Here is a 144,179-nt window from a genome sequence, read left to right on the forward strand (position 1 = left end):
CGGGTAAATGGAGTACAACCATTGTACCGTAAGTAATCACTATTTGGATTGTCAATTTATTAGCCTAACTACATACTAAATTTGTTAACTAAAGGAATCAACACTAAAAAAGTGCAGAAAGTCTTCTCGATCCACATAAGCTAGAGTGACTGCCGAGCAGAAGAAAACTAAATGTAAGAATTGATTAAATGATGTCTAAAGTTTATTACTAACTAAAATATAATCTTTTAGCTTCTAGCTGCTATACTATAAACGCTGCTCTGAGGATTCGTTTTTTTTCATTAAATCTGAACAAAAATAGAGAAAAGGGATTGAAAAAAATCATAATTCATGCTTTAGGACCGAGGTCACCTCTGCATCCTAGCAAAACAATTGTCTGTGTCGATTGGGTAAAAAGGATATTATCAGGAAACAATTTTGACTAGTGTTATGTAATCTGGGTTAAAATCATATTCTTTTAAGCTTATGTGATTTCGAAATCAACTAGATCACCTTTTAAAGCAACAAACTCATTTGAATTTTTAATATTCCTGTTGATATTGAAAAAAAATATTTTTTACCAAGAAATGAGAGAAATAATCTTTCTAATAAGTAAAATGATGTAGAAAACTGTATTCAATCAAATGGTGTTATAATCCTGTTAATAATGCTTTGCAAAAATCTACTAGAAACCTTACTAAATTTCAGGAGATTGTGCTGATAACTGCATAACTTTTCTTTATGCAAAATATTGATTATTATGACATCGTTAAGCATGCACTTATTTTAAAAAAACTAAAACAACTTGATAAAGTAAAACTGATCAAAAAACATTTTATTTTTGCAAAAATACTTTGATGGAAATTCTATATCTAACACAATCGAAAAATAAAAGTGTACTCTCACATTTACACAAATAAAATTCTAGCACGGGTCGGTTTTAAAGTTTTCTTTTTAAAATAATTCCATTCCTGAATGATAGATTTAAATTCAATAACATTGGTTTTCCAGATAAAAAAGTTTTATCCAGCAAGCCGATTTTAGCATATCTTTATGGATCCTTAACCATACACATTTTTTAGATTGGTCCAAAAACTGACCTGTGCAAAATTTCATCTACCTAAATCAGACCTGATTTAAGGGTGCCCCAAGACGCTTGTAGTTTCTATTTTTTTTACCCTCAAAATCACCAAAGCAAATTGAAAAAAATCGAAATTTTGATTTTGATGCCAAATGACTTAGAAATGCATGAAACGTGTTTTCTAGAAAAAAAATTTTCGGTCGAAAATGGACTTTCTGTGACCTTCCGTTTTTTATAGAAAGTCGATTTTTTACAAAAAAATTTTTTTAGATGTTTAAGATTATCTGGATTTTCTATAATCTATCCTTGGTTGATTTGATCGAATATTTCGGCTTTTTGAAGCACCCTTGAATCATGTTTGATTAAGCTGAAAAATATATTATTCTAAACTTTATTATTTAAACAGCGAATATAACAATTTTTTTTAAATCCGTCTGATTTGAATTCTTATGGTTATCTTTTATCTAATGTCTATGCTTGGTTTAAATGTTTTCTAACCAATGTTTTCTCTATTTATTCCCCAGGTCATGTTTTCTACTGTAAACCATCATTAGTAGTTGAATTGGAGTCTAAATAATATTGAAGCTTAAGCAAACCAGTACGATAAACACTTTCTTCTGTGGATCGCCACAAAATATTAAACAAAAATGTCACTTAAAACAAATGTATTCGATAAATAAACGTCAAAGTTCATCAAACCGTAGATTGTCAAATTTTATCGTGAATCGAAAAAGCAAAAAAAAACATACTAACACACTTAAACTTAAATTATGATAACTGAATAAATCTCCGTCAAACGAACGTTGTTAGAGCAAATTTTAAACGAAAATAATTAAATCTCACCCTAGATGACCGTAAACTATTTCTTTTGCTAACTGTGTTTTCCAGAGGTTTCAAAGCAAATTAAAACAAAAATTAACAAAATCCCCCAATTGTAACGACCCGTGTGTACATCTTAAATCAAAGAAAAAGTTAACCCTTAAACACGAGAAATCACACCATAATTCAACACAACGATTTAAGAGTAAATATTTAAACATGCATATATACATATTTAAATAAAACACAATGCAAACAAATGAAATAAGAAAAATTAACAGATTCGCACACATTTGAAGAAGAATAATAATTATAGATCATTAACAACAAACACAACCACAACAACAAAACAAACCGAAAAAAACTACATGAGAGCAGAATAAACCAAAGCAAATATCACGAATGAATTCTTATAAGATATATTTAAAGTTGAACTAATGACATCTGAACAAAGGTCGGTTATTGAGAATGAATAAAGGAGAGTATAGAAGAGAATCAATCACTCACTTTAAAAGTTATATTGAAGGAGAGAGTTTAAATTTAAGTTTTCACTGTACTATAACCAATGATCGATTATTTTGTATTGAATTCTATTTGTTGAAAACGGGTAGTCCGATTGAATTGATGATATTTTGGAGCGAACAACTTACCTGCGTAGATTTTTGTAACAAACCAAAGTTGTATTCTGTGCCGTTTTTTATCATCTTTATATCGAATCGCTCAAATCGAGTGTGCTAGACATAACTCATCGAAACTGGAACATTGTAACGCATGATTGTTACGGTTGTTTGTTTATTTTCCTACCGATATTCACCAATGTTCATTATCGTTTTTTATATGAGCTGTTTTGAGATGCAACCAAAACGAAATATGAGAGGAAGAGATGAGACGGAGAAAAAAAACAAATCAAACAAACAAGCCTGCAGTTGGGCCAAAATAAATTAACACAACCAACCAATGGAATCTTAACAAACAAAAAACTCAATAAATGAATCGTTTTTATATAAGTAAAACTAAACTGGATGTAAACTAACCAAAGATGGTCGTCGAATGATGCAGATTAATAAAAGTCACCTTTCCAATTGAAGCGTGTTGTCGTGGATTTGATTCGAATTGAAAGAAAACCTGAAAACAGCAACCAATGAACATTTAATTCAAAAGAGCAGAATAATCTTCTCTTGAAATCTTGTTCTAGGATTGACCACAGTTGGAAAAAATTAACTGTTATTTTTGTGAATTACTAAACATTCTGCGTTTGGAGTTGAGAATGAGTATTGACGAGTGATTCGTTAACATACTACCACACGTGTCAATGACCAAAATAAATCATGAAATCAATTAACATACTTTTAATAAATCGTTAGTTCACAGTTTAATTTTAAACATTTATTTAAAAAAAACATTTTAATTGTTAATTCTAGGAATGCTCAAGAGCTCAAAAATTATTCAATACGAGAAGTCTCGAAACAGTGTTTTTTTTTTAAGATTAGATCATACCTTTTTTTTAAATTTTCTGTCACGCAGTACTTAAGAAATCCTATTTATTTTAAGTTCACGACTAAAATCGTTTCATCAGTGTGTAGATTTGCTTTTGACTCTGTCGCCGTATGGGAAACACACGCCCTTCCTCACTGAAGGTTGTTCGTTGACTGACTCGAAGCTTATTCTATTAGTGTGTGTGTAAATGAGGCGAGAGAGATGCTACCTTCAAAGCCAGCGTTGCCAGATGTATGGATTTCTCCGTAGATCTAACGGATTATATAAATTTCTACGGCACAACGGATCGATGTACGGAATCTATGGATTTTCAGCATTTCTCAAGGAGGATTTTCTACGGATAATCAAAAAAAAATATAGGGAATCAGTCCATTTTTCCGGTTGCAATCTGACAACGCTGTTCACAGCTAGGCCTTTCGATCGAGAGAGTCATTAATGATGCTGTCAACAGCCATATCAATCATCTGCGACACATCTCCCCCCTATACAAAAAGTTAAAAAAAAAAGAAGAGAAAAATTGAAATTAACATGTGATTGATTCCAACACTGGAGTATCAATTTAAATTTCACAAAAAAATCCAATAAATTTTCTGCTTTGTCTTTAAATAAGCAAGTTATTTGGGTAGACATTTTGTGTTCATTTTGTATTGAACACCTGAGCCTACCATACATTGTTTCTTTGATTTACTATTATTACTTTCTAAGCCTAAGTGATTAAAGATTAAATCTTGGTGTTCGTGTATTCTGAAGTTATTACAGGAGACATGCACCCTGACTCACTGTAGACCGCTTATCGACTGACCGGCCACACATCACATGTATGGAAAGTTCCATTGACTGCGAGAGTCAACAACATTGATTTTCAAGGTGAGGCCAATGGCAATAGTAGCTGCGTTCAATCGTAAGTAGCGATTGGTTTCGACTAGTTTCTGTCAAGTGGTCGTTGTTCAACGGGCTCATGTTTTGGTCGAAACAGGTCTGGTCGTTGTTCAACGGAGCAAGTTGAAATCGATCGAAACTAGTCGAAACCGATCCAGCTCGAAAGCAGGATTCATTTCTACCACACTAACACACATGCAGCGTGTGTGTCAGACAGAGAGCATGTTTTTGTTTCGCTTTCGCCATTTCATTCTCGTCAAGTGCTCTGGATGCTTGGATTCAGTCGGCAGTCGGTTCTGTGTGTTTCGAGTCGGTGGGATTGTTGCTGTGCTAACTCTTCCTGCAATTATTCCTGTGCTGTGCGGTAGAAGACGTTAGCACTTGCCCCGGGGGGAATGAATGAAATAAAAACTTGTCATAAAGTTATCTTATTTTAAGAAATTTAATGGTTTTACCTCTCGAATGCGTTTGAAACACGTCCACGCAATTTTTGTTATTCATTTTTTGTTTGCGGACGGCTAAGACCAAGATGGTCTACTAATGTGAACACGTCCACAAAAAGCAAACCGCCAAAATGTCGCGGAACTCTGCAGATGCATGGGAAAATAAATTCAGATTGTCCCATCATCGCTTTTTCAGTCTCATTGATTATTACGAAATTTTTTATTTCAATACATTTAAGGATTCCATGTATATAAGCTTGTTTTCTAGCCCGTTACGATACGCGTCTAAATTTTCACGTGATCTGTTTCGGTCTGTCTAGAAATTCGTGTGCAAAACGCACAAAACACGCATTAGTATTGGTGTAAGTATGTTCAACGGACGACCTGGTTGAAATCGGTCGAAGTCAATTGGAAAGAGACAGATTACCAACTGTCAAAATCCATTCCTACTTGTTTCGACCTATTTCAACCTGTTTCGACTAACTTCCATTGAACACACATAGTGATAATCGACTACACATCTCTCCCTCACACAAAAAGAGAAGTAAAATGAGAAAAAAAATTGTGAATCTACTTAACACGGAATATACAACCAATACCAGTTCAGACAATATTCTAGAAAACATGTCTGTTCGTGCAAACGTGCAATGGGGGAAAAAGAACACCCCCGGTAAAGAAATCATGTAAAGAATGGATCATTTTAAATCTGGACGCTCTGTTTACTATACCATAGCGCTCCTAGTTGTCGGATCTGGAATGTTTTGACAGCAAAGGGTGTCCACGATGAAATTACCACACTATGAAACTACTCTAACATTTTACCCGTTGGGTTGAATTCAATGAAAATTTGGGTAGATTTAGTTTATAATGCATTGTTTACATCCTGCAAGTTTGAAAGTCCTGTGATCAAAACTCGCGGGAATGTAGTCACTGAAGCTGCAACCTTTAAAATAAATCAACCTGTAACTAACAAAACCTGTAACTTTAAATTGTTTTCCTTGAAAGTTAATGAAGATTCATTTATTATTACAGCAAATGTCCTGTAAAAAAGTTGTTCACTGAAAATTAAATGTCACGTAATTTGTTTTTCGACCAGTAAAATTACGGTAAATGTCCTGCTCCTTTTTGTTACAGGACATTTGCGTAATTTTACAGGAAATAATTTTTGCTGTGTGTGTATGTGATAAAAACTTGCGCATTCATCACGAGAACAAGGATATCTCGCATCGTTCCATCGCCAAAGCTTTAGGAATCGAGAACTCCACGGTGTCGCGAGTGATTAAGCGGTTTGAGGAACGATTGGCCACCGATCGGAAGCCCAGAAGTGAAGGAAAAAATATTCCGTACAACACCAAAAATCACAACCACGTGGATGGAACCTTCAACCGAAACCCGAACGCCTCCATTTGGAATGTGGCTAAGAAGCTGCACCTAAGCGGAAATTTTGTCCAGAAGGCCTAAACTAAGGCTGGGCTTCGAACGTTCAAGGTACAAAAGGCCACTAATCACGACGAGAAGCAGAACAAGTCTGCCAAAACCTGTGCCAGGAAGTTGTACCTCAACATGTCCAAATTTCAAGATGTCCAAATTTGCGAATAAATTCCTGGTTTGGCAAGCCATCTGTTCGTGCGGGAAGCGGAGTGCACCTTTTGTGACCCAGGACACGATAAACGGACAGGTGTACATGAAAGTGTGCGGCTGCTTCCTCTCCTGAAGGCCCACAACGTCCCAATAATCATTTTACCGGATTTGGCCGCATACCACTACTCCAAGGACGTGCTGAAGTGGTATGCGGACAACAAGGTCAATTTCGTGCTGAAAATGTTCAACCCTGCCAACACTCCGAAGCTCCGCCCCATCGAAAAGTACTGGGCGATTGTGAAGCAGTACCTTCTCAAACGACCTAAGGTAGTGAACACAGTCGAAGAACTGAAGGGGGGGTTTATATGCACAAAAACGGTTGATTCACAGGTTGTTCAGAATCTTATGGCCGGGGTTAAGGCCAAGGTGTAAAATGATACAATGAAGTTTAATATTTATTAGTTATTTCTGAATCCCTGAAAACTGTATGGCAATCGGATGAAAACTCGAACTTTGCGAATCAATTTTGTGTGTGGAAATTTCATCGTGGGCACCCTTTACTTTGTTTTGTAATGTTTCTTTGATTTATGTATTATTATTTTTTCTTCAAAGTTCAATAAAAAACCTACATTTTGAGTACAAAACATTTTTATTTTGTTTACAAAGCTCCGAGATAAGCCCGCTTTAATGCGTCCTGATTTAAGATGATCCATGCTTTTGAAGCGAAGTTCTAGCAGTGGCTCGTACTCGGGATGCTGTCAGTTGCTCAGGAGCTAAGAAAAAACTACGAAAAAAGAGGAATTTCGGGCATCCCTAGTTAATAAAAGTAAAGTGTTTCTCAACGTTGAGCCAGCGAACGCACACTTGGACTTCTGTTTATAAAGTGAAAGTTGTTCTTGGTTGAATGTTTTCTAGAAAGTTAGGCTTAGATTATTATAAGGTGTAAATAAAGTAAAATTAAGTTAAGTGAATAAAAATATGTTTGAATGTGCACAAAATCCAAACGTGTACTTACCTGCAAACCGAAGAAACCTGAAAGAAATGTGCTACAAAGAAAATTAACCATCAACTAAAGAAGATTCTTACCTGCAACGTTGGAGGAATCCTACTTACCCGCAAGCTGCTAATCTATCCTGTCGATCCGTAACGTACTTCCACATGGTCCTTCGAACGGGTTGTTCGTCGAACTCCGAGCATCCAGAAACCCTACACGTTTGAAGGAAGACATCATCTACACCATTACGTTTCAGGAGTTGGATGAGTTTCTGTTGATATACATTTACAAGGCAATCTTATTGCCTCTAAAAGGTAATTAGAATTACATTAAATTTTCCCGAGTGTCGTTTGTGCTCCGCTGGTTTTTCGATTTCCTCATCAAGTTTTTCATCGACAACTACGACGAAGAGACACAATCGATTGAGGTACCCGTTCGCCAGGGGAATCTGGGAGTTCTCTGGACGGACTTCTTCAAGACCCAAGCCGAGCTCGAAGCTTCCGATGTCGACGACATGGATACCATCGAGCAGCAGTTCAAGCAGCGATCGCATTTCGAAACAGAATACTACAGAGTGAAAAGATTTTTACTGGTCGTTGATTTGACTGTTCAGTCAAATGCGCATTTCCCTGCTTCTCAGTTTAGACTGCCCGATGTGAAGCTTCAGGTGTTCAATGGGTCGTTAGATAAATAGCTGAACTTCCACGATCTGTTCGATTCTCTGGTACACTCTTCTAGTGATTTATCAAACTTCCAGAAATTCTATTATTTGAGATCGTAGTGTGTGCGTAGTGTAGTGATCGGAGATGTCTTAAGCTTATTCAAACCATTGTGATAAACGCCTATAACTATCCCGTTGCTTGGAACTTTCTTGTGGAGCATTTCCAAAACCCAGTTCGTTTGAAACAAACCTATGTTGAGTCGTTATTCGAGTTTTCACAACTCAAATGAGAATCTGCGGCTGATCTTCATTCGTTGGTTGAACGGTTTGAAGCGAATGTTCCAATACTTAAACCGCTTGGGAAAAGAACGGAATATTGAGATGTTTTACTAATACGAATGCTGAGTATCCGTCTTGATCCAACAACTGGTAGAGATTGGGAGGAGTTTTCGTCTTCGGAGAGGCATCAACGTTCCAGGATTTGGTAGGCTTCCTTCAACGACAAGTCACAGTTCTGTAGTGTGTGAGCAACGGTCAGCCAGAATGTTCAGCAACAATTCCAGCAAAAATAATCCACATCTCGTCCTCTACTTGTTAGCCATGAAGCTACCGAGTTCAAATGACTTCCGATGGCAGAGAGAAACTCGTGCGCCACCAAGAACTTTGCCGAAATTGTCTACGAAAGGGTCATGTGAGTCGAAACTGTTCGTCGAAAAACTGAAGTGCTGAGGTCGACACCATAGCCAGCTTTGCAATAAAGACCGGACAGGACAGAAGCGGTTAAAGCAGTGAGTGGAATCAACTTCATCAACGAATACCAGTGCTGCTAGCGAAGCCGCCTCACCACCAGTTCGAGCAGCGATTCATAACCCAAGGGCGATTCCAACAAGGTGATTCTCGCAACAGCTGTGATCACTTTAGTTGACGATCACGGCATTTCACGCGCAACAAAGGCACTCTTGGATTCAGAAAGCGAGTGCAGTTTTATTACCAAATCGTTTTCTCAACGGCGTCGTAGTCATCGTGAATAGGTTTATCTCTCGATTTCCGGAATTGGTCAATCATCTAAAGCTCCGCACCAGGGTACGCTCTCAAACTACCAGGTTTTCCACCATCGATCGTCTAGTTGCTTGTTCTTTCAAGGCTAATCCTAAACGTACCCTCGACAACTTTGGACATTTCGAGGTGGAGTCTTCCGGAGGGAGTTCTGCTAGCAGATCCACCGATCTACTAGACGAATCCCATAAACGTAGTTCTGGGCGCTAAAATATTCTTCGGCGTCTTCAAACTGTAAGGTAGAATATCGATTGGGGGCAGCGATGTTGGTGAATTCGGTCTTTGGCTGGGTAGTCTCTAGAAAGGTGATGCAGTCTAATCACATCAACCACGTTTCCTGCAATGTAGCTACTGGACATTGATTGCTTCATGCAACGTTTCTGGACCATTGAGGAAAAGAGTGCAGTTCCCAATCTCTCGGTTGGAGAAACAGCGTGCGAGGAGCATTTTTGTCGCACGGTTCAAGGCGCTCCAAATGGCCGGTGGCTTGTGTGATTACCTTTGAAGGAGGCTGCGGTTAACATAGGCGACAACCGCAAGATTGTGAGGCGTCGTATTGATATGATAGAATCTCGTCTTCAACGCAACAAGAAGCTACAGATTCAATATCGGGACCTCATGTCAGAATTATACATCTTAACCAGAAAACTAAATTCCCTCTATTTGTTTCGACATTTTCTCATCGTTCAATACATATCTTTAACAGCGTAGAAATAATTGGTTAATCTCACTTTTGAACATCGCAATTCGTTCTATACTTTATGCTTTTTTTTTGCGACATGACAATTCCACTAACATCCCTCTTAATTTTTGTGCAAAACGTTTGGAACTGGAATTGTCATTCATTCTCAGAGAACAACCGACCACGAAATCCTTCATCAAATACGTTTATTGTGATGTCTGTTGACGTTTCAAACAGAATGTACAGTTGTAGCAACGGTTCAAATAAACTTGTATACATACATCGGAATTTAGTCAAAACTTTCGATTGAATATCCTATCGCAATCAACCAGCAGATAGATATCCATTCGCAATTGGAAAACGAAATATTCCCAATCAATTATCTTGACCTCCAGTTTATTGAACTTTCGTCCCAATGCTTATGGAATCGATGATCTTCTGACTCAATTCTGTCCGTTGAACCTCCCGCTCCAACGTTTACTACGCTTCTTTTGGAACTGGACATCGACAGGATATCTAAACAGATCAAAACGTGAATCATCAGAAACTTTTCATCACAGACAAACAGACGGGACACTCTGTTTCCGGTTTTCGCAAACCGGTTCCGGTTTTTTCTCAAAGCTAGGCAATGTCGACACCAGAGTGCACTGGTGTTAATATCAAATTTTTTTCATCATAGTAGCTGTTTGTTTTATAAATATTCTTGGAGCTTATAGGAAAACAAATTTTCAATGTAAACAAAGTACGGTGAAAGATAAAAGTACATCAAATTTTTCGATTAAAATTACCGAAAACTCGGAACTACGGAAAAGAAATAAGACGTTAGTTACTTCCGGTGTCCGTGACCCAGTCGTACGCATCATTTTTACGAACCAGCTGGTACCGGATAGTTTTAAGTAGTTCTACTGCAGCAGTGTTCATCTTTGATTCCACAACTTGTGGACCACAAGAAATCATGTTGCATTCTGTTGCTTAATCAGGAGGAATCGTTAATAAATATAAAATGGATTCATCAGTTCCAAGAATTGCAAGAGTTCGAGAAGGATGTGGATAGCAGGAAAGCAGTACATTCCAACGCAGGCCAAAAATTATGCACGTAGCGGTTTGGCTGATATCATGATATTTTTTAATGAAAATAAGTATAAAATCAGTTTGTGAAAATAAACCAAAAATTACAGTATTGTAAGGCATTGATTTTGTGTTAAATTATTCTTGTTTTTTTTTTCTTGTTTTTTGTAGCGGCCCACCACACTCCCCCACACCAAAAGGCTCAATTGAGCCCCCTGGTAATGGACGCTACTGTTCTCAGCATGTCTGGCAGCAATGAATAATAAAAGTTAACGCGAGCAAATTTTAATCATGCTGAGAACACAAAATTGTTTAATGTCGTGCGAGGAAATGTATTATTTAACTAAATTGACAACAATATGAATCTCAATGGAAAATAATTTCCTTTGAAGAGATTCATTATACTATATTTACTATTACACTAATTATATTTACTAATTTTATCAAGTTATGTTCAATAATTTAATAAGATAAAAATACAAACTACAATTTTTTAAAGAATAATAATATTAGAAATTAACGCTACAAATATGCAAAAGGTAAGCAAAACAAAGACTGGTTGATGATCGACTGTTTTAATGGTTCAATTTTTCTTTCAAAAGCTGTATCACTTTGGTTTTGAACATGGAACGATTGGTTATGTTTTTAATATCAGTTGGTAAGGTGTTGTATTTAGTAGGTCCAATAAACGAAATTCTTTTTTGCCCTAATGATGTTGTGGATCGGCTTCGTTGCAAGAAATCTGACTGGCGAGTGTTATGAGTTCGCAACCCCGTAGTAAAATGGAGGTTTTGAATATTTTCAGTTGAGTGTAGATTATCATAGATATATATAACAGTTTGCAAATCACAGAGTTCAGATATTGGAAGAACGTTATGCGTTCTTAAAGAGTATAGCTGAAAGGTAGGGAATAACAAAGGGAGTTTTAAGATGTTTTTCAAGCATCTATTCTGGAGCGTTTGAAGTTTCTGTAAGTGAGACAAAGAAGCTCTTCCCCATATCATAACAAGGTAGTTCAAATGAGAGTGAATAAACGCAAAATAAAATTTAAAGAGAACATGTTGGGGAACAAAATTTCTCAGTTTCCAAAGAACACCGCAAAGAGGAGTAATTTTTTTTTCCAGGTGTTCAATTTGACGATTCCATGAAAGAGTTTCATCTAAGTAAATTCCTAAGTATTTGAAACAACTAACTCTCTCAATCGTATTACCATTCATAGCTGGGTCATTAGTACGAGGCAGTTTTTTATGTGAAGAACGAAACAACATGTATTTGGTTTTTGTATAATTAAGTGAAAGTAGGTTTGAATTGAAATATTTTGAAAGCAGTTTTAGGTCGTCTTCAATGTGCTGAATTATAATATCAGGTGAAGTTTCTGAATAAAAAATTGCTGTATCATCGGCAAATAAACGTGCTGTGCCTTTAAGTTGAAGGTTACATAAATCATTTACATATAAGAGGAAAAGTAATGGCCCGATATTACTCCCTTGTGGTACACCGATATCAATATTTCTTAATTCGCTTCTTGTATTTTCAATAGCCACAAACTGCTTGCGATCTTCTAGGTAGCTACGAAGGATATTATTTGCTGTTCCTCTTATCCCGTATTTATGCAATTTGGACAATAATATGTCATGATTTAGAGTGTCGAAAGCTTTTTTGAGATCCAAAAACAATGCCCCAACAACATTTTTTGACTCTATTTTACATATGATAGATTCCACTAATTCTGAGATGGCAATTTGAGTGCTCGAGCCTGATCTAAATCCATATTGCAGTTTATAGAGTATATTGTTCTGATTTAGAAAGTCTACAATCCTATTAACAAGAAGCTTCTCGAACACTTTACTAAAAACGCTTAAGGTCGAGATAGGACGATAGTTATTGACGTCAAGCGAATCGCCAGCCTTAAAAACAGGGATAACTTTCGCAATTTTTAGACAGTTCGGGAAAACTCCTGACTCTAATATTTGGTTAAAATATTGTGTGAGTATGTACGAGAATGTTTCATGGTTGTTTTTTAGGACATTAACAGGGAAGCCATCTGGTCCATGACCCTTTTTATTTTTAAGTGAAAAAATAACTAATCGAACCTCGTTTACATTAGCGGGTCGTAAGAAGATTGTATTTTCTACCTGTGCGATATGAGACAAATGATCATTTTCAGTGTCTATTGGAATCTCTTTAGCCAGGTTCTTTCCAATTGTGGAAAAATGTTTGTTAAATTTCTCACAAATCTGTGTACTATTGGTTATAACACCTCTTTCATCTGAAAGGTTGATTGAGGAAGTCGTTTTAGATTTACCTAAGAGCGTATTTATGTTTTTCCAGAGCTTAGAATGCGGAGAATTATTTAATAAGCGCTCGTAATAGAGCCTTTTACATTCTTGTTTTTTTGCACTCACTTTTTTATTTAAATGAATTAACATCTCTTTCAAATTGTTATCATTAGGATGCTTTTTTGATCGTTTTAAATAATTATCTTTTATTTTGATGAGTGTCCACAGGTCAAATGTCATCCACGGACAGCAATTACCTTTAAGTTTTACCCTTTTATTAAGTGTACGAGTAGAAACTTTCACAAAGCGATTGTAAGTTGATGTGATTTCTTGTAGGCCTTCATCAACACTTTCTGGTAGTTGAATACTGTTTAAATAATTCACAAATAAGCTGTTTAGTTTAGCGTAGTCAACTATCTCTTTTCTTAGAATTGTTACATTTTTATCACCTAATAAATTGAAGGACGTGAGTATTTGTAGATGGTCACTAACATCAGAAAAGATTGTATCATTTTTCAATCGATCTAAGTCAATTTGCTTCGATATTACGTGATCTAGAATATTCCGAGTTGTTGGCCTAGTAGGAAATGTGTTTGTACAAGCGTATCCAAAAGATTCTAAGATAGATCTATATTTTGCTACGGTATTCAAATTAACCAGATTCACAGGAACGTTTAAATCACCTACAATAAAGCAGGAGTGATTATCAGCAACAGACGTTAGAAGAGATTCAATTTGATCACAAAACTTGTTAAACGAAAATGCAGGGGGTCTATATACGCCATGAACACAAATTACTTGACCACTTGTGAATCAATCCGATTTTGACCTTCTGTTACTATTGATTATGTTTCTATCCGTGATGATTTGAATTTCAAAAGTATTGAAACGTTACAATTGCAAAAGTTAATTAAGAACTCTCACTAATTTGATCAAAATCGGGGGTTGTCCCGACAGTCCATTTTCTGAAAACCTGCAGAGATGAAAACAAATTTTTAGGTCTACATAATGATTTTTTTTACCGTTTGGCTGGCAAAGTCTGGTAACTGAAAAATCCTGAGTCAAACCAAATATAAAGGATCGAGTATGAAACGAATGTGCTACTGAATTGATACTGATTAATAGTTTCTAGCATTTATATACACCCAAAATTCAGCCTCTGTGCCAATGGCGTGTAGTCAATTTCATAGCATCATTGGTACAAGAAGATAACGCGACCGGCACTGATTCGATTTGCGCCCACCGGCATTAACTTCCCAGCGCAACCGAATTGCGTATGTCTGAATGAAACAAAATAAAAACGTTTTCGCGTCCCTCCCCATCGCATCACAAGCCGAAGAAGGATGGAAATAAATACCGGCCAACACCAGGCAGCCAGCGAACCGAGCACTGTGCGTGTGTATGTAGCAAAAGCAACAACAAAAACATTCCTTCAATTTACCGGCAAACAACACCGGCCAAGCTGCCCGGCTTTAGCAGCTGTGTATATGTAGCGTGTGTATGTAATAGCAGGCAGTAAGCAAAGCACAGTTCTCATTCAATGGGTTTCCCGTTCCTTCACTCCCGTTCCCTTTCCCGTTTCCATCTTAAGACAAAGGAATGCATTGAAAGGAGGCCAAACGCCGGGAAGCCGCCGTTGTACGTTTTTTGTGATTGATCGGTAACAGAAAGCCTATGACAAATATACCTCGTCCTGCATGAAGCTCGAATAGTACACTAGTTAGAATGTCGGACTGGCAAGACGATACAATTGGTGATGTGAGTTCGATTCTCACTACAGCGCTGTGGTTTTAATTTTTATTTTCTTGTTTCTGGGATGAATTATCCAATAGGAAGGAAATCCCATAAAATGTTTTTCTTGTTTCGCTTGAATGTAGTGGTCATCATTTTGGTTGGGAGCCGAGTCCTTATGCCAGTTACGGTTTTTCAAACATACCGTCTTCGGCACAGTGCACATTTCAGCGCATTATCGGCACAGAGATTTGCTAAATAGGCATTGGATTTTTGCAACCTCTTCTATGGGTGTAGCATGTTTTAGAGTGTTAAAAGATTACATGTCATTACTTTTTTTCTACCCAAACAAGTGCACCCTTTTATTCATCTTTCAAAACAAATTAATTCCCATCAGCAAAATTATATTCAGGATGTACAGAACCCAAACAATGGCATAAATTTAAACTAGGATAAATATGAGCGGTATGGAAACGGCCATCCTTAGCACAGAATCGACTGTGATCTGCCTCTGGGTGTGATACGGGTTCGCAAATTCTTCACCAATCCTGGCGGTGGTTGATCGGTGGATCCTACGGCAGCTATGATGTAGTTTTTACCCTGTATGATGGCCTATTCCTGGTATTGCTTTAGGTAAACCAGCATCTTGATGCTCTGCTTGAGAACCACTTCCGTTAGAACAAATCCGAAAGTATGGTCACAAAGTTCCGATTGAAATTACTGCACAGTTTGCTGACTTTCGACACCGTGCTGGAACTGTTGACCGATTGTAGCTTTCTGACGGTATCGATAGCTTCCGGCTTTGGGGTGGCAACCAGGGTACACTTTGGGCTAGTTTCCATCAACTTTGAACCTTCTCACACTGAATCAAATCCATCACCCGGCGAAACTGCGTCTTGCGTCTAGTGGTGACATCGCCTAGCTCCGAACAAATCTCGGATCCCACATCAGATCGGGTGTCGTTCAAGTCCAAATCCAGTTCCACTATTCCGGTCCTTCCCCCACCCCTACTGGTTCCTGGTGATGGTTCGCCTCCACCAGCACCGGAAATCCGGCGGACCGGTTTCATGTGGGTGGCAGTTGTCGGCAACTTCCGGCGGTTGAAAATTTCCTCAAACTCGGTCACGTTGGGCGTCACTCGGGTGGGTGGTAACGTTTTCTGTTCACTGCCACGATCCGGGGACACCTGTGGCCGCAAGTTGGAGAAGATCATCGTATTATTCGGGCACCGATCGTACACATCGTCTTTTGCGTGACACACACCAGATGTTTTTGTCTGAGTGATGATGTCATTACTTGTAAATGTTTATTTGTTTACAACAGGTTTAAAGATATCTGGTTTCATGTGTATCGTGATGATTTTTTATTTTCTGAACCGGTTGGTGGCTGCAGTTTCTCATAATAGGCAATGTCGCCACCAGATGGCAATACAAGCAGCTTTGCGAAAAATTTGAAGATTTTTCTTCAGAGTGTCATGTCTGTTTGTCTGTGTTTTCATGTTTGCCATCCCAAGCCAACGACAATTCAGAAAGTGGACTTTTAGAACACTCTTCATTTTGGTCCTCTCGATTCAACGAAAACTCATAAAGGGAACCTTAAAGACACGCTTCATGTTGGCCCTCCTGATTTAACGAAAATTCATAAAGTCCACGTTTGCAGAAAACTCTTCATGTTGGTCTGTCCGATCTAACAAAAAATCATAAAGTGAACCTCAAGAACACTCGTCATGTTAGTCCACCAGATTCAACAATAATCATAAAGTTAACCTTCACAACACTCTTCATGTTGATTCTTCTGATCCAATGAATACTCATAAAGTGAACCCGCAGAACACTCTTCATGTTTGTCCTCTCCACAACACAACCTTCACAACATTCTTCTTGTTGGTCCTCCCGATCCAATGAAAGTTCATAAAGTAAACCTTCAAAACGTCGTGCCGCAGTCCGTGACGTAGAGGATAGCTTTCAAGTCTTCTAAGCCAGCGGGCATGAGATCGAATCCCGGTCACGGCATACATAGTACACTTTCTGTGAGTTGATGGTTTTAGCATTTGTAAGATGCTAGCCATCATATCCTCGAAAGACGCTTAAAGTTAAGAAAGAGGAATCTCTTCAAGGAAACATCAAGTTTCAATGAGATCCTGTGTGTGTTTGTGTTCGTTTTTCAAGTTTTTTTTTTTCTAACACCTATCATGTTGTCCAACAAAAATACACAAGTCGAAAAATCCTGTTGATAATCAATGCTTATGTAGTTTAAAAATGTGAGTGAAAATATTCCATAGGCGTTTACTCTTGTAAGTATTTTTGATCAAATTGAAAGGTTTTAAGGTCATTCAAGGTCATTTAAGGTCATTCAAATTCGTAGGTTCAGGATATTTTTGAATACTTTCAATTTTCTTTATATAGGATTTAAATCTGTCTTCGTTTACTTTAGTTAAATCCTATGAATTCGAAATCTCGTTTAGTACATTAAGATTTGTCAGGCTGAACTGCTGAAGTGAATTTTATTCACTTAGTGTATGTATGTATCTTGGTTATCCACCGAGGGTGCACGGATTCACCGCGGTTTCTGCCTAAGTACGGACTCACATGCATTCTTAGATTATTAGATTCGACAAATCTCCAATGCAACGAGTACACCATACCCGGACCCCAAGGCTCCCAATACTTCTGGCATACCAAAACCAGACTCGGGCCAGCCTATCCGCTAGACTACATCGACGCTATCTGAAATTTTCTTCATTTAGTGTAACAAAAATTGTTCCCATGTTTTAGAAGTGCTCTTCAAGGGCATTTTCTTAATATTATTAAGTTATCAATACTTACGTGACAAATTTTTTCCAACATGTTCCCGTAAAACGTTGTCCATAACTCTTTGGAAAACGGCAGGAGTATTTTATAGACCGAACGGCATTCGAAGAAACTCGTTTTATCGCTATTGATGGAAAACGATTTTCTCAATATCTAACCGTAGGTATTTTTTGTTTCCATGATTTGCTATTGTATAAACTTCTGGTATGTGATATCTATCTATTATAGTTTTTGATAATTCGTGTAAGCTGTTCGATAATCAATAACCATTCCAAATTTCTCTTCACCTTAAGCGTCTAATTTCCTTGGAACTTTCCATACTAGATCTGGATTGTCTTATTATTCCATTTTTTGAATCAACTATTCGATCGATTTGTTTATCAATTTTTAAAATTGACTTAACTATTTTGCAATTCAGTGCTGCAATGTCACTTTTCAACACTCAAAACAGTATCTAAAAGTGCTACTATTTTGTTTGCAAATACACAATCATCGGCCTACTATATCTGAATTATTTAGTCATTTGCTTGGTCGCCTTTTTGGTTAAGATGTGCTTTTAATTTATAGATTTTCTAGGGAATTTTCAAAATTTACTTAAAATTGTGTGTTAGACTGAGTCGATTTGGGGTTATTTTTGAATTTCTCAAACCTTGGGGTCTCAAAAGCTTTGTTTTGGTTCAAAACTCTTCCATGATTTTTCGCAGAATTTTTAAGTAACGTTTACAAGAATAAATTTGAACTTTTAGGTTTGTATGGGAAAATTAAATATTTTGTACTGAAAAATCGCCATCATTTTTGTTTCTTCTGTGGAACTGAACTGGTAATAGTTTTTGTGCAAATTTATAAAATCTCCATAGGAAATTTCCGCTGGTATTGCATGACTTCTTTTCACGCAATACTTAGTGAGGCACAAGAAGTGGTGTCAATTGAATTTGTTGTTTTCAATGCCAAAAGACATACCCTTGTTAAACAGCTTATATTTTTTTGCCTTATAAGACACGAATTTACAGTTTTAGACAAAGTTGTTCAGCGGCAAAGTTCCTTTAAAGAATTTTGAATTGACACCAAAACCATAAGCAGGATCGGTTGCACAGAGAAACAAAATTTATGAAGATTTTTCGATGCAAAATATTCAATTTTCCCATACAAACCTAAAAGTTCAAATTTACTCATGTAAACGTTACTTAAATTCTACAAAAAGTCATGGATAAGTTTTGAATCAAAACGAAACTTTTAAGATCCCAGGGTTTGAGAAATTCAAAAATGACTGAACTTTTTTATTGATTTTTTTACCGTGTTTTGAAGAGTGGGTAATCTTTTAATAAATTAAACAACCTAGTTTTAATCCACCTTTTTTCCCGATGGTTCGAGATTTCAACTGCAAGATTTACATTTATGGGACGAACGATGCTTGGCCTACTAATTTGTTATGGGAGAGAAAACTCTATCTGTATCTACCACTTCATAGCTTCATACATAGATGGCCCATGCTTAACCAAAATTTGATATGTGATAAAAATGCTTTTAAATAAAGTTCTACTCACTCATTTTAAGCATCTTTCTTTTTCTTATACTCTATCCGTTTATAAGATTTCATAATCTTGAAATGTTTTAACTAAAAAGCACATCACTTACACTGTAAATTTTTGCCTCGGTTTCCAGCAAAAAAAAATGCTGGAATCGTTCAGCAATCCAAATTTTTGCTGGAAACCAGCAATCGATTTTCTTATTGCTGGATTTTTCAGCATTCGGTTGTGTTCTTGTCATTTTTGCTGGAAAATCAGCAATCGGTTTTCAAATTGCTGGACTTTCCAGCAATCGGTCTAGTTTGCCTGAAAATAAGCAATCGAGTTGTCAAATTGGAGTCTGTTTGTTTTCGTACGCTGAAGCAAGGTGAGACTCTTTTTCACGAATTTTGTTTATGTTAATACTATTTTTTTATTTTCCTCTATATTCTAGCAACCAGACATCAAGTCAAGGGTGAGTTTGTATTGGAAAATGGATTTATCAGATTCATGAAAGGTATTAATCGAATCTCTATTTCAGGTGGCGGATGATTATCACATTGGCACAAAGCTGCCACCCCGGAGGCGGTATTGGTATATTGACAAAACATATGTCTCTGCTAAATCATTTAATTCATAATAAAAAAAAATGGAAGAAAACATATGTTGTTTATTACTTATCATGTGCACAGCCAGTTTCAATATTTAAATTTGATTTGAAATATAAATTTGATACCAAATACAGCCGAATGCTTTGATTGGAATAGCTGGTTTCCAGCAATCTGGATTGCTGATTTCCAGCAATTTGAATTGCTGGAAACCAGCATTAATGTTTGCTGATTTTTCCAGCAATCGATATTGCTGGAAATTTTGCTGGAAAGTCAGCGGGACAAAAACCAGCAAAATTTTGCTGATTTCCAGCAAAAAAAAATTTGCTGTGTACACTTTAAAGCCCATATTCCTTTTAACAAAGATTCTTCATAAAAGTTATTTCAAAAATTCCGTTAAAAAGCGTTATATTTTTGATATCTTTGCATCTGTATTTTGATTATGTTTCAAATCAGTGGTTAGAAATAAGATAAAGTTTCAAGTAATTTCAGGCTGGAACTGTGTAAAATATGCTTCTCAAAATTAAATTAACTGTGTATATTTCTAAAAGGTATAGTGAAGAGCTTAAATTTTTAATTGAAATTTCAGAAACGCCAGGTTAATCTGTTAGTAGTTATCTAAATGAATCTGACAAATTTTCAAGTTTTTTTTTATATCAAGCTCTGAGAAAACTGAGATTTTTATTTCGTTTCGTTTTATTTCCACGAAAGCCTAAACAAATTTCTAAAACAAAGATATGAAAACATCCATCTTCAATCTCGTTCCCCACATGCAGCCAATAAAAAGGTGTTTATTGAAATCGCATAATACACCAAACCCGAAATGATTTCCGCATACCGATTCTACCCCTTCCAAAAGTGTAATGGTTTATTACCGATCGTAATAAGGGCTGTATGAGGGGCAGTAAAGAGAAGAAAAAATCCCCAAACACGACCACCTCCCCGGATTATTCCCGTGTGGTTCTGGCTCGGATTGCGATTTTTATTTCTTCAATAAAATCATCTTCCGGTTTAGTAGGCCATGAGCTGCAGCACCAAGTCGCAGCTGTAGGTATCAGGAAATCGCAATCGAGGTTCCTACAATCCACATATTTTTCTCCCCCGCTGTTTATTTTCCGTACTGTATTAGTTTCGAATCCAATAATCCTCGGATTCGCTTTAAAATAACTTGAAAAATCGCAGCAATCCGGCCGCGGCCGACCAGGGCGGGTGAGTACTGATTGTGTTTTGTTTATTTAATTTTTATTCAACGACGTAGCCTGCCTCGATTTGCTTGGGGAATGGAAGAAGAATATAATAAAAACATTCCGGAAACATCACCCTCACTGCATTTTTGTTTTTTTTTCCTTTTTTTGTATTTCCAATTTGCCATCATTACTCGTAACAGCCCAAAAATTGGCTATTGCCTTTGGACTGATTCTTTTATTGTTACGACATTTTCCTCTGTTTGCTAATCCTCTAACGATATAGTTTTTGTTTTTATTCTGTTCTGGAATTATGTTGGGGTGTTTTTTTCCGCAGTAACTCTCAACTGATTTTGCTTCTTTTTTCCTATCATCGGAACAATGGAGACTTTTGTATTGTTTCCCGACAATTCGAGCGTATTATTTCAAAATGAGTTAAATAATTTTTAAATGAAAAAAACGGTTGATTTATTCAATGTTGAAGTATCATTGATGCTTTTATAATTGTAAAACATTTAAACACAATTTACAGTCATAGCATGACAACAGCGCGAATGATTGAATTTACATCACAAAATTTGATTTTTTTTATATAAAATTTCATAAGGTAAATATGCTCTGAATATTGTTTTGAGCTTCCTGATGGTCGAATGTTAACAAATCGAACAAAACTTTTAATGTCTTTGTTATTTTCAAAAATTCACCTGTTACTTACTCCGTTTTCAAAAATTGCGCCAGTTACCCACGACAGTTCCGGACGTCGTTTCTGTTCGCGTTCTGCTGTTCCTTTATTTTTGTTTTTCTTTCTATTGCACCTCTTTTGTATCGACTGAAAAACTGCTTTTTACGAGCGTTTGATAAGTGGAAACAGTTGGAATTAATTTAGCATAACTTGCCTAAAGCGTGTTAGCCTTTTATCACTTCAGATGGCACTGTGTACTTTTGCAATTTATTTTGCATTGATTACAGTCCTCTGCTCAAGCCATACAAATTAAATATCGCATACAAATGATTTATGAAGAAATTTCTTTGAATATCTTACCAGAAAGCATCTTCTGTAAAATCATAACTTTGATCAGAGATCAGATTTAAATTTCTCTGACAAATTTCATCATAAATTTCAGATTTATCGACACCATCCCCGTTCAACGTGCATCAAATTATCTGTTGCAGGTAAAAATGTAAAATTCATATTCATGCCAATGGCCTTCGCAAGAGCTGGAAGTAATTATTATGCAAAAATGAGTATTTAATGTTGAAAGTAGTAATCCGAACGAGAGCAATATATGTTTGCATGAAAATGTGATTAAAACTGAAACGGTCAACAGAGGCGAGAGGAAGATGGAATCAGATTTTTCCCAATTAAAAATCATCGGAACGTGTGCGTACGGAACATGTGGACGTACAGAAATGCCAAAAATTAATGATCAGTTCGGTAGAAAACATATAAACCTGTTGAGTCGTTATGACATATTCAAATGCTATAAGGGACGTGCAAAAATAACTTTTAATGAAAAAAAAAAAAGTAATGACGTTGAACATAATATGTTATGCCTGTGAAAGTTTGGCATAACAAAAAAATCTAAAAACAGGAAAATAATGGAATCAAACAAATCACGATAAACATCCATAGACTGCACGCTTTTTCGAAACGAATGCCATAAGGATGGTAAAGTGACGTTAAAAAAAATCTATTGACTGCGAAAATGGTCAAAATTGTCAAGATTGTCAAAATTATGAAAATTATAAAAATTATAAAAATTATAAAAATTGTCAAAAATGTCATAATTGTCATAATTGTCAAAATTGTCAAAATTGTCAAAATTGTCAAAATTGTCAAAATTGTCAAAATTGTCAAAATTGTCAAAATTGTCAAAATTGTCAAAACTGTCAAAATTGTCAAAATTGTCAAAATTGTCAAAATTGTCAAAATTGTCAAAATTGTCAAAATTGTCAAAATTGTCAAAATTGTCAAAATTGTCAAAATTGTCAAAATTGTCAAAATTGTCAAAATTGTAAAAATTGTAAAAATTGTCAAAATTGTCAAAATTGTCAAAATTGTCAAAATTGTCAAAATTGTAAAAATTGTAAAAATTGTCAAAATTGTCAAAATTGTCAAAATTGTCAAAATTGTCAAAATTGTCAAAATTGTCAAAATTGTCAAAATTGTCAAAATTGTCAAAATTGTCAAAATTGTCAAAATTGTCAAAATTGTCAAAATTGTCAAAATTGTCAAAATTGTCAAAATTGCCAAAATGTTCCCAATTGTCAAATCTGTCAAAATTGTCAAAATTGTCAAAATTGTCAAAATTGTCAAAATTGTCAAAATTGTCAAAATTGTCAAAATTGTCAAAATTGTCAAAATTGTCAAAATTGTCAAAATTGTCAAAATTGTCAAAATTGTCAAAATTGTCAAAATTGTCAAAATTGTCAAAATTGTCAAAATTGTCAAAATTGTCAAAATTGTCAAAATTGTCAAAATTGTCAAAATTGTCAAAATTGTCAAAATTGTCAAAATTGTCAAAATTGTCAAAATTGTCAAAATTGTCAAAATTGTCAAAATTGTCAAGTTTGTCAAAATTGTCAAAATTGTCAAAATTGTCAAAATTGTCAAAATTGTCAAAATTGTCAAAATTGTCAAAATTGTCAAAATTGTCAAAATTGTCAAAATTGTCAAAATTGTCAAAATTGTCAAAATTGTCAAAATTGTCAAAATTGTCAAAATTGTCAAAATTGTCAAAATTGTCAAAATTGTCAAAATTGTCAAAATTGTCAAAATTGTCAAAATTGTCAAAATTGTCAAAATTGTCAAAATTGTCAAAATTGTCAAAATTGTCAAAATTGTCAAAATTGTCAAAATTGTCAAAATTGTCAAAATTGTCAAAATTGTCAAAATTGTCAAAATTGTCAAAATTGTCAAAATTGTCAAAATTGTCAAAATTGTCAAAATTGTCAAAATTGTCAAAATTGTCAAAATTGTCAAAATTGTCAAAATTGTCAAAATTGTCAAAATTGTCAAAATTGTCAAATTTGTCAAAATTGTCAAAATTGTCAAAATTGTCAAAATTGTCAAAATTGTCAAAATTGTCAAAATTGTCAAAATTGTCAAAATTGTCAAAATTGTCAAAATTGTCAAAATTGTCGAAATTGTCAAAATTGTCAAAATTGTCAAAATTGTCAAAATTGTCAAAATTGTCAAAATTGTCAAAATTGTCAAAATTGTCAAAATTGTCAAAATTGTCAAAATTGTCAAAATTGTCAAAATTGTCAAAATTGTCAAAATTGTCAAAATTGTCAAAATTGTCAAAATTGTCAAAATTGTCAAAATTGTCAAAATTGTCAAAATTGTCAAAATTGTCAAAATTGTCAAAATTGTCAAAATTGTCAAAATTGTCAAAATTGTCAAAATTGTCAAAATTGTCAAAATTGTCAAAATTGTCAAAATTGTCAAAATTGTCAAAATTGTCAAAATTGTCAAAATTGTCAAAATTGTCAAAATTGTCAAAATTGTCAAAATTGTCAAAATTGTCAAAATTGTCAAAATTGTCAAAGTTGTCAAAATTGTCAAAATTGTCAAAATTGTCAAAATTGTCAAAATTGTCAAAATTGTCAAAATTGTCAAAATTGTCAAAATTGTCAAAATTGTCAAAATTGTCAAAATTGTCAAAATTGTCAAAATTGTCAAAATTGTCAAAATTGTCAAAATTGTCAAAATTGTCAAAATTGTCAAAATTGTCAAAATTGTCAAAATTGTCAAAATTGTCAAAATTGTCAAAATTGTCAAAATTGTCAAAATTGTCAAAATTGTCAAAATTGTCAAAATTGTCAAAATTGTCAAAATTGTCAAAATTGTCAAAATTGTCAAAATTGTCAAAATTGTCAAAATTGTCAAAATTGTCAAAATTGTCAAAATTGTCAAAATTGTCAAAATTGTCAAAATTGTCAAAATTGTCAAAATTGTCAAAATTGTCAAAATTGTCCAAATTGTCAAAATTGTCAAAATTGTCAAAATTGTCAAAATTGTCAAAATTGTCTAAAATCTCAAGAATGTGATAAATTCAAAAATATTCTAAATTTCAAAAATGACAAAAAAGTTAAAAAATGTCCAAAAATGTCAAAAATGTCAAAAATGTCAAAATTGTCAAAAATGTCAAAAATGTCAAAAATGTCAAAAATGTCAAAAATGTCAAAAATGTCAAAAATGTCAAAAATGTCAAAAATGTCAAAAATGTCGAAAATGTCAAAAATGTCAAAATTTTCAAAAATATCAAAAATGTCAAAAAATGACAAAAATGTCAAAAATGTCAAAAATTGTCAAAATTGTCAAAAATGTCAAAAATGTCAAAAATGTCAAAAATGTCAAAAATGTCAAAAATGTCAAAAATGTCAAAAATGTCAAAAATGTCAAAAATGTCAAAAATGTCAAAAATGTCAAAAATGTCAAAAATGTCAAAAATGTCAAAAATGTCAAAAATGTCAAAAATGTCAAAAATGTCAAAAATGTCAAAAATGTCAAAAATGTCAAAAATGTCAAAAATGTCAAAAATGTCAAAAATGTCAAAAATGTCAAAAATGTCAAAATGTCAAAAATGTCAAAAATGTCAAAAATGTCAAAAATGTCAAAAATGTCAAAAATGTCAAAAATGTCAAAAATGTCAAAAATGTCAAAAATGTCAAAAATGTCAAAAATGTCAAAAATGTCAAAAATGTCAAAAATGTCAAAAATGTCAAAAATGTCAAAAATGTCAAAAATGTCAAAAATGTCAAAAATGTCAAAAATGTCAAAAATGTCAAAAATGTCAAAAATGTCAAAAATGTCAAAAATGTCAAAAATGTCAAAAATGTCAAAAATGTCAAAAATGTCAAAAATGTTAAAAATGTTAAAAATGTTAAAAATGTCAAAAATGTCAAATATGTCAAAAATGTCAAAAATGTCAAAAATTTCCAAAATGTCAAAAATGTCAAAAATGTCAAAATTGTCAAAAATGTCAAAAATGTCAAAAATGTCAAAAATGTCAAAAATGTCAAAAATGTCAAAAATGTCAAAAATGTCAAAAATGTCAAAAATGTCAAAAATGTCAAAAATGTCAAAAATGTCAAAAATGTCAAAAATGTCAAAAATGTCGAAAATGTCAAAAATGTCAAAAATGTCAAAAATATCAAAAATGTCAAAAAATGACAAAAATGTCAAAAATGTCAAAAATTGTCAAAATTGTCAATAATGTCAAAAATGTCAAAAATGTCAAAAATGTCAAAAATGTAAAAAATGTCAAAAATGTCAAAAATGTCAAAAATGTCAAAAATGTCAAAAATGTCAAAAATGTCAAAAATTTCCAAAATGTCAAAAATGTCAAAAATGTCAAAAATGTCAAAAATGTCAAAAATGTCAAAAATGTCAAAAATGTCAAAAATGTCAAAAATGTCAAAAATGTCAAAAATGTCAAAAATGTCAAAAATGTCAAAAATGTCAAAAATGTCAAAATGTCAAAAATGTCAAAAATGTCAAAAATGTTTAAAATGTCAAAAATGCCAAAAATGTCAAAAATGTCAAAAATGTCAAAAATGTCAAAAATATCAAAAATGTCAAAAATGTCAAAAATGTCAAAAATGTCAAAAATGTCAAAAATGTCAAAAATGTCAAAAATGTCAAAAATGTCAAAAATGTCAAAAATGTCAAAAATGTCAAAAATGTCAAAAATGTCAAAAATGTCAAAAATGTCAAAAATGTCAAAAATGTTAAAAATGTCAAAAATGTTAAAAATGTCAAAAATGTTAAAAATGTCAAAAATGTCAAATATGTCAAAAATGTCAAAAATGTCAAAAATTTCCAAAATGTCAAAAATGTCAAAAATGTCAAAATTGTCAAAAATGTCAAAAATGTCAAAAATGTCAAAAATGTCAAAAATGTCAAAAATGTCAAAAATGTCAAAAATGTCAAAAATGTCAAAAATGTCAAAAATGTCAAAAATGTCAAAAATGTCAAAAATGTCAAAAATGTCAAAAATGTCAAAAATGTCAAAAATGTCAAAAATGTTAAAAATGTCAAAAATGTTAAAAATGTCAAAAATGTTAGAAATGTCAAAAATGTCAAATATGTCAAAAATGTCAAAAATGTCAAAAATTTCCAAAATGTCAAAAATGTCAAAAATGTCAAAATTGTCAAAAATGTCAAAAATGTCAAAAATGTCAAAAATGTCAAAAATGTCAAAAATGTCAAAATTGTCAAAAATGTCAAAAATGTCAAAAATGTCAAAAATGTCAAAAATGTCAAAAATGTCAAAAATGTCAAAAATGTCAAAAATGTCAAAAATGTCAAAAATGTCAAAAATGTCAAAAATGTCAAAAATGTCAAAAATGTCTAAAATGTCAAAAATGTCAAAAATGTCAAAAATGTCAAAAATGTCAAAAATGTCAAAAATGTCAAAAATGTCAAAAATGTCAAAAATGTCAAAAATGTCAAAAATGTCAAAAATGTCAAAAATGTCAAAAATGTCAAAAATGTCAAAAATGTCAAAAATGTCAAAAATGTCAAAAATGTCAAAAATGTCAAAAATGTCAAAAATGTCAAAATGTCAAAAATGTCAAAAATGTCAAAAATGTCAAAAATGTCAAAAATGTCAAAAATGTCAAAAATGTCAAAAATGTCAAAAATGTCAAAAATGTCAAAAATGTCAAAAATGTCAAAAATGTCAAAAATGTCAAAAATGTCAAAAATGTCAAAAATGTCAAAAATGTCAAAAATGTCAAAAATGTCAAAAATGTCAAAAATGTCAAAAATGTCAAAAATGTCAAAAATGTCAAAAATGTCAAAAATGTCACAAATGTCAAAAATGTCAAAAATGTCAAAAATGTCAAAAATGTCAAAAATGTCAAAAATGTCAAAAATGTCAAAAATGTTAAAAATGTCAAAAATGTTAAAAATGTCAAAAATGTCAAAAATGTCAAATATGTCAAAAATGTCAAAAATGTCACAAATTTCCAAAATGTCAAAAATGTCAAAAATGTCAAAATTGTCAAAAATGTCAAAAATGTCAAAAATGTCAAAAATGTCAAAAATGTCAAAAATGTCAAAAATGTCAAAAATGTCAAAAATGTCAAAAATGTCAAAAATGTCAAAAATGTCAAAAATGTCAAAAATGTCAAAAATGTCAAAAATGTCAAAAATGTCAAAAATGTCAAAAATGTCAAAAATGTCAAAAATGTCAAAAATGTCAAAAATGTCAAAAATGTCAAAAATGTCAAAAATGTCAAAAATGTCGAAAATGTCAAAAATGACAAAAATGTCAAAAATATCAAAAATGTCAAAAAATGACAAAAATGTCAAAAATGTCAAAAATTGTCAAAATTGTCAAAAATGTCAAAAATGTCAAAAATGTCAAAAATGTCAAAAATGTCAAAAATGTCAAAAATATCAAAAATGTCAAAAATGTCAAAAATGTCAAAAATGTCAAAAATGTCAAAAATGTCAAAAATGTCAAAAATGTCAAAAATGTCAAAAATGTCAAAAATGTCAAAAATGTCAAAAATGTCAAAAATGTCAAAAATGTCAAAAATGTCAAAAATGTCAAAAATGTCAAAAATGTCAAAAATGTCAAAAATGTCAAAAATGTCAAAAATGTCAAAAATGTCAAAAATGTCAAAAATGTCAAAAATGTCAAAAATGTCAAAAATGTCAAAAATGTCAAAAATGTCAAAAATGTCAAAAATGTCAAAAATGTCAAAAATGTCAAAATGTCAAAAATGTCAAAAATGTCAAAAATGTCAAAAATGTCAAAAATGTCAAAAATGTCAAAAATGTCAAAAATGTCAAAAATGTCAAAAATGACAAAAATGACAAAAATGTCAAAAATGTCAAAAATGTCAAAAATGTCAAAAATGTCAAAAATGTCAAAAATGTCAAAAATGTCAAAAATGTCAAAAATGTCAAAAATGTCAAAAATGTCAAAAATGTCAAAAATGTCAAAAATGTCAAAAATGTTAAAAATGTCAAAAATGTTAAAAATGTCAAAAATGTCAAATATGTCAAAAATGTCAAAAATGTCAAAAATTTCCAAAATGTCAAAAATGTCAAAAATGTCAAAATTGTCAAAAATGTCAAAAATGTCAAAAATGTCAAAAATGTCAAAAATGTCAAAAATGTCAAAAATGTCAAAAATGTCAAAAATGTCAAAAATGTCAAAAATGTCAAAAATGTCAAAAATGTCAAAAATGTCAAAAATGTCAAAAATGTCAAAAATGTCAAAAATGTCAAAAATGTCAAAAATGTCAAAAATGTCAAAAATGTCAAAAATGTCAAAAATGTCAAAAATGTCAAAAATGTCAAAAATGTCAAAAATGTCAAAAATGTCAAAAATGTCAAAAATGTCAAAAATATCAAAAATGTCAAAAATGTCAAAAATTCAAAAATGTCAAAAATGTCAAAAATGTCAAAACTGTCAAAAATGTCAAAAATGTCAAAAATGTCAAAAATGTCAAAAATGTCAAAAATGTCAAAAATGTCAAAAATGTCAAAAATGTCAAAAATGTCAAAAATGTCAAAAATGTCAAAAATGTCAAAAATGTCAAAAATGTCAAAAATGTCAAAAATGTCAAAAATGTCAAAAATGTAAAAAATGCCAAAAATGTCAAAAATATCAAAAATGTCAGAAATGTCACAAATTTCAGAAAAGGTAAAAAAGTAAAAAATGGCAAAAATGTCAAAAATGTCAAAAATGTCAAAAATGTCAAAAATATCAAAAATGTCAAAAATGTCAAAAATGTCAAAAAAGTCAAAAATGTCAAAAATATCAAACATGTCAAAAATGTCAAAAATTTCAAAAATGTCAAAAATTTCAAAAATTTCTAAAATTTCAAAAATTTCAAAAATTTCAAAAATTTCAAAAATTTCAAAAATTTCAAAAATTTCAAAAATGTTAAAAATGTCAAAAATGTTAAATATGTCAAAAATATCAAAAATGTCAAAAATGTCAAAAATGTCAAAAATGTCAAAAATGTCAAAAATGTCAAAAATGTCAAAAATGTCAAAAATGTCAAAAATGTCAAAAATGTCAAAAATGTCAAAAATGTCAAAAATGTCAAAAATGTCAAAAATGTCAAAAATGTCAAAAATGTCAAAAATGTCAAAAATGTCAAAAATGTCAAAAATGTCAAAAATGTCAAAAATGTCAAAAATGTCAAAAATGTCAAAAATGACCAAAATGTCAAAAATGTCAAAAATGTCAAAAATGTTAAAAATGTAAAAAATGTCAAAAATGTCAAAAATGTCAAAAATGTCAAAAATGTCAAAAATGTCAAAAATGTCAAAAATGTCAATAATGTCAAAAATGTCAAAAATGTCAAAAATGTCAAAAATGTCAAAAATATCAAAAATGTAAGAAATGTCAAAAATGTCAAAAATGTCAAAATGTCAAAATGTCAAAATGTCAAAAATGTCAAAAATGTTAAAAAAGGTCAAAAATGTCAAAAATGTCAAAAATGTCGAAAATGTCAAAAATGTCAAAAATGTCAAAAATGTAAAAAATGTCAAAAATGTCAAAAATGTCAAAAATGTGAAAAATGTCAAGAATGTCAAAAATGTCAAAAATGTCAAAAATGTCAAAAATGTCAAAAATGTCAAAAATGTCAAAAATGTCAAAAATGTCAAAAATGTCAAAAATGTCAAAAATGTCAAAAATGTCAAAAATGTAAAAAATGTCAAAAATGTCAAAAATGTCAAAAATGTCAAAAATGTCAAAAATGTCAAAAATGTCAAAAATGTCAAAAATGTCAAAAATGTCAAAAATGTCAAAAATGTCAAAAATGTCAAAAAAGTCAAAAATGACAGAAATGTCAGAAATGTCAAAAATGTCAAAAATGGCAGAAATGTCAGACATGTCAGAAATGTCAGAAATGTCGGAAATGTCAGAAATGTCAGAAATGTCAAAAATGTCAAAAATGTCAAAAATGTCAAAAATATCAAAAATCTCTTAAATGTTAAAAATTTAAAAAATGTCAAAAGTTAAGAAAGTAGTAAATTTTTTTTTCGTTGTTAAGATTTTTATTTGGTCAATTTGGTGTTCATTTTCCTGAACAAATTTTTTCTTTTGCACCGGTTTTTTGACATCAAAAATGTTTTCCTGGAAAAGATTTTATGGAAATATTTTGAGGATGTTTCAAAAAGAAATACTAATCCAGCCGTAAACCATCCCACAGCAAAGACAATCCAAACCGGAGTTAACTCCTGCAGATTGATAACCTTTCGAACGTCCATCGTCGTTTGAGATTTTATTTGAGCTAATCTGCGATCATCTAGTCCAAGCAAAGCCATCTGGAACCAATAGCTCATGAGTCCTGCTTCGAAGAAACGGCGCTCCATCCGATGGAAGCGTTCCTGCAGCGGATGTTTCGGTCTGATATTTAACGCATTTATTTTCAAAGGCATATGGTAGCCGGAGAGTTGGGTAAAAATTGGTGCTCCAGACTGTGGATCGAGGTACTTTTTGGAGTGAAGAAGCGTTTGAAGCGTTTGAGATATGGCTACGTAAGCTCGGTCCAATCGATACTTTTTGATGGATGTGAAGTTACCCACTTCTTCCAGGAGGTCGAGCATTTCTTGATCGGTTACTCGGCTTTCCACTGGACCATGATTGTTGCGCCCGATGACTATTTTTATTCCCAATCGTTTGAGGTCCTGAAGCGTTTGAGGATCGTTCGTTTTGGGGAAGCTCGTCAAAAGAGCAATGAACTTGTTTCCGTAAGCATTTGTTAGGAAAAAAAACAGAATTATGAGAGATAGCTGGATTAGTTTCTCGTATGCCCGCGCCTTACTCAGCTTGATCCTCTCGAATCCACACACCGGTAAAAGGATAAGGTTATTTAGGAAAAGCCTTGGAAAAACGATCGTTACAATCAGACAAACGCTTAGAATGGCGATGATCACCATCCAAACTTCGTTTTCAAAAGGACGGGTGAAAAGTTCGTCAAGGCGCAATGATCTGCCTCTAGGCGCGACGATTATATTTTGGCTTGGCTCCGTACCGTACAAATTAAAATGGTAATTGATGATTGCGGAAAAATGATCCATTTGTAATTGAAATGGTGACCCATCGGAATGGTGGAATAATTTAGGCAGACATGATTTTTCAGCCGTTTGGCAATCAATCAACACCCCTATTGGCGTCCCATTCAAATGCCGAACAGTTTCCTGGATCCATTTTCCATAAGATCCGGATATTTCGTAATTTTCACCAAAATTTTCCATTGACGCAAAAGGCGTTGAGTGGCTCAACGAAAAGAGAAATTTGCTGCCCATCATATTTTTAGTGAAGTCTTCAAACATGAGTCCGGGTAAAACCAAATCCGAAACCAGGAAACGCGATCTATAGAGTTCCCGAATCAACATGCGGGGAGCGTTGGTTTGAATGTAAACAACATTCCAAAATATTTGATCGAATAGCCACCAGTAAAGTTCCTTGAATTCCAATCCATTATTGGCTCGGAACAAAACGAAAACTTTTACACTGGCATACAGAAGCGTGGAGTTAATGAAAGTATCCCGCATATCTTTTGGAATTGGATAAGTGACGTCGAAGTAGAAGATCAGAAGCGATGGCTTGCGGCCAATTTCTACGTCGTAGATTTTTCCATACATGATCGTACGAGGAAGGTGCGAAATCTGTTCTGAAGACAAAATATGCCCCAAAATGTCACTTTTCCCAGAAATATTCACATCAGCATTGATAAACCAACAACTGAAAGTTTCTTGTTTCGGGTGAGATTTGTAGGCATCCTCGATCAAATTGATCATGATATTCAGCAAGTTAGAAGACTCTTCCGGATTCCCAGCCGAGGATCCACTTGATAAAAGATGAAGTGCAAAAACCATCAGCAACATGACTGACTAAAACGAAAAAGTTCATCGGAATAATATTGGAAAAATCGTAATCTGTTTCCAAGAAGCAATAGATAGTCTTTTAAATAAATTAGCATTGCATCATATTTTATGTGAAACTATTTGTGTCACATTGTAAAGCCGAATGTTGCATCACGTTTTTAGCTGAACCCATCACATTAAGTTTTGACGATTGATAAAAAATTTAATTTAAAAAAAAATCATCCTTTAAAAGGTGTGATGATGTCAACAAAAAATTCTTCGAAATAAACGACTCAAACTCAAAAAGATGATAAAACCCAAATTATCCCAAATAGACTCATAAAGTTCCAACAGATTCAAGAGATTAAATCAACTAAAAAGATACAAAGAGACTTAAAAAAAATTCAAGAGTCAAGAACAATCAAAAGACAAAAAACAACTAAAAAAGACCAAGAACACTCAGAAAGCGCTAGAAAAATCAAATACTCTCAAAAAGTCACAATTAAATAGTCGAAAAAAAACGCAATAATGTTCAAAAATTCAAAACAGATTCGAAAGATTTTACACTCAAGAAACAATCTTTACACCGATGTATAAATAAGTTTTAGGTTAGGGTTGCCATGTCCCGCATTTTTTAAAATGTTAATTTCACGGATGAGCCTATTACTTTTTATTTTAAAAGGTATATTTTGTCGATTCACACCAAATGGTAAAATTCAAAGAAAAAACAAGAACAAGGGTCAAGCTTAGACAGCCTGTAAAGCCTAAATCGATTCAGACGGTGTATGTCTTATTTTTTTTTATTTCGAATAGTGTTCACATGATTTTATCTTGTATAAAAAATCTTTTCCAAGTCTTAGCAACGCAGTAGATAAATTAACATAATAAAATAGTGTTATTTTTTTTCCTCGCGTGATAAGTAATTTGATCATGTATAAATCTAGTATAAATCTAACCACATTACTATCAAAATAATGTAGCTACCTTCGAGACTGCATATAGAATCAATGCACTGAGATTCAATATTTAAAAGTAAAATGTTGATCATACTTTCACACCTTTCAGATGTTTATTGCCATTGAAATCGAAACAATGTGGATCACTTTATCGCCGGATCTAAATACAATAAACTTTTTCCTTTAACTTTTATCGCCCTTGTTCAAACTTTGACAGCAGCAGCTTGCACAACATGACATGACGTGATGCAACACCTGAATGCATTGCTTCCAAACAAAATTGGCTGACGACGACTGACGCGACGAGCATTCATTCATTCATTCATTGATCGTGTGGAGGGCGTGGGAAAATTTCACTCACCTACCCCGGTTGAAAACTCCCATAACAAGACCACTTCAGCGAGTGCGTCTCATTGACGATGTACATTTGTTTGTAGGTGCAAGTCGGCAGCATGGAAACTGTTCAATGAACGAAGTTTTTTGAGGAAGAAAATTTGCTTACGTGTTTAGATAGAAAACACAAAATATTATATGTATAAGCTGAAGTTGGAAAAAGTTAAATTAAAGACTTGAGAAGAAAAAAACAATTTAAGGAGCAAATTGAATGAAATCAAAAATGAAAAAAATTACAAAAATGACAAACATGACAAAAATGACAAAAATGACAAAAATGACAAAAATGACAAAAATGACAAAAATTACAAACATGACAAAAATGACAAAAATGACAAAAATGACAAAAATGACAAAAATGACAAAAATGACAAAAATGACAAAAATGACAAAAATGACAAAAATGACAAAAATGACAAAAATGACAAAAATGACAAAAATGACAAAAATGACAAAAATGACAAAAATGACAAAAATGACAAAAATGACAAAAATGACAAAAATGACAAAAATGACAAAAATGACAAAAATGACAAAAATGACAAAAATGACAAAAATGACAAAAATGACAAAAATGACAAAAATGACAAAAATGACAAAAATGACAAAAATGACAAAAATGACAAAAATGACAAAAATGACAAAAATGTCAAAAATGACAAAAATGACAAAAATGACAAAAATGACAAAAATGACAAAAATGACAAAAATGACAAAAATGACAAAAATGACAAAAATTACATAAATGACAAAAATGACAAAAATTAAAAAAATTACAAACATGACAAAAATGACAAAAATGACAAAAATGACAAAAATGACAAAAATGACAAAAATGACAAAAATGACAAAAATGACAAAAATGACAAAAATGACTAAAATGACAAAAATGACAAAAATGACAAAAATGACAAAAATGACAAAAATGACAAAAATGACAAAAATGACAAAAATGACAAAAATGACAAAAATGACAAAAATGACAAAAATGACAAAAATGACAAAAATGACAAAAATGACAAAAATGACAAAAATGACAAAAATGACAAAAATGACAAAAATGACAAAAATGACAAAAATGACAAAAATGACAAAAATGACAAAAATGACAAAAATGACAAAAATGACAAAAATGACAAAAATGACAAAAATGACAAAAATGACAAAAATGACAAAAATGACAAAAATGACAAAAATGACAAAAATGACAAAAATGACAAAAATGACAAAAATGACAAAAATGACAAAAATGACAAAAATGACAAAAATGACAAAAATGACAAAAATGACAAAAATGACAAAAATGACAAAAATGACAAAAATGACAAAAATGACAAAAATGACAAAAATGACAAAAATGACAAAAATGACAAAAATGACAAAAATGACAAAAATGACAAAAATGACAAAAATGACAAAAATGACAAAAATGACAAAAATGACAAAAATGACAAAAATGACAAAAATGACAAAAATGACAAAAATGACAAAAATGACAAAAATGACAAAAATGACAAAAATGACAAAAATGACAAAAATGACAAAAATGACAAAAATGACAAAAATGACAAAAATGACAAAAATGACAAAAATGACAAAAATGACAAAAATGACAAAAATGACAAAAATGACAAAAATGACAAAAATGACAAAAATGACAAAAATGACAAAAATGACAAAAATGACAAAAATGACAAAAATGACAAAAATGACAAAAATGACAAAAATGACAAAAATGACAAAAATGACAAAAATGACAAAAATGACAAAAATGACAAAAATGACAAAAATGACAAAAATGACAAAAATGACAAAAATGACAAAAATGACAAAAATGACAAAAATGACAAAAATGACAAAAATGACAAAAATGACAAAAATGACAAAAATGACAAAAATGACAAAAATGACAAAAATGACAAAAATGACAAAAATGACAAAAATGACAAAAATGACAAAAATGACAAAAATGACAAAAATGTCAAAAATGACAAAAATGACAAAAATGACAAAAATGACAGAAATGACAAAAATGACAAAAATGACAAAAATGACAAAAATGACAAAAATGACAAAAATGACAAAAATGACAAAAATGACAAAAATGACAAAAATGACAAAAATTACAAAAATTACAAAAATTACAAAAATTACAAAAATTACAAAAATTACAAAAATGACAAAAATGACAAAAATGACAAAAATGACAAAAATGACAAAAATGACAAAAATGAAAAAAATTACAAAAATTACATAAATGACAAAAATGACAAAAATTAAAAAAATTACAAACATGACAAAAATGACAAAAATGACAAAAATTACAAAAATGACAAAAATTACAAAAATGACAAAAATGACAAAAATGACAAAAATGACAAAAATGACAAAAATGACAAAAATGACAAAAATGACAAAAATGACAAAAATGACAAAAATGACAAAAATGACAAAAATGACAAAAATGACAAAAATGACAAAAATGACAAAAATGACAAAAATGACAAAAATGACAAAAATGACAAAAATGACAAAAATGACAAAAATGACAAAAATGACAAAAATGACAAAAATGACAAAAATGACAAAAATGACAAAAATGACAAAAACGACAAAAATGACAAAAATGACAAAAATGACAAAAATGACAAAAATGACAAAAATGACAAAAATGACAAAAATGACAAAAATGACAAAAATGACAAAAATGACAAAAATGACAAAAATGACAAAAATGACAAAAATGACAAAAATGACAAAAATGACAAAAATGACAAAAATGACAAAAATGACAAAAATGACAAAAATGACAAAAATGACAAAAATGACAAAAATGACAAAAATGACAAAAATGACAAAAATGACAAAAATGACAAAAATGACAAAAATGACAAAAATGACAAAAATGACAAAAATGACAAAAATGACAAAAATGACAAAAATGACAAAAATGACAAAAATGACAAAAATCTAAAAAAATCTGAAAAAAATCTTAAAAAAATCTTTTGAAAAGAAATTAAAAATAACATTTTTGACAAAATTGACGTATTGCTTCAAGAAATATCGGCTGAAAATGTGTGGAAGCTAAGTTGAAATCTTTTCATTTTCGCTGAATCGACCGAGATTTGATCTCTTTTCCTCCCAATTGCAAAGCAAGCGTTCAAATCATTTTAACTGGGAGGGGGAAGGCTCTTTCGCTTACACATTAGCCCCAAATTATAATCCGTTCCAACAGACCTTTAAAAAGCAATAAAGCTTTATTCAACAACCTGTACTTTAACATGAGAGGAACAAAAGATCAATAATTATAGTGTCTGCGATCACTTTTTTACATACAACTTTGAACGTGAAGAACACACGCTCCTAATTTTTTGTTTCCAATCTGAAGTGGTGAAATGATGTCAATTTTTTTCAACTGAATCGGTAGCGGAAGCTATAGTTTGTTCATATGCCCGGTGTGTTAGTAATTGTAATTGCACAACATTGTTCCCAACAAGGGGTGATTAAATTTCATCCCTTGGCCTGATTCGAATCGTTCGATATGGAAACCGATGCCGATAATTGTTCCGAACTGATCGATTGAAACTCGCTGCTAATCCATGAATCGGTATCCATAATTAGGCGTCGATAATTGAGTTTTGTAGTGGCGCGTGTGGTGTCATATTTGCGATGATTAGAGCCTAATCGTTAATGGAATAAACCGAACTAATTTTTGGTTCGATTTAGTCGATGGGAAGCTTCCATCTGAGTTTTTTGGAACTTTCCAACATCCGGCCTTTTATCCATCTGACCAGCAACAATTTAATTGTAGTTTTATTTTAAGCCGAACTAACGAACCGGAGAAATTTAATGACTTTTAAATTGTGTAATTTATTCATGGGAAGCTGATAATTGATTTCAGACAGGCAACATCTGAAAGTGTTTGAGCACATGAAATTGATCGGCGACTACGTAATCACTTTCGGTGCGTTTCAAATCATTGAGAGACTGACAGAACAATGGCGGCTGGGAAATTCGTTTCCCGTTGATCTAGATCCTAAGGTGCTTACTAAAACTACGAAGTCAACCGGAATTTGCGTTGCGCAAATCGGGGTTCAGTACTTTTAAGTTCCGACTCCCGGCTCGTTGTCCGGATCGTGGGAAGCGTATTTAAGGCCAATCAGGGAACATTCTAATTTCAGTCAGTAACTGATAATCAAACGATCTAGTTAGAAGTGCTAGACGTAGGGAACAAAATTGTTTTCCAAAGAAATGTTCATCAAAGTAACCAGTAAGAAAATCGATTTGTAAAAAGGAAAAGTTTAATTCTGCCGCCTATTAAGATGATGAACCAAATCGTAGGAGTCCTTGCTCTTTTGGGAGTTTGCTGTGTGAGTCTAGCGCAAAAGCCAGACTACTGTGATCCTGCGCTGTGTCCTGGCGGCAAAGCTCATGTCGCCTGTAATGCCACCGAGGAATTTGGTGGAACTTGTCCTGAAAATGCGGAACTAGTGAAATTAGACGGAAAATTCAAGGATATGATACTCGAAATGCACAATACTCTGAGAAGTGAACTGGCTAGTGGCAAGATGGAGGGATTTGCGGCAGCTGAGAAAATGGCAATTTTGGTAAGTAATAAAATGATGACCTACGGGTGAACCATTTGAAATGGGAGTGAAAATCCACCATGACAGCGCAAAGATAGGGTGAAGTGTTCCTAAATGCGCATTATCGAAGTTACAGTTTTATTTTCAATTATAGAATTTCAATAATCGTGCGTACAGAACCTGTAAACAAAAATTTTCATGGTTTTTCTTTCCTATCCAGCTGGAAATAAGACATTCATCAAATTGAATTTTCAACATAGTTATAAATGATTACATATTGGAACAAGAGCCAGGTTTTGAATGCTCGTACCAAGCAGGTTAAATGCCTCTATCCAGAAAAAATGGATTAGCCTTGCAGTGACTACCGCGCTCAGTGCCTGTCGCATCCCATTTCTCCCTCGTTGCAAGCTTCTGTAGTCGTAGCTAGAGCATTGTCCAGGTTTCACCCAACTCCGACAAACAGTGTCGGACTTACCGCCCATCGCGATGACTTGTGGCTGACGATTGGTCATCAGTAGGCCTACCAAGAGGATTCTTGAGTCGGACGAATCCCAGGCGCCTTTGCCGGGATTGTCGTCGCTTTAGCTGCTCCTGCTCCACAACACAAAGAAGTGTTTTTCCAGCCAAAACCTGAAACAGCGTCCGTAAAAAACAAACGTGCCAATATTAACGGGCTCTCCAGAGAGCCAAAAGCGTCAGGAAAGGGTTCTCGAAAGTTTTCAGACGATTTCGCCAGTGCAGCGATGCAGCTCGAGGATGAGCCTTCTACAAAAGGGATCCTGCCGGGATTGACCATTCCAATATCTTGATTTTATGCAACACAACACAATTGAAGTGCTGTGCCAAACCGAAGTGTCGCACACGAAAATTTATGTGTCAGCACTCAAGGATTTGTGTTGCACGATATGAACTGTGTTGTGTTTTTTGTCGGTTCCTGCCGATAAGGCGACAAGAATTAAATCGGATAAGGTTTTTTACTCACACTGAGACCCTTTTGGTGTTGGTCGACGGTCCTGGCGCCAATCCGTGTATTGGTGGCCTATGTCGTCTTTGGTTTCAGCAATTATGAGACACAAAGAAATCTGCCCTCCACACGCGCACGCTTTGAATGCCAGCAGCACCGGTTCCGGAACTTCTTTCTGGCCATGTGGTGAAAGGATGTCTGACTTCTTGGCGGAAAAGTGTTGTTAGTGTTGGTGCCGGCTAGAGATAGAGGTGCCAGGTGGTTTTGGCAAAAATCAGGACACCGCGACGAAAAAAATCAGGATTTTGCAGGGCACTCAGTAAATTTATGAAAATAACATGCAGCTTTGCTAAGATTGCATAACTAAAGGCGAAATACAGGTGCTGAAGACACCTCAAATTATGCTTCTGAAGCGAAAAGAGCCTTGGCTAACCTAAAGCTAATATCGAAAAACATTATACAAATATAATTTGAACCAAAGATTATCATCGGTTTAACATGGTTAAACTATTTTATTGAAGATTTGTATGATGTTCTCATCATTGACCAATAAATCTAGTTATCATTTAGATATATTTTGAAAATCAGGACAAATCAGGACATTTTAAAAGCCATTTTTCATAAATAAGGACAATTCAAGCGTTTTTGAAAAATCAGGACGGCCTCTTGAAAATCAGGACAAATCCTGAAAAATCAGGACACCTGACACCCCTGGTGCCGGCTGACAGCTACACTGCTACCAACTTTACAGAAAGATATTGGTTTTTCATATAATCATATCACAGATTTTGTGTATCTTTTCGTTCAGTGTTTTTGACTGCACGTTTATGATTGCTTGAAAATTCTGGGTTAATATTTAAAACTTATATTCATGCTCGGATACCATACCAGAAAATTCACAAAAATTACTAAATGTATCATAACGAATATAGAACAGATGTCCGATTAAGTGCATATAGGTTTCAGATTCCTACCCTTTGAAACATGGGAGAAAATGAGTATTGTCCCTAGTATGCGCATTTAGCCCGCTTCTCCCCTACATCGTGTTTATGCTGTTCTGAGCATTTCCTACACTGTACCTTCGGCTGTTATTTTGGTCTTCCCTTAGGCTGACTCATTAACCTTTAGGTAATAGCTTTTCAAGTCAGCTCAAATCATGTTACGTTCTTCAAAGGACTTGCTTTGAACTGCCTTATTTTTATTTATTTAAACGGTGTTTCGTCTCACGGCATAACCTAATGAACAATATTCTTCCAATACACTCGGTTCATGGCAATCGTTCTCCAATTTCTCGGGCATCCCACATTCGCCAGATCACGCTCCACTTGGTCTAACCACCTCGCTCGTTGCGCCCCTGCTCGTCTTGTTCCTACCGGTTTCGTAGCAAACGCCTGTTTTGCAGGACAGTCGTCCGGCATTTTCTCATCATGTCCTGCCCAGCGTATCCTTCCGAACTATAGACTGTTTCAGAAATTATATGCTCACCAAATGTTAAATGGTAATTTTGAATCGATTTTTTTTTCAATTCTACTGGCTGCGTCCTTTTGTTTACACATTTCTGTAGGTGATAACATTAAAAAAATAGTTTGTGTTTACATTTAAAAATGCGTGGACTTACTTCGGAGAAGAGAAAAAGTATCGTGTACAAGTGGTGTACTGTGAGTGGAATTTCATTGAAAAAATTGGCCAAAGAAGAGGATGTGAGCGTCTGAGCGTCGTAGTTTTAAAAAAATACAGTGAATATTGAACATTTGAAGATGATCCAAGGAGTGGTCGAATATCTGGTCCTGTAATTTCTGCTATCGACAAAAAGGTCAGGAATGCCAACAAACAGAAACCATCGGCTTCAGTTCGGGATGTGGCAAGAAAATCGGGACCTCGACTTGGGCTCAAGACTTACCGGAAGCAGAAAAAACCTTGAAATAACCCCAATAAAGTCAGTTCTTTCAAACCAAGAGCCCGGAAACTGTATGATTTAATATTTAGCAAAAGTTTTGGGTGCATTATCATGGACTATGAAACGAAAGTGAAATTGGACTCCAAAACTCTTCCTGGGCCACAATACTTCACTGTTTGTAAGGAAAAGGATATCCCCGAAACGGAGATGACCATTTTCACCGAAAAGTTTGGCAAGAATGTGGCAGGCAATTTGCGAGTACGGCAAAATATCTAGCCCGTCATATTTTGGTCCGATTTGGCATCATGTCATTACGCCAGGAACACACTAGGGTGGCACAAAAGCCTTTGCCTGTTTTGTGCTAAAAAACATGAATCCACAAAATTGCCCCAAGGCACGGCCAATCGAGACTTCTTGAGCTTTAACCAAAGCAAAGCCACAAAAATACATAAAACCAGCTGATGGCCAAGGTTGTCAAAACAAATTCTCTGTTTTTGAGACAAAAACTTCTGACTATCTGTGATTTTACCTTAGAATTCTGTGATAGTTTTCTGCGGTGCTTTTTCCTTTCATTTAACTGATAATTCATGATAAAGCGGGTCTTTTTTAACATTTACGTTGTGTAAAATCAATAAATATTACCAATCACAGCATACTTTTTTAAGTCTAAGTAAAATTAAACTTAGACTGTTCTGCGTTCTATGACACAGATTCTGTGATGAAAATTTGCTCAAAATTTTGTGATATTACAGATTTTTTTGTGATTTCGGCTGATGACATCGGAAAATTTAAAAAGGTTTGGTCAAAAGTAGTAAAAATTGTGGGTAATGCAACCGCTCAGAATCTTATGAGTCATGTGCGAGGAAAAAGGCAAAGTCTGGCTTATGATTTAAGATTCTCATCGAATAAGAGTACAGCGTTAGGTAGGCGCAGGACACAAATAATGATTCGGTGTGCCAAATAAAATAAATGAAATTCTATTCAATATTCAAACTATTTTTATTTTATTTTGAAAGTTTCTGGAACAGTCTATAATTATGGTGGTGAATTTTTATAACAGCTCAGCTCACAACGCATACAACGCTTTGCTGAGGAGATGCATCGCTTTTTTGATCACTCTAGTGTTCGACTGATGTTTATCAACACTTGCGTTCAAATTATGCTAATATTAAAACTTTAGCTATTACATTTGGCAATTTCAATAAAAAAAAGTTCTCATAATTGTACAATATTTTACACATTCAAAGGGAAACAGATGTTTTTTGCCTACGTTTTAATAAGTGATTTTAGAAAACTGTGGCGCCCTGAATATAAATCATTTGTCAGATTTCATCTATAGCTTCTGGATTTAGTGATATAACGTGTGAAAAATGTAAAATTGATCAGTTTTAAGTAAAATCGATCTTTGATAATTAATAAATAAATTAATAATCCTACGTGAAAACTGAAACCTTATTTAGAATCTGTTTATTATCCTTTAATCAAACACGGATTCAGATCATGGTAAATTTCTTAATGTTTAGAACTTGGAATAGATAAGATTACAACTTTTTCTAACATCATCAAAGAAAGTCTTTGAATGTTTGATATTGACAATTTTTTTCATTTCACAACTTTGTTGCTGTGGCACGATTCGCCTTATGCTTATAAAAATATACAAAATCCAAATTGGTTTAAATCTTTTATGAAATTCAGTCAAATTAACCGTTAAAAATATATAATAAATTTTAATTTTTTTTTGTTTTTTTGCTATGCGTTATCTGTACTTTCCATCACATAAAAAGCGATTTTTCCCGACTGTTTTTGGTTATTTCACTCCATTGGTTTTTGAAGTGGTCTTCACAGTTTTTTTTAGGGGTTGTGAGCTTTCGACCGGACTCTACCTTTAACTTTGGGGAGTTTGAAAGGCCTCAGGAAAAACAGATCATATCAAACTTTAAAAAGTATTCTAACCACATTGACATCATTATCAAAATTATATTTTAAAAGTTTTTTCAACTACCCGTAAAAAGTGTTTAAAAAACATCGAATGTCTATCAAAATTTTATAGCATTCAAAAACTCGAAACACTCGGCTTCAGTAGCAAAATGCATAATTATGAAAATTAAATCTTTGCAATTTAATAGAATTTACAGTGGGGTAACATTTATCAAGATTGCAACTAGATCCGGTTAAGATTTTGTTTAATTCTCTCAGGAAGACGACGTATTTGAACATGAATATGACAAGCTCTAGCTTCTCTGAAGGCATGAGCTACCGTGCTCTCGAACCAGCCAAGGTTTCTTTCAAAATAGAGCTGAGCAATACAAAGTCCCGGAACAGGGTTGCAAACATTTTTTCAGAAATCAGGGAGCTGGTGAAAAAAATAAGGCTAAATCAGGCTACGTTAAAGTAACGTAAATTTCGCTCAAAATGATGTTTTTTTTTATCATTGTCTAGTATGTGTTGTAAGCCTACTTGGTATAATAGTTTTACTGAATCAAAGCAATCGAAAGATTCTCTTTTATTCCTTTTTTAAACAAGAGTTGAAGGAAATCTTTTGATTGCTTTGATTCAGCCACATTTTCACTTTTTCACTTCAGCAACTGTATTATGCATGCAGAAAAAATCCAAAATATGAGCGTTAATAATCATAGCAGCTTTGCTTACTAGCGACACGTCGCATACGTCGCGACGTTGAAAATAATAACGACGCACCGCAAGTTTCCTAGGAGACCTGGAGCAGTGAACTGAGAAAAGTGTACAGTAAATAACATAAACAATGTTCGAGTACTACATCGAGATCGCCTACTGGACTGAAAAAAGAAAAACAAACCTGCGAATGACAGAAATCTCGCTAGTAGAAAAGCGTCGCTAGTCCTACTGTCGCTATTCGGTTTGGTGCTATACACATAATACCTAGTCCAGTTCCTTACTACCCATTTTTCACGACATTCGCAAAAATGGGGCATATTTTCAAAAATCAGGGAAATTCAATGGCTTATCAGGTTGTCAGGCTGAGCCTCAAAAAATCAAGCAAATCCAGAAAAATCAAGCACATTGGAATCTCTGCTCCGGAGACAAATCAATAGGTGCTTCGTCGATTGCTTTGTACGCGAAGATATGAAATAATTTAGCAATGTGGCTCGCTCAAATGAGCTTGATTTTCAATCCCCGATCCCCAGGGACCAAGTCTCAAAACATGTAAGAATTCCGAGGCAATTGCCCAATTATTCTTACCATGTCTTTATGCAACGTTAATCTCTATATATAAAGTCAGGAAAATTAAGGTAAGCCCCAACAGTTTATTTGGGAAGGCATTCCACTCACCCTGAACTACACCCTAGATATGTAGGGTTAGTTGTCCTACTTTGGACCCTTTAAGCGGTGGTTTTTAAATAAACATGTTTTTCTCATAAATGGGCGGGAAATTTATATCTTTCAGGAAATTCATTTATAAGTCATGATATTATCTGCAAGTTTCAATGAAAATTTTCAACATAGGTTTCGCCGTTATTGAGAGATTTGCAAATATATAGATGATCAAAATATCCAACTTTGAACCTACTGTTCCTATTTTGGTACTTGACTGGTTCCTTTCATTGGACCTAGAACTAAAATTCCTATAAAAAGTATGATTTTTCGAAAATAAATAAACAAATTCATTGAACATGTTATTTTCAATAAATTATTACCATAAAAAAGTATTACTATCAGCAAAACAATAGCTGAAACTTGTTTGTGTTTACTTACTTGTAGCTTATTTGCGTAAAGCTGGCGAAAAATGTTAGAAATATTCAATATTGGATCTGAATTATGCCCCAATTATAAATTCGCACCTCTGTTGATTTCTTGGTATTGATACAAAGTATTGGTGATGTCAGGTCTAAACATGGAACATCAAAGTCGAAAGTTTCCTATATTTGGACCCTAAGCAATTTTTCCGAGTTTTCCATTGATTTTCATAAATTTTAGGAAAAATTCGAAGTACGGTTCATATTCTTCACAGTGAAAGTAATTTTCTTTTAAACTTTAAACTTGGACAGTAAAAAATCGTGATTTTTTTAAACACACAATTTTTTTGATACGCTCCTCACTAACTGAGCTATCTGATTTACCACTGATGAGGATGTACATTTTTAAGAACGTTGAAGATTTTATCAGAAAGACTTTTAATGACAAAAAATAGTATGGTAGGATTCAGGAAGAATAAGAGTTCATTATTTTATTTATTTATGATCCCGCGCCGAACCTCCGGTGCATAGGACCGTGGTAAAAGACCTCCACTGTTGACGATCCGGAGCCAGCGTCTTCACCTGGTCCCAGTCAAGATTCTCGTCGACAGTTCGGATTTCAGCGGCTAGGCTTCGCCGCCACGAGTTTCTGGGTCTGCCTCTTTTTCGATGTCCTTCTGGATTCCATTCTAGCGCCTCTCTGCAAATCTCGTTTTCATCTTTTCGCAGCGTGTATCCAATCCATCTCCACTTACGCTCCCGAATCTCGATTTCTAGCGGCCTTTGATGACACCGGCGATGTAGTTCCTCATTCGAGATCCAGTTGCCAGGCCACCAAGCGCGGATGATATTTCGCAGGCAGCGGTTTACAAATACTTGCGTCGTCACCGCATATGTGCACCAAGTTTCGCACCCGTACAACAATACGGGTTTGACGTTTGAGTTGAAGATTCGGATTTTCGTTCGTAGAGAAATCTGGCGTGACCGCCTTTCTGATCCGGGTTTCGATGTCTTTCCTGGTACCACCATCAGGCGTTATCTGGCTACCAAGATACTGGAAGCACTCCACTTTCTCAACCTGTTGTCCAGCAACCATGACACTAGAGGGATTTCCTGTGTTGATCTCCATCGACTTGGTCTTTCGACATTGACTTTGAGACCTGCTGCCTTGGAGCTTCCGGTGAGGTCGTCGAGTTTGCTCTGCATGTCTGGTTGTGTTTGGGCGAGCAAAACAATATCATCAGCCAGGTCAAGGTCGTTCAGTTGCTCCATTGTTGAAGGATTCCACGGCAATCCTCGGATCGGTGCACATTCAATCGATCCAGTCAGAATCTCATCCATTACGATTAGAAAAAGTAGCGGTGATAAGATACATCCTTGTCTCACAAGAGTTCATTGTGTGCATACAAATATCTTTATTATATGCCAGCAAAATGAATTATTTACAATTTTCAGCATTTTAGGACTAAAGTAGGCTCTAGGTCCAAAGTAGGAGCACTCATCCTATTATCTTTTGAAATTATTAAGTCAGTTCAATAATGAACTATATTACTATAATATGTACTATAATTAGCAATCTCATGTGAAAGAAAAACCTAGTCATTTATTTATGTTTCCACGCATGGCTATAAAACTCAGTGAAAGTATTTGTGGTGGTATTTAGGGCTGGCTTCATAGAATCAGTTCACTCGTTTTCCAAACTATTTCGTAACAAGATATCGCCAGTCTTATTTCAAACCTCTCACGTGTCGCTGTCCATTCGCAAAATCCTCAAGCAAGTTCAAACCATTCTTCAAACAGCTCCTTATCGAACGTTTTTTCATTCCCCGAACAGGACTGGGACGACGAGCTGGCCCGGGTTGCCGAGTATAATGTGCGGGGCTGTGCCTACTCCCACGACGATTGCCGCAGCACCGAAAAGTACCGTTTCACGGGCCAAAACATCGCCCGGAAGTCCAAACCGAACAACATCACCGTCGAAGTCAAACGGGCCATTTCCGACCTGACGAACAAATGGTGGCAGGAGTACGTCGACACCAATCAGACGGTGATGGATTCCTACCGGAAGGTGGGGGAGGGGTGAGTATTTCGCTGGGTGACCATTTTTGGGGTACCTTCCTTCTTCTGACGGAAGAAATTAGTTTAAATTCAAATAAACTAAAAATTAGTTAAAACCTAAATCTTTTCAAAAACACGCTGAATGCATTTCAAGTGTAGTCTGTTTTCAATTCCCACACCTGAGTCCATCAATTCTAATAGCATCCATTTGTGTCTCGTTTCGTTTCCGGCGAATTTCGCAGAGTGCACGTGGGCCATTTCGCGCTGATGGCGAGCGATCGGATTAGCAAGGTGGGATGTGCCATCAGCAAGTACTTCAACCCGGAGAACAAGCGAAACTACGTGTACTACGTCTGCAACTACTCGTTCACGACGGTGCTGAACAAGCCGGTCTACCGGAAGGGCAAATCCTGCTCCAAGTGCGACAACTGTAGCAAAAAGTATCCGGGCCTGTGCGAGGGCATCGGAGACGATATTGACAAGGAAAATTGAAAGCGCACCCCCGCACAGACAGATTATTGACACTTAACCGATGCATGATTGTGATATACCTCAGATTTAAGGTAGGAAGTTTCATTGCAAAATAGGTTGAAAGAAATCCCTATTTTTAAATTTTATTTAATTTTTTTTAAAGTCAATTAAAAACATTGCAAACAAAAATGAAATGAAATCATAAATGTTTTATGAAGCTTCAAATAACCTGTTGAGCTCAAATTCATAACTCGCTTCAAATTTCAATTCCTACGAAAAAAACTCTTCCTCCTGCTGTTCCAGCTTTCAAAATGGAAGTCCAGCGAAGCAAAAAGAGTTAACAATGCGAAAAGCGAACTTCATCCCCGCAGTTAAATCAGCCTTAACAAATTAAACCACCAACCACCGAAGGTTTTCTCACCATCATCATCCGGGAAATCCAACTGGCGTTGAGTTTCAGCAGGTGAAAAGCCAAATACGGAAAACAATAAATTAAGCCACCGCTGCTGCTGGACGTTAATTTTTTCAAACCCCCTTGCACCTAAACCAATTTCGGGGAAAAATAAAACTCGAAAAAAAAGAAAGCCAGAAGGCACAAAAGTTCCGATGAACGGGGAGTTTTGATTTCCCTGCCCGGTTGGTTGATTTGAAGCGAGAGTTTTATCGGGGAATGATGGAAATCAATCGTTTCGGTGATTCGTTTTCTAGCTCATTTGCCAACAAGGTTCGAGTTTCGGGGCTAGGAAAATAAATTTTAACCTCAACCACTGAAGTTTTTCAACCGAAACCAAACCATCTAAATTGGACCGGATTGCTTCCAGGAAGAGGTTATTTGTGGTTTCAGTTGCATTATTTAAAAAATCACACCGAAGTCATTTATGATTGATTGAAATGATGATAAAAATAATCGAACTTAACAAGATCAGTTATGTGTTTGAGTGTTCCATTGAATGTTATATTAAAATGCCATTTTTAACGGAAACAGTAATATTTTTAGCGTTATTTAAAACATTTTGATGATCACTTTTTTCATTGTACGGCGACCGTCAAAAATTTGTTGAAGGGTAATGAAACGGACCGAAGTTGAAGTTAGAGCAGCTCAATTCGACAACCAACTGTTGTTATTAAAACTGTGTAACAAAATTGTGCATTCATAGGTCTTTTAGTGATGCAGTTTGGTCCATTGAGAATAATTAAGGAGTGTAATGCAACACTTTGTTATGTGAATAACTTTTGAATGCATGGATGTAAATTGATTAAATTTTTAGCGAAGCTTCTTGGTAATGTAATGATTATATGTGCTTTTTTGTGACGATGTGGTTTTTTGAGATAGCGTACAATGAAGAAGTTTTTCGATTTTAATATTTGGGCAACGCGTGTGCCATCTATAATGCATTCTAAAAATCATCTTTTTTCAAATCGAGATTTTTTTTGATTACGTTTGCTGTTTTCTGAAGCTTGACCTTCAACATACACTCCAAACTTTGATTAGGTCGAAGTTATTACAAATTTAGCCGATAGTCCTCCTTCAGCACAAAAACAACACCTATTTGACTTTTTATCACTCCACCATCGTTTTTGCGTAATGGCATGATTCCGCCTATTGAAGAGCATTGCAGAGAAAACAGACGCATTTGGAGGCAGTCTTCTTTGTATTTTAAGCCATCAATTCTGCCAATCGTTATGAAAGAATGAGTAATTTGCAGTTACTGCAGATCGATAGTCACCTCAAGCACTAGACATAAAAATTTTCAATATTCTAGCCTTGTTCATCTTCGGGAAATACAAAAAATGTTGTAACTGATCTTCAGTATTGGAAGCTATTTCAAAAACCACTTGACAGATTGTCAAAAAATCTAGTGCACGTACACATTACATTACAAGGTAGCTTCACTTAAAATTTTATCAATTTTCAATGAACGTAACGTAAGGGAGAAAGAATCAGTTTGCAACTTTGCAAGATGATTCTTTCGCGGCTGACGTCGGGCTGTAAGGATCGGCACTGCATGTAGCGTAAAGGGATCTCTTTGCACCTCTGATTTTCATCCATGCATTCAACAGTAACTCACGAAACAAAGTGTTGCATTTTGTTCGAATACACTCCTTAAATGTTGTTTTTGGGTAATTTTCCATAATTTACAGGTCAGCGCACCTCGAGTTTAATTTTTTTTTTCCAAACGTCGGGTACAAAGTTGGTATGAAAATGGATTTTTCATGCAATTTAGGACGAAAGCGAACGTATTCCATGGGTATCACAAAAATAATAAAAATGCACATTGAACATTGGACTAGCCATGGACTACGAAGAAGGGCAGTAAACCTTTCTTTAAAAATGTATAGAAAAACATAAAAGCAGGCAATGTTTCCGGGCTTTCCTGGCTAAAAATTCTTTCCAAGTGATTCTCAGTGGTATTCAAAAATCAATATTAAGTTATTTGTAAATCTTACATTAGCTGTAGTATCCGGCATAGTCAAGAATAAAAACTAAAAAAAATCAACCGCGTTTTTTTTTTAATTCTAATACAAGACATAGTTTCTAATAGACCAGATAGTTAGAATGTATGAAAATAAACAAGTTTTGAGCTCTGTATAAAACAGAAAAAAAATTTATTGGTCGAAAATATTCTACAATTGTATTTCTGGAGCTAGATTGATTACATTTTTAAGCATTTCAATCCATGAACATGTAAAAGGGTGATACGGTCAAAATTTGGTCAATATCAACTTGTCGTATTTCTTTCAATTCTGCATTTAAAAAAAACCTGAACACCCCTCATTTTGAAGGTGTATGTGTGTTGAATGTTGCTTCTATTTTGATTTTGGAATTCACTCTTCAGTTGTCAAAATGCCGTCCAAGGAAGAAGAGCAGCGTATCAAAACTTTGCTCGCGCATCGTGAAAATCCGAGCTACTCACACGCAAAGCTGGCAAAATCGCTAAAAGTTGCCAAATCAACCGTTACAAATATAATTCAAGTGTTTGGGGAACGTTTGTCGACAGTCAGGAAGTCTGGATCGGGGGGAAATCGAAAACCAAAAGCCGCTGAGACGACAAAGAGAGTTGCCGGTAGTTTCAAGCGAAACCCTAACCTCTCTCTCCGAGATGCCGCAAATAAGCTGGGTGTATCGTCTACAACAGTGCATCGAGCCAAAAAACGAGCCGGACTATCGACTTAGAAGAAGGTAGTGACTTTAAATCGCGATGATAAACAAAACACGACGGCCAAAGCGCGATCCTGGAGGCTGTACACGACGATGCTGACGAAGTTTGACTGCGTAGTAATGGACGACGAAACCTACGTCAAAGCCGACTACAAGCAGCTTCCGGGACAGGAGTTTTATACGGAAAAAGGAAAGGAAAAGGTAGCAGATATTTTCAAGCACATGAAACTGTCAAAGTTCGCGAAGAAATATCTGGTTTGGCAAGCCATCTGAACCTGTGGCTTGAAAAGCAGCATTTTCATAGCTTCCGGGACTGTCAACCAAGAAATTTTCGTGAAAGAGTGTTTGAATAAACGTCTGCTGCCTTTCCTGAAAAAACACGGTTGTTCCGTACTGTTTCGGCCGGATTTGGCATCTTGCCATTACGGTAAAAAGGCCATGGAGTGGTACGCCGAGAACAACGTGCAGGTGGTTCCCAAGGACAAGAACCCTCCCAACACGCCAGAGCTCCTCCCAATTGAGAAATACTGGGCTATTGTCAAGCGGAACCTAAAGAAGTCCAAAAAAACTGCTAAGGACGAGCAGCAGTTCAAGGCAAACTGGCTTTCTGCGGCTAAGAAGGTGGACAAGGTGGCTGTACAAAATCTGATGGCAGGGGTTAAGCGTAAGGCCCGGCAATTCGGATTTGGAAAAACAGAAGTCTAACTGAATATTTTTCCTGAATTTTATACTAATTAAACTTGAAAAAGAAATTTTTCTTCGGGAGACAATGAGACCGTCTCAGGTTTCCAACAACAACAACAACAGACAACAATGTTCGTCTCATAACAAAAATCGCAGTTCATGTTGCCTAGTGTGGACTAGGCTTTAGACTGATGCTGCTGTTTATTTGTTTCGATTTGTCCTTTTGATGGAAAATAAAGGATTTGTTAAGAAGGCGCAGATTTTCAAGTCTGCTGCCGCTGTTTGGTTGCCTTGATTCAGCCTTCTGGTGGAAAAAGGCGGATTAGCTGAGGAAGCGCAGATTTTTAGGCTGCTGTTACTGTTTGTATGTTTTGATTCAGCCTTGTCATGATTTCACGATTTTTATAAAAGTTTAATTCAGAGTTGCACTCACACGCGTCTGTTGCTTACAAGAATATATTAATGACGGACTTGTGTATTTGTTTACATTTCGTAGCTTTTCTTCCAGTGTTGCCACATATTGGTTTTATTAATTTAATACCTTTCTATATTTTATTTTGTACATTTTTTTTTTTGAACGCATCTGTTTTTGAAAATAGACATGATCGATTTGGCTGCCTCTCTACCAGGCATGCATGCATACATAGAATTTCTAAAGAGTCTAGGAGATAAGTTTCGCAATGAGCTGTAAATAGCGTGATATCTTCTGGCAGACTAAGCTTTGATTCCAGATTTAAACCACATACAAAGGTACACATGACCTGGGGAAGGAAGACTGGATAAAAAAGAAAAAAATCTTTCAAACGTCAAATTCCTCTCATCAATCTACCGATCAGTGTGAAGGTTCAAAATTTTACTTTCTTATTTAGTGATTTTTAATAAAACTTGTTTGATGCTGAAAAGCACTTGTTTTGCATAAAACAATGATTTAATTAGGTTTTGTTTTGCTCTGGCAAATTCTTGCATGATCAGGCGTATTGGGTCGCTCTAATTTCGTCAATGTTTTGAAGCTGATAAATAAAAATGGTTTGATCAATGGTTGTTCTAAAAATACTAAGCTTAATCTAAATTTAGCACCTAAACAACTGAGTTACATGACTCGCTACACGAAACTGATCATCTAAAGTTAAAATTTGAACGATTACAAATCTTTTCAACAATTGTTGGCTTTTTGCCGAACAGTAAAAAAACGATACAGAAAACGATACATCAAATTTCAGTCTTCCTCCCCCAGCACATGACTAACAAGAACAAGACTAAAGAACACGGTATGCATCACAATTTTTTAGTCGTGGTCATTGCACTTAGTAATGTAAGCAGATAATTTTTAGTTAGCAGGCAGAAAAGCCTTTCAAAACCGAAATTTTTTGGAATTCGAGGAACTTTTTTTTTTAATTTTTCAAGGCAACATTTTTGAATTTTTGAAAGTAATAATGTGCTTACTCCTTGGAGGAAGCCAATATATTGGTAATTTATTGGAAAGGGGTTTTCAAGATCGATAGAAATTCATTCAGTTCCCCAGCACCGATCGTCTTTATTCGATTCATAGAACTAAAAAGCATAACAAACAGGTCCAGGTCGATGAAAATTCACTTGATTTGAGTCTTACTTAACTAAGATGGCGCTATTCCTCTCCGATCGCACCCGGCTTAAGCCGATGGTGCCGGATAGTTGATCAACTGCGGCACCGGCTCATCTTCATTACAGAGGCCGGCATACTTGGCATTGCATCCCTTCTTACAGGCCGAGCAAGGTTCCCCAGAATTGTAGATCGGAAGCCCCAAGAAATCGTTGAACGAATAGTTACACACGATATACATGGTATTGTATCCACCGCCACTTGGCCACATCGAAATACCGCAACCGACCTTGTTCACCTTATCGTTTCCGAGCACCGCAAAGTGGTAGACCATGACACTTTTGAGGGAAAAAATGAGTTTAGTTTTTCTATAAATTTAGATCACTAGGAAACCTCACCTCTTGCCGGGGTCATACAGGGCTGAGACCATGTTAGAGTTGACGTCGTGACGTTCGTCCCAGAAGCTGCTGATTAGCTTCGGAACCCACTCCTTGACGTCGATCTTTTCCGTGGTACTGACCTTGTTGATGTTCTGCCCGGAGTTCAAATACTTATCCGTGTTGTGGCAAGGATCGTGAGCCTTGACGCACTGATTGGCATTCATCTGAGCCGTGTCCTGCAGGTCGTCGTCCCAAGTCTGGAACAGATAAAAAAAATCGTATAAAGACTAAATTCTCTCAAAAAAAAAATTTTTTTTTTAACTAACCAACGTCGGCATTGCCGACGCCTTCGGGAGCCATGGAACGCCACCGGTGGCTAAGGTGCTCCGGTACTTGTTGTGGGTGTCCAGGATGAGCTTCTTCAGCTCGTCGGTCACCTCGACGATTTTGGATCCCGCCGGACATTTCGACGAGAGCTTCCGGTCGTTGTTGCAACCGATATTGGGTTGATGGTCGGCGCAGATTTTCTTGTCGCAATAGTCGACAGCAGTTTGGGCCAGCTTGAGAGAAGCCGCCACCAGGGCCAGCCAAATCAGAGCTAAAGAAGACAGAATAGATGCATTTCTCATAGAACATATCAATCGTATAATCTAACAGTACTTCATTCGAGGTAATCTGAGTCAATAATGAAGTGTCCATTATCATAATTTTAAAAATGAATCTTGGTATTGAATTTTCAATGGATTGTGCCACTTTTAGCTGATACCTTCAAGTATTTTTTACTCTAAGCAACATGATAATTAAAAATATTTATTTCATGTTTGATATTTTTTCATTTTAAATCAAAACAAAACACAAAATGCAATAAATAATACAAAATCCATAGCTCAGCAAACTGAAATGTTCTATTAGATGACGAAATTTAAATTTTGAGCAAAAATCATACTAATGAATGTGGCATCCTAGATATGCCTCTAGCGAGGGATAAGATTATGATAGACAAGCTCGTAACATCAGCAACAGCAATCGCTAGAATGACTGAGCTCGCAAGTATCTAGAGCTCGATAATGTCAGATAAGAATGAATCTCGAGTCGTCCAGGATTCCGAAATAGGACATTTTTATCGGATTACAAAATTTAAATTATGAACAAAAATCATACTTTTGAATATAACAATTAAGTTTATATCAGAAAATCAGAAAAGTCAAAGTGGGTTCAAAGTTCAGAACATTCAAAGAAGATTTCGAAGGAAACAAGATTAATCAGATCAACTAGATACTATCAGACAAAATTTCATTTAATTTCGATTTGCCTTAAGGGAATCTTTGCGAATAATTTTTAAAAGTTTGATTGAATTGTAAGTAAGTCAGATCACTGAAAAAAATATTATCTTTCCACTTTAATGTTTAAACCAGATTTTTTATCGACTGAAAACTAAAAACTAAGATGATCTGAAGACTAAAAACTGAGTAGATCTGAAGGCTGAAAACTGGAACTTTCAGTTTTAACTTTTTAAGGCTGTAAACAAAATATTAAGTAGTGTGAAATCGCAACTTAATCGTATTTTGGAACGCTTGTTGTCTAATAAATTAGCCAAAATAAAACAAATTAAAAGGACACTTAGGTATCCGGGTTAAAATTTAAAGATTTGAAAAGGAAAAAGTGAGTTTTTTTCTGGAGACTAAATTTTTTTGATTTTCTCATATTCGCTTTTCATTCATTTTTAATTTTTCACTAGATTCTTTTTATAAAAAAAAAACACTATATAGGCTACGTTCAAATTTCATTCACTCTACTCTCATCGATTTGTTGTTTTAGGAAAAATTGTAGTCAGAAAATAAGAATTCTGCTTGGTATTTCATGAGAAGCAAATACATAATATGCTTTTCGTTGTTCCAAACAAAATATTGAATCAAAGCGCAAATGTCTTAATCTCAGTTTAAAAATCTGCATAAATCTCACGTTCAACTGGATCATAACGAAAACTCTTTTCAAATAGTGATATTTTCAGTCGATTAAAAAAAACATATGAATTGTTTAAGACCTATAAATTAATTATATTAGTCCAACACAAATCTAAACTTATTTGTATCTGAAAAAAATTGTTGTCTATGTCAAAGCATAGAGCACATGTGAATTCAAACTGGTCGATAAAAAGTTAATTTTATCAGAGTATTCTCAGTAAGTTTTTCGTATTTTGTACCAATGATTTGTATAAAGTCAAAAAAATAAACAAAAATGCGGACAGTTCATAAGAGAAAGAAATTAGCAGTTATAATATCTTTCATCATAGACTCGGCTTGGACATCAAATTGATAATTATGGAATGAAAGTAGGAATTTTGAGCTTCTTAATAATGGAATCCACAATTTTTCAATATAAAGCCTAACGAAAATCTATCTATCTTCATATTTTATCAAATCCAAATCTTCATCAAATTTTTTTGATCAATTTCAATACTGGATATAATTACTAAATTAAAAAAATAATGCCTTTTTTTCTTATATAAAATAAAACCTCAGTTCATTTTTTTTCCTGATTTTTTTTAACTATCATTAATAATTTTTCTATCATTTGAATATTCAGCCCTATTTTTAGAAATTTTAAGAAATTTTTTAGAAATTTTATTACCATTTTAAGCCTGTTTAGAAATTGAATGATTTGCTAATAATCATCTAAACTATCCATCTAATTTTTCATGTCATTATTCTTCATTTGATTTCTATGAAAGGTTAGATTCGAATCTAAATGCTGAATCTTAGAGTTGATTATAAGTTTCTGAATTCTTATTATCACCCTCATTGAAAAAAAGACATCTACTAAGATAGTTTACATTCAATCTAAACTATTTGTTTAAAAAAAAAACAAGATTTAACATTAATAAACCCAAAAAAAAAATTGAAAATTTCACAGAACCTTGGAATGGTAATTAATATACTCAGTTTCAAATTTCCAAACCACCCCTAAAAACTGAACTTTGCAATTATTGTTTAAAAAAAAATTTGAGAAGTGATTTAATATCTGATTCAGTAGTTTTTATACTATAATTTTTTGGCTTTTAGGATCTGAGATTTTAATAAAAAATCTCAGACCGTAGAAAGCCAAAAAAATTTTTATCCTAAAACCTCTTTACGGTTGCAAACATAAATCTAAAGAAGTTTTAATCTTCATCGGAATTTCATAACCATATTTATGAAGCTGAACAAAATCCAAATAGGTACTAACTTTAAGATTGAAAAGAATTTATTCAATCCGAGTTAAAAACAACATCAAAAATTCAAAAAGTCAAAAAGTCAAAAAGTCAAAAAGTCAAAAAGTCAAAAAGTCCAAAAGTCCAAAAGTCAAAAAGTCAAAAAGTCAAAAAGTCAAAAAGTCAAAAAGTCAAAAAGTCAAAAAGTCAAAAAGTCAAAAAGTCAAAAAGTCAAAAAGTCAAAAAGTCAAAAAGTCAAAAAGTCCAAAAGTCCAAAAGTCAAAAAGTCAAAAAGTCAAAAAGTCAAAAAGTCAAAAAGTCAAAAGGTCAAAAAGTCAAAAAGTCAAAAAGTCAAAAAGTCAAAAAGTCAAAAAGTCAAAAAGTCAAAAAGTCAAAAAGTCAAAAAGTCAAAAAGTCAAAAAGTCAAAAAGTCAAAAAGTCAAAAAGTCAAAAAGTCAAAAAGTCAAAAAGTCAAAAAGTCAAAAAGTCAAAAAGTCAAAAAGTCAAAAAATCAAAAAGTCATCAAAAAGTCAAAAAGTCAAAAAGTCAAAAAGTCAAAAGGTCAAAAAGTCAAAAAGTCAAAAAGTCAAAAAGTCAAAAAGTCAAAAAGTCAAAAAGTCAAAAAGTCAAAAAGTCAAAAAGTCAAAAAGTCAAAAAGTCAAAAAGTCAAAAAATCAAAAAGTCATCAAAAAGTCAAAAAGTCAAAAAGTCAAAAAGTCAAAAAGTCAAAAAGTCAAAAAGTCAAAAAGTCAAAAGTCAAAAAGTCAAAAAGTCAAAAAGTCAAAAAGTCAAAAAGTCAAAAAGTCAAAAAGTCAAAAAGTCAAAAAGTCAAAAAGTCAAAAAGTCAAAAAGTCAAAAAGTCAAAAAGTCTAAATGTCAAAAATTCAAAAACTCAAAAAGTCACAAAGTCACAAAGTCACAAAGTCAAAAAGTCAAAAAGTCAAAAAGTGAAAAAGTGAAAAAGTGAAAAAGTGAAAAAGTCAAAAAGTGAAAAAGTGAAAAAGTGAAAGAGTCAAAAAGAGAAAAAGTGAAAAAGTGAAAATGTAAAAAAGTGAAAAAGTGAAAAAGTGAAAAAGTGAAATAAAGAAAAAGTGAAAAAGTGAAAAAAGTAAAAGTGAAAAAGTGAAAAAGTGAAAAAGTGAAAAAGTGAAAAAGTGAAAATGTGAAAAAGTGAAAAAGTGAAAAAGTGAAAAAGTGAAAAAGTGAAAAAGTGAAAAAGTGCGAAAGTGCAAAAGTGAAAAAGTGAAAAAGTGAAAAAGTGAAAAAGTGAAAAAGTGAAAAAGTGAAAATGTGAAAAAGTGAAAAAGTGAAAAAGTGAAAAAGTGGAAAAGTAAAAAAGTGAAAAAGTGAAAGAGTCAAAAAGTGAAAAAGTGAAAAAGTGAAAAAATTAAAAAGTGAAAAAGTGAAAAAGTGAAAAAGTGAAAATGTGAAAAAGTGAAAAATTGAAAAAGTGAAAAAGGTGAATGTCAAAAAGTGAAAGTGTGAAAAGAAGAAATTGATTATAAGTGAAAAAGTGAAAAAAAAAAAGTTTAAAAGTGAAAAAGTGAAAAAGTGAAAAAGTGAGAAAGTAAAAAAAAGAAAAGTGAAAAAGTGAAAAAAAGAAAAAGTTAAAAAGTGAAAAGGGAAAAAGTGAAAAAGTGAAAATGTGAAAATGTGAAAATGTGAAAAAGTGAAAAAGTGAAAAAGTGAAAAAGTGAAAAAGTGCAAAAGTGAAAAAGTGAAAAAGTGAAAAAGTGAAAAAGTGAAAAAGTAAAAAAGTGAAAATGTGAAAAAGTGAAAAAGTGAAAAAGTGAAAAAGTGAAAAAGTGAAAAAGTGAAAAAGTGAAAAAGTGAAAAAGTGAAAAAGTGAAAAAGTGAAAAAGTGAAAAAGTGAAAAAGTGAAAAAGTGAAAAAGTGAAAAAGTGAAAAAGTGAAAAAGTGAAAAAGTGAAAAAGTGAAAAAGTGAAAAAGTGAAAAAGTGAAAAAGTGAAAAAGTGAAAAAGTGAAAAAGTGAAAAAGTGAAAAAGTGAAAAAGTGAAAAAGTGAAAAAGTGAAAAAGTGAAAAAGTGAAAAAGTGAAAAAGTGAAAAAGTGAAAAAGTGAAAAAGTGAAAAAGTGAAAAAGTAAAAAAGTGAAAAAGTGAAAAAGTGAAAAATTGAAAAAGTGAAAAAGGTGAATGTCAAAAAGTCAAAAAGTCAAAAAGTCAAAAAGAGTCAAAAAGTCAAAAAGTCAAAAAGTCAAAAAGTCAAAAAGTCAAAAAGTCAAAATGTCAAAAAGTCAAAAAGTCAAAAAGTCAAAAAGTCAAAAAGTCAAAAAGTCAAAAAGTCAAAAAGTCAAGAAGTCAAAAAGTCAAAATGTCAAAAAATCAAAAAGTCAAAAAGTCTGAAGGTCAAAAAGTCAAAAAGTCAAAAAGTTAAAAAGTCAAAAAGTCAAAAAGTCAAAAAGTGAAAAAGTGAAAAAGTGAAAAAGTGAAAAAGTCAAAAAGTCAAAAAGTCAAAAAGTCAAAAAGTCAAAAAGTCAAAAAGTCAAAAATTCAAAAAGTCAAAAATTCAAAAAATCAAACAGTTAAAAAATCAAAAAGTCAAAAAGTCGAAAAGTCAAAAAGTCAAAAAGTCAAAAAGTCAAAAAGTCAAAAAGTCAAAAAGTCAAAAAGTCAAAAAGTCAAAAAGTCAAAAAGTCAAAAAGTCAAATAGTCAAAAAATCAAAAAGTCAAAAAGTCAAAAAGCCAAAAAATCAAAAGGTCAAAAAGTCAAAAAGTCAAAACGTCAAAAAGTCAAAAAGTCAAAAAGTCAAAAAGTCCAAAAGTCAAAAAGTCAAAAAGTCAAAAAGTCAAAAGTCAAAAAGTCAAAAAGTCAAAAAGTCAAAAAGTCAAAAAGTCAAAAAGTCAAAAAGTCAAAAAGTCAAAAAGTCAAAAAGTCAAAAAGTCAAAAAGTCAAAAAGTCAAAAAGTCAAAAAGTCAAAAAGTCAAAAAGTCAAAAAGTCAAAAAGTCAAAAAGTCAAAAAGTCAAAAAATCAAAAAGTCAAATAGTCAAAAAGTCAAAAAGTCAAAAGGTCAAAAAGTCAAAAAATCAAAAAGTCAAAAAAGTCTAAAGGTCAAAAAGTCAAAAAGTCAAAAAGTCAAAAAGTCAAAAAGTCAAAAAGTCAAAAAGTCAAAAAGTTAAAAAGTCAAAAAGTTAAAAAGTCAAAAAGTCAAAAAGTGAAAAAGTTAAAAAGTGAAAAAGTGAAAAAGTGAAAAGTGAAAAAGTGAAAAAGTGAAAAAGTGAAAAAGTGAAAAAGTGAAAAAGTGAAAAAGGGAAAAAGTGAAAAAGTGAAAAATTGAAAAAGTGAAAAAGTAAAAAAGTGAAAAAGTGAAAAAGTTAAAAAGTTAAAAAGTTAAAAAGTGAAAAAGTGAAAAAGTGAAAATGTGAAAAAGGGAAAATGTGAAAAAGTGAAAAAGTGAAAAAGTGAAAAAGTAAAGAAGTGAAAAAGTGAAAAAAAGAAAAAGCGAAAAAGTGAAAAGTGAAAAAGTGAAAAAGTGAAAAAGTGAAAAAGTGAAAAAGTGAAAAGTGAAAAAGTGAAAAGTGAAAAGGGAAAAAGTGAAAAAATGAAAAATATTAAAAGTGAAAAAGTGATAAAGTGAAAAAATGAAAAAGTGAAAAAGTGAAAAATTAAAAAAGTGAAAAAGTGAAAAAGTGAAAAAGTGAAAAAGTGAAAATGTGAAAAAGTGAAAAAGTGAAAAAGTGAAAAAGTGAAAAAGTGAAAAAGTGAAAAAGTGAAAAAGTGAAAAAGTGAAAAAGTAAAAAAGTGAAAAATTGAAAAAGTGAAAAAGTTAAAAAGTGAAAAAGTGAAAAAGTGAAAATGTGAAAAAGTGAAAAAGGGAAAAACGGAAAAAGTGAAAAAGTGAAAAAGTGAAAAAGTGAAAAAGTAAAGAAGTGAAAAAGTGAAAAAAGAAAAAGCGAAAAAGTGAAAAGTGAAAAGTGAAAAAGTGAAAAAGTGAAAAGTGAAAAAGTGAAAAGTGAAAAATTGAAAAGTGAAAAGGGAAAAAGTGAAAAAATGAAAAATATTAAAAGTGAAAAAGTGATAAAGTGAAAAAATGAAAAAGTGAAAAAGTGAAAAAGTGAAAAAGTGAAAAAGTGAAAAAGTGAAAAAATTAAAAAAGTGCAAAAGTCACAATGTCAAAAAGCCATAAATATAACAAGAATAACAAAATTTTTAATAAATTGAAATTCAATTTGGAAAAAAACTTTTAGTTCATTTTTTTCTCAAATTAAGACAAAATCTGAAAAGTCATATAGAATGTAAATAAAGGTTTTTTTTTTTAATTGAGAATCAGCCATTTAAGAGTTTGTTTTTTTTTTTCATTACGTGTTAATTATTGAGGGAATATCTGAGTTCTGATTATTATATTGGTTTTAGAAACCATAAACCTGAAGCTGGGAAACTGAACTGAAGAATGGGACGAAACTCAAATCTGAAAATAAAAACCGAAACGAGGTTCTTCAAATGCATATCCGAATATCAAAATTCAATATGGGTCAAACCAAAAAATTGAATAGTTTCTAAAATTTCCCAAATTTCTCATTATTATTCAAAAAATTAAATTTCTTCAAACTTAGTACAAATTTGCTGTCTTATAACAAATCTTTTCCTTTTTTATTTGCGATTTAAATTTTTAAGCGAGCTTGGTTCATTTTAACACCGTAGTAACTTTTTTAATTACTTAATTTGAAACGCATTTAGCGCAAATAACTTTCAATAGATAGCAAACTATGGATAGTTTATTGTAAGCTTGCCAGAAGGTGGCCGAAAAAATCAGGCAGTTTTAGCTAAAAATCTCGAAATATCCGGGTAAAGGATTTCATAATATGAAATCGAATTCTGGGCAGGTATATTTAAAACTCAGGAATTATTCAACAAATTTTTAGAAGAAAAACACTTAGAAATCTGTTTTCATCAATGAGGATTTTCTTCAAATTCTGTTTATTTCGATTTTTTTTTTACTTTGCAAATAAAATGGAATGATTTGAACAAAATCTGGATTTTTTATTTCAATCCGAGCATCCGAGCCGGATCGGACTTGCTCCAAATTTCATACCAAATATCCGGGCATGTCCGGTTAAAACCAGGCAATCCGGCAAGCTTAGTTTATAGAAACCATTTTTCATTTTGCTATTGTTGACAGTTCGTAATATGCGAAATTCATATTGTTTGGGCATAATTATACCAAAGCAACATAAACATCAAAAGTAAACAAAAATTTTCTATCGACACTTTGGTTTCACTTTAAAAGCACACTTCTGAAATCTTCCCTAACTCACAAACAAGCAGTTATTCATGCGGTTATAAAAATTTAAACTTGACTTACATTTGGCATATCGTGCCATCGGGCCGCCAGAAACCCAATTCACAAAATCGAAACTTCTTTCGCAAAATTTCCGAACGATTGACTTTCTCCACCCACCGCACTACTCCAACAGAGTAGCGAGTGTACAGTTTACATCACATTTATAACACAAAATCGGTTCAGTTGAGAAAATTTGCATTCACACATTACCAATACTCACTTGATATTATGGATTATCTCCGACTATAGAATGCATTCTGGGAAGGGGAAAATTTTAGTTTAATGAAGTTTGTGTGGGCCGATTCTCACCTGAAAACCGATCATCAATCTGATTTCGAAATCTTTCCAAGAGGGCGCTCTAAAGTAAGACGCTTAAACGCATCTATTGAACTTGCGCTCGATTTTCACATAATGCATTTTCCGGATGTAAGCCAATCTACCCCAAGCGGCTAATTGCCTTCTGATAATATGCATCAATGAAGTGCATCCGACCGGCTCGATTCGACTCGATGCCGGCCGCCCCAGTCTGCCAGTCAGTCAATCAATGCTATGACGGTCGCCATATATGGGGCAAATTTTCTCACCCTAATGCGTTCCGGCGATCGCACGTTAAACTTTGCTTTGTGGGAGAATTATGGATTCTCAACACAGCTTAGACAATTGTTCGACAAAGTGCGGTCGCTGATCCGGTACAAACAGATAAGTTATAAGGTGCTGATCTTATTTACGATCAATTGCTGTCAAGCTTGTCTAACAAGTTCATGAGCGATATTACTTTGTACCCCCAGGCAGGGCTGATTCGGATATTCGGCGTTAGACTAATTAAAGACCTTAACCTTCCCGACACCCAAGTGATCTGTATTTTGGCCGATGCAAATTCACTGGAAAAACAATTAGGCTGCATAGGGCACTAGTTGCGGCACTTCTTCCTTCTCGTCGCAAAGGCCAGCATATTTGGAATTGCAGCCACTCTTGCACTGAGAGCAAGGCTCCCCAGCAGTGTAGATTGGCAGTCCGATGAAATCGTTGAACGAATAGTTACAGACGATGTAGAGCTGAAGCCAAGCGTCCGGCGTTTTCCATTGGCCCAATCCACAGCCAATTTTGTTGGCCTTATCGTTCGCAAGCACCGCAAAGTGGAACACCATGATGCTGGAATAAAATTTATTGACAAATCTTTTTTCAATTTTTTTTTCTAGGAAACATATCTACCTCTTGCCGGGATCATACATAGTGCTAACCATGTTGGCATTCACATCGTGACGTTCATCCCACCACATGGTAACGAACTTCGGAATCCATTCTTTGATATCGATCGAATCTGCTTCGGTAGCAATCCGGGCCAAATTCTGTCCTGAGTTCAGATACTTTTCGGTGTTGTGGCAAATGTCGTGCCCCCGAACGCATCGATTCGCGTTCATTTGGGCCGTTTCGGCCAAGTCATCGTCCCAAGTCTAGAGAAAAAACATACAACAATAACATTCAAAAGTTCTCTTTAAAACAATAATAAAACCTTACCAAAGTAGGCATGGCGGCGGCTTTCGGGAGCCAGCCCACTTTTCCGTTGGCCAGCTCGCTGCGATATTTGTTGTGGGCGTCCATGATTAGTTGTTTGTATTCGTCGGTCATTTCGATCTTCTTCGTTCCGGCGGGGCAATCCGACGATAGCTTGCCATCATTTCCGCAACCAATGTTCGGTTGTTTGTGCGGGGCGCACAGCTTCTTGTCGCAATAGTCGACGGAATCTGCGAATTTGAGGCTGGCGAGAACTAGGACCAATGAGATCCAAGCTGAAATGAAGTGCAACAAATATGTTAAATTATTTTGTATCACTTCATTTGATTCAAATTTTCAAAACCGCCTACTTTACAAAAACTTATGATTAATAAACTATCAATGAAATGTAACACTTTTTTTCAGTATGTTTGAGAATAAATGTTTTAAAAAATCATTGCTTCTTTTATGAATGAAAGATAGTGTAGGTACCCGATCAGGAGGAGAGAACAAAATTATATCAAGATGAGATATTTTGATACTAATTTATTTTCTATCTAAATGAGTTATAATTCAGTACTCGTAGGATGTTAAAATATCTCAAATTATATCAGAAAATCTATATGATCATAGCTAAATTCTATCAGTTTTTGATATGCTCCGATAAAGATTATATCTCGTTCAGATAGCATAGTTTGATATTAGGCAGAACAAAACCTATCAGAATTATTACTTATCTAGATATGCATGCTTTCTAGTGGAATGTAAATAATCCACATTATTTGCTGAAACCATGTTCCATTTATTATTATTATTATTAATATTTATTAAAGACCCTTTAACAATTGTCATTCGGGTCAAATGTTCCATTTATGGTTTCCTGAAATTTGGATTCTATTTCAAGAATCTGTTGAGCGAAACTCATTAAAGTACGGTTTGGGCCGTTGACTTCGATGTCCGTGTTTCAGAAAAAGTTGTTCGTATATCAAAATAAGATATAATCATTTTATTTAAGGACAAACCGAAAAAAATCTTTATAATTGAAAATGAGCTCAACCCCATTTACGTCTGTCAATCAGAATAAGATATAATTCATATTGGAGAAACTTAAAATCAAAAATTTTGAGTAATTAATTATAACTGAATCAGATGTAAATATCTTGGTTAGATACGTTTGAGTTATTATTTTGATATGCTCTCCTGATCGGGTATTTATTATTTCCGGAACAGTGTTTAGGAGATTTACAGAAATAATTTTGAAATAATAAGTAATTTCAAATTATTTCAGCTATTTTATTCTGCTATTTTATTCAGCTATTCAATTAAGAAAGCTTTAAATAGTCGCTATCATATAAGTAATGACCTTGACTACTTTTTTTCATTGCTGCATTAAAAATGGCGATTCATTGGAAGCACCTCTTTAAATTTAAGAAACCGATTATGAATCTAGTATAGTCTAGGCTTACCAGATACTATCAGAAAAAAAGCGGGACATTTCACGAAAAAAAGTGGGACATCGCCGAAAAAATCGGAACATTTTATAAACTCTTTAAACCTAACTTTTATGACCATTTCTATTCAGACGTATATGTGCCTTCACCTAAAATGGTTTATAGAAAGTAATAAAATATACACTGCAATTTTTTTTTATGGAAACCAGCAAAATTTTGGCTGGTTTTTGTCCCGCTGACTTTTCAGCCAAATTTCCAGCAATTTAATTGCTGGAAAAAACAGCAAACGTAATTGCTGGTTTCTAGCAATTCAATTTGCTGGAAAATCAGCAATCCAGATTGCTGTATTTAGTACAAAATTTATGTTTCAATTCAAAATTAAATATTAAATAGTGGCTGTGCATATAATCAGCAATGAAAAAGAATTAATTTCTTCCATTTTTAAATTATGTTTTGTTTATTTTTAAGAACTTTTTTTTTTTTAGTTTACCAACACCGGCTCTGGAGTGGAAGCTTTGTGCCAGAGTGTTGATCATTCGCTACCTGAAAAAAGAGTTCTGATAAGTATCTTTTATTAAATCTGTCCAATAAAAACTCACCCTTGACTTGTGTCTAGTTGCTAGAATATAGAGGAAAATAAAAATAATTATATTAATCCAACCAAAATTCATAAAATAAAGTCTCACCTTGCTTCAGCGTACGATAACAAACAAACTCCAATGTGACAACTCGATTGCTGATTTTCCAACAAACAAGATCAATTGCTGGAAAGTTCAGCAATTTGAAATCTGATTGCTGATTTTTCAACAAAAATGACAAGAACACAACCGATTGCTGAAAAATCCAGCAATTAGAAAACCGATTGCTGGTTTTCAGCAAAAATTTGGATTGCTGAACGTTTCCAGCAATTTGTTTTGCTGGAAATCGAGGCAAAAATTTACAGTGTACGATTTAGGAGAAACATCTGGAGCCATCATCATTTGGAAACAACTTAAAGAATATTTTCTTCAATAGTTAAATATTAACATTGCTAGAACGTGCTTAAAAACGCTTAACTAAACCATATTGTTTCGGTGATGCTATGCCTGGATATTTAACACAAAATTTAGGAAAAGTTCGGTCTTGCTTAGTAGCCCGGATTTTGTAGAAAAAATCCTGGATTTTGCACAGATTTATTCACATTATTTCCAAAACTGAACTAAACTCAAAAAAACTTAAATTGAGTTATTTTATTATTTTTGCGCCCAAAAACGATTTTTTTGAGCAAGTTTAATCCAAATTATTATGAACAATTTTTAGGCAGCCTAAAATAGGATTTAAAATCTGCTTATGTATTTTTATGTGAAACAATATTTTCATATGTATTGTTTTATTTTTTTATTTTTAATTATATAATTCCGTGGTGTTGACCAAATTTGTCCGAATATTGGGTTGAAAATTTGAAAATCAGATACCCGAATTTTGCGAGGTTTTGAGATAAAATTGTTCTTATTATAATTTTTATTTTTTCGTCCAAAAACGTTTTTTTTGTAGCAAGTTTGTTCTCAATAATCATGAACAGTTTTTCGGAAGTCTAAAATACGAATCTGTGGAAGTGTTTTGAAGTAAAAAAAATATTTTCTTGTGCATTCTTTTTGTTTTTTATTGAATAATTCCGTAGTTTCTACCAAATTTGCCTGGATTATGCCAGATTTTAGAATAATAATGAACGGATTCGCCCGGTCTGGATCTGAAAATTGTCTTGCAACATTAAATGTTAAGAACTAAACAGTGATTTAATCTTGTCTATTAGAAACTTCGAAAAAATCTCTGCTAATTTTGAGAAAAATACACAAAAAACATCATATTTGAATTACTCTCTGTGTTGAACCAATAAATTTCAATTGAGTCTAAATTTAGCTTTTTCCAGTGTAAGTCAGTGAAACTTCATAAAAGTGTTACCTGTTTAATTTTTATAGCCTTAATGGTGAATGTCATGTTCTCTTAGTAAGAATATTTCTAATTTTCAATTTAATAGTAAAATACATTAGAAAAAAAACTCAAGAGTTAATCGAGAAGAGATTTTATAAGAAGCGTTTTCGTCAAGCATGGACGGGTTGAGGCTACCACAAAAGTTTTCTCAGAAAAATGTAATTTTAAGAACAATCTTTCTTACATGAACATCAGTTTTAACCCTTATAAAAACAAATAAAATTTAATCACGATTCCATCAAACAGTAATTAAATCATTAAGCCTCGTCGGCAATATGAAAAGCAATTCCAACCTGGTTCTTCTTGGCAACTTGGTTTTAAGTGCGAGCAAGAATCTTTTTCAAATTCAATGACAAAAGATAGGGATGCCACCCCCATATTCCATGAATTCTTGCTGAGACTATCATGGTTGTAGTCAATGAGGTACACTATAATAAAGGTGGCGCAAAAAAAAACCGCACACTGCACGTCGGAGAAAAAAAATTAAATTACTAGAAACAAAGTCTGCGTCGCGACACGTCGTTGTCAGGGAGTTTCATTTATCCTAGTTCGAGAGAGAATTCTTTGCATTTGGAATGGTAATGATCAAAATTCCACAACAGCTTCACAAATTGCAACAAGTTGCAACAATTAGCACATTTTCACTCTCTCTGAGCACTGGTTTCTCTCATTTTAACTCAAACCTTCAAATTTTCTCTAACAAATTGAAACAAATCTCAGTTCCCCGATGTTAACAGATGAAAAACTTTACTACTACACTGAAAGAACTTTTCACATGAACGCTACGTGAAAATGTACATGGATATTTGCCATTATGAAAATCACGTGGAACCTATGTGAATTTCAGGTGACAATCAGAGCTCGCACAACAAGCAGAATTCACGTAATTTTCATATGTGTTGTAGGTGAGTTCTAATTGAAGGGTGTGTGAAAATAACGCAGATCGAATGTAAGTAGGGATTTGTTATGCTCAGAGCAGAGCAATTTTTCAAGGCTCACTTTTGATGTGACAACTTATTTTCTTTCACAATCACGTTGACCAAAGCTTGATTCTAGTCTGAAGTTGAAGATCAAAGCTTAATTCTAAAGGGCAAACACTAAATTATTGCGACACATTCAACAGGGCATAACTTTTATACCATTGCACTGTGGTCCGAAAGGGCTAAAAGTGGAACTTTTTTCTTAGCGCCTCTGTTTTTCATTTTATCTCTTAAGTGTCTTCAAAACATTTGCTTCTTTAAACATGCTTCATAACTTGAAATTATCAAAAGTTAGCCAAAGCCTACTATTAAAAAATTGAAAATTCTAACTTTTTTAGTTCAATACATAGAGCATTACTTTATAGTACAAAGTTGTAGAATACAAAAAAATATGAAACTTTGTTTAATACACCAAAACTCTATCTCTTTTCAGAGCAGAGTTATAAAGATTTTATTTTAAAAGTTAATAAAAAGTTAATTTTTTAAACTTAACTATAGTTAGATGAGGATTTACATGAATAAAATGTTCTAAACATTTGTTGAGACATTCAAATCACACGTTTTGCACAGGATTGCAACATTCTACGACGTTTCCTAGCCAACTTATTGCATTTTTAAGTTTTAGTTTCACTCAACTTCACGAGCGTTTATTGCAAAAACGTGCAAGTGGATTTTCAAAACTAATAAACCACATTGAAGCTTGAACTTGGTGCAACAAATTGGTGTTGGCACCATTTGTCTCCACGTGCTTATATTTGAACACAACAAGCATATATTTGATGTGTTTAACGTGTTTCCATACAAAAAAATGGAAAAATTGATTTCCAGGCTACGCAGATGCTACGCAAAACGAAGGCAGAAGGCAGTTGAAAATAATTTTTGTATGGAGACACGCAAAACACATCAAACCTTTAAAAAAAAAAAAAGGTCCACAGAAGCTTAATCAGCTCTCGTTTCTGTCTAAAGGGAATGCCCAAAATTAAAGTTCTTAAAGCTACTTTAAAGTTCGTTTAAGTGGCTCAAGAGAATGCTATTCAATCTCTAAAAGAATGTCAAAAAAATTCTAGGCACCGAAAAAAAAATTCGGTTGACAGATTGCTAGATTGCCGGTCTATCATGGTCTATCTCATTGATTTTAATTATAGCTATAGTTTTGACTAAAAAAGCTATCTACGCTTATTATTTGAAAGCATTAGTTTAATGTCATTTGAGATAATTGAATGGGTTGATCGATAGATTTTTTTCGTTTCAAGGACTTTCAGTACACTTAAAGGGTGAAACGGTCAAAATTTGGTCAAGGGAAAACGCGTGTAAATCGGTGAAATCGTTTATTTAAAAAATCAAATTAAATTTCTTTTTCAAGTTTAATTAGTATAAAATTCAGGAAAAAAATTCAGTTCGGCCTCCGCTTTTCCAAATCCAAATTGCCGGGCCTTACGCTTAACCCCTGCCATCAGATTTTGTACAGCCACCTTGTCCACCTTCTTCGCCGCAGAAAGCCAGTTTGCCTTGAACTGCTGCTCGTCCTTAGCAGTTTTTTTTTGGTCTTCTTTAGGTTCCGCTTGACAATAGCCCAGTATTTCTCAATTGGGCGGAGCTCTGCCGTGTTGGGATGGTTGTTGTCTTTGGGAACCACCGGCACGTTGTTGGCGGCGTACCACTCCATGGCCTTTTTACCGTAATGGCGAGATGCCAAATCCAGCCAAAACAGTACGGAACAACCGTGTTTCTTCAGGAAAGACAGCAGACCTTTATTCAAACACTCTTTCACGTAAATTTCTTGGTTGACAGTCCCGGAAGCTATGAAAATGCTGCTTTTCAAGCCACAGGTACAGATGGCTTGCCAAACCAGATATTTCATCGCTTGAAAATATCTGCTACCTTTCCCCTTCCTTTTGCCGTATAAAACTCCTGTCCCGGAAGCTGCTTGTAGTCGGCTTTGACGTAGGTTTCGTCGTCCATTACCACGCAGTCAAACTTCGTCAGCATCGTCGTGTACAGCTTCCGGGATCGCGCTTTGGCCGTCGTATTTTGTTTATCATCGTGATTTGTAGTCACTCCCTCCTTGTAAGTTGATAGTTTGGCTCATTTTTTGGCTCGATACACGGTTGTAGACGATGCACCCAGCTTATTTGTGGCATCTCGGAGAGAGAGGTTAGGGTTTCGATTGAAACAACCGGCAACTCTCTTTGTCGTCTCTGCGGCTTCCGGTTTTCGATTTCCCCCCGATCCAGACTTCCTGGCCGTCGACAAACGTCCCCCAAACACTTGAATTACATTTGTGACGGTTGATTTGGCAACTTTTACCGATTTTGCCAGCTTTGCATGCGAGTAGCTCGGATTTTAGCGGTGCGCGAGCAACATTTTGATACGCTGCTCTTCTTCCTTGGACTGCATTTTGACAACTGAAGAGTGAATTCCAAAATCAAAATAGAAGCAACATTCTACACACACAAACACACACACACACACACAAACACACACACACACACACATACACACACACACACACACACACACACACACACACACACACACACACACACACACACACACACACACACACACACACACACACACACACACACACACACACACACACACACACACACACACACACACACACACACACACACACACACACACACACACACACACACACACACACACACACACACACACACACACACACACACACACACACACACACACACACACACACACACACACACACACACACACACACACACACACACACACACACACACACACACACACACACACACACACACACACACACACACACACACACACACACACACACACACACACACACACACACACACACACACACACACACACACACACACACACACACACACACACACACACACACACACACACACACACACACACACACACACACACACACACACACACACACACACACACACACACACACACACACACACACACACACACACACACACACACACACACACACACACACACACACACACACACACACACACACACACACACACACACACACACACACACACACACACACACACACACACACACACACACACACACACACACACACACACACACACACACACACACACACACACACACACACACACACACACACACACACACACACACATCCCCGTGGTGCAGAGTGGAAACGTGTCTGCAAGTCCGGCGTATTGCAGATGTACGGCCAAGAGAACTACACCAAACCCACTAGAGGCCGTCGACGGGTCCCGCCAAACCCGCGCGGAAGAAGTGGTGCACCCGGGTACTTAGGTACCAGTACTTGGGTGTGAGTGTGATGGTCCAACACGCTGTCGGGGGGTCATGACCCTGATATGCGGATGCGACCGGAGGGAGAGCGATCGCCAACTTGTTTTGCGCTTCGGTGGGTATAGACCCGTCTCGCAAAATGAGTAGATGCGCAAAGTGGTGGCCAATGGTGGGCCGATCACTTAGGGACGTGTTTACACGTCAGTGTCCGAGAGGCACATTCTGCCGGAGGTGTCAGGGTTCGACACGCGTTTCGGGAATTGATGCGCCCAAATCGCGAGTGTGACCTGATGAGGGCGTTCTATAGCCCGATCTGCGCTTCGGGTGGTGAAGCGCCCGACTTGAAGATCGGGTAGTTGCGCTGGGTGGTGACTTAAGTCAACACTATTTGTGAGTTCGGAGGAGTCTGAGTCCTACACGTGGCCTAGGGGGCTTACCCCCCCTACCCGCGTGTTTGAACAGAGAAAGTGCCGTCGACAACTCGCTTTGTGTTTCTGGATCTTGGACTGGATTCACAAAGTTAGTAGTTGCGCTACGTGGGGACCTCATTCACACGATGAGATGTCGGGTCCTAACTCGTCAGAGGAGGGGTCGCGCATCGAGTTGTGTTAGAATGAGGCTATGCTATCAGAGGGTTCGGAAACGAGTATTGCCTTGGAGCGCACTAGCGCGAAATGACCTCCCACTATTGAAGCAAAGTGTGTCAAACAGTTCGAGGTGGGAACAAAGGTCAGTGGCCCCAGGTGGACTTTATGGCGTAGGGGGTACAGTGTTCCTTAGCATTGTATCATGAGTCGTCCAATTGCACCCATGGACCCAGAGTAGCAAACTGGGGGGACGCGGTGGCTCGCCGTGCCTTGGAATGCAATCCGTAAAATGGATTTACCACCTGGGTTAACAACTAATAAAAAAAAACATACACACACACACACAATTTTCATCATCATTTATTCGAAATTCGAAACATTCTTACTACATGATACATATTTCAACCTTCGACAATTTTTTGTTGGCGTTGATTTTCATTGTATCTACATATTAGTACTGATATAAACAAAAAATACCATGACAAAAAATTACAAGCATTTTTGACTTGTCGCTTAGAATTCCCAAATATGTTCTTTAAAACACCTAGAAGTATACTGAATGGTGCGCTAGAAAGTGTTTGGCGAACGTTATCGAACTTCTTGAACGAAGTTGCATTAAATGCGCTAAGAAGTTCCGTTATCGATATTTTAACCTATCAAAAGGCGATGGATGTTCCTCCTGTGTAACTTTTACGTGACATGAGTCACCTGAAGCTCCCGTAAAATATTTGTTCAGCCAATTGTAAACTTCGGAAATACATCTTTAAGTAAAAACGTGAGTTTTGGTTGCTTGGGAATTTGGCTGGGATCTTGAAAAGAGGTTTTAAAAATGTTGTCTACCTATCTTGAAGAGAAGTTTTGCTAGTAGTTTCCTAAAATTAAGCTTCACACATAACAAATCTTTCCCAATGCCCATTAAAAACTTTCCCTTATTTTTCTTACAAAACTTTAAAACATTGAAAATGTAACTTGGGGAAAATCCGAATACCAGTTTGGTAATTCTAACAACTGAACTTTTCACTCTGATCCATAGCAGTTCCAATACCAGCACTAATGCTCCCACAATCCATCCACCCACCAGCACCATACATAGTGGGGCAACCTCGTTCGCGGTAAGAAAACGACTTAGAGCCGGAGATTTCTGCGCATTGAAAACTGCCTCATGATGTTCCATCTTGCTTAACAGGCACCGGCTATACCAGAGTCGCATTAAACCTGTTTCAAAGCAAATGCGCTCCATTCGAAACAATTTTTGCTTCAGAAGGGATCTTGGACGCATCAAAACTCCATTTATCTTCATTTCTATCTGGTAGTCGGGCAAAACGCTCACCAGAGTGTCTCCAGTTTCAGGATCCAGAAGGCTTCTGTGGTGTACGATGAGCTGTACCATCTGAACATCCGTTATCGAGGCTCGATTTGTCGATTCTATAGTCGTGTTTCTAAAATTTACGCTTGTTGTTATCAGTGCTCGAAACTCCGGGTCTCTGTACCGTGCTTCGAGGTTTGCGGCTGATGAATATCCAACTCCGACCTCTATTTTTATGCCCAATGATCTTAAATCATCCAGGTTTTGAGGGTCAGGCAATCGGGGGAAGCTGGTCAGTAGTGACATCAACTTGTTTTCATAGGTGTTGGTAAGAAAGAAAAAAAGGGTTATCAATGCGATTTGAATCATTTTTTCCAGAGATTCCGCTCTGTGGAGATTGAACCGTTCGAAGCCACACAGTGGAAGGAGTACGAGATCATTTTTGAAGTAGCTTGGAAACAGGATCATTACAATGGTACATGCGAGTAAGATCGCAGCGACCAGTATCCAAAGTTTACTCTCGAATGGATACTGGAAAAGCTCGTAGGTCTTCAGAAGACGACCCCTGGGGACAATTACCACCAAGCGAACTGGTTCACTGAAGTACAGCAAATTTTCTGCGAAACCCATTATTTCTGCAGGGTCCAACAATAAATCGTAGAAATTTCCTGCCTTGTCAACAACTGCTCCTAGTCTACCGCAGCCTTCAGCACTTTGACATAATTCCATATCAGCAAATATTGATCCATTGAAGCGACGAGCGTATTCCTCGAGCAATTTACAAACCGATCCTACGAGGATTGGGTTAAATCCTGGTCGCACTACCGCACACCATGGGGTGTGACCTGTTATGCGGAATCTTATAGCTGATCCAGCCATGTCCTCGGTGATGTCTTTAAATAAAACCGAAGAATCAGGCTGAACCCGATCGATAAACTGCTTCTTGTAAGTATTATGATAGATCACTTTAGCAGATTTTAAATGTACGTACACAGATTTCCAAAAGAAAAGAGATAGGATTTGTGCCAGGCCCTTAACCTGAGCAGCAAGGCCATCGCAAAGCACAACTGTTTTGGTATCCGATTCCAAGATAGGCGATAACATCAACTGCAGAATGATGTACTCGGGTATCGGTTTTGCAGCGTCTATGTAAAGTACCAGCAGGGAAGGTTTTCTATCAATTGCGCCTACAAAATCGGATCGTCTGATCATCAACACCCGAGGAACTTCAAACAGCTTGGAGGAGGAAATAATTTCACTCAGAATTCCCCGCTCGAAGGGTACTCCGGTGTCGACGTGGACAAACCAACAGCTGAAAATCATCTGCGGCGGATGGTTTCTGAAATGGTGTTCGATTATGTTCACCAGATACGGAACATGATCCTCGTACGTTGGTTGGCCGTTTCCTGAAGCCACCAGCAGAAGCACGATGAAAATGGTACGGAATGACATTGTATCGATGACTGATTCAACATTGAGTGTTCACGTTGGTTTTCATTTAAGCCACGACAGAATGTAATAATTTTAAGTGTACTATGATGAGCCCTCTTCGGTAAGGACTATTAGTTCGTTGAAAAAAAAATCCGTCAATGGAAATAACTTTTATGACCTTCCGAATAGCAAAGATCATGGTATTCAAATAACTGAACAATGATTTTCAACTTCAAAATCAACTTAACCGTAGCATATAAACAAAGGGCGAACACGAAATTAAAGCGACACTGAAAATGTCATGCCAATTTTCTTATAATGATTGGAATAAAACCAAAATTTAAGGGTAGTTTTATACACATACTAGCTGATTTTACCCGGCCTTGCTCGGGTCCACATAAAATATAAATCGAAATGAGTCGTTTGACTTTTTGAAATTTTGAAAGCTTTTTGTTCATCATTATAACAAATTGGACCATGTTTGGCCATGTGAGCTTTGTAAGTTTTGTTAGTCTTCTTAAAGTTTTATTTGGGATTATTAGCAAAGTTTGTTGTTTTCATATTATTGAATAACTAATAGTTTTAGGTTTCCTAATAGAAATTTGAAAAAATTTCCCTTGAATGCGTATCCATTCTATCACGAAAAACATTTCAATCCGAGGTTGCCAGGTTGAATTAAAATTTGAGGTAAGTCCGGTCTGGCCCGGTTTCCCGGATGTTGTTGCAAAAAGACCGGATTTTGCCCGGATTTATTCACATCATTTTTAAAACGTAACATAAACTGAGATTTTATAATTATTATAATTTCACATTTTTACGTTCAAAAAGAAGTTTTAAATGGCAAGTTTTAGAAATAATCATGACCCGTGTTTGGAAGCTTGATATACAATTTAAAATCTGCTGATGTGGTTTGTTGAAAAAAAAAAATTATTGCAAGTTTATTTTTCGTTTAATTTACTGAATAATTCCGTGGTTTTGACCAAGTTTGCCCGGATATTGCCAGGAATAGGGTTTGAACATTTTGAAATCAAATGCTGGATTTGGCCAGGTTTTTTGATAAAATTGGCTGGATTTTTCCGGTCCCGATACGGCAATTCTGGCTTACACCCTAAATTTTTTGGGAAGCTTGAATTGAATTAAATTTTTTTTTATCAAATGATACCATTTTTTTATCTTTTCCATGGGTTATCTTATCCCATGTATTAAGCTTGTAAACAAATGTCAACGACCTCATTTCGAGATCTCCCGTAGAATGGAAACCCATTTAAGTTTTATTTTGTACTTAGAAATTTCTAAATAGATTTCCGCTGAAACCTCTGCTAGTTTTCAATGTGCTTTTTAAAATTTCTTATAATTGGATGGTATAATTGAATACATCGATGATCAATAATAACTTAAAATTTTAAAATTTACAAATGAAATTGAATTGTACAAAACTAAAAACTTCAGATTAAATTACTAAAAGTCTCGTGCGTTGGATTTCGTTTTAATTTTTGGCATAAAATGGCATAAAGTTGGCATAAAATGAACGTTTAATAGTCTAATTCCTATTGTAAACTAAATTCCTACACGGCAATCAAAGTGTTGAAATCGCAGCCTTGAACCTACAACCCTCAGTTTTATTAATTGTTTCCCTATTAGGAATTCCAAAAACATGAAAATGGATGGTTCCTAAAAGCTGGTTGGAACATTAGTTTTCATTCTAAATCAGTCAACTGAAGAAGTCAATTCATAATGAACATAAATTAATGTATCCATACTTTACACACTGCATATTCTAGAAGATTCTCAACCACTGTTTTTCTCAATATATTTCTAATAGGCGAGTAGTTTTTTTTATCCTAGGTAAATGAAGGCTCATTATTGCAATCAAATGCCTCGCACCGGTACCACGTGCTTTGAACAGTAGAAGGAAAAAACACCCGCCAAAATTTCTCCTTTAAAATTTTTTATGCTCAGCAAGCTTTGATGTGCTTTCGAGTACACGTGAACTTTGGATGGACGTTTCCAATGCCTGGCCCATGGTGATGGTGAAAACAATCCCGCCAAAGGAAACGAAAATCGGTTGACAAATGGGTGCCATGACTTTTGATTCGTGGGAATAAAAACGTAAGTTGTATGGAAGGGTCCCTTTTCTTCGATGGGAGGGGCCCAAAACTATTACCTCGACCTTTCTCATGTCCGTTTACATCACTGTACCAAATTTCAAGCTGATCGGTTAAGCGGTGTGGATTTGTATAAGGTGCATATATATATACAAACATATATAGCCCAACTCATCTTTATATATTAGATTTACTTCAAAAATCAATAGAAAAGTTAATAGATGGAGTCTCGAGTGTAAAATTGAACGCAAGTTCGCTTGACGTTCTCCATCAAAGTCTTTACAGCAGGCATGTCAAACTGGGGGCTTGCGGGCCGCATGCGGCCCGCGGCTCTGTTCAATGCGGCCCGCGTAGCCCCGTCTTAAATTTTCACAAAATTCCCTACTACACAGAAGTACGCTGGCTTTCCTGCCACAAAATATTAAAAAGATTTTTTTTGCTACTAGGGGAAATAATATTATTTTTGGAAATGAAAGGTGAAGCTGTTTAACATTTTCAAGCAGACGACTGGGTTCAGGATTTGGCATTTGACGTAGATCTCACTGCACAGTGGTGCAGAACATCAATCTAGCTGTACGAAATTAATAGCGCCCAGGGATGAAGAGATAGACATTCGGTGTCTTCAGCAACATTGTTCAATTTTACATGGAGCATATTCTAGTATCAAAATTTTTGCCGAGTGGTCCACCAAAAGCGAGATAAAAATGCTAACTTTTTTGTTTTTCAAATTAGGGCTTTGATGTCTTCGACAAAGTTGTTTATCTGATCAAAATACATAAGTTTGTTGAATATGTCAAAGTCCTATCACATCACCCTCAGAAGTTACAGTCAAAGTAAAAAAAATCTCATGAAAAAACAGTTTTTTGAACCTGACGCGTTGTAGATTGAATGAAATGGTTCGCTGTCTTTGAAACAAAGTTGTAACAAGCCACGATCTACAATTGTCTCATACATTATGATGGGTTTAAAAGTTGCTGAAGCTCTATAGAAAGCATTTAGTGTATTTTATTGGCAATTTTGGAAGGCTCTTCCATCGAAAAGTGCACATTTTCGCAATACCCCATTTTTTGTGATTATTTTTGATGATAAGCGGAACTATTTCCATTTAAAATTAGCGGGGAACTCGGTGGAACTAGTAGAGACTTGAATGATTGAAAATACACGTTTTGTATAAAAATTACCTATTTTACCAATAGAAAAACCGCTGAAAACATTTAATTTATTAATAAACTGTTGCAGTTTTCCTTTACATAGTTTGTTTTATTAAAAGACGTTTAAATTCGATTTTTCAAATCATTTAAACTCAAAAAAAAAATCATGGAACTAATCTGTTAAATTTGGTAGAAGCAGTTATATTGTACTGGCAAAACCGGTTCTATTATTCATTTATATGATATCAAATACTTATTTAGTGCTCTACCAAATTTAACAGATTAGTTTCAATAATGATTTTGGAGTTAAAATTATTTAAAAAAAAAGAATTTTAATGTCTTTTAATAAAACAAACTATATAAAGGAAAAATGCAACAGTTTATTAATAAATTAAATGTTTTCAACGGTTTTTCTATAGGTAAAATAGGTAATTTTTTATATAAAAGTGTATTTTCAATCATTCAAATCTCTACTAGTTCCACCGAGTTCCCCACTAATTTTGAATGGAAATGGTTCCGCTTATCATCAAAAATAATCACAAAAAAGGGGGTATTGCGAAAATGTGCACTTTTTGATGGAGGAGCCTTCCAAAATTGCCAATAAAATACACTAAATGCTTTCTATAGAGCTTCAGCTACTTTTAAACCCATCATAATGTATGAGACAATTGTAGATCGTGGCTTGTTATAACTTTGTTTCAAAGACAGCGAACCATTTCATTCAATCTACAACGCGTCAGGTTCAAAAAACTGTTTTTTCATGAGATTTTTTTTACTTTGACTGTAACTTCTGAGGGTGATGTGATAGGACTTTGACATATTCAACAAACTTATGTATTTTGATCAGATAAACAACTTTGTCGAAGACATCAAAGCCCTAATTTGAAAAACAAAAAAGTTAGCATTTTTATCTCGCTTTTGGTGGACCACTCGGCAAAAATTTTGATACTAGAATATGCTCCATGTAAAATTGAACAATGTTGCTGAAGACACCGAATGTCTATCTGTTCATCCCTGGGCGCTATTAATTTCGTACAGCTAGATTGATGTTTTGCACCACTGTGCACTGGCCACCTGCAAGATTTGAACTTAAAGCTTCATGGAATAGAAAAAAATATCATAACTGCTTGCGATGATGTAAAAAACTTTCAAGCTAAGTTACGGTTATGGATCAACCAAATTTCCAAAGAAAACCTTGTGCTCTTCTCTACGTGTCAAAAACTGAAAAGATCAAATGAGGCTGCATCATTTGGTAAATACGTACTTCACCTAGAATCGTTTATTGATGCATTCAAAAGCCGTTTTCGTGATTTAAATTCATACGAGCAAGAATTTTTGTTGTTTTTTTCTCCATTTTCGTTTTTTCCTAAAAATGCTTCTGACAATTTGCAACTAGAGTTGATAGACCTGCAGTGCGATTCTTTACTAAAAGCGGAATACATTGAAGTGGCTGTACCAAAATTTTACAACTATTTGCCTGAACGCTACGTTGAGTTACGGAAATTTGTAGCTGGAATTCTTGCTATGTTTGCAAGTAGTTATCTATGTGAGCAGTTTTTTTTCCATAATGAAAGCTACAAAAATTCCTCATCGTTCGAGATTATCTGATAAAAATTTATCATCAATAATGAAGTGTCAGTGACAAATAAACTTCAACCTGATAGGACAATAGATATGTATAATGAATTATAAGAGTGTTAAACATTAAAAGCTCACATACAAATTTAACGCAAAATTTCATTCTAAGTTAACTTATAACTATATTCCATTTTATTGTATCTAATCTTTGCGAAACCAATATGTTATGTTTTCTAACTGATTTTGGCTGCGGCCCTCTACGTCATAGAAAATTTTTAATGTGGCCCGCACACTTAAACGAGTTTGACATGCCTGCTTTACAGTGTCATCCAGTACCAGTTTCTCAGTTTTTTTTCCATTTTCTTAACATGTCCTTCTCGACGTCGGCTGTCTTCTTGCTCTTTTGAAGTTCCTGCTTCATTATTGCCCAGTGCTACTCCACAGGGCGCAGCTCCGGACAGTTTGGCGGGTGTATGTCCTTTGGAACAAAATGGACAGAATTTGCCTCATACCACTCCATGACACTTTTAGAATAGTGGCGTGATGCCAAATCTGGCCAAAATAGTGAAGCTTCTTCGTGCTGCTGCTAGAACGGCAAAAAGCGCTTCTCGAGGAACTCAGATTTGTAGATCTTGCCATCCAGTTTGCCCTTTGACACGAAAGATTCAGGCCTCCCAAATGAGACATTCGACACTTTGAAATTTTTTTTCTTTTTACATTTGTCGGCTGTTGGCTGGTAAATGGTGGATAATGTGCAACACGAGACCCCATAGTGGTCATATCACTACTCCTATCTCTACCTCCCCGTGGTACCGACTGGGATGCGAGTAACCTAAGCGGAGATCGGGTACCCAACCCCGGTGGATGCTTTGGTCGCATGCAGACTGAGAAGGTGGCCGCACGCGTCTGTTCTTTAGGACGGGAGCGGCTCAAACAGGGTCTGTCTCGCAGCGAGCGGCTGTATTCATGAAATGCGGCTCCCGCCAGCTAAGTCCAAAATGGCAGCCCCATCGCGGGATCGGGACTTTAGGCTAACAACCTACTGCTCCCGGTTCATAAACTTGTTACGGAATCCGGAAAAAAATGACCGACCTGGAACTTTGGCGACGACTTTTAGCATGAAAACACGGACACGAATTGGAACTTGGAACGTTTTAACCCTTGCCCAAACTGGCACAACTTGCTAGAGAGGCTAGCCGCCTCTAGCTTGAAATTCTGGGACTGAGCGAAGTCCGTTGGCCTAATACTGGAGAACACAAGACACAGTCCGGACAAGTCCTGCTTTTCTCTGGCATACGAGGAGAACATGCTACTTGGGAAGGAGGAGTTGGTTTCCTGTTAAGCCCGCAGGCCTACGCGGCCCTCATTAGATGGGAACCGATAAACGAAAGAATAATCGTAGCCAGATTTAGAACACGGGTTAGAAACCTTACAATGGTCGAGTGTCATGCGCCAACTGACGTTGCCGACTTGCAGGAGAAAGAGCAGTTTTACAGTCAACTGAACAGCGTGGTAGAGAAAATTCCAAAGGGTGACATTCAAATTCATTTGGGCGACTTCAACGCAAAGATTGGCTCCGATAATCAGGAACTTGAGCGCATCATGGGGCGCCATGGCTTAGGACAGATGAGCGAAAACGGAGAGCTGTTTGTAAAATTTGGTGGCAACAACAACATGGTGATCGGTGGATCGCTCTTCCCCCATCGACCAGCACATAAGGTCACTTGGGTATCCCGAGATGGCCGAACAGAAAATCAAATTGACCACATCTGCATCAGCTGAAAATGGAGAAGGAGCCTTCTTTATTTCCGCAACAAACAAAGCGCAGATATTGCATCTGACCATCACCTCGTCCTTGGCGAGATACGACTGAGAGTTGCGCGAGTCCAACGGCGCGAGGAGAAAGTCGGGTGTCGATACGACGTCCGCCGGTTGGAGAATCCAGAGGTGAAAAGGGCTTACGTTGAACAGCTAGAATCATGCCTTTATCACGACGAGTCATGGTACTCTCGGTAAAGTTTGTGGAAGAAGAAGTGAATGGATGTCGGATGAAACTTGAGGATGGTCGATGATCGGAGAAAGGCGAAAGTCGGCATGCACCGGGTCAGCAAAAGCAGTCGCCCGCTTACGATATGCGGAGCTAGAAAAGGCAAATAAACTTGTAGACGAGACAAGAGAGCCTGGACAAACCCCCTAGCCGAAGAGGGAGGAAGAACCGCCGCCAATGGAGATATTTGATTACTTTATGACATTTCTCGCCAGCTCAGTGGTACAAGGACTAATGCAAAAATGCCGCTGAAAGACCGAGGTCAGTTATTGACCGATCGAACATATCAGCTCAAACGATGGACTGTGCACTTCGAACAACTCTTCCGAGTCACGAATAGCAATGGCCAACAGAACCCGCAGCTCGAAGCGCCAACAGTAAGTCGCATAAATGGCGTCAACTCGGAAGCGCCCTCGCTGGCTGAAATAGAAGCGGCAATCAAAAACATGAAATCCAACAAAGCACCTGGGATCGATTGCATCCCTGCTGAAATGCTGAAAGCCGACCCTGCCCTATCAGCACAAATGTTGCACCGTCTTTTCGCTGACATCTGGGATACTGCAACATTCCCGGCCGACTGGATGCAGGGTATCCTCGTAAAGGTCCCGAAGAAAGGAGACCTGACAGAGTGTGGTAACTGGCGAGGCATAACGTTGATCTGTACAACCCTCAAAGTACTCTGCAAAGTGATCCTGAACAGGATCCAGGAGAAAATCGACGCTAAATACACTCCGACGGCAACAAGCTGGATTCCGATCCGTACGATCATGTGTGGACCACATCACGAATCTACGAATCATACTGAAACAAATCAACGAATTCCAGGACTCTCTTCTGCTGGTGTTCGTTGATTTCGAAAAAGCATTCGACCGACTGAACCACGAAAACATATGGGCGGCTCTAAGGTGACGAGGGGTCCCAGAGAAACTAGTCCATCTCATCGAAGCACAATACCAGGCATTTTAGAGCAAGGTCTTGCACGATGGTGTCTTGTCTGAACCAATCCCGGTAACTGCTGGAGTGAGACAGGGATGTATCTGATCACCGTTACTTTTTTCTAATCGTAATGGATGAGATTTTGACTGGATCGATCGATTGTGCACCGAACCGAGGTTGCCGTGGAATCCTTCAACAATGGAGCAACTGAACGACCTTGACCTGACTGACGATATTGTTTTGCTCGCCCAAACACAACCGCATATGCAGAGCAAACTCGACGTCCTCACCGAAAGTTCCAAGGCAGCAGGTCTCAAAATCAATGTCGGAATGACCGAGTCGATGGAGATCAATACAAGAAATCCCTCCAGTTTCTTGGTACCTGGGCAACAAGTTGAGAAAGTGGAGTGCTTCCAGAATCTTGGTAGCCAGATAACGCCTGATGGTGGTACCAGGAAAGACATCGAAACCCGGATAAGAAAGGCCCGATTTGCGTTTGCGAGTCTCCGGAACATCTGGCGTTCACGCCAGATCTCTCTACGAACGAAAATCCAAATCTTCAACTCAAACGTCAAATCCGTATTGCTGTACGGGTGCGAAACTTGGTGTACTTATGCGGTAACGACGAGAAAACTGCAAGTATTTGTAAACCGCTGCCTGCGGAATATCCTCCGCGCTTGGTGGCCTGGCAACTGGATCTCGAATGAGGAACTACATCGCCGGTGTCAAAGGCCGCTAGAAATCGAGATTCGGGAACGTAAGTGGAGATGGATTGAGCACACGCTGCGAAAGGATGGAAACGAGATTTGCAGAGAGGCGGTAGTTTGGAATCCAGAAGTTCATCGAAGAAGAGGCAGACCCAGAAACTCGTGGCGGCGAAGCCTAGCCGCTGAAATCTGAACTGTCGACGAGAATCCTAACTGGGACCAGGTGAAGACACTGGCTCCGGATCGTCAACAGTAGAGGTCTTTTACCACGGCCCTATGCACCGGAGGTCGGCGCGGGATCATTAAGTAAGTAAAAGCTTCAATGATTGGAGTTTATGGAAACTTTGTTAAAGCTCGTGGTATGGTATGTTTAAAAAAAAGTGTCTTTGTACACAACACACTACTTTATAAATTTTGTGAACAACACTGTAGGTTTATAATATGATTTGCAAATACGGCGCATTAGTGCTAAACAATTTATAACATAATTTCTTAGTCAAGACAAGTTAAATAAAAAAAATATAATATTGAGCCGTTAGCGCTATGTTGGTTTTTAAAGTTTTAAAGCAAACATATAATATGGGATTCAAAGCAATATTTCAAATCAATTTTCTGGCTAATTGAAACCAATAAAATACGCTTGGTTAGCTAAACATAGAAAACATTAAATGAAAATCGATGTTTGATTTAACTCTCAAGGGCTGAGATTTTAACAAAAAGAAACGATCAAAACTCAGGTTTTCTAAGTATTTTTTTAAAGGGTTTCACGAATTTTTTAAAGAACATTTTTAAACGTACACAAAAATCGTTTAAAAGAATCCAGTTATGATTTTAAAAGAACAATTCATTTCTGATGCATGTGTCTAAGAAGCTCATAAGATCATAATCAAGAAATTAGTAGTAAGGCAGCTTAACAAAAGAAGCGATTTTACAATTACTCCAAATGGAAGGGCAAAAGTATTTGATCTATCTCAATATTCAATGGCACATTATTATTTCCGTCATATTCTTTTTTCTGCTTAGAACTCTATAAATCTTCCAGAAGCGCTCTTAACAGAATAAGTGAATTTATCAGACATTAGATAAAGTATGAATCATATCCTACTTTCTGGTGCAACGATCATGTTTTTTTTTGCTTCAGAAATTTTCACAGGGAATTTCAAACATCACGCGAGTCGACATAATATTTGAAAAAGATTTGTAAGCCGGCGCTAATTAAACCGCCTTTCGTTCTCTAGAAAAAAAAATTTCTTTAAAATGCATAAAAAATCATTAAAAATGCCATGAAAGGCAACTTTTTGATATTTGTTTATTAGATTTTATTTGGTTAATAAATGCTTTCCACAAGTGGTCGATTCCAGTCGGTTGCATAAGCTGGAATGCCATGCGTTTAATTGGAATGGTTTTTTCGTTGGTTACAATCATTATTTTTTTATTTTTAAATGCTATTAATCTGTTTCCTTACTCAGTTATTTGTTTGGATGGTTAAGAAACTATTTTCTACATATTTATTTAAACTCTACAAGGCTACCTAAGAATTTCAACTTCGTTTTTAAGGTTGACGCTACAAGTAAAAGCAAACATAGCTCGAATGCTATAAATAAAATCATGAAACTTTTTTCTGCAAAATTGACAAAACACTTTCGGTAATTCAAAAATACTAAATTTGTTGAAATAGGCCCAGTGGATCCTGAAAATTTTAATGCTGAATTTTAGTGTTTCCCAGCTTAGTTGTCTTTGCGGTGCTATATGTGTTAATGTTCAAAATAATCAAATATGTAGCTATTCAGATTTTGATAGTTTTGTTTCTAGTTTTTTGTATAATGTCCAGCAGATTTGAGATGTTTTTTCTGGCAAGCACATTAAGTCATTGGGGTTTTTTTTTTAAAGAATTTTGAGCTTGGGCATTTCAACGTTTGCGTTTGCGGAAATATAATTTCATAACTTGCATGTATTTAATCGTCTGATTACGAGCGAGACTTATCACATCAGAATAACATATTTCAGTGCTTAGTGTGGTCATAAATACATTTATCTCATTCTGTAAAACTTTCATTAGCCTAAGAAAAAAATATTATAATCAAAATCTTACAAGTCATGATAAAGGGTGATACGGTCAAAATTTGGTCAATATCAACATGACGTATTTCTTTCAATTTTGCATTTAAAAAACCTGAACACCCCTCATTTTGAAGGTGTGTGTGTAGAATGTTGCTCCTATTTTGATTTTGGAAATCACTCTTCAGTACCCAAAATCGCTAAAATCACCCCAAATCAACCGTTACAAATATAATTAAAGTGTTTGGGGAACGTTGGTCGACAGCCAGGAAGTCTGGATCGGGAGGAAAGCGAAAACCGGAAGCCGCTGAGACGACAAAGAGAGTTGCCGGTAGTTTCAAGCGAAACCCTAACCTCTCTCTCCGAGATACCGCAAATAAGCTGGGTGTATCGTCTACAATCGTGCATGGAGCTAAAAAACGAGCCGGGCTATCGACTCACAAGAAGGTAGTGACTCCAAATTGCGATGATAAACAAAATACGACGGCCAAAGCGCGATCCCGGAGACTGTATACGACGATGCTGACGAAGTTTGACTGCGTGGTAATGGACGACGAAACCGACGTCAAAGCCGACTATAAGCAGCTTCCGGGACAGGAGTTTTATACGGCAAAAGGAAGGGGAAAGGGCAAAGTTTGCGAAGAAATATCTGGTTTGGCAAGCCATCTGTACCTGTGGCTTGAAAAGCAGTATTTTCATAGCTTCCGGGACTGTCAACCAAGAAATTTACGTGAAACGTGGATAAACGTCTGCTGCCTTTCCTGAAGAAACACGGTTGTTCCGTACTGCTTTGGCCGGATTTGGGATCTTGCCATTACGGTAAAAAGGCCATGGAGTGGTACGCCGCCAACAACATGCAGGTGGTTCCCAAGGACAAGAACTCTCCCAACACGCCAGAACTCCGCCCAATTGAGAAATACTGGGCTATTGTCAAGCGGAACCTAAAGAAGACCAAAAAACTGCTTAGGACGAGCAGCAGTTCAAGGCAAACTGGCTTTCTGCGGCGAAGAAGGTGGACAAGGTGGCTGTACAAAATCTCATGGCAGGGGTTAAGCGTAATGCCCGGCAATTCGGATTTGGAAAAGGGGAAGCCTAACTGAATATTTTTGCTGAATTTTAAACTAATTAAACTTGAAAAAGAAATTTAGTTTGATTTTTTTAAATAAACGATTTTTCCGATTTACACGCGTTTTTCCGCGTTTTACACGCGTTTTCCGGCGGCCGTGGCCTAGAGGATAGCGTTCCAGTCTTCTAAGCCAGAGTCCATGAGATCTCATCCCGATCACGGCACACATAGTACTCTTTCTGTGGTCTGGTGGTTTTAGCATTTTTAAGATGCTAGCCATAATGTCGTGGAAAGATGTATGCCTTAGAGTTGAGTAAATTAGATCTCTTAAAAGAAACATGAAGTTTCACTGAGATCCTATATGTGTGTGTGTTCGTTTTTTGTTCGTTTTCCTTGACCAAATTTTGACCGTATCACCCTTTAATACATTCTTCAGAAAGATATTTTCAAATGAAAACTTTCATTCACAATCAACGTTAACGTTTCACGCTGAGATTCAAATAGGAAATACCTCACTCGATAAAATCTCAATCTAATGAGATTGCGCAACCTTGTTTAAGATAGAAATAAAATAAACAACTTCTTATCATTAACCTGATTAAACTGAACTGTCAACACTAGGTTCTCTATAAAAATGTTTTAAAAATGTACAACTGGCCTTTAACATTCATCAGGTATAACTGACAGTGTTTTAAAAAGTTGTGCTATGTTCAACTTTCTCTAAACTGGAAAACTTGTTTCATTGTTTTATTGTTCAAAAGTTTGCACAAATATTAAATATTCCATGGCATCTCTGCCCTCCAAAAAGTAGTTTTTCTGCTTGTGACTCTCAGGATGAGAAGGCGTCGACATTCAAGACAAGAACCGTTTGTGATGCTTATGATGAGATTACCTAACATCACACTGAGATTCAAAAAGGGAAAATCTCACTCAAAAAAATCTCAATCACATGAGATTTCGCAACCTTGCATCATTGACGAATTTTCTCCCTTCATTTCAGTTCCCCGACCCGTTAAAATTCGACGAGCTAAAATACGTTGCGACTCAACGTTCACTACAAAAACATAAATAAAGTGATTGGCTGCTGTTGTTGTTTTCTAACCGCTGGTTGGTGCACGCTCCGTTATTTTAACTCAAAATTTAACTCAAAATTGACCGACGTTCAAAACATAGTTCGATTCTATGAACTTAAAGTTAAGTACCCCCTTTTCCTCCTTGCGATGGTTCAAAATGGAGTTCGAACTGCGAACTCAAAATTGATCCCTTTTTTTCCTTCGGCGAGGGAGCAAAGCTGAGTTCGACCTTATGAACTAAAAATTGAACTCTCTTTTTGTCGGACTGAAAACACTTAGCGAGTTCAGTTCGAACCAGAAAAGCAACCAACGAACACGACGCAAAATTTTGTCGCTCCGGAACAATTGCCGGAAGGCTATGGAGGAACTTCATAATGGAATGTCCACTGTGTCAGCGTAAAATTTTGTCCGTCATTGTCATCATATCATATCATATGGTGAGCGGCTTGGAATGACCGGAAACTTCCGGATGTTATTTATTTCCCGTGGGAAGTAACATCCGGAAGTTTTCTTTGACCGGGGATGCCGAAACTATCCACCGCTCTGTGATTGCAATGCAATGTTCCGGAACAGCAACATCCGGGTACAAAAAAATTTAACCATTATTTAATTTCCTAAAAAGAAACAACCCTCGAATAAAAAGGATAAATTTAAGTTCGGCTGCCGAACTTAGTATTGACTATGCCTATCAGAACTTAGTTTTGCGATTGCCCAGTCGAACTCAATGTTGAGGGCTGCCACTGAAGTGCTGTTTTGAACAAAAACTACTTAATATTAAGTTTAAAAAAAAGGAGCGTGTGCGTCGATCAGCTGACAGATATGCTGCCAGCAGTGAGTCCAGCGGTGTTATTTGTAGGGTGTTTTACGTTCTAACAGTATTAAACATAGGCTTTGCCTTTTAGCTGATTAAAACAGTGAAATGTCATCCTACATCGACTCGAATTATTCTGAGTGGTTTTTTTCTGGTAAATCATTTGGTGACGAATACTCGATAGGTTCTAGATCAAATGGTTTCATATAAAGGTCAGAAACAATAATCTAAAGAGTCATTCTCGCTTACAAGATGCTTTTAGCTCGAAGTTCACTGTTTTTGATCTTGCTTGTACAAACCGCCAAAAGCTCAACGTATAAGTCCGTCCCATTTTTTGTGGATTTTATAAGACATCATTACGAGATCACCCCGGTGCAGCAAACTTTCAGCTGCTGGTTTATCCACGCTATTTCTGGCATGTCTTTTAACCAAGGGATTCTATCGGAAATCGTGCGATCGCCGAGTTTGGCTGATATTCCCCGAACGCTGATGGGAAACCGCGCCATATGTGACACCGAAAATGGTAGAAAACCTTCCCTGGTGGTGATTTATCTTAATGTGGATTCTAAAAAATCATTACCCGAATTCATTGGAAATTTGTTGATACTGTGTCCATTGGTGGATTCCAACAGCCCAGTTTTAACCATTTTCCAAGGTGATCCCAGCAATGTTCAGGACCTTGCGGAAATAATAACTCAACTTTTGTTCAACATGTTTTTTGTACACGAAGAAAACGTTTTCTTCGCTTTTTATGATGTTTTTCGACGAACATTTTCGTTCGAATACAGTTTCAATCCAAAGGTTGAATTCACAGACATAACTGCTGATATATATGGAAGAGTAGTGTCCTTTGGAGTTCCCCGAATGGGATCTGCCTTTTGTAAGGTTTTTCGACCAGGGCTCAATCCCACAGTGGGGGGTTCGATTTGTCAGTTGATCACAGAGACTGTTGGCCACATGAACGGATCAACATCGGCCGTTGTGAAGAGTTGCAAACCTGGCGAAAACTGTCTATTCAAGCTCATGCTCAACGATGACGGAACACACCAAGATTTGATCGTGAATCCTTCGCAGGTTGTTAAGATGGAAAAAAATACGTTTCACTTTACTGAACCGGTTAGATTGGTCGTTCTTGCCCCTAGAGGTAGACCATTGGAAACACACGAACTGTTCCAATATCCTTTCGAGGAGGAAGTTTGGATGCTTATGATACTGATTCTTGTCGCGTGCATAATCATAATGCTACTGTTTCCCAACCTTTTCCAAAACAATCTAATTCTGCTTCCACTCTGCGGCTTTGAACGTTACAACTTACACCAAACTAAACTCCACGAAAAGGTAACTCAAATTGGTTTGATTGTACTGTTCTTTTTCCTAACGAATGCCTTCGAGAATAAATTCATGTCACTGATGACTAGCCATCCACGAAAAGCAAATCCACGAAATTTGGCCGACCTAAAAGCGATGGGAGTGAAGATAGGAGTTGGAATGGCAACTTCACAGGAACATACCCTGGTCAAACGCTACAACGATCCCGATTTTCGGTCACTCGTTGTTGTAATTGAAAACTTCCTCACAGAAAATCCCCTGACCAATGCTCGAATAATAGAACATCAATCGGCAGAAATGATGATTCATCACAAGCACCATCTTGATCCCCAAACGGGAGACACTCTGTTTCGCGTTCTACCCGACTATCAAATCGAGATGAAGATCAACGGAATTCTGCTCTACACATGCAGTCCCTTCAAGGCGAGATTTTTCAGAACCGAACGAAACTTTTTCGAAACTGGTCTGATGCAGCTTTGGTACCGCCGAAGTTTGTTCAGTGATATGGATGGTCAGGCGGCGGCCAATACTCAGAAAGATTCAACGGTGAACCGGAAACTGAACATCCGGGGACTGCAACCTGTATGGATAGCACTAGGAATAGGATGGATCGCTGGAAGTTTGGCCTTTGGGGTCGAACTGATCTGGCGCAGATTTGTGGCCGCTTTTAGAAAAGTGCACGCCAATTGTGCACTTTCAAGCCGAGAAAAGTATTTTTTCCGGAAAAATTTTGAAGTAAGCCACACAGACTGTAAGAACGAATTATGCGGAGATTTTCAGAGTAGCTGCACCAATGGTGTAATCGAACGATGGTCCTAAAATTGATGCTTTGGGCTTAAGGAAAAAAAGTCTGAAAATATGTCATGGTATTTTTTTTGCTTTTTTACAGAAAGGTTAAGTTATCGGTCATTAATTATGGGTCTTAGACCTAACTTTATAGGCACCTATCGAATCGACGACTCGACGAGTTCTAGCGATGGCTGTGTACTAGTGTGATTTTTTGTACTCTTTGTGCTCGTCGTTTAAGTGAAACTGGGTTGCACAATTAAATTGATTTTATCATAAAAACTGGATTTTTTCTTCCCTTAAATCTATAAATGAAAAACAAAAACAATATTGTTTCAAATTTTGTTTTCCATGGTAAACATCATAAAAATGATCACTCCAATAAAGGTATTTTGCGTGCAGGAAAAAACCAAAATATGGCGCCAATAATCTAGAAGCATTGCCTACTTGTGACGTTCCAGTCATTGAGTAGTCTCGGGACATTAAAGAGGCTACTGTAGTGTCTTTACGGGACATTCTATTCATAATTTAGTTACTTTAGAGCAAGTTCACTGGAGTTGATAAAAAGTGGTAGAAATTTTGACACTTACGGCACATTTTGAAAATTTTGCCATGTGAAAACATTTTCAAGAACTGTGGCCTTCTAGTTTTTTTACAACACGTGTTGTATTTTCGCATGCTGTGATGCAAAAATAGCAATATTTCTATCACATACGGCTGAAATAGAAACAGTGTTGTAAAAACATATAACGCCCCAAGATCTTGAACACATTTTTGCATGGTAAAATTTTCAAAATGTCAAAATTTCTATCACTTTTTCCCAACACCAGTGAACTTGCTCTTAGTAAATTATAATAAACGAGCTGACCCGGTGTGCTTTGCTACACCTGTTGTAACGTTTTAATGTTGCAAAAAAAAAAAAAGTTTTAACCTCATTGACCGAAAGGTCCCAAAAAATGAAGGCTTAAGCGCCAAATTTTATGATAAAAATTTGCCAAAATTTCCGTTTTGTTGCCCTGTGGCTAGCGGGATGTCGTGGTCCGCAGCTTGATTTAAGGACACTTGCCTATTTAAGTATGAACATTTTAATCTTCACAAAATTACAATAATAGATAAATTTGGCCAAAATAAAAAAAAAAATCACAACGAGAGCGCTCACGAATCGGCTTCAGGACCGGCAATTTAGCGGCTTCCGTTGGCTGATCCGGATTTGGCAAGCATTTTCGGAAACAGGCGATGTAAGCGCTGGTGAATTTGGGTGATGATTTTGCATTAGTGCAAGTGGGATGCAGCTATAATTTCACCCAACTTTTGACAGTTCTAAAGGGGTTTTTTTTAAGGAGAGAAAGAATAACTTTTCGATTCCATCGCCCATTGTAAAAAAAAGGCCGCTGGTGTTCTGTTCAAGACCAAGGTTCTTAGATACACTAGGTTCTCCGACTTTCACAGTAAGTAGGCGAGGAGTGAGCGGGGCTCTCAATGAGTTTGTTTATTTTTTGCTCAGCTTTTCTGTGGTTTGTTGGTAAACAAACTTCATGAGTTCCGTATAGTTGCATAGCCTACATAGCCAAAATGGCTGAATCGGGAATTCGTTATTCGGGAACACCTCCTGAATATATACGCACCTTGTTCAAGACCACGGCTTATTTAGAAAGTCATCACACATCCAAATAGTCTTAAAACTTACGCGGCCTTTTCGGCTGTCAAACTCCGGCTGGAGACAGCGATCGAATTCATTTGGACCTCTTTCAGAATCCAAATGATTGGCAATGAAAATTGCCGATTCCGCGCAGGGTGGTCTAACAACGGGTGGAACGGGCCTCGACACCCTGATCGCTCCCACGCTCTCCTCCTGTACATCGTGCTGCACTCGCTGGCTTCGTTGGATCATCGTCCCGCACACCAAAACACAGGAACAGACGGCACCAACAGCAGCAATGTTCACTGTTAACCAGCATAAATTAAACACATGGTCGCACTGTCGACCACTCGGGAGAAGGCCCAGAAACTTTATGATGATCACGCGCAAGATCGGCTGCCCTTTTATCATTTCTTTTCTTGGATATTTCACCGGTCGACGATCGAAGTTTTTCCCGTCTCTCGAGTTTCTCTGCTTGTTCGTTTAGCAAATGTTTTTCCGAACTCGAGGGCTGTCGGCGTTTCATGTTTCATTCTGTGCTCGACCGTTGAGCAGACAAGTTCAGTCGTGCTTTTTGAGTTTCAAGTGACTTAAGTTGTGTTCCCCTACCGTCGCCCAAGATGGGCAAAGGGAAGAAGAGTAATAACTCCAAAAGGAAGAAAGCGGCTGATGCCGAAGGTGGCAAGCAATCGTCGGACTGTGCCTCTTCGAAACGGAAGCGTCCTCCAAGCCATGCTCGCTCGAGAAGCGACCGCTCATCGCGTGGATCCGAGAGTATGGAATCTGCTAGTGAGACCAGTGCAGCTCATTTCACTCCCAGCGTGGCCCATTCCCGTTCCTCAGCGACCAAGCCTGTAAAGGATGAATTTGACCGGGTCACAAAGATTCTGAAGGATTCCAAAACGGAGTTCTTCACCCATGACATTCCCGGCGAAAAACCGTTCAAGGTGGTCATCAGGGGTCTTCCAAACATCTAAACCGAGGTGATTGCGGCTGAAATCAAAAATCGCTACAAGCTGGTTCCCATCGGAATCTTTCGTATAATACGGAAGAATGAAAGCTCCCGAAAACATCCGGATTGTCTCTTTCTGGTACATTTTCAGAAAGGGACAGTTACGCTGAACGCCCTACAAGCTGTCCGATCGCTTTTTTCGATTATCGTCTGGTGGGAACCGTACCGTGGTGGGCATCGTGATGTCACCCAGTGCCAGCGGTGCTTAAGTTTTGGTCATGGTACCCGAAACTGTTTCATCGCACCTAGATGCAGTATCTGTGCCCTAAAACACTCAACAACCACCTGCCCGGTGGCGGAAGCAGCTGAATTCAAGTGTGTTAACTGCGGAGGGGCTCATCAGGGTTCGGACCGCCAATACCCAAAACGCGAAGAATACAAACAGATCCGAAATAATGCATCAACCAACCACCAGCCAGGCCGAAACAGGATTCGAGCTCCCCCGGCGTTCACTGATGTGAATTTTCCTGCTCTGCCAACGCGTGGCTCGGTCCCCAAGCCATCTGCCCTACCTCCCGTTGGTTCATCATCATCTCCCCCTGGATTCCAATGGCAAGCAGCTCCATCAAACAACCAATCCCATCTGTTCTCTACGGACGAACTGATGGAAATCTTCGTCAACATGACTACGCAATTGTCGAAGCAATCCCGAACAGATCCAAGTGCTCGGAAAATTTATCATCCAATATGGCGTCTAAACCACTAACCATCTTTACTTGGAACGCTCGCTCTATTAGAGCGAAAACCATCGCGCTTGCCGATTTTCTTCGTAAGCATAACATCGATGTGGGCCTCTTGACAGAAACCCACCTGAAGTCAGGCGACAGCTTCTGGTTGCCAGAACACAACATCGTACGACTTGATCGCACCAGCTCCAGGGGGGGTGGTGTTGCGATCATCGTAAGAAAGGGTATCCGGTACCTTATCCTGCCACACTTCCGCTCTACTGTGATAGAGTCCCTCGGTGTAGAACTACAGTCATCATCCGGTATTATTCAAGTCATCGTTGTGTACTGCCCCCGTCAGTGTACAGCCAGCAACGACTTAGCAGCCCAATTCAAGCGAGACTTGACGACCATCACTCGCAACAGCTCCCGTTTCGTCGTGGGTGGCGATCTGAACGCTCGTCACGAAGCATGGCACAACTACCAGCAAAACCAAAATGGGCGACTGCTGTTCGACTACTCCCAGCACGGACTGTACACGGTACACATTCATCTCTCCAGCGGGAAATCCTTCCACGCTGGACTTCTTCCTAACGAACATCGGCCTATCCAAGCCGGTGACCTACAACTTCCTCAGCTCCGATCACCAACCGGTGGTGGCAGAAGTCGATTCCAACGTTACTGGGTTGTGAACTGGGTTCACTTCAGCCGTATGGTGGACCGCAATATCGACGAGAACCCACGGTTGAACTCCGAAGAGGACATCGACCTGGCAATCGCGGGACTACAACGAGCCATATCCGTGGCAGACAAGGCTCTGGTACGGCGTGTTCCTGTGAGGGGTAAGTTTGTAGCCATTGATTCCCATACCCAGTTGCTTATTAGATTGCGGAATTTGCGTAGACGCCAATTTCAGAGGTCCGATGATCTTAATCTTAAACAACATATGACCGATCTGAATAGGCAGATTGCCTCCAGGATGACTGCACTCCGAAACGAAAATTTTGAGTGCATCGTGAAAAATCTGGATGATCGCTCCAAGCCTTTTTGGAAAGTAGCCAAAGTTCTTAGGTTCCATCCCAAACCTGTTCCTCCTCTTAAAATTGCTGATTAAATTCTTGTCACCCCTGAAGAAAAGGCAAATGCCATAGCCGACCATATTGCATCGCATTTGCTTGGCTCTAACGTCCAAAGCTCGCTAGAATCTCAGGTTGCGCAATGCGTCCACAATTTAGATTCCTCCCCTTGTGTCGTCCCTCTATCAGACAAAATCTCTGCTGACCAGATTTGCTCAGCGCTGAAGTTTTCCAAAAATATGAAGGCCCCTGGGTTTGATGGTATCTTTAACCTAATTCTTAAAAAGCTCAGCAACAAAGTATACCAACTACTTAGTACTATTCTTAATAAATGCCTGGAGCTTCACTACTTCCCGATAAGCTGGAAAATAGCCAAAATCATCCCCATCCGTTAACCTGGAAAAGATCCAACATTGCCTTCAAGCTACAGACCAATAAGTCTCCTTTCAGCGCTGAGCAAACTTTTTGAGAAGCTTATACTAAAACGGTTGCTTAAGTTTGTGGAGGAACACAACATTATCCTTCCTGAGCAATTTGGTTTCAGGAAAGGGCATTCAACCTCACACCAACTAGTTTGGGTGGTAAACAGCATCAGAAGGAACAAAAGTGTATCTAAGTCTACAGCCATGGCCCTACTAGACGTCGAGAAAGCGTTCGACAATGTTTGGCATGATGGACTAGTTCACAAGCTATGCTCACTCAATTTCTCTGTATATCTCTTAAAAATCACCCGAAACAATCTCCAGCATAGGTCGTTTAGGGTGTCGTTAAATAGTTGCTTATCGGACATCATCTCCATCCCGACAGGTGTTCCGCAAGGTAGTTTGCTGGGCCCACTACTCTACATCATCAACACCTCTGACATTCCTCTCCTTGGGGACTGCTGCATGTTTTACCTTTATGCGGAGGGGGGGGGGGGGGGGGGGGGGATAAAAGCTCTGTGAAATCACAAACAAACTGCAACGATCCCTAAACACCTTTGCAAACTATGCGAAAACATGGAAAATCAAAATCAATGCCTCCAAGACTCAAGCAATTATGTTTCTCCACAAAAAATCCCCAAAACTTAAACCTCCATCCAACTGTACGGTAATCATGGACTGCACAAGGGTCCAATGGTCCACTGAGGTCGTTTACTTAGGACTAATGTTTGACGAAAAACTGCTTTTTAGATCACATATCGAAAGAACATTGACAAAGTGTCATTCGTTAATAAGGTGTTTATACCCGCTGATAAATCGCAAATCCCGCCTCTCTGGGATAAATAAATTGGCTGTCTACAAGCAAATTATTTCACCTGCAATCTTCTACGCTTCTGTGGTGTGGGGATCTTGCGCTCAAACTCATACACCCAAAATAATCTGCACGTAGTGGCTACGTGAAAAACTACATAATTTTTATCCAATTGATTTTCACGTAAATGCTACGAAATCAATATGTAAACACGTCCCTATAAGAATTGGTGCTTCCTGGGAAGCACCTACATTTTACGTGATTTTTTTGTGAGTTCAACGCGGTATGTTTATGAAAGCTATGGGGAATGTTTTTAATATCGGAATGAAAATAAGGGGGTTTTTTACTTCTTACTTTTGTTATTTTTCATTAGATTAAAAAAACTTTTTTTTTTGTGAATAAAGTTTATTTTCACAAGCTTTGCACAACACATTTATCACTAACACTACACTTATTAAATATAAAAAAAAAAAACATTTATTTTTGTACATCCAGAATCACAGCTTTCTTTTAGGAATCCTGTAAAAATTGAAAAGTATTCATTAAAAACAAAAGTATTTTTTGAACAAAACATATTTTACCTTGTCGCGAATAGTGTTCCGTTGAACATCTTATTCGGATAGTCCCACCAATGAAGCCATTGAAGTCCAGAGCCATTGCTATCAGAAAAATTAAAAAAAAAACAAAAATCAGCTGATTACAATTAACCATCATAATCACTTACCAAAACGACAAATCCACAACAGATTAAATCCTCCTTGCTAACATGTTTCGCTGATGACAAAAGACGCAACGGCTTCAAAAATTTTCACAACAGCAAACAATGACAGACCTCTATTTCATTTTCCAATATGAATGCACCACCAAATGCTGGAGGAAAATGCACAAAACGGATTTGAAATCATCCACTTAGACTTTACGTGAAATTCACGAGTCAGTTATGTGGAAGTATAGTAGTTACTACCGGGGTGTCCTGGATACACTGTGGTTACTACAAGTTCACGTAGAATCGATATAATGCATCGAAATCTTTGTTTACGTGAAAAATCCCGTAGAAATAATTTCCAAATTCTTTTGGGTGTAGGAACAAACTGCAAGTCGTCCAAAACCGAATCTTGAGGATGATACTGGATCGCCCTTTCTACACAAGAGTTTCCGAACTCCACAACGATGAAGGAGTGCAAAAATTGGATACTAACATTAATGAAACAAAAAACAATTTTATATGCAACCAATCAGAATACGCTTTGATAAACACTTTGTACATAGAAAATTATAATCCAAACTTTTAGTCTTTAGTAGCTTTATGTTGTATATAGTAGCTTTAGGTTGTACATAGTAGTTGTAAGTAGTCGTTTTTAAAATTCCTCAAATTTCTCATTTCACGGATGTGATAAATTCTTGCAAAATCTGATAGAATCAGGAAAATACAAATAGCTTAAAAAATTCCAATCATCAAAGTTGAAAAGGATATCCTGTGTCTCTTAGAGTATAAATATGTAACATTGTAACAAAAATTGAAATAAAAGTACATTTTTAAGTCAAGTTCCGAACTCGAGTCATGGTCAAGACGCGGACGCGAGCAGACGCTTTTAGTGTCGCTTCCCGACAATTTATCGACTACTTCTTTTTATTAAATAACGGAAACTACAGTTGCGTTCGAAAAAGAATGAAATCGCGTGAAGCTGCGCACCCACTTCCAACTTTGACAAGCTGCCATTTCTCTCACGGTTGATATTTTTTCATGAAAATTTCACACAATCTAGTTCAACTATCCAACTAACACTCCACAAAATTTGAAGTCTTTGCAATGACGGAAAACAAAGATACAGCTATTCCCGTAAAAAAGGGAAATTTGGAGTTGCTTCACTAAATTTGCTGTATCTTTGACAGTTTTCATTGGAAAATCTTGAAATTTGGTCCAAAGTTGTAAAAATGTTTGATCTAATACCATTTTTGATCACGTTCATCGATTTTGACGAAACTTGGCCTGGTATTAAATCAAACATTTTTACATCTTTGGACTAAATTTCAAGATTTTTTAATGAAAATTGTCAAAGATACAGCAAATTTAGTGAAGCAACTCCAAATTTCCCTTTTTTATAGCTGTATCTTTGTTTTCCGTCATTCTAAAGACTTTAAATTTTGTGGAGTGTTAGTTGGATAGTTGAACTAGATTGTGTGAAATTTTCATGAAAAAATATCAACCGAGAGAGAAATGGCGGCTTGTCAAAGTTGGAAATGAGTGCGCAGCTTCACGCAATTTCATTCTTTTTTGAACGCAACTGTATCTCGTAAAGCTGGTTAAAATGGACAAAACGCGTAAAAACACAGTGAAAATTGTATTTGCGACCACAGCAAAAGTGCCAGCGCATTTGGATGTTCTCAAGTTTTTGATGAACATCTTGAAGTTACCATCAACATGTGTCCACTCAATTTACAAGGATGAAAACGATCATTGCTTTTCATCAAGTTTCTTGATAAATTTGGCTTCAGTCAGTTTGTGGCAAACATGGTGGAGGAATACGCTTATAAATACGGTGATAGACAGACTGTTAATGTAAAAAAGAGCTAGCCAATCGTCTCTTCAGGTATGTCCGTATTTTTTATCTCTCCCCGGAAACCGAAGATAGAGAGATCTCAGCCGTGCTTAGTAAATTCGGAATTATTAGACAACACGTCCGAGAGCGGTACCCTCTTGAGTATGGATATCGGTATTTAGTTGAATAAGAGGAGTCCATATTGAAATCACGAAAGAAATCCCCGCAAACCTCTTCATTCGCCATTCGAAAGCTCGTCTTTATTATGACGTCCTAAAAAACAAATGTTTCCATTGCAACAAAGAAGGTCATATGAAAGCAGATTGTCCGAAACTACAAAACATTCAAGGCCGTTTGGATAATGCAAGATCGCCGTCAGAATCGCTTGGAAAAGAAGGAACGTATAGGAAAATTTTTGCAGCCGCCGTTGCTAATAATAACACTAGTTTACAAAATTTTAAAAAAATCGTGAACTTGATTAACTGACCAACATTTTTAATGTAAAATCGGGCGCTGAATCCGAAAATGAAATTCAAAAAAATCTCAGTAGAACCGTTTTTGAGTTATGCTCCAAATATGAAATTTCGGAAAAATTAAAAAAGTTCTTGTACTTAGATTAAAATATCTCGGACGGCATAACAGTAATTTGAAATCTCTCTTTTGCATATTGAAGGTGAATAAATTTTCTATCGATCATCCGAATACTGTTTTTGCGTTTGACTAACAGTATTGTTGATATTAGTGACTTTATAAGGAAAAAAATTATAAAAAACGCATTTTTTTAGAGAAAATTTTGTTTCTACGAAAGTTTTAAACTCGATGATAGCATTTAAAAAATCTGATTTTCTTTTGCACTTAAATGTCAATTTAAAACAAAAATTTCAAGTGGTTATTTATTAAAATAGGTTGAAATTTGAAGAAGTTATGGCTACTTTACCATAACTGTAATTTTTGCAGTTTTTAATAATTTAACGAACCGCAGTACACTTATCGTAGCATAGGAAGAATGAAACATGATAAATCTCACTCGCACCAAGTCAAAATTATTTATTAGCTTACCAGAAGGTCTCATGCCAAGTTTCAGGAAGATCTGACCATAGGAAGGGGTTGCTTGAGTCTCAAACGTGAATAAAATTTTGAGGTATTTTGCCCGGAAGGAACGAAAAATACTGGTTTTTCATCAATAACTTTTTTCATCACTAGCTGATTGTTTTTTATGGTTGATTTTCTTAAAGCCTAAGTTGAGACAAATATTTCACCCGAAGACTGTAACTCGATTGGATTTGAAACAGAAAAGTTATTGCGGTTTAAAGGCCGCAAATTTTGTCCAACACGCAATGAGTACTTTTTACCCATTGCGATTTATACGACAATTTTCGACCAAAATACAATCTTTGAACCGCAATAACTTTTCTGTTTCAAATCCAATCGAGTTACAGTCTTCGGGTGAAATATTTTTCTCAACTTAGGCTTTAAGAAAATCAACCATAAAAAACAATCAGATAGTGATGAAAAAAGTTATTGATGAAAAACCAGTATTTTTCGTTCCTTCCGGGCAAAATACCTCAAAATTTTATTCACGTTTGAGACTCAAGCAACCCCTTCCTATGGTCAGATCTTCCTGAAACTTGGCATGAGACCTTCTGGTAAGCTAATAAATAATTTTGACTTGGTGCGAGTGAGATTTATCATGTTTCATTCTTCCTATACTATGATAAGTGTACTGCGGCTCGTTAAAACTGCAAAAATTACAGTTATGGTAAAGCAGCCATAACTTCTTCAAATTTCAACCTATTTTAATAAATAACCACTTGAAATCTTCGTCTTAAATTGAAATTTAAGCGCAAAAGAAAATCAGATTTTTTAAATGCTATCATCGAGTTTAAAACTTTCGTAGAAACAAAATTTTCTCTAAAAAAATGCGTTTTTTATATTTTTTTTCTTCATAAAGTCACTAATATCAACAATACTGTTGGTCAAACGCAAAAACAGTATTCGGATGATCGATAGAAAATTTATTCACCTTCAATATGCAAAAGAGAGATTTCAAATTACTGTTATGCCGTCCGAGATATTTTAATCTAAGTACAAGAACTTTTTTAATTTTTCCGAAATTTCATATTTGGAGCATAACTCAAAAACGGTTCTACTGAGATTTTTTTGAATTTCATTTTCGGATTCAGCGCCCGATTTTACATTGGAAATGACTGTCAGTTTACTGAGTTCAAAAATGCTGTAAACTAGTGTAATCGTCACGAAACTCAGCCGCCTCTATCCTTCACTGCCCTACCTGTTAAAAACTCCAGAATCGCTTCGAACCCGAGCACGAGCTTTGAAGATATGCCGAAGGATAAAACGACACTCGAGATGCCAGCATCGTCAAAAGATAAAAGCTCCGAGGTGGTAGCGAATACAGACGAACGAGAGGACCCGAATGACGACGCAAACTTCGTGCATGTTACGGAGAAGCGTGATCGGATTCCACAATCAACTTCGGAAAGCAGCCCGAACCGGATGGTACGACGCGTGCTCCCGCACCAAATCGTTGATAGAAGTCAGTTGATAGAGTATTGCGTTGACGAAAATTTCGAATGTAAGCGACTGAGGAAAGCATTTCCGAACGCTAAATCAAAAAATGAATCCTCTGGACTCGACATTGCCTAGTGTCATTAAAACCTAACCTCAAACAACAAATTGTTGCTTGTTCTAGAGTTCATAAGGTGTATAGCCAGTACCGAGGCTTTGGGACAGATGATTTCTGATGAACGATAAAACTTATGAAAACCCCTATTTCAAACAAACTCCAGCGTTTGAATCCAATACCATGTCTGCTCTTGGAGTGGTCACGAGGTTATTGAATTTTAATTTTTGATTTTTGGTTTTAACTATTCTAAATCTTCATTTATGCTAACATGACAAGCAGCTAAGAATTTCATGCAAAAAGTTATAACCATTTAAAAATAAAAAATCTGAATCCATTAAAAAATATTCAAAAATGGCAGACTTTACTTGCTGAAGCTGTTAATAATTGCATGGAATGTTTTTGAAAAGGCTATATAAATCAATAAACTCTCTGGCAATATGAAGCAGTTTTTTGAGATTTTTTATTTCCATCCTACTGTTACACAGCTTTCAAATAAGAAATCCAAAAACGATAAAATTAAAAAAAAATGTTTTGAAAACAAAAAAATTATATAACATTGAATATCTTTTCTGGGGTACAACAAAGGTGTTTTATTCACATGAAATGTATTGCAAGAATCAAGGAATATTTTTCATCCAAAGATATATTTTTGGGACTTTCAGAACGTCTCTTGCGATTTTAAATGAAAAATTTTATTTTCCCATGCAAATTTCCATACAAAATTAAAATTCGCTACGCTAATTCAGGACTGGGTGAATCGCTTCCAACATTTTATTGCTATTTCTGGCAGCAAAAATATCCAAAAAAAAGTTATGGAAGGTTTAAAAATTTAAGAATTTTAAATTTCACTACAAAGTCTGCAGCGCGGCAAACTAATATTTATAGTTGAATGTGAAAAAATCAACTACACCTTGACGATTGCTATAATTAACTGAAATAATTGTTACAACAGCCGTCTTTTCTCTCCGTGAAAAAATCCGGGCTTTTTCCAACGAAATCCAGGCAAACGGGCCGGACCGGAAATTGCGTATCAAATATCCGGGCATGTTCGGATAACTCCGGGCAATCTGGCAACCTTACCCTGAGAGCTTTTTTCTTTAAAAAAAAAAACAAAGATGAGTATTGAATTTGAATAACTTATTCACCAGGTTTAAGAGGGTACATTTATTTTTTTCTGCTGACATTAATGCACTCAGTGCAAAGATGTTATCCCTTCGAAGTGCATCGGTTTTGATTTTGTTTGTAACGGCGTCCAAGGGTTCAACGAATGTATCTGTTCCGTTTATCGTTGATTTTATATCGAATCATCACAGAAGCACTGCTGAACAACAAACCTACAGCTGCTGGTTTATCCATTCCGTTTCTCGGATTACTCTCGAGCAAGGAATTCTGGGAGAAATAGTGGGTTCTCCGGATTTGGCCAACATTCCTCGGACGTTGATGGACAAACGAGCCATTTGTGACATCGACAGGGGTAGAAAACCTTCCCTAATTGTGATTTATTTCAATGTCGATGTGTCCTACTCGGTGCCGGAATTCCTGATCACGCTGTTGATGATGTGTCCACTGGTGGAACCGTACAGCCAAATTTTAGTCATTTGCGAGGGCGATCCCATTCGAATGCATTACCTTGCCAAAGAAATAACACTTCTTTCGTGGAATACGCGTTTCGTTCATGTTGGAAACTATTTTTTCGCTTTTTACAATGTTTTCAGCAGACAATTTTCATTTGAATACCGTAACGATCCGGGCGATTTATTCCAGGACATAACCGAAGATATTTACGGAAAAATAGTGTCCTTTGGTGCACACCTCAAAAGTTCTGCCTGGTGCACGGTGATTCGAGCAGGACTCAACCCACTAGTGACCGGGTCGATTTGCCAATTGATCGTGGAAACTGTTCGGCATATGAATGGATCAACAATGGCCATTGTCAAGGAATGCAAAGATGGCGAACACTGTCGGAACAAGCTCATGTTCAACAATGACGGAACCAACCAGGATTTAATTGCCGATGCATCGGAGGTTATTCGAATTGCAACGAATACTTTTTACTTTTCTGAACCGATTCGAATGATCATTCTTGCCCCTAGAGGTAGGCTGCTGGAAACCCACGAACTGTTCCAGTATCCTTTCGAGCGGGAGGTTTGGATGCTTGTGGCACTGATTTTGCTCTCATGCTTCATGATAATGTTGCTGCTTCCCAATCTTTTCCTGAACAATCTTATCCTGCTTCCGCTTTGTGGCTTTGAACGTTACAATTTACACCGGACAAAATTTCACGAAAAAATGACCCAAATTGCTTTGATAGTTTTGTTCTTTTTCCTAACGAATGCCTACGAGAACAAATTCATGTCACTGCTGACCAGCTACCCTCGAAAACCGAATCCACAAAATTTGGCCGACTTAAAGGCGTTGGGAGTTAAAATAGGGGTTGGACTTCCAATTACCCAGGAACATACCCTGGCCAAACGATATCAGGATCCCGAATTTCGATCCCTGGTTGTGGTACTGGAAGATTTTAATTATCAAAATCCCCTGACCAATGCCAAAATAACTGAGCTTCAAACGGCCGATATGATGATACATTACAAACACAACCGGGACCCCCAAACGGGGGAGACTCTGCTGAGCGTTTTACCCAATTATCAAATCGAGATGAAGATCAACGGAATTCTGCTGTACATCAGCAGTCCCTATAAGGCGAGATTTTTTCGAACCGAGCGAAACTTTTTCGAAACTGGCCTGTTGCAGCTTTGGTATCAACGCTGCCTATTCAGCGATATGGATCGCATGGAAGCGGCAGCTACCCAGAAAGCTTTAACAGTGAACCGGATTCTGAAAATTTGGGAACTGCAACCGGTGTGGATAGCCCTGGGAGTCGGATGGGTTGCCGGCAGTTTGGCTTTCGTGTTGGAATTGGTCTGGGGCAGACTTGGTCTTGCTTTAGGTAAAGTCCAGGGTAGATTATTGGAATTGAATAATATTTCCTCACGTTAAAAGTTCACTGAAATTTATACTCTACAACTTGCGCACATAAAAAAAGTCAAAAATAAATTGAAGTTTGCTGCTTAGCGTGTTTGATTTGTTAAAACTACATTAGTAAACTTTGTCGAATGTGAATTTATGTTCCTTTCTTTCACAAAGGTAAAGTTATCACCCGATTGATGGTATCCCTAGCTAACTTCAAACAATTTAGCTAAATTTACTCACTTGAGCTGGCTCTTTTCATACTGGACGCCTTATAAAGGATTCAAATCCTTTTGAAGAAAACTCAGTCGATACTTCACAAACCACTCACTTTTTCAAACCTTCCGTTCCGAACAAGTCCACCGAAATACTGAGATCCCGGTACGGGTCACACCAATTTTATAGAAAATCGTAGATCATATTGGTAATTGCTGCGATCTTTTTTCTCCCGTTTTCATTTTGAACCAATTTCAAGGGATCAGCCATTCATTGTTGTTGTCGATCGATAAGTGAAGATGAGCTGGGGTAGATTTCGGATGTACCGAGAATTACTCACGCATTCACGAATGGGAGGCGACTTATTGTTGTTTTAAGTAGAACATATTGGATCGAAAAGATTGGATCAAAATGCCCGCTGGATAGATTGCCATAATTTCAGCATTGTTAAACTTAACATCGATTATCATCTTACGAGCTAGGAGGTCGTTTTGTATAAAATTATACGTAGGTGGATTACATAATTTCGAAAATGAACACAATGTTTGAGGCATGTTATGGAAATGAATACACCGAAAAAAGTGGCTGTCAGACATAGGCGTAGGAAAGAGGATGGGGTGAATTCGAGGGTTTAACTCCCCAAGTATGTCAAATCTGAAAAGTGATCCCAAACTTAACATAGTATTCAACTAGATGTTTCAATAGACTGAGTCGATTTGGGATCATTTTGGAATTTCTCAAACCCTGGGGTCTTAAAAGCTTCGTCTTGGTCCAAAACTCATACATGATTTTTTGCAGAATTTTTAAGTAACGTTTACATGAGTAAATTTGAACTTTTATGTTTGTATGGGAAAATTGAATATTTTGTACTGAAAAATCATCATCATTTTTGTTTCGTCTGTGGAACTGAGCCAGCTGATGATTTTTGTGCCAATTTATAAAATTCCTCAACGAAATTCTGATTAGGAAAAAAAGTTATTAGCTGTTTAACAGGGGTATGTCTTTTCTCATTGATTAACAATAAATTTAATCGACATCACTGCTTGAGCCTCGCGAAGTGTTGCATGGAAAGTAGTCACGCAATACCTCGCTAGGCCCCCAGCAGGGATGTCAATTGAATTTATTGTTTATCAGTGCGAAAAGACATACCCCTGTAAAACAGCTTATAACTTTTTATCCTAATATGATACAAAGTTATGGTCTTCGACAAAGTTGTTCAGCGGAAAATTTTGTTGAGGAATTTTATAAATTGGCACAAAAATCATCAGCTGGCTCGTTTCCACAGACGAAACAAAAATAATGTTGGTTTTTCAGTACAAAATATTCAATTTTCCCATACAAACATAAAAGTTCAAATTTACTCATGTAAACGTTACTTAAAAATTCTGCAAAAAATCATGGATGAGTTTTGGACCAAGACGAAGCTTTTAAGACCCCAGGGTTTGAGAAATTCCAAAATGACCCCGAATCGACTCAGTCTAATGTTTCAAGTTATAAAGTTAAAATATAGAGATAAAGCTAAAAATCATTTATTTCCAGCAAATTCAACATTCAAATTAGATATTCTGAGGGTTTTTTTCAATATTGCATTCTTAATTCATAGTTTAAAACAAATTTAAAAATTTAGATTTTAAGTTCACTTTAACTGTAATTTTACAGGTTGAAAACATGATTACGTGACATTTAATTTTTAGTGTACAATTTTTTTACAGGACATTTGCTGTAATAATAAATGAATCTTCGTTAACTTTCAAGGAATGCAATTTTAAATTACAGGTTTTGTTATTTTAAAGGTTGCAGTTTTTAGTGACACGTAATAGTCAAAACTTTATTCTGTGTATAGGCTGATAATAGTGATGGCAAATTTAAAACTCAAACTTCAAACATGGAATTAAGTTTTGAATTTTGTTCAGAAAAATATCAGAAGCAACAGTAAAAATAATGAAATTATAACAGCACAGACCGGTAAAATAAGGGATTATTTTTCTTAAATCCTAGCAGAAATCCATTCGACTGATTGAAAAATTTAAAAAAAATAGCAAGTTCCAGCAGTTGATTTCTCAAAATAGCCCATACTTCAGACAATTAGTCATAAGTATTAGAGTCCTTAGAACTGCATGTTGAAGTAGGGAATTTTTAAGAATCATAAAGGGTGATACGGTCAAAATTTGGTCAATATCAACTTGACGCATTTCTTTCAGTTTTGCATTTATAAAACCTAAACACCCCTTATTTTGAAGGTATGTGTGTGTAGAATGTTGCTCCTATTTTGATTTTGGAATTCACTCTTCAGTTGTCAAAATGCCGTCCAAGGAAGAAGAGCAGCGTATCAAAATTTTGCTCGAGCATCGCGAAAATTCGAGCTACTCGCTCGCAAAGCTGGCGAACAAGCTAAAAGTTGCCAAATCAACCGTTACAAATGTAATTCAAGTGTTTGGGGAACGTTTGTCGACAGCCAGGAAGTCTGGATCGGGGGGAAATCGAAAACCGGAAGCCGCTGAGACGACAAAGAGAGTTGCCGGTAGTTTTAAGCGAAACCCTAATCTCTCTCTCCGAGATGCCGCAAATAAGCTGGGTGTATCGTCTACAACCGTGCATCGAGTCAAAAAACGAGCCGGACTATCGACTTACAAGAAGGTAGTGACTCCAAATCGCGATGACAAACAAAATACGACGGCCAAAGCGCGATCCCGAAGGCTGTACACGACGATGCTGACGAAGTTTGACTGCGTGGAAATGGACGACGAAACCTACGTCAAAGCCGACTACAAGCAGCTTCCGGAATAGGAGTTTTATACGGCAAAAGGAAGGGGATAGGTAGCAGATATTTTCAAGCACATGAAACTGTCAAAGTTCGCGAAGAAATATCTGGTTTGGCAAGCCATCTGTACCTGTGGCTTGAAAAGCAGCATTTTCATAGATTCCGGGACTGTCAACCAAGAAATTTACGTGAAAGAGGGTTTGAATAAACGTCTGCTGCCTTTCCTGAAGAAACACGGTTGTTCCGTACTGTTTTGGCCGGATCTGGCATCTTGCCATTACGGTAAAAAGGCCATGGAGTGGTACGCCGCCAACAACGTGCAGGTGGTTTCCAAGGACAAGAACCCTCCCAACACGCCAGAGCTCCGCCCAATTTTGAAATACTGGGCTATTGTAAAGTGGAATCTAAAGAAGACCAAAAAAACTGCTAAGGACGAGCAGCAGTTCAAGGCAAACAGGCTTTCCGCAGCGAAGAAGGTGGACAAGGTGGCTGTATAAAATCTGATGGCAGGGGTTAAGCGTAAGGCCCGGCAATTCGGATTTGGAAAAGCGGAAGCCTAATTGAATATTTTTCCTGAATTTTATACTAGTTAAACTTGAAAAAGAAATTTAATTTGATTTTTTTAATAAACGATTTCACCGATTTACACGCATTTTCCCTTGACCAAATTTTGACCGTATCACCCTTTAGGGCAAAAGTACGAATGATATACAGGATCTACTGAAATAAATCTGAACGGAAAGTTTTAACTTCTTCCTAAAACCCGTCGTAGTTTAACCCCACATCATACGAACTTTTGCCCCAGAGGTGGGGTAAAAGTACGTTTCGATATCAGTTTGGCATTTTCACTAATGCTATCAAATACGTCAATCGATTATCTTCGTAATTTTTTAGAAGAGAGATAGGAATCCAATACTGTTCTTGGTTTTTTTTGAAAAACAACTGCAAAATTTTCTGAAAATAGTATAGCACCAAGGTCGTACTTTTACCCCATCATACTCTATACATAGTACTATTTTTGGCTGGTGGTGTTAGCAATAGTGCTAGCGATTATATCCTTGAACGATATACGCTTGAGTCTTAAATAAGTAGAATTCAGATCTCTTCAAAGAAACAACAAGTTTCACTGAGATCCTATATGTGGGTGTTTGTTTTTATTTAAATTGAGAATAATGGCTGATAATTCGGAAGGCGAATTCAAAACTCAACCTTTAAAAATATAGTAACATTATGTTGTTCTAAGATTCCGTAATGGTGACAGTTAATTGACATGAACGTGGTATTCACTAGAGCTAAGCGAAGCCTAAAAAAAAGGGAAACGAGAAAGTTGCCCATTTTACCAAAAACCATCATTTTAGAAGTCTCAGAAAACATAGTTTCACATAGATTTGGTTCTGAAAAAAGGTACCGTTATACGTAACAAAGATGCTGGATTGATTTAAAAAAAAAATAAGCCAAGTTGGTTGAAAATGATGCATTAAAACAACAAAAGTTGTTAACGAAGTACAATTTGGTGAATTTTTCAGCGAAAAAATTCAGGGTTCTAAATAGAAGAATCGTAGCAAGCCGTGCTCGAGAACGGTCGTGTTTTTTCCAACGTCGCGTTTTCTCGTTTGTATTTTCGCGAATATAAATTTTGGTGAATTTTAGGTGTTTCGGAGATTTTGTTTAGAAAGATACACATTACAAGTGAGAAAAAATTGATATTGGGTTGGAAGAAAAAAACGTAAAATGGCGACGCGAAGAAAATGTGTTTTCGTTTGGATATTGGAAGCTTTCATTCTAAAACTACGATAAAAGTTTGTGTTATCCGTGTGAAAAGCTCCGACTGTGGTTTTGATAAAGATTTTAACAAATGTGTACATTCAAGTGAAATGATTAAAAAGTGCTTCCTCTGGTTGACAGGGATCCGAGATACATGGAAGTGATTACCGGAGGACCGCGAGTTGGTTTTAGTAAAATTGGGACTGGGACGACATTTGCCCGATTTTCAGCACACGCGTTTTCTCTTTGGTGCGTGAAAACTCCTGTTTATAGCAATTTTTCCGATGTTTGTTTTTGAAAAATAAATAGTTTGATCGTGTGTTTGAGTGTTTCTCGATGGAATGGCATCGGCGGATGGTGTCGAAGAACTGTTGTGAAAAAGTGTATTTTAGTATATTCATTCGGCTGAATGTGGGCGAGAATTCATGAAAGTTCGACAAGTTCTTCTTTCCTTTTTCTTGGTTTTGGCGAGTGAATTGGTGCGGAGATTGCGCATAATTTTTCCTTCCACGTGGATTTAAAATGTTTCTAGAACTATATGGACGGTCCAGTTACAAACGAACTAAATTTTAAAAATCGTCAAAAGTAAAAAGTGCCGTGTTTGGATATTTGATGGGAAGGGAAAGAGGTTTTTTTCTAGCTCGCTTACTTGTTCGAACGAGTTCATCAACGTTGATGGTGGTATTTTTTCGGTTCAATCTTCGTCAATATTTTTGTCAATTACGTGGAAGAATTCTATCTTTATTCAAATCTGTTTTATGTGAATGGTGGATTCTATTTAAATATCGAACTCCTTCGAATGGGAATATGAAAACCACTGAAATAGCATCCAAAAACAAGACCGAACGAATTCGATCGCAGAGTGAGACGCAGCCTACTTAAACTCGGTGAGGAAATTCCAATTATTTTATATCCCTTTTCCAACACTTTTCTTTCAATCCAAACTAGCAAAATGGAATCTAAGTCTTTTAAAATAATACCACATGAATAATTTTCAAAATATATTCTTGATGTTTCAAAGGTTCATTACATTTATTTTCCTGACTCGGATAATTTGTTATTTTTCATGAATTTTCTTTGCACGAAATTTATTATAAAATTTTCAAAATACCCAGTGGAAAACTGACAATACAACCAAATCGTAAAAAAACATATTAGATTAAACTTAAGAAGTCTCAGATATGTTTATAGCACAAAATGCAAAGTATGAATAAAAGATGTTTTTTAGGGTTAGGATATTAGGAGCCCAGGTTTCAAGTGGTTTTATCGCCTACCAAGGTGATTTTCCATACCAAATTACCTTTTCCCCAAACATTCGGCGTGGAGATTTGTGGAGGTATGGCGTACAGCCGGCCTCCGCTAAACATATCTCCACATGTGCTGCACTTCCCTTCCTCCTATCGACTACATGGACTTGGCCGGCGTCGTTATTGGTTCATTTAAAAGTAGGATATCCTCAAAATTGTACAGTGAGATTGCGTTGCTTGTTCCCAGCACCTTTCATTTGGTTCATTGTGCAATGTTGATTATCTCGAACCAATCACGGAGTGCAACCATTATGCCATTGGCCAGGAGGGGCCGTAGGTGAACCATAGTTGATAGCAAGCTCAAGCTCAAGCTCAAGAAAGATACATATTAGGGGGCATCCATAAATTACGTAACGCTCCTAGGGGGGGGGGGGGGGGGTATGCTCGAGCGTTACGAATTGTGACATAGGGGAGGGGGGAGTTATGCTCATCGTTACGTAACAATTTTTTTCTTTAAAAATTTCAGTTTACCTTATCGCAGCTTTTTTGATGTCATGCAATTTTTGCAGAATTATAAACAAATCAACCATTGTAACCATTTGTAAGATTCAACATGATTCAAACTGGTTTGTAACCTTTCCTTTTTAAAGATTCTGATATAGACTCCTTAAAATGTGTATTGAATATCCGTAAAATAACAGTTGGAAAATCGAATGTTAGGTATATTTATCCCCAAGAACTTAATTCCTCTTAAGACGGATTTATTATTTTTTCTCAATTGATTAAAAAAAGCAATAATGATTATTCCGACGAATATTACAAAGCGTATGTTATGTTCCTTAAAAAAGAATAAAGTAAACAAGGTAGATCATCAGTGAACAAGCACAGAGCAACTCGTAATAGATAATAAGACGTAATAAGACAATCAATTTATTTTATCAGAGAGTTATCATCAATGAGTACTTAGAAGCGATTTGAATAGATATTTATTCCGTTTTGAAGAACGATAAAAATTTCTGTTAAAATTAATCTTCGAAATCTTCGAAAATCAGTATTTTAAAATATGAGAAGAAGGGGGGGGGGGTTATCATCAGCGTTACGTAATTTTCGTAGGGGGGTCGAAGCGTTACGATTTGTGTCATACGGGGGGGAGGGGGTCAAAAAAATGGATTTTTTGCGTTACGTAATTAATGGATGCCGCCTTACAAGTGAGTGAAATGCATCCAAATAATTGAAATAGATGCTTTGCATTTCTAAATTTGGTGTTCTGTTGTGCTTGGCAAATCGTGCGTGAAGAAAATATCAATTGTTGGTTATAGAAAAATGAATTCTATTTCCGGTCGTCGTGATTTTCATACTTGAAATCAAATAAGTTTCGGTTTAAGGTATATTGACGATCTTGTGATTGTGCATCAATCGATGAGTGTATTTCCGTTAAAATTTTTGTTCTCGTAAAATGCTCATGTTGTTTTCTCCAAGTAGAAGAACGGAAAAAAACAAACTGGAGGTCTGAGCCCTGAGCAACATTTATTTTCGGCTCGTATTTGCTTTTTTGAGTACTTGACAGAGCCTAAGGTAAACGCGAACAATCAATTGGCGGTTGATGTTAGGCTGTTGAAACTGAGGGAACAGTGATGTTGAGAACATGTGAATGCAACCAATTTGAAGATGACCGGAACCAGCAAAAATAGAGAGATGCACCAGCAGGAACCTTTGGAGTTTGGTGAGATCGTTTCTTTTTAAAATTACTCCTTTAACCCTAATTCGTCCCAGATTTTTCCCAATCAATCAATAGTGTTAAATTTTAGCAAAATATCATATGAAGCGTTTGTTAGGGATCTTCACGCTTCATTCCTCCCTTGTTCCTGTATCTTTTGCGGTTTTCATCACATGGTTGGCCTGGCCGTAGTAGAATCTGCAATGCATGGTAATATGTAACAGATAATACGCTGAAAAGAAAAATGAAAGATGCAAGTCTTCCATTTTCGAGGATGCCTACATGTTTTGGCCATGTTGATGTAAGAAGAAGAAGAAAAAGAAGAAGAAGAAAAAAAGGATTCTAAATAGAGGGTTAAGTTTGGTGCCATCGATTGATAAGTATATAATTAGATTAGATAAGACCTCAAAGAATTTTATAAAGTTTTTTTTTCGATAGAACTGTCTTTTAACCCTAATCTGCTCTTGAGTGACAATATGACATTATTGGAAGCTTGGCGGCTTGTATTTTTATTCAGGTGCATAAAAAAAACTTCTTGGGGAACCCTCAATGAATAAAATCTTTAATTTTGCACCATTACTTTTTGCCTTTCTAACAGAAAGGTTTGGTTATCGGTCGATTTGAGAGATCATTAATTATGGGTCTTAGACATACCTTTATAGGTACCTATCGACTCAGCTCGACGAGTTCTGTTGATGTCCGTGGATTTGTATGTGCCATTTTAAAAATGTCTAGAACGTTTTTGCGAAACTGGGCTGCACAATTAAAATGATTTTAGTCTCAAAAGAATGCATTTTTTTTTCTACACAACCCTTTCAAAAACGGGAAAAAAACAAAATAGTTGAAACCGTTTTCTTTACCAAATACATATCATACTTATTATGGCATAAAAAAAAGTTGCTAGTGGCGCCTCGAAGCAGCAGCACCAGCAATCATTTATAAATTGAAGATAATCAAAATAAAAAAAACAATATTTTTATTAACTCGAGAATTGAACCAAAACCCTTCAGATCCCAAGTTGCAAGCGCTATCCAATAAACCATCGGCACGCTTGATTGAAAGCGGCTCAAACTCAAATAGGTAAAAGGCATTACTAAGACGCACCGTGGTCTGGGCAGTTTCTCAGTCTGCTGGGGCAAATACGGCAACAGTGTTTATATCTTACACTTCTTGCTTTTCAATGCAGCAAATGGCGGATGGGCGTTTCCTTCAGAGTCCGCCATGCCTATAGACATTATAATTTCATTTATGAAATTATAGTGTCTAAAGCCATGCCGGGTGTCAACAAAATGCAGAGCCGTACAGGAAACTGCGTTGGGGGGGAATTTATATGAAGATCTTATGACCCTCGTTTTTTTTACTCGTGTTGAAGAATGAATTTATGTTTTTTTTTTTCATTTCTACATACTCATACATAATTTAGATTCAATTTCAGATGCAGAATTCAGATTCAGTTTTCAAATTCAGGATACAGGTTTAGGAATCAGAATTCAGGATTCAAAATTCAGAATTCAAAATTCAGATTCAGAACTCATATTCAGATTCAGAATTTAGATTCAGAATTCAGATTCAGAATTCAGATTAAGAATTCAGATTCAGAATTCAGATTCAGAATTCAGATTCAGAATTCAGATTCAGAATTCAGATTCAGAATTCAGATTCAGAATTCAGATTCAGAATTCAGATTCAGAATTCAGATTCAGAATTCAGATTCAGAATTCAGATTCAGAATTCAGATTCAGAATTCAGATTCAGAATTCAGATTCAGAATTCAGATTCAGAATTCAGATTCAGAATTCAGATTCAGAATTCAGATTCAGAATTCAGATTCAGAATTCAGATTCAGAATTCAGATTCAGAATTCAGATTCAGAATTCAGATTCAGAATTCAGATTCAGAATTCAGAATTCAGATTCAGAATTCAGATTCAGAATTCAGATTCAGAATTCAGATTCAGAATTCAGATTCAGAATTCAGAATTCAGATTCAGAATTCAGATTCAGAATTCAGATTCAGATTCAGAATTCAGATTCAGAATTCAGATTCAGAATTCAGATTCAGAATTCAGATTCAAAATTCAGATTCAGAATTCAGATTCAGAATTCAGATTCAGAATTCAGATTCAGAATTCAGATTCAGAATTCAGATTCAGAATTCAGATTCAGAATTCAGATTCAGAATTCAGATTCAGAATTCAGATTCAGAATTCAGATTCAGAATTCAGAATCAGAATTCAGATTCAGAATTCAGATTCAGAATTCAGATTCAGAATTCAGAATCAGAATTCAGATTCAGAATTCAGATTCAGAATTTTTGTAAATTTATTTTCGGCATATCGGTGAAAAATTTAGATTCATGGAGAAAGAATATCAGAATTAAAAATTGATGAAGCTGGATGTTGCGAGGTAAAGTATGGTGTACGTTAATAAATTTTCCTTGCAAAAATGTTCTTTCGCTCTTTTCATCATCCGTAAAATTTCTCCTCACTTTATCAATTTTCAATTCTGGAATTGTTTCTCCAAGAATACCAATTTGCACAGTTTTTGATAAATTTGCGATGACTTAAAGATCATTACGCATGAAAACACGATTTTGTTTTGTGAAAACTTTTTTTCACAATTTTTCTGAAATTAAGTTTGCTGCATACTTTTAGGGGTAAAACCATACTATTAAAAGTTGTAAAATCCGAAATCATAAAAAAAAATTTGGATGAAAGAAATTTCAATGTTGAAAACCGTGTGATGCAAAACAATCAAAATGAGATTTACAAGATTAAGAATTCAGATTCAGAATTCAGATTCAGAATTCAGATTCAGAATTCAGATTCAGAATTCAGATTCAGAATTCAGATTCAGAATTCAGATTCAGAATTCAGATTCAGAATTCAGATTCAGAATTCAGATTCAGAATTCAGATTCAGAATTCAGATTCAGAATTCAGATTCAGAATTCAGATTCAGAATTCAGATTCAGAATTCAGATTCAGAATTCAGATCCAGAATTCAGATTCAGAATTCATATTCAGAATTCAGATTCAGAATTCAGATTCAGAATTCCGATTCAGAATTCAGATTCAGAATTCAGATTCAGAATTCAGATTCAGAATTCAGATTCAGAATTCAGATTCAGAATTCAGATTCAGAATTCAGATTCAGAATTCAGATTCAGAATTCAGATTCAGAATTCAGATTCAGAATTTAGATTCAGAATTCAGATTGAGAATTCAGATTCAGAATTCAGATTCAGAATTCAGATTCAGAATTCAGATTCAGAATTCAGATTCAGAATTAAGATTCAGAATTCAGATTCAGAATTCAGAATTCAGATTCAGAATTCAGATTCAGAATTCAGATTCAGAACTCAGATTCAGAATTCAGATTCAGAATTCAGATTCAGAATTCAGATTCAGAATTCAGATTCAGAATTCAGATTCAGAATACAGATTTAGAATTCAAATTCAGAGTTCAGATTCAGAATTCAGATTGAGAATTCAGATTTAGAATTCTGATTAAGAATTTGGATTAAAGATCAACCTGGAATTTGAAATTGGAACTTATATTCAAATATTAGACTAAGTGTTGTAACTCAAAATTCAAACTTTAGAATCAGAATAAGATTTCAGATTTAGTTTACAGAATGAGATTAATCATTTAATAGTCATATTACTTTCCCCTCCTTTTGTGGGAATTTTTCCTCTATGCATGGTTGAGCTCTAAAAAAGGTATCATGCTAGGGCACGCGTCACGGCTATCCATCAATATTGTAGTTGGTTTTACTTATTCAGTAAAAAAAAAGCATAAAAAAACAGTAAGATTCGAACCGTGACCAGCAACGTGAAAGTTCTGGTTGCTACCACGGCACCATTTCAGCGTGTTATAAATCTTGGAAATTCTACTGTTTAAATACCATTCTTTCCATACATAAAATGAGCTCCTTACATACCAGTTCGCTTTTCCCCAAAAAAACGTATCAGGCATCATTTTTGCCTTTCTAACAGAAAGGTTTGGTTATCGGTCGATTTGAGAGATCATTAATTATGGGTCTTAGACATACCTTTATAGGTACCTATCGACTCAGCTCGACGAGTTCTGTTGATGTCCGTGGATTTGTATGTGCCATTTTAAAAATGTCTAGAACGTTTTTGCGAAACTGGGCTGCACAATTAAAATGATTTTAGTCTCAAAAGAATGCATTTTTTTTTCTACACAACCCTTTCAAAAACGGGAAAAAAACAAAATAGTTGAAACCGTTTTCTTTACCAAATACATATCATACTTATTATGGCATAAAAAAAAGTTGCTAGTGGCGCCTCGAAGCAGCAGCACCAGCAATCATTTATAAATTGAAGATAATCAAAATAAAAAAATAATATTTTTATTAACTCGAGAATTGAACCAAAATCCTTCAGATCCCAAGTTGCAAGCGCTATCCAATAAACCATCGGCACGCTTGATTGAAAGCGGCTCAAACTCAAATAGGTAAAAGGCATTACTAAGACGCACCGTGGTCTGGGCAGTTTCTCAGTCTGCTGGGGCAAATACGGCAACAGTGTTTATATCTTACACTTCTTGCTTTTCAATGCAGCAAATGGCGGATGGGCGTTTCCTTCAGAGTCCGCCATGCCTATAGACATTATAATTTCATTTATGAAATTATAGTGTCTAAAGCCATGCCGGGTGTCAACAAAATGCAGAGCCGTACAGGAAACTGCGTTGGGGGGGAATTTATATGAAGATCTTATGACCCTCGTTTTTTTACTCGTGTTGAAGAATGAATTTATGTTTTTTTTTTCATTTCTACATACTCATACATAATTTAGATTCAATTTCAGATGCAGAATTCAGATTCAGTTTTCAAATTCAGGATACAGGTTTAGGAATCAGAATTCAGGATTCAAAATTCAGAATTCAAAATTCAGATTCAGAACTCATATTCAGATTCAGAATTTAGATTCAGAATTCAGATTCAGAATTCAGATTAAGAATTCAGATTCAGAATTCAGATTCAGAATTCAGATTCAGAATTCAGATTCAGAATTCAGATTCAGAATTCAGATTCAGAATTCAGATTCAGAATTCAGATTCAGAATTCAGATTCAGAATTCAGATTCAGAATTCAGATTCAGAATTCAGATTCAGAATTCAGATTCAGAATTCAGATTCAGAATTCAGATTCAGAATTCAGATTCAGAATTCAGATTCAGAATTCAGATTCAGAATTCAGATTCAGAATTCAGATTCAGAATTCAGATTCAGAATTCAGATTCAGAATTCAGATTCAGAATTCAGATTCAGAATTCAGATTCAGAATTCAGATTCAGAATTCAGATTCAGAATTCAGATTCAGAATTCAGATTCAGAATTCAGATTCAGAATTCAGATTCAGAATTCAGATTCAGAATTCAGATTCAGAATTCAGATTCAGAATTCAGATTCAGATTCAGAATTCAGATTCAGAATTCAGATTCAGAATTCAGATTCAGAATTCAGATTCAGAATTCAGATTCAGAATTCAGATTCAGAATTCAGATTCAGAATTCAGATTCAGAATTCAGATTCAGAATTCAGATTCAGAATTCAGATTCAGAATTCAGATTCAGAATTCAGATTCAGAATTCAGATTCAGAATTCAGATTCAGAATTCAGATTCAGAATTCAGAATCAGAATTCAGATTCAGAATTCAGATTCAGAATTCAGATTCAGAATTCAGAATCAGAATTCAGATTCAGAATTCAGATTCAGAATTTTTGTAAATTTATTTTCGGCATATCGGTGAAAAATTTAGATTCATGGAGAAAGAATATCAGAATTAAAAATTGATGAAGCTGGATGTTGCGAGGTAAAGTATGGTGTACGTTAATAAATTTTCCTTGCAAAAATGTTCTTTCGCTCTTTTCATCATCCGTAAAATTTCTCCTCACTTTATCAATTTTCAATTCTGGAATTGTTTCTCCAAGAATACCAATTTGCACAGTTTTTGATAAATTTGCGATGACTTAAAAATCATTACGCATGAAAACACGATTTTGTTTTGTGAAAACTTTTTTTCACAATTTTTCTGAAATTAAGTTTGCTGCATACTTTTAGGGGTAAAACCATACTATTAAAAGTTGTAAAATCCGAAATCATAAAAAAAAATTTGGATGAAAGAAATTTCAATGTTGAAAACCGTGTGATGCAAAACAATCAAAATGAGATTTACAAGATTAAGAATTCAGATTCAGAATTCAGATTCAGAATTCAGATTCAGAATTCAGATTCAGAATTCAGATTCAGAATTCAGATTCAGAATTCAGATTCAGAATTCAGATTCAGAATTCAGATTCAGAATTCAGATTCAGAATTCAGATTCAGAATTCAGATTCAGAATTCAGATTCAGAATTCAGATTCAGAATTCAGATTCAGAATTCAGATTCAGAATTCAGATTCAGAATTCAGATCCAGAATTCAGATTCAGAATTCATATTCAGAATTCAGATTCAGAATTCAGATTCAGAATTCCGATTCAGAATTCAGATTCAGAATTCAGATTCAGAATTCAGATTCAGAATTCAGATTCAGAATTCAGATTCAGAATTCAGATTCAGAATTCAGATTCAGAATTCAGATTCAGAATTCAGATTCAGAATTCAGATTCAGAATTCAGATTCAGAATTTAGATTCAGAATTCAGATTCAGAATTCAGATTCAGAATTCAGATTCAGAATTCAGATTCAGAATTCAGATTCAGAATTCAGATTCAGAATTAAGATTCAGAATTCAGATTCAGAATTCAGAATTCAGATTCAGAATTCAGATTCAGAATTCAGATTCAGAACTCAGATTCAGAATTCAGATTCAGAATTCAGATTCAGAATTCAGATTCAGAATTCAGATTCAGAATTCAGATTCAGAATACAGATTTAGAATTCAAATTCAGAGTTCAGATTCAGAATTCAGATTGAGAATTCAGATTTAGAATTCTGATTAAGAATTTGGATTAAAGATCAACCTGGAATTTGAAATTGGAACTTATATTCAAATATTAGACTAAGTGTTGTAACTCAAAATTCAAACTTTAGAATCAGAATAAGATTTCAGATTTAGTTTACAGAATGAGATTAATCATTTAATAGTCATATTACTTTCCCCTCCTTTTGTGGGAATTTTTCCTCTATGCATGGTTGAGCTCTAAAAAAGGTATCATGCTAGGGCACGCGTCACGGCTATCCATCAATATTGTAGTTGGTTTTACTTATTCAGTAAAAAAAAGCATAAAAAAACAGTAAGATTCGAACCGTGACCAGCAACGTGAAAGTTCTGGTTGCTACCACGGCACCATTTCAGCGTGTTATAAATCTTGGAAATTCTACTGTTTAAATACCATTCTTTCCATACATAAAATGAGCTCCTTACATACCAGTTCGCTTTTCCCCAAAAAAACGTATCAGGCATCATTTTTTTATATTGAGATTGGAATTTTTCGTGTTTGAATATCTGAAATCATACTTATATGATTCAGAGGGAAGGAATCTATCATGTATATTCTATATTATTTTATATATTTCCAAATATAATTTAAACTCTGTTAGAAAGGCTCCAATCCACTGTTAAGTGTATTAAATCGGGTTTTTTAAGAACGCACCCTAAAAGCCCAGACAAAAAAACTCCCAAATCAGACCTTAAGTGTCAATTTGACCCTCCTCGTTTAAAATTGGTAAATCTATCTTGTTTCTCATCCGAATTATACAAAATTTATAGTTGTAGAAACCTCGTAATGTAACTCAAATATGTTTTTAAAAACTATTCAGCTGTTTTTAAGAAAAGAAATCCGAAAAACATACTCGGAAGCAACTGTAGATCAGCTACGAAGTTCAATGAAAATTTCACTTGGTGTCCAAGAAAGCTGAAGTTAGAAGCTATATGTTGCGTTAACAGGGCTGGTAGCGAGTCACTTTTTAGTGACTTGGTCACTTTTTTTGGGTCAGTCACTAAAAAGTCACTTTTTTCATCATTTGGTCACTAAAGTCACTATTTTCCGAAAAATGGTCACTTTTATCACCAAAAGTCACTTTTTTCACCGATAATAAACCAATGAAAGAGTAATTTGAATTGCGCGTGTTAATATTGACGGTAGTAACGGTAAATTACTTGATCAGTCAGTCAGAAATTTTTCGGCTTGTATCACCCTTGGCTTGAGACATTTCGATCTACGACATTATTTGACGTTCGTGAATTGAAACTAACTTTGATTGTAGATTCTAGTTTTTAGTTCAATCAACCTATTGTATTGGAACTCAAAACTTGATATACAAAAACCCTATCTCGTCTTAAGTTAGAATGGGTTTTTATTAAGAAGTGTAACTAAGATTGAGATTGAAACGAACCATTTTTTTTATGAAAAAAAAATTTTTTATGTCATAACAAATGTTATGATGATATGAAATATTCTTTAAAAAACAATTTCAGATTCAATTTTATTTCGTGTTTTTTGTTCTTCTAAATACTTAAAAAAAAGTGTTGTAAAAATTTACACAAGGCCACAAAAATTACATTTTTTTAGGTGCAATGAATTTAAACGGTAATTTCAACTAATTTGGGTTCGCCGAATCTAAATATGTATGCAATATTTCTATCAGCTTTTATATTTATTATTATTTATTTCGTCTTTGGTTTAATTACCGTACAGACTGATGACTTAAAAACTAAGAAATTCTTCTTAACCCTTCGTTTCATGATTTTTTATTTTTCCTTAAAAATCATTTTAAACAGTTCAAAATGATGAGTACATCACGAAAAAAAATTAAAATAAAATACGATTTTTTCATTTTTCCATACATTAATTGTTGCAAATTTGTTACTTTATGAAACGAAGGGTTAAGCCTATTTTAAAACGACGTTTGCACATATTAAAATTAAACAAATTATACACTAAATTAAAAAGTTCACAACACTTGTCAATAGGGTGGTTTTGGCCATAGGCAGTACGGTGGTGAGGAATTGAAAGAAACTGACGTTGTCGAAGTGTTCTCGTTGGTACATAAATGTTAACACGTTGTAGAATGTAAGCACAGTCAATACGGTTGGTCAATGTGTCGAATATAAAACCTTGCTGTAGTTCGACGCGTCGCTTTTCGAGTGAGGTTAGACATATCAGAGCACACCTTTCATCGTACGGTGGGTTTGTTATTGAAATGAAAATAATTTAAAATCTTAAGAGAAGTTTCTGCACTTTCTTTTTACAAAAACTCAAATTAAAAACATATTATTTAGAAATAAAAGTTTTATATGAATTAATGAGCTTTAAATAGAATCAACTTTTTTTTACACTTTCTGCTGTGATGTCAAAAATACTTGTAATGACATTTTTCCATAATCAGTTATCTATCAATTTTACTAGTAATAAACTCTTTATTACCAAAACTAAATGGCCGAATTTGACAAAATTTCTAGATGAGGACACTATTTACCAAATCAATAATTGAAAAAATAAGCACCAAAATGGTTATGATGAAACATGTTTATTGAAAAAACTCTTCCTGAAATGTTTTTAAAAACTAATCTTTTTTATTTCCATACTGTATTTTTCAATTTTTTAAATAAATCTACCGAATTTTATGGTACAGTTTTTTTTTTCAATTTTATAATCAACTTGCCGGATTTTTTTAATCAAACTTTTTAAATTTTTAAGACATCTTTTTAACAATTGTTTCCTTGTTTTAAATTCTAAATTTTCGTGTTCTTCAGCCATAAGCCTTTAACTCCAAATTTTAAATTAAAAAAAAACATAATTTCAACCTTCTGTTCTTTCAGGACCCAATATTTTAATCAAAAGAGACAAAATACTCAGAGCTTGTAATTCAAAGCTTAAAAATCTGCGATTGAAACTTTAAAAACTTTTTATTAATATTTTTTATATGAAATCATATTTTTGGATCGATCATGATTTATAAAATTAATCTAAAAAGTTTGAAAAATTGTTCTAAGCAGCAACTTTCAAAATAAATGTTAATACGCAGTGTTAATAACAAAAGTTTAGAACTCATTATTTTTAATTGTTTATCAGTTTTTATCATTCACATATGTAATTACTCATTTTCTAACATTTCTTTGTCAGTGTAGTTGAACATGGAGGATTTTACTTTATTAAAGGTTTTATGTCTGGCTTCTATAACTGGCACTTTTAAAATAATTATAAATATATTCTACTTTTTGTAAAATTAAATTAAAACATCAAACATTGAATAAATTCTGTTCAAAATTCATTTCTTATTCAGTAATCGGTAATTTACATTTTAAATCGTGATTAAATATTTTTTGTTCAGATTAAAAAATTACAGCGAAATTTCTCACTAAACTTCCAGTTAAAAATGAGGAAAAGAATTCCAAATTTAGATGAATAAAAATTAACAAATATTATCATTTTCCTAACATCTATTCATGCTAAGTTTTGTACAAGATTTGACATTTATTTTAGAATTCAGATATTTTTTAATTTTAAATTTGCTAAGAAATTCTTCTGAAACTAATTTATTTCTTACTTTCTTGACTTATCGAAAATTTGAAACATTCATAGTAATATGTTTCCAAAATTTAGTTTATCAGTCATTTTTTTAGTTTTTGTGTTGAACATGAGTGACAAATGGTGTAAGAAAACCCTTTCCTTTTCAATTGTTTATTTTTGGTATTGTTATTAATTTTATCTAAATTTGAATTTTGAAAACCCCCCCGGAAGGGTCCATCGCACGGGCCTGACTGGTCACATTTTTTGTACTTCAAAGTTATTTTTTCGTTCTACATAGTCACTATTTGGTCACTTTTTTCGGTCCTCAAAGTCACTATTTGGTCACTTTTTTCAAATTTTGGTCACTAAAGTCCCTACTATTTCATTATCAAACCGCTACCAGCCCTGCGTTAAAGGATATATTTTTTGAACTTTTTTGAGATAATACCCATAACAAATGTTTAAAACAAAGGTGTAAAAGTCGTACTTTTCAATTAATCAATTAGCAAAATAGCTTGAATTGAAAAGTTGACGTAATTTGGAACATTTTTGCATCTTTAGATTTTCAAAATACGAAAAACAGGATCTTTGATGAATTTTCAAAGGTTTCCGACCTAAAATTGTCTCATATAAAATCTTGTTTTTTTCATATTTGGTATGAAATGCTCAAAAGCAGTTAGTTTCTTAAAAAAAATCAACCAAATAATGGAAAATAGAATATTTCCATATCAAAAGTAGAAAAAAAATGTCAAATATGTGCTTGTATACTTTTTGATAAGTTTACATGGGACATTTATGGTGCTTTTCGTTTTGCATGAACTTTTCATTATATCGGCCATTTCAAAAGCTTTTTGGAAATTTCGGCTCAAAATAAAAGGCCCTGTTGTTGTTGTTGAGAATATTAAAACACAGAAAACCTTTTTTGACTTCATATTAATTCGATATCATTTGTATATGAGACATATATGGACATTTTCATAATAGAAAAGCGTGTCGCGTACGATGCATTTGAGAAACTTTTAATGTTCATTATAATGGTTTCGAGTGAAAAATTTCGAAATAAATTTTTAAACCGATCGGTTGGTTTTAAAAAGCCGTAATTTTTCATTTGTTTTCGAATTCATTGAACACCCTGTATATATGTACATACATATTTAGATGCACATTTTATCACTAATATGCAAAAACAATTCTAGTATCACAGGGCTGATTGTGAAGCTCTAGTCAGCTTCTTCATAAACTTAAAAACTAATTGATATTAACATTAAAACGTGAGCGAAGTCCGGTAACAAACAATCGATTTGTACCCCGCGGTGTTCTGTTCGTGTTTTGCATCAGCTGCAATCGATCACTCACAATCGGGATATGAGTACGGGATCATGAAACAGGCACTTCACATAATGTATAAATATTGCTTTCAATCAAATGGCAAGAGCCCATAAAAATATGTTCCTTCAGTTATTCACTCACTTAACTCGCACGAAGGCGGCAGAGATTGAGCTACCTAGAACAGTGGGTCAAATTAGTAAGAAGTCATAAAAACAAATTATTTAAACTTTAAAACTCGATTTTTTTTTATGATGAAAATTTTTGGGAAAATGTTAAAAAAATTACAAAAATTTTAAAAGATTTTTTCTCCAATTGAGGCAATGTTCAGATGGCGCCCCACGTGCTTGTAAATAAAGCGTAAATTTTCTCACGGTGATAGGAAAATATGGGCCTGCAAAAAAGGTGGGTAGGCAGGCACCTTACATATGAACTCGTGAATATGAAAATTATGATGGCAAGAGCTAAAAAAATGATTCAATAGCCAAAGGGGTAGGTGGAATGCGTAGGTATGAATGAATCAAGCTGAAAGGTTTCAATCGTCGTGCATGATTGTTTGGCAGCTCTCCCGATTGATTAAACGATAAGCTTCGAGCCAGGAGCCCGATTCAGCACGAAACTCTGGTAAATGGTTAAAGGAAGCCATTGCGCAATGCAAATTAAGTTTTTACCTCTTTTATTGCGTGAAAATTGATCAATTCCCTGGGAGCGCGGGCAACATCTGAGATATATTGTTTTCGATAATTTGTTGCTAAAATTGGTTTCTAGAGAATAACGATATGGTAGCCAGTTTTCAATAAGTTATTCAACAAGGTAGCTTGGAGTAATTAGAACACAATCAATATGAAACGCTTCTGCCGATTTCTTAGAAAATAAGAAAATTAAGGAAACAAATTGAAATGATAAAATTATTAAAACCAAAAAAATTGATAAAAATTATGAAATTCTAAAATAAACAAAATAGATTAAGAATGATAAAAATGATCAAATTGATAAAAATGACAAAAATGACAAAAATGACAAAAATGACAAAAATGACAAAAATGACAAAAATGACAAAAATGACAAAAATGACAAAAATGACAAAAATGACAAAAATGACAAAAATGACAAAAAAGACAAAAATGACAAAAATGACAAAAATGACAAAAATGACAAAAATGACAAAAATGACAAAAATGACAAAAATGACAAAAATGACAAAAATGACAAAAATGACAAAAATGACAAAAATGACAAAAATGACAAAAATGACAAAAATGACAAAAATGACAAAAATGACAAAAATGACAAAAATGACAAAAATGACAAAAATGACAAAAATGACAAAAATGACAAAAAAGACAAAAATGACAAAAATGACAAAAATGACAAAAATGACAAAAATGACAAAAATGACAAAAATGACAAAAATGACAAAAATGACAAAAATGACAAAAATGACAAAAATGACAAAAATGACAAAAATGACAAAAATGACAAAAATGACAAAAATGACAAAAATGACAAAAATGACAAAAATGACAAAAATGACAAAAATGACAAAAATGACAAAAATGACAAAAAAGACAAAAATGACAAAAATGACAAAAATGACAAAAATGACAAAAATGACAAAAATGACAAAAATGACAAAAATGACAAAAATGACAAAAATGACAAAAATGACAAAAATGACAAAAATGACAAAAATGACAAAAATGACAAAAATGACAAAAATGACAAAAATGACAAAAATGACAAAAATGACAAAAATGACAAAAATGACAAAAATGACAAAAATGACAAAAATGACAAAAATGACAAAAATGACAAAAATGACAAAAATGACAAAAATGACAAAAATGACAAAAATGACAAAAATGACAAAAATGACAAAAATGACAAAAATGACAAAAATGACAAAAATGACAAAAATGACAAAAATGACAAAAATGACAAAAATGACAAAAATGACAAAAATGACAAAAATGACAAAAATGACAAAAATGACAAAAATGACAAAAATGACAAAAATGACAAAAATGACAAAAATGACAAAAATGACAAAAATGACAAAAATGACAAAAATGACAAAAATGACAAAAATGACAAAAATGACAAAAATGACAAAAATGACAAAAATGACAAAAATGACAAAAATGACAAAAATGACAAAAATGACAAAAATGACAAAAATGACAAAAATGACAAAAATGACAAAAATGACAAAAATGACAAAAATGACAAAAATGACAAAAATGACAAAAATGACAAAAATGACAAAAATGACAAAAATGACAAAAATGACAAAAATGACAAAAATGACAAAAATGACAAAAATGACAAAAATGACAAAAATGACAAAAATGACAAAAATGACAAAAATGACAAAAATGACAAAAATGACAAAAATGACAAAAATGACAAAAATGACAAAAATGACAAAAATGACAAAAATGACAAAAATGACAAAAATGACAAAAATGACAAAAATGACAAAAATGACAAAAATGACAAAAATGACAAAAATGACAAAAATGACAAAAATGACAAAAATGACAAAAATGACAAAAATGACAAAAATGACAAAAATGACAAAAATGACAAAAATGACAAAAATGACAAAAATGACAAAAATGACAAAAATGACAAAAATGACAAAAATGACAAAAATGACAAAAATGACAAAAATGACAAAAATGACAAAAATGACAAAAATGACAAAAATGACAAAAATGACAAAAATGACAAAAATGACAAAAATGACAAAAATGACAAAAATGACAAAAATGACAAAAATGACAAAAATGACAAAAATGACAAAAATGACAAAAATGACAAAAATGACAAAAATGACAAAAATGACAAAAATGACAAAAATGACAAAAATGACAAAAATGACAAAAATGACAAAAATGACAAAAATGACAAAAATGACAAAAATGACAAAAATGACAAAAATGACAAAAATGACAAAAATGACAAAAATGACAAAAATGACAAAAATGACAAAAATGACAAAAATGACAAAAATGACAAAAATGACAAAAATGACAAAAATGACAAAAATGACAAAAATGACAAAAATGACAAAAATGACAAAAATGACAAAAATGACAAAAATGACAAAAATGACAAAAATGACAAAAATGACAAAAATGACAAAAATGACAAAAATGACAAAAATGACAAAAATGACAAAAATGACAAAAATGACAAAAATGACAAAAATGACAAAAATGACAAAAATGACAAAAATGACAAAAATGACAAAAATGACAAAAATGACAAAAATGACAAAAATGACAAAAATGACAAAAATGACAAAAATGACAAAAATGACAAAAATGACAAAAATGACAAAAATGACAAAAATGACAAAAATGACAAAAATGACAAAAATGACAAAAATGACAAAAATGACAAAAATGACAAAAATGACAAAAATGACAAAAATGACAAAAATGACAAAAATGACAAAAATGACAAAAATGACAAAAATGACAAAAATGACAAAAATGACAAAAATGACAAAAATGACAAAAATGACAAAAATGACAAAAATGACAAAAATGACAAAAATGACAAAAATGACAAAAATGACAAAAATGACAAAAATGACAAAAATGACAAAAATTGACAAAAATGACAAAAATGACAAAAATGACAAAAATGACAAAAATGACAAAAATGACAAAAATGACAAAAATTGACAAAAATGACAAAAATGACAAAAATGACAAAAATGACAAAAATGACAAAAATTAAAAAATGACAAAAATGACAAAAATGACAAAAATGACAAAAATGACAAAAATGACAAAAATGACAAAAATGACAAAAATGACAAAAATGACAAAAATGACAAAAATGACAAAAATGACAAAAATGACAAAAATGACAAAAATGACAAAAATGACAAAAATGACAAAAATGACAAAAATGACAAAAATGACAAAAATGACAAAAATGACAAAAATGACAAAAATGACAAAAATGACAAAAATGACAAAAATGACAAAAATGACAAAAATGACAAAAATGACAAAAATGACAAAAATGACAAAAATGACAAAAATGACAAAAATGACAAAAATGACAAAAATGACAAAAATGACAAAAATGACAAAAATGACAAAAATGACAAAAATGACAAAAATGACAAAAATGACAAAAATGACAAAAATGACAAAAATGACAAAAATGACAAAAATGACAAAAATGACAAAAATGACAAAAATGACAAAAATGACAAAAATGACAAAAATGACAAAAATGACAAAAATGACAAAAATGACAAAAATGACAAAAATGACAAAAATGACAAAAATGACAAAAATGACAAAAATGACAAAAATGACAAAAATGACAAAAATGACAAAAATGACAAAAATGACAAAAATGACAAAAATGACAAAAATGACAACAATGACAAAAATGACAAAAATGACAAAAATGACAGTAGTGAAATCGTCATTTGGATTTTAAAAACTTTGGTTATAATAAAACGATACAGAAAACGATTCATCAAATTTCAGTCATCCTCCCCTAGGTTCCTTTTGCTTTGTCCAATTTGCAATCGAGAACAATAGATCAATGATTGTTGATGACAGGTGATGATGATAAACGCGGTACAAATGATTACATCCGGCCTTATTCTGCGCCTCGAGTGACGTGACGATAGTAGAGTCACCCAAGTCACTCTATTCCAGCAGTCGGTTTAGGTGAGGAACGTCACTTCGGATGAACTTTGTGAGTTCTTACCCTATTCTCGTAGTCACCGTGGGTGAGAATCGTCGCATTCGGGTGACGATTTTAGGTGACAATTGTCGGTACCTTTTCAGGTGGTGACGAGATAGAAATTCAATGAAAAATTTATGAAACTGGGAATAATTTGGTTCTAAAAGTTCAACAACATTAAAATATGACCATTTTAAAAACAATTTTCACGAACAAATCTAGATTTGCTGAACTAATTCGGCAATCGATGAGGATTGTAGGTACCTTTTCAGGTGGGGACGAAAAAGAAATTTAACAGAAAATTCATGTACATGGGAATGAAAGGCTCTAAATAGTTAATTAAATGATTTATTCTAAAATATCAATCCAATTTACTTCAGAACAGCGCATTTGAGCGACGCGTCTGTTTCTACTTCCGGGTACCTGAAGCCGCTGCTGACTGACTGTTTTACAGTGGTTTTACCTTCAGCCGCCGCTGCTACATTTTAGGTCACGATACTTTTATGCTTAGCAAATACATTTTCACCTTTCTCCACCCGGGGGTGCCTGCACGGCTGGCGTTGCTGGAAAAGTGATATCGCCACTGGTGCTGGTCCTATTTGCGAGTGTTGGCGTTCGAACAACAACCGTCGACTACCTTTGTTCCACATCCGCTACGATCCTCGGCTCCATTTCTAGCTTAACCTCCTCGCTTAAGCCGTACAGTCCTACGGTGACGGTTTCCAAACCGAATTTTTCAATACTTTTTTCAAAATTAAATTTTAAAATTTCGACGCGCAAGCAAAATAAAAACAAACTGAGCTGATTTGACACATGGGTTCATCCAGTCACTCACCTAGGAATGAGTGTCTGTCACTTTGCCGACATCGACTCCGGGAATAAGGTGACAAAACTCACGGTGACTCCGAGGTGAGGTGACAAACGTCACCTCACGCGCGGCGCAGAATAAGGGCCATCATCACACGGATAAGCGAGACTACTCAAATTTAGTTCGTAGTTACACAACAGTGTTGCCAAATATTCTGGGTAAGAGTATCAAAATACTCATTTAGAATTGAGTACTTTCCCGGTTAGGGAAGATCATAAGTGGAGAGAGACAATAGCAATCACTCATTAATTATGTAGTTACATATGTAATGACTTGACTGACGAAACATAAATTAAAATAACTCTATTCCACCACTATAACCTGCTTTTTCAACAACAAGAATAAATAGATTGATCCAAAGCGTATACACTGCATAACACATTATAATTAATGATTTCAGACGATAAAAATATATTTTTCCACTTTAAATTTCACTTTCGCCAAATTCACGGTTTCGTTCTTTTGACGCTGGATTTTTTTTTTGAGCGTGATGAAGTCGAAGAAATACTGTACTCATACGGCTCATCCTTGGTACACAGCCCGTCCCACTTCGTATCGCATCCAGACTTGCACCCGGAACACGGCTCCCCGGAAGTATAGCCCGGTGTCCCGATCATATTGGTGTACGAATAATCGCAGGTCATCCGAGTCCGATACCAGCTGCCATCCTTGTACCAAACCATGGCACATCCAATCCGATTGGCCTTATCACGGGCTATCAGGGTAAAGTGACCGGTTCCCGATTTGCTGTAGTATGAATCGATCTGATCCTGAGTTACGGCATCCTTCTCATTCCACCACAGTTCGATATGCTTCGGAATCTCAACCGTATAGTCTGGCTCCTGATCCGAGGACGTACCTCGCATGGCCAAATTCTGCCCTGCGCTAGGATACTTTTTGGTGTTTCGGCATTCGTCGTGCCCCTTGCTGCATCTGTTAGCATGGAGTCGAGCCAAATAAGCCAGATCATCGTCCCATTCCTTTGAAATTACGTAGAGAAATAGTTTTTTTTAATAAGAAAGTTAAAATCTCAACCTCATAATCCTTACCATAACACCCAAAGTGGCCGCCTTGTTGAGCCACGGAAGTTCACCCTTGGCCACCATGTTCCGATAATTGTTGTGAGTGTCCAAGACCAGCTGCTTCAGCTTATCGTCGAACTCAACCTGCTTTCCTTCGACACAGTTTGAACTAAGCTCGTCCGGATTATTACATCCTATGTGTGTTTTGCCAGGACGACACAAATCTTTATCACAGTAATCCTGGCCCTCGATCTCCAGGACCGAAACAGCCAAAACCGCTCCTAGCACCAAACCGAAACGTTGCGCGATCATTTTCAAACCTCGACTTGATAGAGACATTTCCATCACTAAATTTATAAGAAATCGAACAACTCAGATGAGGAAAGTACGAACATCGATGTTAATTGCTTCTACACTTTCCATATAGCACTTTTTGCATCAAAGTTCCATCTTACATTCAAATTACAGCTGAATTGTATGCTAATCTGATCAACATGCGCTAATTTTGGGAACCGTATAATTACCAATCCGAGAACAAATATCGTATTTCATATTGACAATTCAGTTGAAATCCGAAGTTTTCACGCTGGTGCAACCAGCGACGATGAAAAATTCATCAAACACCTCGGCAATCGGCAACCCTTTCTTTTGTTTGGTTCCGACACTTGGAAGATGTTTGATAGATGTCTGTTCAACATGAAATGTCGTCAATGATGTCGCCTTCGCTGATGTTGATAAAAACTCTTGTTTGGGAATTCAGCAACAATATTAGTCTTTTAATGGGGAACAGGATTTTTAACTATATTATTATTGATTTTTTTTTTTTTGAGTGATGGTTATGAAATTCAGATATTTCAGTTGGACAATCGAACTGAATCTTACAATTCCTTGTAAAAAAAAAATTCAAATTTCAAACTTAGTTCTTCATGAAAAATTGTCATCTTGTATATCTTGTTATATATTGGAATTTAAAATTACATTGCAAATGCTTCCGAGAATAAAATTGCCATTTTTCATCCATTTGATGATTACCCTCCTAATCAGGCAAACTATTATTCAAGTTTATTGTTGCAAAACAAAACTACCATACACTTATTAGCGCGCATACGGTGGATGATTAATGATCGTTGGCGATGCTGCTGGAATTAATTTGTCCTCTAGACAACGAAAAAATGAAAGCACAATTTTATTGTTACGGTGATCGAAAAAAAAAAAATCACCTGATTAGAATTTGCTTGTTATTCGTTATACCATTAGCTACTAATCAACCATAAGGGTGTATGTGTGAGTGACAAAAGAATAAATCGACATGATATCGAAAATTTCATTGAAAAAGTAGCTTAAAAACCATGCCGATCAAAAAAGGATCAAAGTGATGCTGAAAGCGTGACAGCAAATTTAAAAAAAGCATGAAGTAGTCTACTCCCGCTAATGTCCCCGCACTTTTCCCAGTGTACCAACCTCTGATGCCCTCAAACGGCTTACGGGGGCAATTGGAAGGTCGTCGGGTGCTTCCCAACGAAATAGAAGTAGCCTAAGTACCTTGCGGTTGCAGAAGTATGCATGAAGCAAATTTTCTTCATATTCAGAGGTAAGTTTTTTCAACAAAGCTTATAACGAGAGGCCCGACTCGCTTCCGGTTTTAAGCAGATAGCTTAAGCGCCACTTCCGTTTGAAAGACCACCTACTCTTTCTTATTTTGCCCAGCTGACGGAGACTCGGTCGCGAGTTCCTTTTGATTCCCTATTTTGGGAAAGAAGCGGAAGGGACTCTAAAATGGGAACCGTACTTCGACCCTTGAGGGCCGCCCCAAAGTCGACAAAACCCAGAAGAAATCCGTGGAAATGGGAGTTAGTTGTTCGTTACAAAGCAAGCTAGAGGTTCGAATCCTCGGACAAGACCAAATCCGAAACCTGGACCAGAAAAGAAAGAATCTATTTGATTCGCGGCCAATCTCCGCAGTAAAGTAACAAATAAATTTAATCCCGAAACAACGAACATCGTGTGAACCCCTTTCCAATTACCCCAATCAGACCATCATCTTTAAAGTAATCGCTTTTTACTTATAATAATAAGTTCGATTTATTGTTGTTTCATGTGTGTCGTGTTGGATTTATATTATACTGTTAGGCCTAACAAATTTTCCCTCTTTTGAAACTTCTAACTAGCAGTGTATTTTGGTGGAGACGCTTGGTTTCTCGCAAAATTACTTAATGATTTTGCGTCAAACAAATCATTGGATTTTGCTTAGTCTTTCGACATTTTCCACCCCGTGGAACAACATGGCAGATTGTATAGCAATCGCTAGTGAATATGGGTGCGCTGGTTATGACTACTCACTCAGAATGTTAGCTGTTGGAGTGGGGAAATGGGATGAATCATACAATAGGATGAAAATCCCAGAAAAAAAAGACTTTTGGCTCAAGTAAGTTTTAGTCCTACATTAACAGCCGAAGTTAACTCCACTAGGTAGAAAAAGATGAAGAATGAGGAAGTCGTCAAGTCCAAAGGTGGTGTTTTTCACCCGAGCAACTGCCATATAAAGAGAGGACGAATGATGGTGAATCCGATTCAATCTCCGAGGATCTCCGAAATCAAAATAGATGATGCCTCCGCTGGTGGTGGCAGACCTGGTTCCAACCTCGAACTGTTTAGTACACTATGCTTCAATAGTGGGAGGTCTATTCGCGCTAATGCGCTCCAAGGCAATGCTCATTAACGAGACCACTTTGTTACCGTAGACTAATTTAAGGATGAACGAAAGTTAAGCACCACTGGAAAATCATCAAGAGACTGCATATCTAAATTATGGCTAGTCGAACGTTGGGCCATTACAACGTTAAGCCATTCAAACGTAGAGCCACCCACTGTCATCGAAAACTGTCAAAAGAACTTCCGCTCAAACAAGATCAAGAGTCAAACGAGTGTTGATGTTTGCATGCTGTGCTTATAGTCGGAAACTGTAATTTGTGACCTCGAAGTGCCAGTGACATTAAGACTGTCCGCCAAACGTAGGTACCCTAATAAAACACCATAAGCCACCAGCACTAAGTAAATTTCCTCCTAAAGGAAGGGTTTTCAACATAGTCGCCGTTATAGCTCAACGGAGTTGCATGAGGTGTGACTGACAAGCTCTTTCACCAAGGAAACGCAGAAGGTAAGGCGAAGATTCAGTTCCTCAGGTGGAATTCGCCAAAAATTAAATTTATTATACCTCCAGCCAAGGCTCGACGCGTCTATCATCTACATCTACAGGCAGTTGAAATCCGGGGACAGACCGATCACCTTCACCAAAGAGGCAAAGAAACCCGACTCACGCTACACCCTACAGCTTGCATAAATCCACCGACAGAACGATCACAATCATCGAGAGAGCAAGGAAGGTAATACGAAGATTCATTTGCTAATGTTGAATTCGTAAAAAACCAAGATCAGTATCCATCTTTCAAGGCCCGACTCGCCCGGCACCCAGTAGCAGGGAGTGAAGGTCCAACACCAGATCGATCACGATCATCAAAAGACGAGGAAGGTAAAAAAACGAAAATCAGTTCCTAATACTAACTGCGTTATAGTCAAAACAACCGTTATACTCTATCCAAGGTTCGACTCAAGCGACAATCCACATTTTCGGGAAGTAGATATCCTTCAACAGAACGATCGTAGTTGCTTCCATAGCACACAAAAAGAAGTGGATCGAAAAAAGAAAATCCGGCACTACAGAAGGTAACATATCACATGGTTTGCTTTGAACACATTCTAAAACTGCAATTCCCGAATTTAGCAGTGCATCTCCACTGTTAGGCGTGACATCGAAGCGATTCCAGTTAGAAGCACCACTACAACGGCAAAGCCCTCCTGAGAGGTATGAAATAATCGTTCACACGCTGTTGATGATCACTGACAATTTCCTCGCCCACAGGGCTTTTGTATAGGTGCCGACTCTACAGTGGAACCGAATCCAACACCACCATTATAGCAGCCGAATTTCCCCGATAACGATTTGCATGACGGGTAGTGTGCGTAGTTGGATACACCAAGCGGGATAGTGTGTCACCCCAACTCTCTCTCCGCTCTGGGGCTTTATGTGGAGGAATCACATGTCAGCAGATTAGTGTGCGTACTAGAGTGAGCAAGTGTTGTCGGATCCATTCAGGGTGTGACTCTCTGTGAAGTAGACGGCGTGCATAAATCCAATAGGAATTGGATTGGACCGATAGAAGGAATCCAGCTGGAGAGGTGGCGCATGTAAACAAGACTTGCATGCGGGAAGTACTAGCACATGGTGTTGCATGAGTACTTGTGAGGTGGTGAAACAGCTGATTGAAAAGCTCGCCCAGCCAGCTTAAGCAGGAATACGCAAACGAGGCCTTGCATGAAGGAGGTACCAGAAGGCAGCAGTAAGTGCATGTGAAGGACAGTTTGCATCAGCTGATACTGGAGGAATCCCGGGGCCCCGTCGAGTGGCGTAACTAGGAGCAGTTTAAAGGCATGTCTTAGCTTTAAGAGAATTTAGATTTAAAGCTGAAATTTTGTTGAATCTTTATAATTTTCTTTCGCTTTTGTGCTATAATATAAGAAGCATGATCTTAAATATTTTTGAGCTTATTTGAGTACTGATTGCACCATTTTCTTGGGCTTGCAATCTTTGAGAAGTGCAATACGCACGAGAACATCATCATTGCTTGAATTTTCATTAGTTGGTCGATTGATTCAAAATATCTTGTGTCTTGATTCAGAAATAAGAGGAACTGCAGCAAAACCTCTCATCCTTACAACTCGACGCCTGAACTCTCCTCTAACGACTTGAGAACCGACATCTCCTCGCAATGACTCGAGATTCCCACACAAACCTCTCCTCTTCGCGAATTGAGGCCTGATCTCTTCTCTAACGACTTGAAATCTGACCTCTCCTCGTAATGACTCGAGGTGACCACTTGTACCCCTCCTCTTGTTGATAACGGGCCTGATCCCTCCTCTTACGACTCGAGACCCGACCCCTTATCATAAAGACTCGGGGTTGACCACACAAACCTCTCCGCCTGAAGGTTTGAGACCTGACCTCTCCTCTAACGACTCGAAGCCCTACCTCTTATCTTCAGGGTTCGAAGTTTGCCACCTTGCCCGTCATGTGCCAGATCGAGTCCTAGACTCGCGCCTGTCACGGCACACGCGCGGGACTTAACGCAACGACTCGGATGATTCCCAACGAAGACGTCATCCTACTCCGACTCGTATGGCTCACCCGGCGTCGAGAGCCACTCTACCCATGGTTATTTCCCGAACGTGGATTTCCACTGCGAAGAAGGTCTAGTCTTATCCCCGCAGCTTCTGTCGTTAAGAACCGCCCTACTCGGATACTCCCCGAAGGTGGAGCATCCTACGCACGAACGCGGCGCACCCACGGCATCCGCTACACAGAAGGTGTTGCCTTATCTTTGTAGCTTCAAACCGTGGGGTCGGACGCACTCTACTCGACAGCCTCTCGTCGATGGGGTCAGTCTAATCCGACCGTTGTCCGGTCTTCTTTATCCCCCTTGGGTGGCAATCCTAGGATTTTTGGCCCGCGGATTTTCCTGCCCGTTGTGTGCCAGATCGAAAGCAGCTTGTCCTGGGCTCGCGCCTGCCACGGCACACGTTCGGGACTTGGAACGCTACGACTCGGATGTTTCCCGACGGTGACGACATCCTACACCGACTCGAGAGGCTCGCCCGGCATCGAGAGCCTCTCTACCCGTGGGTATCCCCCGACAGTGGTTAACCCTTTTCCTTCGAGGTCCGCTACGAGGAAGGTAAAGTCTTATCTCCGCAGTTTCCCTCTTAGGAAGCGGCACTACTCGGATACCCCCCGACGTTGGGGTATCCTACAAACGTTCGCGGTGCACCCATGACCTCCGCTACGCAGAATATGTTGCCTTATTTTTGTAGCTTCGATCAAGGGATCGGACGCACACTACTCAGATGCTCCCCGTCGATGGAGTCATCCTACACCGTTCGCGGATTGCCGTTGGTTCCAGCTCCTCTGCAGGGCAGTCATGATCCGGGTGAACCCATCGCTGACCGCATGCCAAGTGTTGGAATCCGCACACATCCTCTGTACAACGTTATCTGCTGTCGTGTCGGGCCCACAGGCGGCAAATATGGAAGTACGTACCGCCGCAAGCCTCGGACATACAAACTCCACATGCTCAGGTGGTTCCTCTTCTCCACCACAGTCTTGTATTAGTTGATCACCCAGGTGGTAAATCCTTTTTACGGATTGCATTCCAAGGCACGGCGAGCGACCGAGTCCCCCCAGTATGCTACTCTGGGTCCATGGGTGCAATTGGACGACTCATGATACTATGTACCCCTACGCCATAAAGTCCACCTGGGGCCTCTGGCCATAATTCCCATCCGGACCTGCAACGAAGGCTGTACCCAAGATGGGAGACCAAGTCCGCGCTTAAGCGCTCTTCGGCAAACTCCAGTTCGAGTCAAACTCCAGCATATATACCCTGCCTCTTATTACGATTCAAGACTAAGGACCTCGCCTCTAACGACTTGAGATCCGGCCTTTACTCGCAAATCGAGACTAGCTTGGTTCCCACGAAAAACGTGCGCTCCGCCTCTGTTCGAGACCACTGCAAGAGACCAACGACCTCGCCTCTAACGACTTGAGGTCTTGGCTCCGCCTGGCTTGGCTCGAGGCCCTCTCCTCTTTGCCCGTCCGTGTGCCGAATCGAGAGCAGCTTATCCTGGACTCGCGCCTGTCACAGCACACGTCCGGGGCTTTACGAAAACTACTCGGATGATTCCCGGCGAAGAATTCATCCTACACCGACTCAGGTGACTCACCCGCCGACGACGTGAATCACCCTACCCGAGAGTATTTCGCGGCGTAAATACTCTTCCCCCTACGAGTTCGACTGCGAAGAAGGTATAGTCTTATCCCCGCAGCTTCCCTTGTAGGGAGCGCGTTCTACTCAGATACTCCGCGGCGATGGAGGTATCCTACACAACGATCGCGACGTACCTAAACAGCTCGGCATACGCAAAAGGTATAGTCTTATCTTTGTATGCTTTACTGCTAGGATCGGACGCACACTACTCGAATGCCCCCCGCCGAAAGGACATTCTACTCCGACCGTGGTCCGGTCTTCCTCCTCCCTTTTTGGCTGGCAACCCTAGGGTTTTTGCCCGCCGTGTGCCGAATCGAGAGCAGCTTATCCTGGACTCGCGCCTGTCACAGCACACGTACGGGTCTTAGACGCTTACGACTCAGATGAATCCCGACGGTGATGTCATCCTACCCGACTCGAGTGGCTCATCCGGCGGCGACGTGAGACCACTCTACCCGAGAGTATTCCGCGACGTGAATACTCTTCCCCCTACGAGTTCGACTGCGAAGAAGGTATAGTCTTATCCCCACAGCCTCCGTCGTAGAGGGCGCGTTCGACTCGGATACTCCGCGACGATAACGTTGGAGGTATCCTACACACAGACGCGCGACGTACCTAGCAGCTCGGCATACGCAGAAGGTATAGTCTTATCTTTGTATGCTTTACTGCCAGGGTCGGACGCACACTACTCAGGTGCTCCCCGACGAAGGAGTCACCCTACACCGATCGCGGACTGGTGCTGGTTTCAACTCCTCTGCAGGGCAGTCATGATCCGGGTGAACCCATCGCTGACCACGCGCCAAGTGTTGGCGTCCTCGCACATCCTCTGCACGATGTTGTCGGCTGTCGTGTCTGGTCCGCAGGCGGCAAGCATGTTAGCACGTACCTCCTCGAACCTTGGACAGCTGAACACTACGTGTTCTGGCGTCTCAATTATGTCTCCGCAGGTTAGACAGGATGGCGAAGCCACGTGTCCAAACCGATGGTGGTACTGCATGAAGCATCCATGGCAAGTCAGGAACTGTGTCATGCAAAAGTCCACCTCACCATGTCTTCGATCCATCCAGGATCCGATATTAGGGATCAAGCGATGGGTCCACCGGCCACGTTCCGAGCTGTCCCACTGGTGCTGCCAGTTGGACAGCGAGTTCTCTCTGGCATGTTTCCGCACGTCGGGCACGTGCCTGTTCTCGTAGCAGAAGGCATCTTCCTCTAGCAAGACCGAGATGGGCATGACCCCCGCCACAACATCAGCAGCTACCGAGGACACCGTTCGGTATGCGCTGATTACACGCAGGTTCATCAGCCGCTGCACCCTGCAGAGCTGTTGCAGATTACACTGCCTACTCAAGGCTGCCTTCCAGGCTGCCACTCCGTAACGCAGAATGGACGAGGTCACGCTCGCCAGGACCCTCCTTCTGCTGCAGCGGATCGCCGAGTTGTTCGACATGGCCCGTGAGAGGGCTGCTGTCGCCATTGCCGCTCTTTTGCAGGCATAGTCGACGTGGGCCGTAAAGCTCAGCCGGTCGTCGATCATCACCCCCAGGTATTTCACCGCACGTTTGGACTCGATTGCACACGGTCCAACTGCGATCGTCCCGGATTGTGCCGAAATCAAGTTAGTGATCAGCACCATCTCGGTCTTGTGGTGTGCTAGGCGTAGGCTCTTAGAGCGCATCCAGTTTTCCACCTTCTCGATAGCTATTGTGGCAAGTAGCTGTACTTCCTCCGTGGACGGGCCCGTTGCCAGGAGAACTACGTCGTCGGCGAATCCCACGAGTCTCACTCCAGTGGGGAGACGCAGTCTCAGCAGTTCGTCGTAGACGATGTTCCACAATACCGGGCCAAGTATCGATCCTTGTGGAACCCCTGCCGAGACTCTCACTGTTTCCAGTCCCTCGCTGGTCATATACTGTAGTTGGCGGTCACGGAAGTAACACTCCACCATCCTACAGATATATGCCGGAATCCTCATGTTGATGAGCGACGACGCAATCGCTGCCCAACTGACGCTGTTAAACGCGTTCTTAACGTCGAGAGTGACCACTGCGCAAAACCGATCTCCTCTCCGTTTCCTCAACCTGGCTTCATCTGCCCTTTCGATGACCAGTCGAATGGCATCCACCGTGCTACGACCTTTCCGGAAACCGAACTGTTCGTCGGATAGGCCGTTCGCTCCTTCGGTGTAGAGCTGGATCCTACTCTGCAACACCTTTTCTAGAACCTTGCCAGCGGTGTCCAGCAGACATATCGGTCGATACGCTGAAGGTTCACCAGGTGGCTTGCCCGGTTTTGGCAGGAGCACCAATCGCTGCCGCTTCCACTCATCTGGGAAGACCCTATCATCCACGTACTGTTGCAGTGAAGACCGGAACATTTCGGGATGTTCCATGAGCGCGGCCTTCACTGCAACGTTAGGGATGCCATCCGGACCCGGAGCTTTGTTCAGCTGAAGGGACTTAGCGATGTCGCGCAGTTCCTCCAGTGAAATCCTCTCCTCGTCGCTCGTATCCCAGTCGTATGGGACCCTCGGCCATGTAACTTCCGCATGCTGTGGGAACAGCTCGTTGACGATCTCACGCAGTTTTATCGGACACGATTCCTATGGCGCACCTCCGCTCCGCGTTTTGGCCATGACAATCCTGTAAGCGTCGCCCCAGGGGTTGTCGTTGGCGTCCTCGCAGAGTTGCCTGAATCGTGCCTTTTTGCTCGCCTTAATTGCCCTGCAGAGGGCAGACCTCGCCACTGCGTAGGGTACTCTCCGCTCCGCTCTCGCTGACGGGGACCTCGCTCTCTGCATATGTCGCCTAGCCCGAAGGCAGCTAGTACGCAGGTCTGCGATTTCCGCCGTCCACCAGTAGACGGGTTGTCGAGTGTCCTTCCGCTTCGCCCTTCTCGTCATCGCAGCGTCGCATGCACGTGCGAGTACCCTCGCTAGGTTTTCCGCGGACAGGTTTTCCAAGGTCCGCTCCCAGTTTAACACCTCGACAAAGACGTTCTGGTCGAATTGTGTTGTCTTCCAGAGACGTGCTCCTGTTGTCGTATCTCTTCTACCTGCCCGCGAACTTGTGCCCACACGATAACGGATCGCGAAGTGATCGCTATCGGTGAACACGTCGCTTACCCTCCAGTCGCTCGTCCAGCCCGGACTGCTGAAGGTGACGTCGATGATGGACTCGCTCCCATTCCTGTGGTAGGTCCTCGTGTTGCCTACATTCCCCAGGTCAACGTCCAGCCTCGCCAGGGCTTCCAGTAGAAGCTGTCCCCTGGGGTTTGTAAGGCGACTACCCCATTCTACGGCCCACGCGTTGAAGTCCCCGCCTATGACAACGGGGCTCCGACCCGTGAGACCTTCGACGATTCTGTCCATCATGACGCCGAATCTCTCCAGAGACCACCGCGGGGGGGGGCGTAGCAGCTACAGACGAAGATCCCGTTGACCTTTTCTATAACGAAGCCTTCCTCACCAGCGGAAACCACCTCTTGTATGGGGTATCTTCCTGTAACCCATATCGCGGCCAGTTTGGCTCTATCGGTTACCCAATTGCTGCCATCCGTGGTCCTGCGATACGGGTCTGCCACTAACGCCAGGTCCAACTTTTCCTCAAATGCCAACTGCCGCAACAGCTGGTGTGCTGATTGGCAGTGGTTGATGTTGAGCTGAACCGCTTCTATCCCCGCGAAGGTGCAGCCGACGCCTTTTGAAAGGCGGGGCACCTAGGGTTGCCAGCCCTGTGTCCTCCACCGCAGTGGAGACACTTCGCGTCTTTGGTGCAGCTAGCCGCCTGATGGCCAGCTTCGCCACACCGCCAACATAACCCGCTTCTGTCAGCGCCCTTGCACGCAAAAGATTTGTGCCCATATTCCACACATCGGAAGCATCTTTCCGGTTGCTGGGGGATGGCTATCTGGCAGATAGATCAACCCACCTTTAGCCGCCCACACTTGAGTGCGGCGTTTGCTGCTGCAACTGGAAGCTTCACAAAGGCCACCTGTGTCCCGGATTTGGGAGGGCCGTCGCGCATCCTGACCGAGATCTGGTCAGTCCCGATATTACAGAGATCCCTCAGCGCGTTCTGCACCTCAACATCCGTGGCTATCTTGTCAAGGTTTTTCACCCTGACGGTAACCGTGGTGCTGAGGGCACGGATCCACCACAGTCTGGGCAGTATGGCGAAGCCACATGTCCAAACCGGTAGTGGTTCTTTATGAAGCATCCATGACCAGTCAGGAATTGCGTCATATAGAAGTTCACTTCACCGTGCCTTCTTCCGATCCAGCTCCCGATGTGCGGGATCAGACGATGGGTCCACCTTCCTCTCGTTGAGTTGTCCCACAGCTGCTGCCAGTTGGACATCGAGTCCTCATTGGCGAGATCTCGTACATCGGGCGTGTCTTTGTTGTCGTAGCAATAGACGTCCTCCTCAAGCAAAACCGAGATGGGCATAACACCCGCTACTACACAGGCGGCTTCGGACGACATGGCCCGGTATCCGCAGATAACCCGCTGAACGCTGCCTAAGTCGCTGCAGGTTACAGCTTCTTCCCAGGGCCTGCCTCTAGGCCGCTGCTCCGTAGGAGTACCGTCCCTCGTAACGAAGCTTCAAAAGATGATGATGCAGATGATGCAGTATTTCACCAAGCTTAATGCTCACCACCCAATTTCTTAATTGGAACGCCTGCTCCATTGCAACAATACAGCTGGAATTAATCAACTTCCTTCAAGCATTTCACATCGATGTTGCGTTCCTAACAGAAACACATCTCAACACATCGCCGTCTATAAGGTCCAACCTACCAAACCACTCCGTCATCAGGCTCGATCGAGTTGGTTCTGACCATCATCATCCGTCGACTTCAAAACGCTCGAATCGACTTCAAAACGCTGCCTAATTTCCGTCTCTCCACCATTGAAACCGTTGGCATCAGAATGATTACTCCTGTTGGGCCCCTAGCACTGATCACGGTGGATTGCCCCAAACGGTGCAAATTGTCGGACGGTTCCTCAACGAACTTCAAGAACGACATCCAACGACTTACCCGGCGAAGCAGCAAATTCATCATCTCCGGTGATATCAACGCCCGCTACTCCACGTGGGAGAATGCTCGTAACAACAGAAACGGAATGGTGCTAGCTGAAGACCTCCAGACGGGTCGCTATGTGATCCTTCATCTTGACACTCCCACATTCTACTCCCCCGCCGGCGTTGGTTCTACGCTAGACATCACGCTCACCAACATGGTTGACAACTGTTCTCAACTCCATTCAATAACCAACCTGTCCTCGGATCACTTACCAGTGATCTTCACCCTGACTCAAGCCATCAACCAACGACAACCCCAAACCAAACGTAACTATCATCGAGCAAATTGGCCAAGAATCCAGCGTCACGTATGTCGTGTTCCTTGCCGTCTTCCATTTTTTCAACTGGTTTCTGGTCCATGTAGTTTCGGAAATGTTGCCTAGTTTTCGTCTAGCTTACTCCTAGAGTTGAAACAGAGCTCTTGGTAACTCCCACTTAACTCTTTTACAAAATGTGAGAGCTTGCCGAACGATCTATCCGACTCGGGGAGAAAACTTGTTCTCCTTGTTCTGCTAGCTCTACTTATCCTTTTTGTGTGTGTTCTTCTTCTTCAACTATGCGTGAACGAATGACCAATATTCGAAATCCCCTCCGTATTTATACCTTCTTAGTCCCCTAGCACACACAGTCTGGCGCTGGACTTGACGTTTCTCAACCTATGGTGCACCCATAAAATGTATTAATGTATAAATGTGTAATATTTTCGATAATCAGTTCGCTTTCGACCGCGTTACCGATCGGACGCTTTTTCCACTTGCTCTGTGTACAGTGTAGTTTTTTCTCTTTCGCGTTCTCGTGTATTCTCAATCACGGACATCATTTTCTTTTGAGTTTCCAGTGCCAGTGTTGAGTTATCCGGCGAAACATCGTAACCAGTGTTTTTTTCCCTTTGAGATGGGGGAAACTCCCCCAGTGTGGGGCGGGGCACTTAACCCGCCAGGAAATCGAAACATGAGAACTGTTCCTTCATGGATGGACCCGTTCGGGGAGTTTGGCGATATCCAATTTCTCCGAATGAAACCCTCCGGCCACCAAAAACTTCCCAAAAACCCCTTCATCATATCGGCGTCAGTCGAAAAATACGTCGGTAAAATTGACGGAGGGAATCCTACTGACCGAGGGGAGAGTTATCTCCTTAAAGTCAGGAACTCCGCTCAAGTCAACAAGCTGCTCAAACTGGACCGACTGATAGACGGCACTCCGATCACCATCGAGCACCACCCGACCCTTAATCTATGCCAGTGCGTGGTGTCATGTGAAGACGCTGCGGGACTAAGTAACGACGATCTGCAAAGTTTCCTTGCCGATCAGGGCGTTACGAAAGTGTATCGTTTTCTAAGAAAATCCGGCGAAAAAACAGTTCCGACCAACTCCATGGTACTTACCGTTAAGGGCACCACTCCTCCTCCTCATATCTTCTTCGGATTTATCCGCATCGCAACTCGGCCATACTATCCCCGCCCACTCTTGTGCTACAACTGCGGCACATATGGCCACTCGAAGCTGCGTTGCAAAAATTCCCCCATCTGCATCGACTGTGGTGACTCCGAAGTTCACAAGGAATGTCCCAATGAACCGCACTATGTCAACTGCCAAGGAACCCACTCATCCATTAACCGGAACTGTCCCATCTTTAAGGAGGAACAAGCCATTGTCCGCCTTAAGGTCGACTTGGGAATTTCCCAAGGCGAGGCCGTCAAGGTGTACAAAAGCCGACTACAGCGTCAAAAGGAAGCCACCGAACGTGCTCAAGCCGAAACCCTTAAAGACGAGCGGATCCGTCAACTAGAAGCCCAAGTTTCTCAACTTCTGGAACAACTGGCCAAAATCAAGGACAATCTCAACGAATCTACTCTTGTCGGTGGTTCCACAACCACTCAAGAGGATTCCGACGACTCCAGCTGCGACTCCGACCGTGACGGCGGCTCCGATCGTCACACGACGGTCATCCGTACACCAAGCAACACGTCCACCCCGAAACGAAATAGGCAAAACAGTTCCATCGAAAGCCCACCCAGCCAGGTAACAACAACAACGAAGAAGAAGAAGCCATCCATACCAGGTAACCCCTCAAGTCCCCCATCCAACTCAATTGG

The 144,179-nt window shown here is 36.6% G+C and overlaps 5 protein-coding genes across 6 annotated transcripts in view; 2 read left to right on the forward strand and 3 right to left on the reverse strand.

Annotated features, from left to right (window-relative positions):
* LOC129751179 (KH domain-containing, RNA-binding, signal transduction-associated protein 2) overlaps positions 1 to 2,966 on the forward strand; it is a 312,313-nt gene extending 309,347 nt beyond the window's left edge. For both annotated transcript variants that reach the window (XM_055746533.1, XM_055746532.1), the window contains exon 11: positions 1,585 to 2,966. The gene's annotated coding sequence lies outside the window, so the exon portion shown is untranslated. The remainder of the gene's footprint in view (positions 1 to 1,584) is intronic.
* A 35,257-nt stretch (positions 2,967 to 38,223) lies between these two features.
* LOC129756903 (antigen 5 like allergen Cul n 1-like) lies at positions 38,224 to 47,837 on the forward strand. Its single transcript, XM_055753954.1, has 3 exons — positions 38,224 to 38,664; positions 47,052 to 47,296; positions 47,518 to 47,837. Exons 1-3 carry the CDS (start codon positions 38,380 to 38,382, stop codon positions 47,765 to 47,767), a joined length of 780 nt encoding a protein of 259 aa, XP_055609929.1. The 5' UTR covers positions 38,224 to 38,379; the 3' UTR covers positions 47,768 to 47,837.
* A 5,267-nt stretch (positions 47,838 to 53,104) lies between these two features.
* LOC129755250 (antigen 5 like allergen Cul n 1-like) lies at positions 53,105 to 62,195 on the reverse strand. Its single transcript, XM_055751637.1, has 4 exons — positions 62,062 to 62,195; positions 53,876 to 54,147; positions 53,568 to 53,806; positions 53,105 to 53,507 (listed from the first exon to the last, which is right to left on the reverse strand). Exons 1-4 carry the CDS (start codon positions 62,078 to 62,080, stop codon positions 53,240 to 53,242), a joined length of 798 nt encoding a protein of 265 aa, XP_055607612.1. The 5' UTR covers positions 62,081 to 62,195; the 3' UTR covers positions 53,105 to 53,239.
* Positions 62,196 to 62,877: 682 nt separating this feature from the next.
* LOC129756074 (antigen 5 like allergen Cul n 1-like) lies at positions 62,878 to 104,395 on the reverse strand. The gene is made up of 4 exons (XM_055752827.1): positions 104,239 to 104,395; positions 63,559 to 63,830; positions 63,253 to 63,494; positions 62,878 to 63,192 (listed from the first exon to the last, which is right to left on the reverse strand). The coding sequence occupies exons 1-4, from the start codon at positions 104,255 to 104,257 to the stop codon at positions 62,934 to 62,936; spliced, it is 792 nt and encodes a 263-aa protein (XP_055608802.1). The 5' UTR covers positions 104,258 to 104,395; the 3' UTR covers positions 62,878 to 62,933.
* Positions 104,396 to 129,486: 25,091 nt separating this feature from the next.
* Positions 129,487 to 130,475, reverse strand: LOC129755074 (antigen 5 like allergen Cul n 1-like). Its single transcript, XM_055751402.1, has 2 exons — positions 130,149 to 130,475; positions 129,487 to 130,079 (listed from the first exon to the last, which is right to left on the reverse strand). The coding sequence occupies exons 1-2, from the start codon at positions 130,464 to 130,466 to the stop codon at positions 129,546 to 129,548; spliced, it is 852 nt and encodes a 283-aa protein (XP_055607377.1). The 5' UTR covers positions 130,467 to 130,475; the 3' UTR covers positions 129,487 to 129,545.
* Positions 130,476 to 144,179: the final 13,704 nt, after the last annotated feature.

The sequence above is a fragment of the Uranotaenia lowii genome, chromosome 3 (assembly GCF_029784155.1).
Source record: "Uranotaenia lowii strain MFRU-FL chromosome 3, ASM2978415v1, whole genome shotgun sequence".
NCBI lineage: Eukaryota > Metazoa > Arthropoda > Insecta > Diptera > Culicidae > Uranotaenia > Uranotaenia lowii.

What these genes read in the sequence shown, in the direction of transcription:
- LOC129756903 (XM_055753954.1), top strand. Translation starts at nt 38,380, where the DNA reads ATGATGAACCAAATCGTAGGAGTCCTTGCTCTTTTGGGAGTTTGCTGT. An exon ending in CTGAGAAAATGGCAATTTTG is followed by an intron (nt 38,665 to 47,051) that starts GTAAGTAATAAA and finishes TTCCCCGAACAG; the next exon opens with GACTGGGACGACGAGCTGGC. An exon ending in TACCGGAAGGTGGGGGAGGG is followed by an intron (nt 47,297 to 47,517) that starts GTGAGTATTTCG and finishes CGAATTTCGCAG; the next exon opens with AGTGCACGTGGGCCATTTCG.
- LOC129755074 (XM_055751402.1), bottom strand. Translation starts at nt 130,466, where the DNA reads ATGGAAATGTCTCTATCAAGTCGAGGTTTGAAAATGATCGCGCAACGT. An exon ending in CGGCCACTTTGGGTGTTATG is followed by an intron (nt 130,080 to 130,148) that starts GTAAGGATTATG and finishes GTAATTTCAAAG; the next exon opens with GAATGGGACGATGATCTGGC.
- LOC129756074 (XM_055752827.1), bottom strand. An exon ending in CCGCCGCCATGCCTACTTTG is followed by an intron (nt 63,495 to 63,558) that starts GTAAGGTTTTAT and finishes TTTTTTCTCTAG; the next exon opens with ACTTGGGACGATGACTTGGC. An exon ending in ATGTATGATCCCGGCAAGAG is followed by an intron (nt 63,193 to 63,252) that starts GTAGATATGTTT and finishes ATTTTATTCCAG; the next exon opens with CATCATGGTGTTCCACTTTG.
- LOC129755250 (XM_055751637.1), bottom strand. An exon ending in CGTCGGCAATGCCGACGTTG is followed by an intron (nt 53,807 to 53,875) that starts GTTAGTTAAAAA and finishes TATCTGTTCCAG; the next exon opens with ACTTGGGACGACGACCTGCA. An exon ending in CTGTATGACCCCGGCAAGAG is followed by an intron (nt 53,508 to 53,567) that starts GTGAGGTTTCCT and finishes TTCCCTCAAAAG; the next exon opens with TGTCATGGTCTACCACTTTG.